This window comes from Oryctolagus cuniculus, chromosome 4 (genome assembly GCF_964237555.1).
Source record: "Oryctolagus cuniculus chromosome 4, mOryCun1.1, whole genome shotgun sequence".
Classification (NCBI taxonomy): domain Eukaryota; kingdom Metazoa; phylum Chordata; class Mammalia; order Lagomorpha; family Leporidae; genus Oryctolagus; species Oryctolagus cuniculus.
In genome coordinates, this window is record NC_091435.1 from 103,282,364 (window position 1) to 103,404,259 (window position 121,896).

At 38.9% G+C, this 121,896-nt stretch overlaps 1 protein-coding gene across 3 annotated transcripts; it reads left to right on the plus strand.

Moving 5' to 3' along the window:
* Window positions 1-30,972: 30,972 nt before the first annotated feature.
* Window positions 30,973-115,490, plus strand: LOC100357920 (ganglioside GM2 activator). Of its 3 annotated transcripts, none has more exons than XM_051818785.2 (4): window positions 30,973-31,049; window positions 75,704-75,758; window positions 106,563-107,167; window positions 113,713-115,182. In XM_051818785.2, the coding sequence occupies exons 3-4, from the start codon at window positions 106,576-106,578 to the stop codon at window positions 113,754-113,756; spliced, it is 636 nt and encodes a 211-aa protein (XP_051674745.2). In that variant the 5' UTR covers window positions 30,973-31,049; window positions 75,704-75,758; window positions 106,563-106,575; the 3' UTR covers window positions 113,757-115,182. The 3 variants fall into 3 exon arrangements, with proteins under 3 accessions (XP_051674745.2, XP_008264746.2, XP_069928589.1); XM_008266524.4 differs by lacking the exon at window positions 113,713-115,182 and adding an exon at window positions 115,193-115,490 and having other exon boundaries at window positions 30,980-31,412; XM_070072488.1 differs by having other exon boundaries at window positions 30,980-31,412; window positions 113,713-115,181.
* The last annotated feature ends 6,406 nt before the right edge of the window (window positions 115,491-121,896 follow it).

Genomic DNA, 121,896 nt, shown 5'->3' on the forward strand with positions numbered 1-121,896 from the left:
ACATTTATTAGCACACCAACTGGAAATTTACTGGGCACTGTAGGAAGTAAGAGGAAAGATCATGCTACATTTTAAGATTTCTAACTAACCCTACAGAGTAGAAAGGGGAAAGGATCTATCACTACTCTTCCATTCATGTCCCAGAGCACACCACCTACAGGCTTTCAAGGCTACAAGACCTCAACTGGCTTCCTAAAGCTTTCCTTGTCATCTGCCTTCAAGTTAGATCAAGGCATAATGGCCCATGTTGCTTTTCTCCCATCACAGTTCTCCCCTACACAGCTCCCTTTGTAAGGTACAGTCTCCATACTCCTTGTAACTTCTGAACATTTTTTTTTTTACGTCTTGTCTCAATGAAATCAATTCCCCCAATGACATGGCTTTCCCTTTCATCCTTCTTAAATTAGAAACTGACATGATTTCTTTCACTGACTAACCCTTTAGAGACTTGAGGTTCACTTGAACTCTCAGTTTATAGGCAGTATTTTTTCTTCTATCTTGGAAAAAAGATGATATTATAATGATTTTATTAACTATTATTTTAAATAATATTTCCATTCATTTTCCTGTAAAAGATAAATTTTTACATTATTTAAAGGATGAAACATGGTTTGAAAATTTCTGTAAAAATCCTGTGTCCCCAGTTTGTTCTAGTTGACTATTAAATGTGGGATCTGGCCAGTACAGTAGGGAGTTATGACTCCTCTCCTTGCACAAAGAGCTTATGTCCTGTGAGAGGGAAAGGGCTATAAGAGCTCTTTATTTTTTTTTAAAGAAGAGCTCTTAAAACTGGGGGAACCCATCCTTAGTGCCACTCTCCATAGGGGATTGGAGTGGGGAAAAGGTCTCATTCTTCTCGCATAGTTTCAGAAATAGAAAAAAAAAAAAATCTAACAGAGTGCTAAGATCAATGAGACCAATGTGAGAACATAAGAAAATGTGCATCACTTGTGAATATGTATAGCTTAAAATAATAGAAAATCCATATAAAAGACCTAAACATGTAGCATTTATTCTCATAAAATCAAATATCTAGAGTCAAGATTTTTCTAGTATCTAATTTCAGTTACTCAAATTATCACTAGGGATGAGTATGCTTTTTCCTCTTCTATTTGGCCATCTGACTATGTTGATCCTTTCTCTTAGGCTTACCACATCTTTATGATCTTTAAGATGCAGCAGGGATTATGTCTGCTTTGACAGAAGAAAGAAGAGCATTCAATCATATACAGTTTCCCTTACAAGAAAAAAAAATGTCACCATCTTTCTCAAGGAATCTTTGATTTATGCCATAGAGGCTATGATTATTTTCTTTTGACACTGTCAAACATGAGGGTAATTTTAAAAGTTCATGGAGAAGTGGAATCAAAAGGTAAATTTATTTTTGGTTCTCTTTTTTTTTTAACTTTTATTTAATGAATATAAATTTCCAAAGTACGACTTATGGATTACAATGGCTTCCCCCCAATACCATCCCTCCCACCCACAACCCTCCCCTTTCCCACTCCCTCTCCCCTTCCATTCACATCAAGATTCATTTTCGATTATCTTAATATACAGAAGATCAGCTTAGTATACATTAAGTAAGGATTTCAACAGTTTGCTCCCACACAGAAACATAAAGTGAAAAATAATAGATGATTTTTTTTAAATGATGATGAAATCAGATCAGACCTATTGTCATGTTTAATCCCAGTGAGAGTCAAGTTGGGAATTGATAATTTCTTTTTTTTTTTTTACAGAAGATCAGTTTAGTATGCATTAAGTAAAGATTTCAACAGTTTGCACCCCCATAGAAACACAAAGAGAAATATATTGTTTGAGTACTCTTATAGCATTAAATCTCAATGCACAGCACATTAAGGACAGAGATCCTACATGAGGAGTAAATCCACAGTGACTCCTGTTGTTGACTTTACCAATTGACACTCCTGTCTATGGCATCAGTAATCTCCCTATGCTCCAGTCATGAGTTTCCAAGGCTATGGAAGCCCTCTGAGTTCTCCGACTCTTATCTTGTTTAGACAAGGTCATAGTCAAAGTGGAGGTTCTCTCCTCCCTCAGAGAAAGGTACCTCCTTCTTTGAAGACCTGTTCTTTCCACTGGGCTCTCACTCACAGAGATCTTTTGCCAGAGTGTCTTGGCTTTCCATGCCTGAAATACTCTCATGGGCTTTTCAGCCAGATCCGAATGCCTTTAGGGCTGATTCTGAGGCCAGAGTGCTATTTAGGACATCTGCCATTCTATGAGTCTGCTGAGTATCTCACTTCCCATGTTGGATCACTCTCCCCTTTATTTATTCCATCGGTTAGTGTTAGCAGGTACTAGACTTGTTTATGTGCTCCCTTTGACTCTTAGTCCTTTCATTATGATCAATTGTGAACTGAAATTGATCACTTGGAATAGTGAGATGGCATTGGTACATGCCACCTTGATGGGATTGAATTGGAATCCCCTGGTATGTTTCTAACTCTACCATTTGGGGCAAGTCAGCTTGAGCATGTCCCAAATTATACATCTCTTCCCTCTCTTATTCCAAATCTTATGTTTAACAGGGATCACATTTCAGTAAATTTTCAACACTTAAGAATAACTGTGTATTAATTACAGAATTAAACCAGTCATATTAAGTAGAACAGACAAAAAAAACTACTAAGAGGGATAATGTATTAAGTTGTTCATTAACAGTCAGGGCTATGCTGATCAAGTCACCGTTTCCCATAGTGTCCATTTCACTTCAACAGGTTTCCTTTTTGGTGTTCAGTCAGTTGTCACCGATCAGGGAGAACATATGGTATTTGTCCCTTTGGGACTGGCTTATTTCACTCAGCATGATGTGTTCCAGATTCCTCCATTTTGTTGCAAATGACTGGATTTCGTTGTTTCTTACTGCGGTATAGTATTCTAAAGAATACATATCCCATAATTTCTTTATCCAGTCTACCGTTGATGGGCATTTAGGTTGGTTCCAGGTCTTGGCTATTGTGAATTGAGCTGCAATAAACATTAGGGTGCAGACCGCTTTTTTGTTTGCCAATTTAAATTCCTTTGGGTAAATTCCAAGGAGTGGGATGGCTGGGTCGAACGGTAGGGTTATCTTCAGGTTTCTGAGGAATCTCCAGACTGACTTCCATAGTGGCTTGACCAGTTTGCATTCCCACCAACAGTGGGTTAGTGTCCCTTTTTCCCCACATCCTCGCCAGCATCTGTTGTTGGTAGATTTCTGCATGTGAGCCATTCTAACCGGGGTGAGGTGAAACCTCATTGTGGTTTTGATTTGCATTTCCCTGATTGCTAGTGACCTTGAACATTTTTTCATGTGCCTGTTGGCCATTTGGATTTCCTCTTTTGAAAAATGTCTATTGAGGTCCTTGGCCCATCTCTTAAGTGGGTTGTTGGTTTTGTTTTTGTGGAGTTTCTTGATCTCTTTGTAGATTCTGGTTATTAACCCTTTATCTGTTGCATAATTTGCAAATATTTTTTCCCATTCTGTCGGTTGTCTCTTCACTCTCCTGACTGTTTCTTTTGCAGTGCAGAAACTTCTCAATTTGATGCAATCCCAATAGTTGATTTTGGCTTTGACTGCCTGTGCCTCCCAGGTCTTTTCCAGAAATTCTTTGCCTGTGCCAATATCTTGAAGGGTTTCTCCAATGTTCTCTAGTAACTTGATGGTGTCAGGTCGTAGATTTAGGTCTTTAATCCATGTTGAGTGGATTTTTGTGTAAGGTGTAAGGTAGGGGTCTTGCTTCATGATTCTGCACGTGGAAATCCAATTTTCCCAGCACCATTTATTGAATAGACTGTCCTTGCTCCAGGAATTAGTTTTGGATCCTTGATCAAATATAAGTTGGCTGTAGATGTTTGGGTTAATTTCTGGTGTTTCAATTCTGTTCCATTGGTCTATCCATCTGTTTTTGTACCAGTACCATGCTGTTTTGATTACAACTGCCCTGTAGTATGTCCTGAAATCTGGTATTGTGATGCCTCCGGCTTTGTTTTTTTTGTACAAGATTGCTTTAGCTATTCGAGGTCTCTTGTGCCTCCATATAAATTTCAGCACCAATTTTTCCAGATCTGAGAAGAAGGTCTTCGGTATCTTGATTGGTATTGCATTGAATCTATAAATTGCTTTTGGGAGAATGGACATTTTGATGATATTGATTCTTCCAATCCATGAGCATGGAAGATTTTTCCATTTCTTGGTATCCTCTTCTATTTCTTTCTTTAAGGTTTTGTAATTTTCATCGTAGAGATCTTTGACGTCCTTGGTTAAGTTTATTCCAAGGTATTTGATTGTTTTTGTAGCTATTGTGAATGGGATTGATCTTAGAAGTTCTTCCTCAGCCATGGCATTGTCTGTGTATACAAAGGCTGTTGATTTTTGTGCATTGATTTTATACCCTGCTACTTTGCCAAAATCTTCTATGAGTTCCAATTGTCTCTTAGTAGAGTTCTTTGGGTCCCCTAAATAAAGAATCATGTCATCTGCAAAGAGGGATAGTTTGAGTTCTTCCTTCCCAATTTGTATCCCTTTAATTTCTTTTTCTTGCCTAATAGCTCTGGCTAGAACCTCCAGAACTATATTGAATAGCAGTGGTGAGAGTGGACATCCCTGTCTGGTACCAGATCTCAGTGGAAATGCTTCCAACTTTTCCCCATTCAATAGGATGTTGGCTGTGGGTTTTTCATAGATTGCTTTGATTGTATTGAGGAATGTTCCTTCCAAACCCAGTTTGCTTAGAGTTTTCATCATGAACGGGTGTTGTATTTTATCAAATGCTTTCTCGGCATCTATTGAGATAATCATATGGTTTTTCTTCTGCAGTCTGTTAATGTGGTGTATCACATTGATTGTCTTGCGCACATTAAACCATCCCTGCATACCAGGGATAAATCCCACTTGGTCTGGGTGGATGATCTTTCTGATATGTTGTGCATTCTATTGGCGAGAATTTTATTGAGGATTTTTGCATCTATGTTCATCAGGGATATTGGTCTGTAATTCTCTTTCAGTGCTGCATCTTTTTCCGGCTTAGGAATTAAGGTGATGCTGGCTTCATAGAAAGAATTTGGGAGGATTCCCTCTTTTTCGATTGTTCTGAATAGTTTGAGAAGAATTGGAGTTAGTTCTTCTTTAAATGTCTGGTAGAATTCAGCAGTGAATCCATCTGGTCCTGGGCTTTTCTTTGTTGGGAGGGCCTTTATTACTGTTTCAATTTCTGTCTCAGTTATGGGTCAGTTTAGGTTTTCTATGTCTTCCTGGTTCAATTTAGGTAGATTGCAGGTTCTCATTTTTTTTTTTTTTGGAAAATTTTGCATAGTTTTCTCATAATACACATTTTCCATGAATGTCTTAAAGACTTCTCTATGTATGGATTTCAAATTTGTTTGCATCAAAATAAACTTACCTTTTAATTCAATTTTCACAAAATATTTGAAGTGCTCTTGGATAAGAGAAGCTTGGGTAACTGGGAGCAGTCACTGTCTCATCTGGTACTGAGGGGCATGACCGTATGAAACAGGAATCTGGTAGCAAGGGCCAGGTTGTGATGGAAGGGCAAGTGGCAGGTAGAGTTAGAGGTGAGCATGAGGGACAGCAGATCACTGTCTGACTGGTCTCCAGGTGTCTTCAAATCTTAGAATGTTTGTACTCACTGCCTATATTAAAAGATCATAAATTAAGCTCAGACTGGAGTATGAAGTCATTGTTGATTTTCACATGTACCTAAGATTATTTGGCCATGAGTGTCTGGGAGATATGTGAAAAGCAAATTCTAGATTCAAGAAAACTCTCCTGTGTTGAGCCATGAGGCTCATTTTCCTAGGAACTGTAGAGAAAGTGGTTGGGAGGTGTGGCAAAGAGCTTATTTCTTTTGTTTTTGGTACTAGTCAACCCTAATGCCTATTTCTTCTTGTCATGGGGGTGTGGTGGGAGAAGTAGCTCATTCATATGTTGCCAGTTGTGGCTATAAATTTTGTTCTAACAGACATGGATGATCTTTTCTGTTTTCACTTGCAATTCTGAAAAAAAATCAGTGACTTGGAATTCCTTATTTTAGTTAATCATAAAATAAGTTAATTTAATTAACATTGTGTTGATAGATATCAAATATGAAAAAGGTCATATGGAAAAGACAACTCTTAAACCTCACTTAAAATATGTAATTTGTAACACGGAGCACTTTAGTGTGAAAACATAACACTCTTAAGGATCTTGAATGGAAGAGCAATGAGTGCTAGCCTAGGACAAGAAGAAAAAGGCTATGTGAAAGGCTCAGAAGTCAATTTTATTCTTTTCAAGATACATTTCCACTGAGTGAACTAAAATGTCACCTTAAGTATCAGCATATTTTTAAAGAAACCCTCCAAGACCAGGGCAAATGCCCTTTTGTTTATCAGGATCTAAGTAAAGAATTTTTTTTTTTTTTTTTGAAAATGAATGATTCATACGTTCAGGATTCTATCAGATAGAACTCAAAGAGATTTGTTTAGCATCCGGATACTTCTAGAAGTCTAAAGCTATCATGAAACATTTTTTCAAAATCTAAATAACTGACAGAAAAACATCTATGTATGGGAGTTTCTTAGAAATATTTTAGGCCGGCTCCGTGGCTCAATAGGCTAATACTCCGCCTAGCGGCGCCGGCACACCGGGTTCTAGTCCTGGTTGGGGCGTCAGATTCAGTCCCGGTTGCCCTTCTTCCAGGCCAGCCCTCTGCTATGGCCCGGGGGTGCAGTGGAGGATGGCCCAGGTCCTTGGGCACTGTACCTGCATGGGAGACCAGGAGAAGCACCTGGCTCCTGGCTTCAGATCAGCGCGATGCACCAGCTGCAGCGCGCTGGCCGCAGCAGCCATTGGAGGGTGAACCAATGGCAAAAGGAAGACCTTTCTCTCTCTCTCTCTCTCTCTCTCTCACTGTCCACTCTGCCTGTCAAAAATAAAAAAAATTAAAAAAAATTTAAAAAAAGAAATATTTTAAGCAGTAAGCATATTTACATTTTCCTGATATAAAATGTCAGGACTTTGCATAAGTTAATTTCTATTCCTTGGTCCAATTTGAATAAATTATGAAATAGGGCCATGTGTGTTTTCATGAGCCAGAAACACATTTTCAAGTTCAATTGAGTATTTCTAGGTTTGGAGGCAGATTTGCTAATCTTTTTTGTGTACACCATTGCTTCTCCACCAGAGTGAAAAACTCCTGCACTGTGAGGCTCATGCTTCTGGCCTATTCTCTGTGCCATCATGAACACCAAGAAGTATTTTTGTCACCCATGAACATAGAGATAGATGCTATTTGTTAAAGTCTTAAGCATTAGGCTTAAAGTCATCATCTCCATTTTTGTCAGTTCTTTGCCTCATTTTTGTCAGTTTTCAGTTGGTTTTCCATCCATGTGTATTTCACATCTCATTTGGACATTTTGGATTCCCCATACCTAGAATACTTTCTTCTTGGCATCAAAGCCACCTCTTGATTTTTTTATGTCCAATGAAGGATTCCTTTTGGTCTCTATGTTCATGATTAAATATTGCTCCCCAGGCTTCATTCTGTGTGCCTTCCTTGGGGCATTTCATTTCTCTAATGGTGTCAATAGACAGCTATAATGGATGAAAAAAATCTGTAGCTCTAGTATAGAAATAATCTTTGAACTCAAGTTCCCAGTGAAATTTTATATTGGGTCTCTGCATTTAGAAACTGCGATGATTTGGATTAGTTTGTGTGTCCCAAAAAGTCCGTGTGGCAAAGGCTTGATCCTTGGATGGTAGAAACTTTAGGAGATAAGGCCTAGTGAGAGGTACTTAGGTCATTGGGGATGGACACATAGAAGTAATTGTCATGAGAAGGTTATTATAAAAGCCCAAGTTTGGGCCCAACCTCTCTCTTTGCTTCTTGGCTAACGACATGATCCTTCCTCTGCATGCATGCAGTCATCTGCCATGAATGAGGTTTTGCCAAAGCATGCATCATGCCATTTGGATTTAAGCCTCCAGAACTGTAAGTTAACTAAATAACAGCTTGCCTCAAGTATTTTGTTATAGTCGCAAAAACCTAATACAGAGGTCTAACAAAAGTCTCAAAAGCAGCATGTTTCTCATGCATTCATTACCTTCTACCTTGTCAATTTTCCATTGTCCAGTTCATTGGGGGAGATTAAAATTGCTTTCTTTCCTCTTTTTGAATCTTATCGTTGGCATCTGGTTCAAACCTTAAAGTTGGAAGCTATGTTTTGCTACTTCTTTTCTATAATATTTTATCTCTATAAAACCAATCCTGGGGCTGGTATTGTGGCACAGTGGGTTCACCTGTTGCCTACAATGACTGATACCCAGCATCCCATAATGAAGTGTTGTTTTGAGTGCTGGCTGCTCCTATTCAGATTCAACTCCCTGGGAAAGTAGGTGCTTGGGCCCCTGATACCTACGAGGGAGACCCAGATGGAGTTCCAAGCTCCTGGTTTTGATCTGGCTTAGCCCTGGCCATTGGGGCCATTTAGCTGATGGAAGATTGATTTTTCCCTCACCCCTTCTTCCTTTGTCTTTCCCCTTTTCTCCCTGTAACTCTGTCTTTCAAATAAATAAATAATAAGTAAATAAATAAACAAACAAACTAGTACTGTAGATTCTCCTTCCTGAATAAACCACAATATCTCTAAAATTTGCTTTATTTCTCCTAAATTTCCTGCAATTACCCATTTACAGATGATGACTATTTCAAAAACTGTATTTCAAAAACTTTGCTGCCTTCAGCTTACCTATCATCTAAGTATCTTTACTCCAAAAAGTAATTATAATTATTTTACTCCTCTTTGATAGTATCCCTTTTCAAAACCTGAATTCCTAATTATTTGATTACAATGCCTGGTTCTTACATCCCAGCCTCATTTCCTGCCATTCCTTTCTTTGGAAACCTCTAAGTCCCTCTCATGTTTCTTTTTTTCTCTATTCAGAACATTCTCCCATTATTGTCTGTTCCATGTAGGTTCTCAAGAGGCTGACTTCTATGTATCTTGATTTTAATTGGACCTCTCTTGGTTGTCTCTCTTAATACTCCATGACTGCTTGCCTTTTTTTTTTTCTGATTACATTTTAAGTCCAGATTGCTTTATCACTTTGTTCACCATTGCTTCTTCACTGCTCAGAAAAGTGCCTAGAATGTAGTAGACACTTGATACAAAATGTAAAGGATAAATATATCAATAGGCAGGATTGCTGAGGACTCAAGAACTCAAGTCTGGAGGTAAGTACATACACTTTGGAATTCCTTTTCCACTGTTACTGGCTCTGTGGTATTGGACATATTCTTTAATTAAAAATATATGTATACAGTGTATTTTTTTCTTTTCATGCATCTTTTCTCTGAATGACTATGCTAGGGAGGAGGTAGATCATGAACAAAAAAACAACTTATAAATAAATAAATATATCATGTTGGGAAAGTGCTATGAGGAAAATGGGTGAAGCATCACTATGTGGGACAGCAGTGGTCATTCAACATTTAAACTCTGATATCAGAGAGAAGCGAGTCGGCCACGGGAGGAGCTTGAGGAGAACATTGTTGGAGGAGGCACAGTGACTGAGAGTTCTTCAGAAATCTGTGCCTTCTTCCCTCATTTGTAAATTAGAATGGTAATAGTAACTACCACATGAGATGGCTTCAAGGTTTGAACCAGATAAGTCATGGACAGCGTCTATCCCACTAAACATGTATTAGTAATATTATGGACAGTAAAGTGGAACAGGCTGTCCTTTCATGAATGGGGTGGTCTTTAGTTATGGATATTTCACTTTGTGTGCCCACTGTCAAATCCATCTGGGCAAATCATAACAGCACCTACTAAGTGTGAGGCAGTATGATGCCTGCCTTGGAAATCTTAAGAAATATCTAGGATCTAGGGTCTTTTTTATATTTTACTTTTCATTTCTGTTGTTTATTACTGCTTCATCTCACTATCCATCCTAGAAGCTACTTCCTCATGCACACACACACACACATGCACACACACATTCACATCCCTCTTTTATTTTCCCTCTGTATGGCTGCTTGGAAATTCAGTATATGTGGCTTTTCTTGGGTGATGACCTTATAAATCATTTGAATCACAGTTGGTATTTCTGAACATTTGAAATGCTCACGGCAAGGAAGCCTTCACATTTCTGAAAGAAAGGCTGTCACAAATACTGAACTTTATTGAAAAAGAAGCCAGATGCTAATGGAAAATATAAATGTTATCCAAGAAAAGTTTTGTATTTGTATATTAAAAATATTTTTGTACCTAATAGCTTTATGTGCCTATATTTCTTTTCTTCATATAGATGTCCACTTCCAAGGAAATGATGACTGAAATGTTGGAAATGTAAAATTAATTAACAGCTTGTATAGTTCATTTGGCTCCTGCAGATTCAATAATGGCTTTATTTGTATATAACTGTGTCTGTTCCTTATGTTTGACAAGTTTGGACAAAATATCTGCTCTGCATAATTTCTGGGTTTCTGATGCTGCTGAGAAAACTGCAAGGATAAGAGGCAATGAAAGGGGAATGAAAGGCTGAAAAATGTTTTTGTGAGGGATTATGCTTTTATCTGAACTCATTGTGTGTCAATCCTGGGTTTTTATTAAAAATGAGAGGATATTTTTAGGCTAATGGCTTCCTTTATGGAAATAAAGTAAAGGAAGTGACATTTTAATTGTAATTTTTAAAGCACAAAAGTTACACCTTTAAAGATGTTTTTGTAACTTGATTGCCAAATGTCCCTCAATAATGAAATGTTGATCTAAATCTGACATCTAAAAAAAAGTCATGAAACTTACATTCATTCTTTTACCCATTATTTAATTCTTTTTATGTTTTTATCTTGTTTCTTTCTTTCTTTTTATACAAAATTATACCAAAACTACCCAAAATACTAGGGATCCTATTCTTAAACTTAAATTTTTCCTGGTAAAACCTCTATTTAATATGTATGGTATAAAATACTATTTTTAGTATGTAGTTGTAGGGCAGAGTATAAAACAAATCTCATCAAATTTACAGGTTAGTTTTCTATTTAAGAATTATCACTCTGATGTGAGAATGACTTCTTTTAATATATATGTAAACGTGTTTATACAGCATTCATAAATATAAATATATACATTGATATGTGTTTATGTGAGTATATTTCATCCTTGAGAAAACTTCCTGATTATGTGTGGGACTTCTAAATTATTTTTAAAGTGTTGTTACTATCAGATTTCCAAAGTCATAGATTGGGAATATTTGGGGAACAATTGGTACATGAAGTTTCAGAACTTAACACTGTGAAGTCTGAAGACAATTACCATGAGTAATTGTCTTTTTTAATGTGTAAATTTGTTGATTTATATAAGGAGAACACATTTCATATATTTCATAAATGCAGTTTTAAGAACATAATAATGCTTCCACCCTCTCTATTTTTTCCTTTCTTATTTTTCTTTTGATTTTTACAATATCACACTTCCAATTTACTTTATAACAACAAGCTTAATCCTCTATTAAATGAATAATTCAACAAGTAGAGAGTAGACAGACCATTGTTTCTCAGGTGTATAGACAAGGACTATAAACAATAATCAAATCTCAAGATGTCAGTTTTACTCATATGCATTATATTTCTTTGTCTTTGGAAATACCAAGTATTGGTAAACCTGTTGATAGATTCTCCGAGCATTCATTAGAACATAGGACAACAAGTACTGTTTGTTAATTCAATATTTATTAGCATCTATCAAATACCAAGAATTGCAGTTCTAGAGGAGCAACCTGTCATTGCCCTGGTTTTCAGCTGCTGTCGTGTCGCCATCTCCCCTTTCTCTTGGGATCAGCACACTCTCTCCTTACACACCTCTTAGTTTTTTGGCCTTGGTGGGCAATGGTCATGATGCCGATGGCTTCTGAGCCCATGGAACTGACAGAGTGATAAATTCATGGAGAAGCAAATGAATCATGGGAAGATCCATATGTTGATATTTGAGATGAAATAGTTGCTTTCATTTGGAGTTACTAATCTGAAATCATGTTATCTAGGATGTTTCTGTTAATGAACGCAGAAGTTTCCTGCTTTGCTTAAATTATAATCGGATTTTCTATCTCTTGGCAGCCAATTGACTTGACTAATGAAATTGTGGATGCAGAGATGAATAAAATACAATTATAGCCTTTAAGTTATTATATTTAATTAGAATGTTTATGAAACAATAGTTCATATGCAATTTGGAAGGTGTTACTTGTGGTTCCTACACAGTGAAATGGAGTCAGAGAAGAGAGAAAGTTGATTTAACAGTGCTGGAGAAGGCTTTGGAGTGGCATTTGAGCTGGGTGCTTAATTATGTTTGGGATGTCTTTAAGGTAAGACTAGCTAGAGAAGAAGGAATACTCAGCCCCAAAATATAGCATATCAAAGCATATGAACTCAGAAAAGATATGTTGTGCTCAGGCTTTTTTACTGCTGGGTAAACTGTGAAGACAAATAGATGATGGCTGGATGAGTAGAGGATTTAATGGGTTTGGTACAATTTGAAAGCTATCTACTTCTGGAAAAAATCTCTTTTAAAATACAATATCAGAGAAATTTTAAAAAATCCTGTCAAATGATAAATTAAAAAAAGTTTAAATACACAAGGATTGAAAGCTTCCTACTACTTTCCTGCTTTCCCTGTATGAAACAGCCATTTTAGAAGATCTTTCATATGCTGGCCAGAGCAATGGGTGAAGGAAGAAACTGATAAAGAGAAAAAGGACAAATTATCAGTGAAAAATAATAGGTGGATAACTGGGAAAGCAAAGAGTCCTTCTGGAAAAATGAAAGAATGGAAATGAAAAGAGTGAAGGAAAAAAAGCCAGAGAAGGCTGAATATTAAGAGTTTCTGAGCACGTTAAACACTTGATTCCAGCAGCAAAGGAGGAGACACTGTGGGTAACAATAATATTATGTGAGATAGTAGAGGAAATGCAGGATAGTTATATTTAAAACCACTGCTGTGCTCTTTAAGACTTTAAAGTTTTGAAAATTTATTTTAGAGAAAGAAACAGACACACACACACACAGACACACACATATACACACACAGTGAGAGTCACAATTTACTGGCCTGCTACACAAATGCCAGTAACAGCTGTGGCTGGGCTAGGGCCAATGCGAGGATCTAGAAACTCAATCCAGGTCTCCCACATGGGTGGCGGAACCCTGTCACTTGAGGCATCACTGCTGCCTCCCAGGACTGCATCACTAGAAAGCTAAAATCAGAGATGGAGCTGGGCATCAAACACTGGCACTCTCATGTGGGGCATATGTTCCCATCAGCATCTTAACCCCCAGGGGAAACGCTTGTCCCCACTGTGGTTTTTTTTTTTTTTATTTCACAGGTAGAGTTATAGACAATGAGAGAGCGAGAGAGAGAGAGAGAGAGAGAGAGGTCTTCCTTCCATTGGTTCACTCCCCAAATGGCTGCTATGGCCAGCGCTGCACCGATCCGAAGCCAGGAGCCAGGTGCTTCTTCCTGGTCTCCCATGGGGTGCAGGGACCCAAGAACTTGTGCCATCCTCCACTGCCCTCCTGGGCCACAGCAGAGAGCTGGACTGGAAGAGGAGCAACCAGGACTAGAACTGGTGCCCATATGGGATGCCGGTGCCACAGGCAGAGGATTAACCAAGTGAGCCATGGCACTGGCCCCCCTACTATGTGTTCTGACCATAGTTTCCCTTTGCTGCCTCTTCCAGCAATACTGTTTATTAAATGATTTTTTATCATTATTGATATGTTCCTTTTGTATGAGACATCTGATTAGGCCATCCAATTTTAATCAATATATAAAAGCAAGCAACTTCTCTATGTATCTTCAGCTTGGAAAAGATTAAGTGTGTGTTCCAAATTTTACTTTAGTTAGGCTAATGCATAGAAGGGTGTGATGGTTCATTTTATGGCAGATTGGCTGGGCCACAATGCTCAGATATGTGATCAAACACTAGACTAGATGGTGCCATGAAGGGTATTTTTAGATGCAATTAATATTTAACAAGTAGATTTTGAATAAAGCAGATTGTCTTCCATTGCAAGAATGGGCCTCACTAATAAATTGTGGAAGATTTTAAGAGAAGGAAAAAAACTCTGAAGTCCCCAGAAGAAGAGGAAATGCTGCCTTTACCCTGTCTTCTGACTTGAGCAGAAGCACCAACTTTTCCCACAGTTTAAGCTTGCTGGCCCAGCCTGCAAATCTTTGATTTGATAGCCCATCAATCATGTCAGCCTATTTCTTAAAACAAATCTCTGCTTGTCTGTCTCTGTCTCTTTGTCTCTCTCTCTCTGTATATATCACACACACACATACCCACGCACACCCCAAAGCACACCCTGTTGATTCTGTTTCTTTAAAGAACTCCAGGCAATGCAAAGTGCTAGCATCCAAAATGAGCTAATTAAGTCTATTTGAGCCTGTTTGATAGCATGTTATTAACACTATAGAATGGAAAGAAGTGAGACATGTGTTCAAGATTCAGATCCCAAGATGCTTGACCAGCTGGTCTATGTCTTATAAACATAGAGCCTTTCTGAGAAGAATGGAGACTCAGGCCCACACAAAAAGTTGGAAGAGAGAGAATTAGAGCAAGATGGGGCCAGGATGAGGGCATAGCCTAGGGGAACAAATTTCCTGAAATCAATTGATCTAAAATGTCTTCTTTCCAAACAAGAAAAGTTTCCATTTTGACATCAGAACTTTGGTCCAAGTATCATTGTTTTTGACCTTGATTACTATTAATATTTCTCTAAGGCTTAGAATTTATTGGTTGGGAAAAGAAAGTGGGAGAAAGAAGTTTTGAGTTCATTTCAAAATTCAAGGTAAAGTTTAGGTACCTGTAAGACTCAATTTCTATCATCTTTCCTAAAAAAAAGCAAAAAACAAAAAAAAAACCAAATTTTTACGATACTCTCCTGTTGTTCTTAAAATTTCTTTTGGGGACCGGCGCGTGGCTCACTTGGCTAATCCTCTGCCTGCAGTGCCGGCATCCCATGTGGGCGATGGTTCTAGTCCCGGCTGTTCCTCTTCCAGTCCAGCTCTCTGTTGTGGCCTGGGAGGGCAGTGGAGGATGGCCCAATTGCTTGGGCGCCTGCACCCGTGTGGGAGACCAGGAGGAGGCACCTGGCTCCTGGCTTCGGATGGGCGTAGCTCCGGCCATGGCGGCCATTTGTGGGGTGAACCAACAGAAGGAAGACCTTTCTCTCTGTCTCTCTGTCTCTCACTGTATAACTCTGCCTGTCAAATAAATAAATTTTTTTTCTTTTGACCCACAACACATTTTTCTGCACTGCCTTTTGCTCTGACTCCCCTTAACAACACTGCCATTACAGAATACATCAGAAAGAGTGTCAGTAATTTAGGTGCAGGAAGAAGTACTGAGTGTACTTACTGAATTCAGAGAGGTGCTCAATGTCTTTTTTGGATGAGGTATCATGTCATCTGTGAAACCTAAATCAGTAATCTAACACTACGGATGTTCTTATGATAGTTTTGAGCTTTTTAAAGACATTAAAATATATATATGAAATTGGTATGTATATGTATGGCCAACCAAACTAGATCCAGTATTAAACACGTAGAAATGGTCAAGAGAACCACCTTCCAAGAGGTACAATTTTCTAACCTATATCTCCTGTTGCATTTGGTATTAGCTTATACCCACAGTAGGAATCAAATACTTTTGGAATTAAATTTTTCAATCAAATGGTTCAAAATTTCAAAGTGATGCTGATGGTTTATATATAGTGATAAGCAAAATTATCTTCTGAATAGGAATATGTTAGGTTTCCGAATTAAAGAGCACAGCTTTTAATGAAATAAAAGAATATTTTCTATACTTTTTAATGATGTCAGCAAGCAACACATATTGCTATGCTCTCATGGATGCACTTTGGTAGTATCCCTCTATGCCCAGCTGGGGATGAGTGGCTTTATTTAGTAAAGCTCCTGAAGCAATGCTAACCAGTTATGACCTCCTCGAGAGGTAGGAACAGCAAGCAAATCTCACTGGTATTATTATTAGGGAAGAATACTGGGAAACCAATACAACAGACTCCTTTTCAAAGAAAAAATACACTCATAAATAGAAAAGTGTTTTGAGTGTGGCTGACCCTACAAAAGATTAAAACTAAAGTAAAAATAAATCAAATAGCACTTTAAAATACTTTGTTCTTCACTTGTACAATCAGTGTTCCATATATGTGCTATAAATACCAGAGTATAATTGTGTAATATATGACAACAATATGTGACATTTAAATCTATACTATGGATGTAATCCAAGTCGATATAGTAATCACTGTAGGTTCTGAGTGGAGACTATGTGTGGGGAAAGGTGCTAGGCTCCTCAAGCGTGTCCTCTGATTTATTTTCCTAACAGAGATATGAAGTAAGTTTTCTTAGCTGCATTTTTAAAAGGAGAGACGGAGACACAGTGAAGTTAAGTAACTTGATTAGAGCAAGAGAGCTAGGAAGTTTGTAGGGCAGAAAACTTGAGCCAGGTCTGTTATTCCAAAGTCTGTGCTGTTGCTGGCAGCTATTTATCATTGCTGACGTGTAAATAAATAAATAAATAAATTAGCCAAAGCAAGCCAAAAAACCTCTATATGCAACATGGTGAGTGTATTTGTTTTATTTGTTGTTCATGAAGTAAAACAAGCAAACTAAAAGAATAGCTTCTATTAAAGAAAAATTTGCCGGATGTAACAGTATATTAAAAAAAAACCCTGCAAACTAGATAAAACTACAATTTCACTTTGAGTACATTGTTGGTGACTGTTCACTGAGCTCACACAAAACAAAAAATTAGCAAATCTCAGTTTTCAAGGTCTAATATCCTTGGATATTAGCACTAAGATTATAACATGTGTTTGATTGCTCTAGAATTGAATGTATGAACCATATTGAATATGTTAAAAATTAATTAAAAACAAATTTTAGGCATTGGGAAAAGAAGAATTGTTCTAGACTGTAAGTAATGTGATGAAGTTTGAAGGGAAAACAGCCTTGGAAATATGCATTATATGTAGTTTTGACTTTTTTTTTTTTTTTTTTTTTTGGACAGGCAGAGTTAGACAGTGAGAGAGAGAGAGAGACAGAGAGAAAGGTCTTCCTTTTCCGTTGGTTCACCCCCGAGTGCCACCGGTGTGCTGCGGCTGGCGTGCTGCGCCAATCTGAAGCCAGGAGCCAGGGGCTTCCTCCCTCTCATGTGGGTGTAGGGGCCCAAGCACTTGGGCCATCCTCCACTGACTTCCTGAGCCACAACAGAGAGCTGGCCTGGAAGAGGGGCAACCGGGACAGAATCCGGCACCCCAACGGGGACTAGAACCTGGGGTGCCAGCGCCGCAGGTGGAGGATTAGCCTAGTGAGCCGTGGCACCGGCCCTAGTTTGACTTTGAGTAAGAGTCAAACAAAAGATTTAAGAGAGAGCATTGGAGAGTCTTCTGAGATCTCTTATTACTGGATGTAAAAAAAACCCTTGGGTTTGAGCGTTTGTTACAGTGTTTGGAGGGGCTGGTGCTGTGACGTAGTGGGCTAAGCCTCCGCCTGCAGAGCCAGCATCCCAAGTGGGAGCCAGTTCATGCCCTGGCTACTCCTCTTCAATCCAGCTCTCTGCTGCAGTCTGGTAAAGCAGTGGAGGATGGCTCAAGCACTTGGGCCCCTGCACCTGTGTGGGAAGCCTGGAGGAATCTCCTGACTCCTGGCTTCCGATCTGCTCAGCTCCAGCCATTTTCTGTCTCTCCCTCGCTCTGTCTGTAACTCTAACTCTCAAATAAATAAATAAAATCTTGAAAAAAAAAAAAAAAAAAGAGTGACACTGCTTGGGATGTTCACATCCCATATTGGGAGTGTCTGGGTTTGAGCCTCAGAAATTTCCAATTCTAGGTTCTTGCTAATGCGCACCCTGGTAGTCAGCAGGTGATGGCCCAAGTATTTGGGTCCCTGCCATCCATGTGGGAGTGTAGGTTGAGTTTTTGGCTCCTGACTTCAGCCTGGCCCAGCCCCAGATATTTCAGGTATCTGTGGAGTGAAATTGTAACTGGAAGATCTCTCTCCTCTCTTTCTCTCCTTCTATCCCTCTCTTTTTACCTATCCCTTTCTGCCTTTCAAATACAGTGAAAATAAATAAAATAATTTATTAAAAACTAAAAAATACCACAAAGTCTAAAATCATGGATTTTGTGCTAAGATTATAATATGTGTTTGACATCTCTTCCTCATTTTTGACTGCTCTTATTATTTTCTGAAGGAGTATTTTCCAGGAACATAAGTATCTAATTTTACTAATCCATACTTGTCTTCTCTATGAAATCAGGTATTGTATACTACTGCTATATTTGAATTTTTTCTGAAATTGACTTTGAGCTAAGCTTATTTTCCATTCCGAATCAGACGATTGAGCTTGCTATATGACAACAGTGTAGATGGATATTATATATAGACTTCACTTTGTCTGGATATATTCTAAATTCCACAGCAAATAGAAACCATGCCACAGCAGAAACGATACTGATGGATAAATACGTCAGGCTTACAGGAGGTAAAATGCAATTGTTCTGATATGCACATTTTTTTAAATTTTTTTTTTTTTATGTTTTGACAGGCAGAGTGGACAGTGAGAGAGAGAGACAGAGAGAAAGGTCTTCCTTTGCCGTTGGTTCACCCTCCAATGGCCACCGCGGCCGGCGCGTTGTGGACGGCGCACCACGTTGATCCGATGGCAGAAGCCAGGTGCTTATCCTGGTCTCCCATGGGGTGCAGGGCTCAAGCACTTGGGTCATCCTCCACTGCCTTCCTGGGCCACAGCAGAGAGCTGGCCTGGAAGAGGGGCAACCGGGACAGAATCCGGCGCCCCGACCGGGACTAGAACCCGGTGTGCTGGCGCCGCAAGGCGGAGGATTAGCCTAGTGAGCCGCGGCGCCGGCCTCTGTTATGCACATTTATTTGATGTGTATTTATTCAACATCTACCAGCTATGAGGCACTGTCATAGGCATGTAGGATACACTAATGAATAAAATGAACTAAGTGGACTGAATGAACTAAAATCCACACCTTAAGATGTGTATCTTCTGCTAAAAGGTGTATTGTAAACATTGCAAACTACTATTCAACATACTCTTAGGCCAAATATCAGAAAAAATTTTCTGCAATGGGCCTGATAAGACATATTTTAGACTTTGGTGGCTATGGTTTCTGTTGCAACTACTCAGATCTGCTACTGTGATGTCAAAGTGTAGACAACATGTAAATGAGTGCAGTTATAGTCCAATCAAACTTTATTTACAAAAATGGGCATTGGATCTAGCTTATAGATGATCTTAGTCTAAGTGTGTGACTTGATGAGTTGGAAAGACATGAGTTGGAAAAGCACAAAAGTTACACAATTTCATTTTGCATTTGAGTAAATGAGATCTTGAGAGGTTTATTGATTAACTTCAGATAAGAAAGTAAACTAGCAGAAGCAGGGCAAGAACCTATAACTTGCATCTCCTCATAGAGTTTCTACTTTACTATTTTGCTTTTACAGCTCTGGGAGTCGTAAGAATTATACTATGGTTGTAGAAAGTATAAGAGAACATTATTATTCTTTTTCTTAAAGTCCAGATACTACTCCTTCTAAAAACTCAACCATATATTACCACTTCTACTACCAAAAACTTACCAGCATCACTGTGACCACTACAACCACCATGACCAACCTCCCTCAATGCCATCACCAATTTCACTCTCACTATTATTATCACCCACCATCATCACAATACAAGAAACAACCAAAGACCTGCACAATCACTCTCATAGTCATCAGATTGAGTTTACTTAACTTCGTCTGGGTATACAATCAAGTGTAAACATGAAAGAACTTCGGCAAGAGTTTGAGCAATTGTTTCTTATGGTGTTTGGATTTGTGCTGCTGATTAGCAAGATGGATTAGACAGCACTTCGAACTGGAGATGCATTGATAAAGAAGCAGTAATCACTTGGGTTAACCAGAAAAGCAGTCAGCTAATCATGCTTGGTTGTAAATGACTATGTCATTATCTTATTCCAGAAAACCCTTTTTAAATATTTATTTTGTTTGTTTAAAAGGCAGAGTTATGGAGGAGGAATGGGAGAGATACAGAGAAAGATGTGGCTGCAACAGCCAGGGCTGGGGGCTGGGTCAGGTTGAGGCCAGGAGCCAAGAGCTTCATCTGGGTCTCCCACGTTGGTGGAGGGGCCCAAACACTCAGGCAATCTTTCACTGCTTTCCCAGGCACATTAGCAGGGAACTGGGTCAGAAATGAAGCAACTAGGCCTTGAACCAGCACCCATTTTGGGATGCCAGTGTTGCAGGCAGCGGTTTAACTCATAGTCCCCAAGCACATTTAAAAAAAATTTCTTACGTGCATTTTTGAATTTTGTTAACAACACAGGTTTTCTACTGAAAACATATAAAATCCAGATAGGGAATAGATGAAAATTAATATCATTAATCCATATATAATTATAATTAACAATTTAGGGTGCACCTTTTTTGTGTATAAATACACATACATACAATGGCACAAATATGAGGCCATAGAATCTATTCCAATTTTAGCTAATATTTTCTTTTAACATATAGCAAACAAGTTCCATATAATAGCACCATTTTAAGGATCTCATAGACATTTCACTTTGTGATTCTGCCATAATTTATTTAATCAACTACTTATGTATTTAGATCATTTCCAATTTTTTGCTATTACTGAAAAAAATATTTATCTTTCCATATATTCTGACCACTTTTCTTTGGATTCATTTCTAGACATGGAAAATTAAATCATAAGCACATTTAAAATTTTCTTTTCAGTAATTTTTTTTGAGAGCAAGGGAGGGAGAGAGAGTGATGAGAGCGATATATCTGATCTACTCACCCATCTGCTGGTTTATTCCCCCAAAAGTCCACATAGCCCTGTTAGGCAAAACCAGGAGTCAGGGACTCAATCCAAGTCTCCAACCTGGGTGGCAGGAACTTGAGCCATCACTGCTCCTCCCTAAGGGTCTGTACTATCAGGAAACTGCAGTCAGGTGCTGGAGCAGACGCTGAGCTGAGGTGCTCTAATATGAGATGTGGGCATCTAACTGTTGGGCTAAAGACTTGCTCCCCCAGCACATTTTTTAATCTTTAAAAAATTCTTGTTAAATTACCATCAGAAAATTTGTATAAATTTTTACTCATTCACACAGCACATGAAAATATTCCCATCTCTCCTCTACCCCAAATAAAATACCCATTTAATTTACAAGTGACTCTACTGTAATGTCCAAAGCGTAATTCTGTTCTTTCTACATACAATTTATTCACATTTCCAATCATTCCAATAAACTTTTATTGAAAAGCTAGTGTGGCTAAGTCACTGTGCTGGATAGCAAAAATACAAAGATGAATAATCTATTATTTTTTGTTAAGTCAGCATCTTTTACTTGTTAAAGTCTAGGTACACGGCTACCAATTTATTTCATTAAAAAAGGTGAGGAGATATATAAATCTTGTTAGATGAGCTTTCATTGGAGAAAAACTCTTTCTATATATTGTGGTTCCAACCAAAATAAATCCATTACTGTGGGGAGCAACTCGGACTAGACTAAGTTACTGGAATTAAGACTTATTCTATGCATCTGCTCTCCCACAATATGGCGCTGAGAAGAGAGAAACAGCTTCTACACAGCTCCCTCCAGTTCAACCAACAAACTGTAGGAGCTGCTCCTGATTGGAGGAGAGCAGCGTACTCGGCGTGTGGGTAGCAGAGTTGGGATTGGTGGATGAGGACTATAAAGGAGGAGAGAGACAACATGCACCAGGAACATCTGAGGGAACACCTGTGCAGCCCCCGAGAGAGCCGGCCGGCGGTGTGCCGCTCCCCCGCGGAAGTGGGGAAAGTGGCAGGGGGAACCGCCCTTCCACGGAGGTGGAAGGGATGGTAGCCAACCCGGGAAGAACCAGCAGCAAACCCGGGGAGGGCTGAGCAGACGAAAGAACAGTGCAGGGTCCTGTGTCGTTCCTCCACGAAGACGGGGAGCGACAATTACAAATAATTTGTCAGTTTCTTGTATATATGATATAAGAATCAACATTTCCTACAACATTTAAGATTCATGCTTTAGATAAGTTAACGTAACTTCTGTCTGATCCATTTCTATCACATGTATTTATTGGACTGCTAAGAAAAAATATTAGGGCTGGCGCCGCGGCTCACTAGGCTAATCCTCCACCTGCGGCGCAGGCACCTGGGGTTCTAGTCCAGGTTGGGGCGCCGGATTCTGTCCCGGTTGCTCCTCTTCCAAGCCAGCTCTCTGCTGTGGCCCAGTAGGCAGTGGAGGCTGACCCAAGTGCTTGGGCCCTGCACCCACATGGGAGACCAGGAGGAAGCACCTGGCTCCTGGCTTCGGATTGGCACAGTGCTGCCGGTAGCAGCCACTTGGGTGGTGAACCAAGTCTCTCTCTCTCACTGTCTAACTCTGCCTGTCAAAAAGAAAAAAAAAAAAAAGAAAAAAAAAGAAAAAATATTAGTAGTCATCAATAAAATACTTTCTGGCTCATAAACAAACTCTGAACTAATTATTCTGCCCCCCTCCAAAAAAAAAACCTTCTTGCCCTACTGCTCAATTAATGACATCTGTCAAGACATAACAACAACAACAAAAAGCAACACAAGTATTACTATATGAGATCATGTTGGATATCTTGAAAATAAAGCTTCATGTTGCAAAGCAAAATTAAGATTGAGGTAAATAATTGCACAGCAAAAATATTTTTTCCCTTAAATTTTGTTTTCTGCTGTATTCTCTGAGGTTGGTGAGTGGCTTCCTCAACAATCTCTTTCTTGCTTCTTGCTAAACCTGGAAAACCTTGGGCAATGTACACTGTCTTCAAATTCAATCAAATGTGGGAACTTTTTATTTCCCCATAATATCCTTTTATCTAATTCAGTTTATATCAATAACATTATTAGACTTTTGTACTGAGTTGTAGCTATTTTTTTAAATTAAAGAATTTCATAACAGCTTATACTTTTTTCATTTGGGATTTATTTATGTTCAGAAGTGAAATATAGCCGCTCATATAACAGTTAGTTTGTTCTCTCAATATATTCTTTTGCTTTTTGAATTGTGGTTGATTTTTTCTTGCATGAAACTTGCTTAAACTGTAACAATTTGTTTTTAAAATAAATCATGATAATGACTAATTTGAATTCCTTTGTTTTAAAGTGGCACTGAATCATTCTTCTGATATTTTGTTTAAAAGTAAAATAAACCATACAACATATGAAACTAGTTCTTTGATATACTTTCATTGTGTCCTCATTGTTCTAAAGTAATTTTCTGTTATATATTTCTCAATTAAAATCCAGTTGAAATTTAATATGTTCAGAAAATCATAATCATATATAACATGTAAAAGCCTTAGTCTCGGCCGGCGCTGCGGCGCAATAGGCTAATCTTCCACCTTGCGGCTCTGGCACACCGGGTTCTAGTCCCGGGGCACTCAATTCTGTCCCAGTTGCTCCTCTTCCAGGCCAGCTCTCTGCTGTGGCCAGGGAGTGCAGTGGAGGATGGCCCAAGTCCTTGGGCCCTGCACCCCATGGGAGACCAGGATAAGCACCTGGCTCCTGCCTTCGAATCAGCGTGGTGCGCTGGCCACAGCACGCCAGCCGCAGCGGCCATTGGAGGGTGAACCAACGGCAAAGGAAGACCTTTCTCTCTGTCTCTCTCTCTCACTGTCCACTCTGCCTGTCAAAAAAAAATTTTAAAAAATTAAAAAATAAAAAAAGTAAAAAAGCCTTAGTCTTCTTTTCCACTATTCTGACTTTCAAATCGCAGCTTTATGACCTAAAATGACAATCAGGGTCATCATTTACACCCTGAGTTTTAAATATGTTAATAAATAAATTAATTGAGTCAATTTCGTTGCTTTCATGTGACTTTCTTTGTTGTGAACAGAATGGTACAAGGTCAGAGTTCTTGTTCAAAACCATTACTGAGATAACTGAATTACATTAATTGTTTCATTTTTATATTCAAAATCTAAGTGAAGTTATTTTAAGTTACCTTCTTTCCTTATCTAGTCTTTAATTCAGTTGTTCATTTTGATGTGACAAAAGTTTGCTATATGTACATAAGACCCTGTGTGAGGGAAAAGCCTTTATTTTCCATATATTCACAAAGGATCTATGGTTTTGCAAAATCTCTCTTCACATCACACTCACACACACACATACACACACAGAGTTTGTTATGCAAAAGCAAATACATTTAATAACTTTTAAAAATTTCTATTTAATTCACAGTAAACTTTTTTGGGGGAAGAAGTGGTGTATATAGTGTTACATGCTTTGCTAATACATGGAGGTGTATCTGCTATCACTATAAAGACTAGGAATTTCATTACTAAAAAAAAAGAAAATCCATTTTGCTATCTCTCGGTAATCTCCTCCTCCTCTGTAATCTCTGGCAATCCTCGATCTGTCCTCTCTGCAGTAGTTCTTCCCTTTACCAGAACGCCATACAAATGAAATCACACAGTGATTAGTCTGTGGGTCTGGCTTCTTTCGCATAGCACACTGTATTTGTGTTTCATTCATGCTGTTGCACACATCAGTATTTCCTGTTTGTTGCTAAGCAGTATGACATTGAATGTCTGCACAACTCTTTTCATTAGCGGAAATAAATTTTAGTTGTTTCCAATTTTTAACAATTTTGAATGAAGCACCTTGAAACATTTGCTTACTACTATTTTTGTGAACAATAATTTAATTTCTCTTGTGTAAAGAGCTAATGTATCTGGGAAAGCAGTGGATGATGGCTCAAATACTTGTGCTTCTGTTTCTGATGTGGGCGACAGGATGGAGTTCCTAGCTCCTGGCTTGCCCAGTCCTGGTCATTTGAGAAGTGAACCAGTTGAATTAGTGGGTGGAAGGATTAATCTCTCTCTCTTTCCATCCTTTCAAATTAAAAAAAAATCCGTTTTACATCCCTACCAGCACTGTATGAGAGTTCCAGTTTTTTTTTTTTTTTTTTTTTTTAGATTTTATTTATTTATTTGAGAGGTAGTGTTATAGACAGAAGAGGGAGAGACAGAGTGAAAGGTCTTCCATCCATTAGTTCACTTCTGGCCCAATGGCTGGAGCTGAGCTGATCTGAAGCCGAGAGCCAGGGGCATGGAGAAGGCACCATTGTGAAATGAGAAGGGACTGTGGCTGGTGGTTCTTGTGCATGTGTGTGATCTAGGGATTTTACCAGAGGAAAAATCTATGTTCTCCACTGATTTTGAGTCTGGCTGGGAGGATTGATAGGGGGCTGGACACCCATGTGGGACTGTGAGGTGCCCCTGACTTCTCAAGATATCACAGGCTCTGGGGCTCCAGCTGCCTATGTGGAGCACTGACAGGCAGCTGGCTCTGAGAACATCTCAGGCTCTCCATTTGCAGGACAAGCTAGTAGAGTAGAGTGGGTCCTCTGTACTCTGTGACTGTGGGATCCGTGTTCCGAGACTGTGGGAATTCTGTGCCTGTATGAGAGTGTACAGGGGGGCTGGGTCTCTGGAAAATCACTATGTGTGGCTTTAGATACTCAGAGCTCCCCGATTGCCTGAGGTGGGTCATTGCAGCAGGATCCGTGCTCACATTGAGGACTGCACATATCCTTTGTGTGGCTCATGCAGAAGCATGGGTGAGTATCGTACTCACTGTAGACTAACACCTGGGCATTGGTTCACTTGGAAGAGAGGAGGTGAGTGTCTGATTACACCAGCAGAAGTGATCGTACCGTTTGTTCTGTGAGTAAGAGGAGATCTAGCACATCCAAATTGGGTGTCAGCATGGATAATCACCTGTGTCTTTCCTTTGGCTAGAGTTGGTGTGGCGTGCTGCTCTTAAGTGCTCAAACATGAGAAAGATACCCCGCTCTCAGAATCCTGTGCAGATTACCAAACATAGTAAATCTATGTGTGATCAGGGCCTGACAGTCCAGGTCCCTGTCTCACAGACAACAGTTGATGACTTAGGGAGAGAGAGCTTGGACAGTGAAAATGACAATGTAGCAAACAAGGTAGCAAACAATGTAGCAATGCATAGTCAGCCACCCACCCCCACATACCCATAGGATGAACTTAGAGGACCTCGAGGCAATAACTCATGCGAGGTCATCCCATCCGCACCCAGTGAGGATCTGCACATTTGTGGCAGTCCTCGGGCACCCCAGGCTCTCAGAGCAGCTACTAGACCCCATCTCACCCACATGTTTGTTGTTAATCTCAAAGTGGACACAAAATTCAGACCCTGGATTCCAACACCTGTAAAAAGGCTTCTGCTAACCAAGGTCGAGGATATGCTTGTGTCTTTCCAGAGTATGTGGGACAGCCCATTTGGGTACCAGCCAGAAACATCAAGCCTGCAACTGACAACCAACCAGAACCAGCTGAACAAGACTGAGAATCCGCCTTGTTGGCAGACGCACCTGCCCTATCATCCTACCCTGAGAAACTGCCCATAGCCACATCTGTTACTGTTTTATAACCTACTAGCTCTGGTCAGCCACTCGAATGGCCCACAGCCTGTGTGCAGTCATGCCATTCCTGATTACCATTGTTCCTCATTCTTACCCCTATCTGAGCAAGCACTCCTGTGGTCTCACATTTTGAGCACTGGTTAGTCAATGACGGGTAAGATCCCCTGGGGGACAACCTAAGACAGTCGCAGCTGTATCAGGAGACCACATGGAAATGGGGTCAACAATGGTATGGCCAAGAATCATGCCTCCCATTGCTCAAAAATAAATGAAAAGGGGGAAATGTGGTGGAATGAGAAGGTGAGAAGGTCATGCCAAGATGGCCACTGACAACAGAAACTGCCTGGCAACAGGCCGTGATTGGATGGCTTTGGAAACCACATGACAACAGAGCCTGACAACAGGCTGTGATTGGATGGTTTCAGAAACTGCCTGGCAACAGAGCCTGACTGGCAACAGGCTGTGATTGGATGGCTTTGGAAAATGCCTGGCAACAGGCTGTGATTGGTTAGGGCATAGACCACCCCTTTGACTGGATTGGCTGCCTTGCCTATATAAGCAGCTGTAGCAACTGAAATAAATGAGTCTGCAGGCTGCTCGCCTCAGGCCTGCTTTTACTCGACTCCTGGGGTCTGTATGGAGACTCTGTGCCTCTTGCCCCCACCACACTCCTCCTCTCAGAATGAATCCTCTCAGAAAGAAATCAACTTCAACAATCACCTACTCTGGAGCATGGACCAGATCCCCCTGGCCACACCCAGCACATGCCTCTGAGTATTCACTGAAAGAGCAGAAGCTCCACTAAGTCACAGAGGCATAGTTCAATGATAGGAGCCATCAGAGTAAAAACAAAAAGTATCTCCACAAATGCCTAAATAGAAATGCAAAAATTCAAGAAAAAAGAATAAGAGAGATGACAAGACTCCCCTCTCCCCCAAAGAACACAACACTTTAATATTAGAATATGAAGATGAAGAGACTGATAAAATGTCAGAAACAGAATTCAAAAGATTAATCATAAGATTACTCAGATGCAATGAGAAGCAAATTCACAAGTTAAAGAAATCCATATATGACATGGATGAAAAATTTTCCCATGAAATTGAGATTTAAAGAGAAATCAAAATGAAATGTTGGAAATGAAGAATTCAATACGTCAAATAAAAAATAACTAGAAAGCCTTAACAACAGATTTGATGAGGCAGAAGAAAGGATGTCTGAGCTAGAAGACAAATCTTTGGGAATTTTTCAATCAGAACAAAAGAGAAAAAAAAAAGGAAAAAGAAATTAGGAAAATTAAAGACAATGTTCCAGATTTTATGGGATACAATCAAGTGTCCCAACATATGGGTCTTAGGAGTTCCTGAGGAAGGAGAGAATGGATTAGAAGGCCTATTCAGTGAAATAATTACAGAAAACTTGCCCAGTTTGGAGAAAGAAGTGTCTAAGAACATGAGGCACATAGAACTCCTAACAGATATGACCAGAAAAGATTTTCACCACCACATGTTGTAGCCAATCTTTCAACAGTAAAACCTGAAGATTCTAAAATGTGCACAAGAGAAATTCCAGATAATTTTCAGAGGTTCTATAATTAGTCTTTCAGCTCACTTCTCATCAGAAACCCTATAGGCTAGGAGAGAATGAAGAGACATTGTCCAAGTCTTAAGAGAGAAAAAAATGTCAATCCACAATACTGTACCCTGAAAAGCTCTCATTTATGAATGAAGGTGAAATAAAGACCTTCCATAACAAACAGAAATTGAAAGAACTTGTCACCACTTGTCTGGACTTAAAAATGATGCTTAAAAATGTGCTACACACAGAGACACAGGAAAATAGTCATTATTATGAAAGAATCTGAAGGCAAAAAATCTTCCAGCAAAAGTACAAAGGAAATCCAAAGTAAACAATAGGAATATTTAAAAAAAAATTCAGGACGATGTCATTACTTATTAATAGTAACCTTGAATATAAATAGTTTAAATTCTTCAACTAAAAGATAAAGGTTGGTGGAATGGGTTAGAAAACAAGACTCATCTTATTTGCTGCCTACAAGAAACTCAGCTCACCAACAAAGATACACACAGAATGAAAGTGAAACGATGGGCAAAGTTATTCATGCTAACAGAAAGCAAAAAAAGAGCATATGTAGCCATCCTAATGTCAGACAAAATGAATTTTAACACAAAAACTGTTAAAAGAGAAAAAGAAGGACACTATGTAATGGTTAAGGCATCAATTCAACAGGAGGATGTGACTACAATAAAGGTATAAGCACCCAATATCAGGATTACTGGCTATTTAAAGAATGCTAATGGATCTAAAGGGAGACTTAGACTCCAATACAACAATAATGGGGGACTTAAACACCCAACATTCATCAATGGATAGATCAATTTGACAGAAAATCATCAAAGAAACAACAGAGATAATGAAGAATATGGACCAAATGGTCCTTACTGATATCTACACAACCTTTCATTTGACAATTGCAGAATATGCATTCTTCTCATCAGTGCATGCAACTTTCTCTATGTTAAGCTATAAACCAAGTCTCAGCCAATTAAAAACATTGAAATCATACCATGAATCTTTTCTAACACAATGGAATGAAGCTGGAAATTAACAACTCAAGAATCTCTAAAACATTTGCAAACCCATGGAGACTGAACAACTTGCTCCTGAATGAACAATGGGTCATAGATGAAAGCAAAAGATAAATAAAAAATTTTTGGAAATGAATGAAGATTAAAATACAACCTATGAAATCTTTTGGGATACAGCAAAAGCTGTGTTGAGAGGGAAATTTATAGCAATTGGTGCCACATCAAGAAATTGGAAAGGCACCAAATAAATGAGCTAACAATGCATCTCAAAGAACTAGGAAAACAACAAACCAAACACAAAATAAATGGGAGGAAAGAAATTATTAAAATTAAAGAAGAAATAAACAAAACTGAAACAAAAAAATACAAAAGTTCAGTGAAATGAAAATCTGGTTTTTTGAAAAAATAAACAAAATTGATTAGTTACCAAAAAAGAAAGAGAGAAGACCCAAATCAATACAATCAGAGATGAAAAATGAAGTGTAATGACAGACCAGCAACATAAAAAGACTCATCAGGATTTACTACAAAGATCTCGATGCAAACAATTTGGAAAATGTAGAAGAAATGGATAGACTCCTGGACACATACAATCTATCAAAATTGAGTCATAAATACATAGAAAACAATTCAAAGACAAGTTTCCTTCCTTATAAATTGAAGCTAATACTTTATGAACACCACGATTCTTTTATTAAAAAAGAGATTTATTTATTTATTTGAGGGATGGAGTTACAGACAGAGAGAGGGAGAGACAGAAAGAAAGGTCTTCCACCTGCTGTTTCACTCCCCAAAGGGTGCAACAGCCAGAGCTGGGCCAATCTGAAGCCAGGAGTCAGGAGCTTCTTTTGGGTTTCCCACATGGGTGCATGGGCCAGAGCACTTGGGTCATCTTCCACTGCTTTCCCAGACCATCAGCAGAGAGCTAGATCAGAAGAGGAACAGCTAGGATTCAAACTAGCACTGATATGGGATGCCAGTGCTGCAGGCAGAGGGGAGGCTTAGCCTACTGTTCCATGGTGCTGGCCCCCTAAGGATTCTTATAATGTGTTAATTCCAAGGTCTAAACCCCAAAGTGTCTCACCAAATCATTGTCGTTATTGTTGGTCTTTACTAGTTGCTATTTATATTGAAATAGAGCCTTCTTTCTCTTTCCACTTTCTTTCAGTAATCAAAATCATACAACAGTATAGGAGCTGAATCTTTCTTGTTGCAATTCTTGCCTCCTGTTGACCAGCTTCCCAGATACCCTATTGCAGTGCACTGTCTTCCTGCAGTGACTTCACCTTATCAATTGCCTTCTGGTGACTATCATCACCAGTGTGCTACAAGACATATATGTGCTACATACTAAATTTTACCTGCTCAGCCTGGCTCTCACTGCTATCCACTGCTCACTTCCGTTCTTTCCAAGTTAGTATTATTGTCTACTGCTCAAGTCCTGAGCTTCATACTGCAGCTTTGAAAGTCTCTCCTCTTTTCAAAGTTTTTTTTTTTAAGTTGTCAACCCTCTTTTACATCTTTAATTTATAATAAAATAAAAGTGTATCATAGATTCAATATTAGTTTCTATTTGCCTAGGCCATGAGATCTCTCAGTTAAGTATAAAAAGTTCATAATAGACTGTGTATGTAGCCTTCATTTCCTTTGGATTTAAATGACTGCTTTGAAAGTAATTTAGATTGCTTAACATATGGTATCCTCACCTTACATTTTCAGTGGAATGTGATAGAGGAAATTATGGGGTGGCAATAATTTGAACACAATTGATATTGAAACATTCCATATTCTAGAATCGTGAGTGTGTGAGGCAAAGTTGGGATATTTTATCTGTAAAACCACTGCTGAACTGTACAGAGAACTGTTGTCTCAGGTCACGTAAGACTCTTTTCATGAAAGGCCGTTTCCTTGTTTGGGAGTTGGCAATACTGCTTATATTGCTCTGTAGTGTTTTGAATACCACCATTTTCTCCCTTTGTAAAGGAAGGAGGTTTCAGAGTGCTTTGAAGTCTGTTTTTATCTTCTTTCATCTCCTTTCACTCTCAAAACTGAGGCTGTGAGAGCTGCACCATCTCCCCTTGCCTTCCCATTTGAGAGCTGTGATTTTTCAGAGGAAGAGATGGAAATGCCCTTTGATTGCTATGAAGGGGCAACTGTGACATCTTCCTGGAAAGTTGAGCACAGGGAGAGATCAAATGCTCTGATTTGAAGTCCATTGTGTGTGTTCACAGCATACGTGAGTAAAATGCGAAATTTAGAAGGACCACTTGTGTAAAAGTAAACTGAAATCCTAATGATAATAGAGTTAGAACCCAAGGAAATGACATAACATTAACTGCTATAAGATATATACTAATTATTTACCACGGAGTGTGTTGGTATTTTAATAAGCTAGAATGAACTTCCTATGCTCTTGAACTACCATAAAGTTGGTTGCCTTCTGCCTATAGTTCTGTGGAAAGTCTCTTTTGGGATCGTCTGCTACTTAACAGATATAGGTGAAGTCAGTATAGGTGCCAACTGCCCACATTATTGGATCAATGCTGATAGAATGTCAAAGAATCATATAATTAGTTCATTTGCTTGCGTAAGTTGTCAGTCTCTTACCTGCAAGAGGGTTAACAAGTGAGATTTTTAAAACAAAATTGTGCCAAATCCTCTTAAGTGTTAGGTTAGCCTGGCATGACCCATATTGCCCTTTCATTTCCATGAGCAGGGACCTTATTGCTCTTCAGTATCTGTTCTCTTTCATTTTGGGTGCTGTTATGATTGTGCTGTAGTTGGAACTTTAATTTTTATCATTCACATCACTCTGGTACTTATCAAGGCCGTACGTTGGGGCAGTAAGGTTCTGGTGTCAGGGTGAGCACAGCAGCTTGCTCTATCTTAGGGATTTTCTGATTGCCAGTGACAGGAATTCTATGTGACAAGTTACCAAGAGCCTTGAAGGAGGTAAGACACAGAATGAGACCCACCACTCCATTGATAAACATCTTAAAATTGAAGTTAAGATCACAGATTTTAATTTCTGCTTTTGTTAGTGATGCCTGCATTACTTAGGAGAGATTATAGAATGCAAAACATTTGAGAAACACCCAATAGTATGGATGGTGTGTGTCACACCTTTTTTATTTACTTTAACTTCTCCTGAATGTTTACTAAGTGCTCTACATATGTGAACCCTTTAGTCTTCTTATTAAGAACTCCACGAAGTTAATGCTGCACCCACTTTACAGAAAAATGACTTGAGATAAGGTATTATTTAGCTTGGGAGGCAAAAGATAAAAGGGCATTATAATTGCCTAAAGTTACACAAGTCCACACTGACTCCACTGTCCTTGCTTTAACTCAGCCCTCCAAGTAGATCATGTCTGATGAGATGGTCCTCAGGGGTAATAATACATATCATTACTTGTGCCTTCCTTCAATCTTTTAAGGTGACAGAGCTGTTGACCATGTTGCATAATGCATATGTGCTGATAGGAAAAGACTAAGGCAGATAGCTTTAAAGGTAGGCATAACAAGGTAAACTTGTAGTATTTCTTGAGGAAGAGACCCTAGTTGTTCTTTCCGAATGGTAAGAAAAGAGCATATGCTGAAATGAGATTGTAGATAACTTATTCCTCTGTCTTCTCTCCCTACTACTGTCATATTTTATTCTTCACTACTGTGCTGTCTTCACCTTCTACTTTCTAACCTCTCTTGCCATTCTTCTCTTGTCTCTGTCCTAGAAGTGATGCATGACTCTTCTGGCCCTCAACTTGGCTTTGACACTTGACTGGAATTTTGGCTCAACCAAGCAATTGCTTTGATCTCTAGCCATGCGATTTTTGTTAGCTGATTCTACTGCCTTTCCATGAGGCCACCCTTGGGATTTGAGTCAACCCTAGTATCTAGCTTTGTTTTTCTAATGCTATTCTGTCATAGATGACTATACTGCATCTTTTTCTAAAAACCAAAAAGATTTTCCAGCAAATGACCCATCACTATTACACTGATTTCCATGCTATGAGCCACAGACAAACTGTACCTTCATATAGAAGAGGAAATAAGGTCATGAGGTTAAGCTTGGTGATTAGCAAATAAGATCATAGCCACATTTCTGGCTGGCTCTGGCTGTACTACTTATCCTTGGAAGCCCTCAGCATAATTTAATGGAAATCTCGAATAGCACCCAGAAATTTTTGCTCCTCTAGCAATTTATATTCAAAGAGGGAAGCAGGGCTATCCTATTACACAAATGAAGACCAGATTAGTTTATTAATTAACTGATTTTAGGCCTCTGTCACTTACTAAATGTATGGCTTTGGGTGAATTAATTTACCTTTCTATGCCCCAATTTGGGAATGTATGTAATTATCTTGAAAGACCATGTGCACAGCAACTACTTATTAAATGTTAACTTTTATTGAGACATGAAAAGTTACTGGATGCTCAGCAATTAAGGGAAATATGTATGGTGGAAATAGACAGGAAAGCAAACAGATTTGCATTTAAATACTAGCTGAACTTCTTTGTAGCCATAAAGCCTTGTTATTTCAACTTATCTTAATGTGTTTATTTGTAACATGGGGATAATGCTACTAATGTCACCACATTTGAGTAGAGACTGGAAAGCTAAGATATATGAGCACCTATCCTAATGCTTAGCATACATCATGTAGTCAGTTAGATAGTTGTTGTAATTATTGTTGTTGATAGCAATAGCCTCTCCAGGGAAGTTTGCACTTTATCTTAAATGTATGAACACATTTAAGAGTGTGTGAGAAGGGTCATGCCATAATCATATCTACATCTTTATGACTCCTCTGCAGTTTGGGAACACATTGAGGGGAGCAGAGATGTGGACAAGATGAGAGGGTTTAGCAGTAATACAAGAAGTCTTGGCTAGAAGAATGGCAGTGTAGTCACGGGATGGCAGACTGGTTTAAGAGGTTCTTGAAGGATGGATTATTAGGTTTTGGTTCCGTATCTGAATGTTAGATATCATTGAGGCCCTCAAAGAGGCCTCTCACTTCCTCCAGCTCGAGATGTGTCAGAGGTGGGAGGGAGTCTGGAGTTGTCTTTTGAGATAACAAATGGCTGCAAATACTGTTACTGGCAACGTTTAGCTATTGTTGAGGAGCAGCTAACATGGGGTGGAGGGGGTTCATAAATTACTGGACAAGTATCTGTGAGTGCAAGTTGGAATTCCCACATTCAAGGTCAGGAGATATTTAGGTATCTTTCCTTTCAACTACTTGACAGAGAGATGTCATTGGCTGGGCACAGTTGGCTCCACAGTGAGCAGTACTCATGGGAAGGAGCTTTAACTCTCCTGTGGTTATCATTTGTCCTAGATGGGAAAGAAAATAACAGATAGACTAGATTTGTGGAGCAGCTGCTCAAGAAAGTCACAGACAGATTTCTTGCAGCCGGCTGTTAGAGGTATCAGTTTCCTGCCTTGAAACTGAACACTTTGTAGGAAGTTGAAAACAATAGAAACGCATTGAATGAAGAGCCACAAATCTCAGCTAGCTTCTTGCTAAGCGATGTGCAGGTAGCCTACAACAGCAAGCAGAAACTCCTATTTATATCTCCAAAATAAATACGAAAAAGAGAATAATGAGGTGCAAGAATATATATATATATATATATATATATATATATATACATTTCTATAATTATAGCAAGAGGGAAGGAAGATGCACCATGGGTATATGTTCAGAATCAGTTACATTTTGTGTTTGATAGAGTGTTGTGCCCAGATCGTTGGATCCCCAAATGCCGCCAGAGACTCGAACACTGCAAAAGCAAGGTTTATTTCGGAAGTACAAGCTGGGGCAGGGACCCCGTCTACTCAAATGCGCAGTGGAGGGCAGAGGAAGGCCTTGAGCCGTGCTCGGGAGCCTCTTTTAAAGCAGGGTTACCTCATTGAGGGGTGGGGGTAATGGTGAATTGGTTAGGGTCACCTCTGGTATTTCCTGATCGAATGCAGGGGATTTCCTTATTTGGTGAACGCTAACGAACTGTTCTGTTGTAAGTTTCCATTTCCCCTGAGTGACACTGCTTTTACAGGAAGTGGGGCCTGCCTCTCTGAATGGAGACACTTTTTAAAAAATCTAGCTATTCCAGCCCTTCAAGAGGAATCAAGATAATCCCTTACTGATGGTTTCTGTGTTTCTTATGAACAGTTGGTCAGGACATTTGTTGAGAGGGAAGTGGGCAACATCAGGTTTAGAGATTTGAGGAAACACAGAATTTTAAAAATAGACACAGTGGAGAATAGGAAAGAGATCTGTTTACAGAAGAACTGCAGGATTGCTAGACAGCTTAAGTGTGAGGCCATGGCGTTTTAGCAGTTTCAATCTAAGTAGTTGTTTGATTTTCCTCTAACAGTGATGGAAAATCACTTAGGATATGATTAGGAAGAAAGCAGAATGATGGATGGGATTTGGGATGATCCACATTTGGGATGATCCAAGGTTGGAGTTTTATTATACGGCACTGAATTGAGTATAATTGTGGTAATAAAAGCATTTAGAATATTGTTATAAGGCTTGTAATTTGGAGTGGAATGGTCATGGGGTAATGGGAAGGAGACAGTGAAAAAGTGAAGAGTCTAAGAAATGTGGCTTAGACACCAATTGCAGAAGAAGATACCAAGGAAACACAGAAAATATTCCTGGCTGGAGAATAAGTCAACTACGCGTAGGATTTAGGACATGTGAAGTCACTTCACAGCAGGTTGATATACCAGTTCATGGTTATTTTTTTGTGGGTTCTGTCTTTTGACTTGTACCCTCTCCTTAAAGGGGCCTCTGGTTTCCTCCAGCTCCAGCTGTGTCAGAAGTGGGAGTTTGGAGTGTTTGATTGAGGAGCCAGGATGGCTGCAAATACTCAATTATTAGGTATATAAGTGAGAAACAAACAAACAGAAAGTCAGTCATGGGTTGGACATGGCTTCCTGACTCTGAGTGGTAATTAAATAGTAAACAGAATCTGCAGGAAGAGGCTGGGCTTCCCGTGACAGGTGAGAGGAAAAGGAAGAAACAAAAGTTCTCAAAGGAGTAACATGGCCTCTATTGAGGCCAACCCAGTGCCACTGTCAGTCTATATACTACCACTGCTTAGCTAACCTGTGTCTATGACTCACCCCAGGCTCACCCTCTGCAGATCCATCCCCCACGCCCAGTGTTCTGCTTGGATATGAACAACATTACTAGCTTCTCTATCTTCCACCCTGTAAGCCTCCCTGCCCTTCCTCAGAAGGTGAGGCCCCTAGGCAGTTGTGGTAGGATAAGAAAGCTTTGCTCTCAAGCCTGCTTGGACTACAAAAAGTAATCTTAAATCTTCTTCTGAGTTGTGGAGAGCAGAAACTCACAAGACCCCAGCAGTAAGAATTATTTTTAAAGATACTTTGGAGAAAGATAGTTTTGAACCACATTACATAAAAAGTTAAATTTCAAGATAAGGAATGTAGACCGTACTGTAAAACTCCAGAATAATGTCTTCTCCATTGCTCCAGTCTGCTAGTTCACTCCTCCAGGTATGTGCAATGGCCAGGATTAAGCCAAACAGAAGCTGGGAGGCATGAACCCAAGTCCTTGAGCCATCACTGCTGCTTCCCACAGTCTGTATTACCAGGAAGCTGGAGTCAGGAGCTGCAGTCACGTATCAAATCTAATAACCCTGATATGGGATACAGATGTCCTAACTGGTACACCAAACTAGCATCCTGAAAGTTAACACTTTTCCAAATTCATTAGGTGCGGCTGAATGTGTGGATTGTATATTTGTATCAACTTATAGTAATGGAAAATTGTCTAGATATTTTAGAGTTCCACTTTCATCACATCTTGTAGTTTCTTCCTAGATAATATTTCCTAGTATATTTCCGTTTTCTCCTATTATTCCGCTTTAATTCATATTCAGCCGCTATCATTTTGAATTTTTCTCTTTATTTACTTTCAGATCCCTTATCTTCTATTCTAAAAACTGTAAGTGCTTTTTTCTACTCAGTAACTTTTGTGGACGAATGTTACTCTTTGAGCTACTCGAAAATCTGTCTTCATGATCTCATTTCAATTAAATAAAAATCTCCAATTGTGAGTTTATTTCCTTATCCTTGCCCTGTCTAATTTAATTGCTCTAATTTATTACGATTGCCACATTTAGCCGGTACCACAGCTCCATAGGCTAATCCTCTGCCTGTAGCACTGGCACACCGGGTTCTAGTCCCGGTTGGGGCGCCGGATTCTGTCCCAGTTGCCCCTCTTCCAGGCCAGCTCTCTGCTGTGGCCCGGGAGTGCAGTGAAGGATGGCCCAAGTCCTTGTGTCTTGCACCTGCATGGGAGACCAGGAGAAGCACCTGGCTCCTGGCTTCAGATCAGCACGGCACACCAATGGACAAAGGAAGACCTTTTTTTCTCTCTCTCTCTCACTGTCCACTCTGCCTGTCCAAAAAAAAAAAAAAAAAAAAAAAGATTGCGACATTTACTGCATTTACTGTGCGCTCTTCAGTTGGTCATTTCCTAGTTCAGGTTTCTCACTTTCCAGTTTCCAAGGGACAATATAACTTCTGTAGTGACTTTCCCATTGTGAAATCTCAGCTGTTGATTTGAGCAGACCATGGTCAGCATCAGCCAAGTGGATGTGTATTTCTTGGTCTGAGCTGTTAGAGAAAGAACTTTAGAACCCTGTAATCAGAAAACTACCCTATCTTGCAGTATATTGCTAAAATTCCACTTTCACAAGTATGAGAACAATTGAATATACCCACGGCACCTAACTTTGCCCTTCAACTTTAATGTTTTGTCTGCTGAAATGAGATTTGAATATACAAGAGCATATCAGAAAAGTTTGTAGGGGGGCAGGTGTTGTAACACAGCTGAGTAAGCTGCTACCTGCCATGTCTGCATCTCATATGAGTGCCAGTTCGAGTCCCCTCTGCTCCACTTCCAATCCAGCTCCCTGCTAATGAACCTGGGAAAACAGTGGAAGATGGCCTAAGTGGTTGTGCCACTACCACCCATATGGGAGACCCCGATGAAGCTCCTTTCTCCTGGCTTTGGCCTGGCCCAGCACTGGCTGTTGTGGCCATTTGGGGTGTGAACTAGTGATGGAAGATCTCTCTCTGTCTCTCCCTCTCTCTGTAATTTTGCCTTTCAAATAAGTAAATCTCTAAAAAGAAGTTTGTATAAAATGGTATTAAAAGATAAGTTTCTTTTGGTGCAAACCATGATATCCATGCAGTATTTTCATAATGCACAGATTCCGTAGACTTTTTGGAGATTTCCCTTATTTCTAAATATATATGCTGACATATAAATTTCTAGGGCATACATCACAGTCAATCTAGAAGTATACGAGTGTACCTGGGCAACCCGATAACCTCCCAAAACATTGAATATTAAGTTTTGTGTGTGATTACTTATAGCATTATTTTTTCAAGAGACAGCCTCTAATTTTTTTAATGAAAATGTACTTTGATTTCTTTATTGTTGTGAAGTGACACAAGCTAATTTGGTTACACAGATCTTTTTGATTGAGAATGGGGGTAGCCGATGGAGTTTGGGGTGGTGAAAGTCAGCAGTCCCCACAATTTCACAACCAGCTTATAAGGAAATAAATCTTAGGTCAAATCCTTACACACATCAAGACATTTATTAAACGATAGAACATTAACAACCAGAGAGAAAACAGTTTACAGGACCGAGTCTGTCAGCTTGAAGAAGACCCAGCTGTCTATTCTTTTAACGCTTTGACCTCTGCACTAGATGAAAGATTCACTCAGGATAACATGACAGCACCAAGGGAGGCTGAGTTTTGATATTCGTAGTCATGTTGACTTACAGTGCCTGGACATAGAGTTGCTTACTGATTAAGCTTTGATAACTTTCCTAAAATTCAGGCTATACAATATTGCATTCTTATAACTTCTTTATGGAGGGGCTAGAGAGAGGATGTCTCTCACAGTATTTTATACAATGTACATTTCTTGAATACCTTTAATTTTTATCTTTGAGAGCCCAATTCTTTCTCTCTCTCTCTTAAAAGATTTATTTATTCATTTATTTGAAAGGTAGAGTTCCGGGGGCGGGGGGGGGGGAGAGAATGAGAGAGAGAATCTTCTATCTACCGGTTTACTCCTGAAATGGCCACAATGGCTGGCCCTGGATCAGGCTGAAGCCAGGAGCCAGGAACTCCATCTGGTTCTCCCACATGGAGGGCAGGGGCCCAATCACTTGGGTCATCACCTGCTGCTTTCCCAGGCATATTAGCAGCAAGTCGGACAGAAGTGCAGTAGCTGGGACTTGAAACCATGCTTATATGGGATGCTGGCATCACAGAGTGTGGCTTAACCGACTGTGCCACAACATTGACCCTGAGACCTCAATTCTCACATGTACCATGCTAATAAACAAGCCAATAGTTTCATTAAAAAATCTATTTCCTGGCATTTCCTATATTCAGGTGATAATCAAGATTTGGAAAACAGAGCACCAAGAATGGCCACTTTTTATTTGCATATTTATGATATAAATCTGTGTAACCACTGTTGGAGTACAGTTTATCACTAGGCAAACTGTTACTAGAGTGGAGCCATTAAGTGACTTGAACATACAGAATATATACTATCTATGCTGAAGCATTCTAAAGCTAATTACTGGTATCTATATAATTTATACATATAACACACACATACAAAATTATATTAAAATGCAAAAGCTCATATATATTCAAATTTTAGTTCAATCTTTTGTTTCTATTTTGGTACTAAGTTACCTTTCCCTTTAACCTCCCTCAATTATTTGTTTTGAAAAGATATCATGTTTTACCTCTTTTTCTGTACCTTCTTTTTCTTTTCATTTTAAAAGTTATTAAACTTTGTAACCAACTGTATTGAAATATAACTTACATGCCATAAAATTTACCTATTTAAAGTGACAATGTAATGATTTCTCATAATTTTACTGTGTTGTTCCACCATTATCATAATCTGTGGTAGAATATTTTCATCATTCTTTGTGATAGCTAATTTCCAATCTTACCCTTCATCCTAGATGATCAGTAATCTGCTTTCTTTCTCTGTGGATTTGTCTATCTTGCTTTTCTTAATAACATTCAGTGGAAATCCCTCCAAGTCAAAAGATGTGTCTATAATTCATTGTTTGGATTTCTGTACATTTTTCTATGATGTAGATATGTAATGATTTATTTGGCTCCTTCCCTATTTTTAACATTTATTTATTTATTTGAAAGGCAGAGTTACAGAGAGGTAGAGGCAGAGAGAGAGAGAGAGAGAGAGAGAGAGAGAGAGGTCTTCCAACCACTGGTTTACTCCCCAGATAGCCACAAGGGTTGGAGCTGCACTGATCCGAAGCCAAGAGCCAGGAGTTTCTTCTGGGTCTCCCATGTGGGTGCAGGGGCCCACGGACTTGGGCCATCTTCTACTGCTTTCCCAGGCCATAGCAGAGAGCCGGATCGAAAGTGGAGCATCCAGGACTCGAACCGGCTTCCATATGGGATGCCAGCACTGCAGGCAGCAGCTTTACCCGCTATGCCACAGCGCCAGCCCCAGGCAAGTTTCTATTCAATCTTCCCACCCTCCACTTTATTAACTTAGATATTCTTTTCCATCCTACTTATTATCACATTTAGATTATATTCACTATTTCCTCTATATAATTCAGTTGTTTTTGGTGAGATGGTTCAGGAACAATATTATTTATAACTAACATGTATTGATTCTTTCCCTTGATTCAGAAATATTTTGAAGTGCTCTCCCCAGAAGCATCACATAAATGATGACTTGCTGAAGTCATGCATATCTTAAACTATATTTTCTCACCTCAATCAGAAATTGATATATCATTTGGGTGTAAGATTCTTGGATTTCAATCCTTTTCTTTCAGTGGATTCCATGGGTGCTATCTCACTGGGTACTGGCCAATGTAGACTGGAAGTGAGACGTTTGGTACCAGTATGACTTTAATTTCCATTTTTGCTAAGTTATTCTTTTAGTTGGAAAATTTACAAGATTTTTCTTTTAATTTATATTCCAAGTTCAAGAAGTTTCCCAGGGTACACTTAGTTTTGTATCTTTATTCATTCATTCAGCCCTTAGTGAACTCTGAACTTGCAAACTTAGGTATCTCCTCGTTAGTAGGAAAGTTTCCTTCTCATATTTGTTTATTTGTTTTTCCTCCATCTGTTCTCATTACTCCTCCAGAACTAGTAATGTTTTCACCTCGAGTCTTCCGAATCTATCCTTTAATTCTCTTTATTTTCCTCTGTGATTTTCATCTTTGTAGTTTTCTCCATGCTGTAAGATAAAGTGAGAGTTCTCAAACTTGATCTTCTGAGTCACTAATTTGGGTCTCAGTTGTGCCTTATCTTTCCAACCCATCCATTGCATTTTTAAATAGGAAAATTACATCCTTTATTTCAGGGAACTCTACAATTTCACCTGAAAAATTCTCAAGTGTATGCCTTTCTTTTCAGATCTTAATTTATCTCCTTAATATTTCTATACCCCATGCTATCAGTTCTAGTTGTTTTTCTTGATTGATTGTCATCTCTACTTTTTCACCTGAACTGACATATTTTTTTCTTGGACTTGGTGGTCTAAGGTTGATTACAGTATTTTAAATAGCAGGACTCTTACTCCAGTACCTGCATTGTTCACACATAATTGTGTAGGTTGTCAGGCCTCCTTGGGCTGCTGGTAGATATTCTCCTTCTTGTGTAAATGTGGATTGTTAGATAGAGGAGGTTGGGTCTGACAGTTGAAGAGAAACTAATGCTGGACAGCTCCTTGCCTATATCCAGTACAGCAAGGGTTGGTGATTGACAGCTCCAGGTAATCTGTGGTTTGATAACTGTGTTCAAGCTGCCATGGGGCAGCTGTGGCTGGTTCATATGACAGCCTGGCCAGCCCATATGACAAGTCCCCTTCTGTTCACTATCCCAACTCCCTTCCTTTTCTGTGGACATCATCACCTAGGCTTCTGGAAGGACAATCTTCCCAAGACCACAACTTTTTGTTCTTGCTTCTAGGTTCTGAAGACATTGTTTTGGTTCTTGTCCAGGCATAGGAAGTAAAATTTCTCACCAATTCTTTCCACTATGACAATGACGGAGTTCAGATCTTATTTAAGCAAAACTATCTCTAAGTCTTAGTAAGCCAGAGACCAAATGAGATGTGATGTGGAATATCTGAAGAGCCAATAAAGATAGCATCATTATTTTTGGAACATAAAGTAATTGCTCCATGTGTTCTAAAGCTTTAAAAACACACCTTCTCTGAATGATGTAGGGCTCAGGAGGGATGAGAAAGCAAATGCTGTCAGACTCTGTATTCCTAATCCTTTGTCCACTGCTTTCATTAGATTTCCAAACTAGCTTGTGACCCAGAAGGGAACTGATTCTTTAGAAAATATCAATTTAAATTTTCAAAGTCTCACATTCTTCATATTTTTACTACATTTCTCTAGAAACTATTTTGTATATGAATGACAAGGTTTATTAAGATCCATATGACTGTTAGGTATCTTTCTAGTCTACCAGATAGTTGGCTTAATTTCTATACATCGTAGCTGATTTTTCTTTTCCTGCAGGCAAATCATCATGAATCTATTGCCCCATTTAGGAAAAAATACATGTATCTAATGCCTTCTGTGAGTTTTAGATCCTTAAAAGCATCTGTACCCTCCACGGCTTAGTAATATAAAACAGTGATTTTTTTTTATTTTTTTTAACTTTTATTTAATGAATATAAATTTCCAAAGTACGATTTATGGATTACAATGGCTTCCCCCCCATACCGTCCCTCCCACCCACAGCCCTCCCCTTTCCCACTCCCTCTCCCCTTCCAGTGATTTTTTTAAAAAAAGGCTTTCTATCTAGTAGCAAATATTATTGTTGGAGACTGATTTAAAATAAATAAATTCAGAAAACTTACTGAGTCTCAACACCCACACTTAAGAAATGGAAGGAACTTTAAAGATCCTCTATCCAATATCTCATTAATGCTAAGTGGGTCGTCGAATTTTACTTTAATTCCCTAGAGAGACTAACCCAATACCCCGTGGGCAGCTGATTCATTTATTGAAAATCTCTGGTAAAAAGGTCTTGCAGTAATGAGCTTTGATCAACGTCTTTGCAAACCATGACCATTGATCCCAGTTCTACCTCCTGAACATCTATTTTTGCAGAACAATACCACCCCTATAAAACCAACATTTTATCATCTAAAGAGAACCACACATGTTTACAAAGTTCTTAGGAGGTGTATATAGGTCTAATTGCTCAACAAGTAGATGCTTAATGTTATGTTAAACTGTCATGCAACTTTAACCTTGAACATTCTGAACCAGTTAGATAAGATAGGCATCCAAAACGTATCTAGTCTGAGGCAATTTCAAGTATATTAATAATTCTAGTAGAAACTTTACACATGCACCTCATAGTACACTAAACTTATTTAACATTTGAACATATTGAAGTCTAGATAAAGGAAGATTCAATAGATATTAAAAGGTGCATATCAAAGAGTAATGGAAAAATTTATAAGTGCCAGAGAGTAGCACAGATGGATTTTTAGATGCTGAAGAAACAATAAATGTAGCATCATTACCAGTTACTGCCAGGTGATACAGTACTTTGAACACCAGTCTATTCCCAATAAATCCTCTCTATAAAAAACTTGCAAACTTTTACAGAGATTAAGCCTAATTACCTAGAATTTGGTGCTATGTAGGCCCAGACCAACATGAAAAATATCAGAAAAAATAATCTTTTAAAATTCATTATTGTTTAAAATTAATAATAGTGCTAAAGTGACTCAGTTGCTGATTTATTAATTTTTTGAAGAAGGAAAATCTAATGCTAAAAGTTTAACATAACATAAAAAGTTTCTGTTCTTAAGGAATAAGTAAGAGACATTTTAAAATGTAAGAATGCGTTAATTAATGACTCTAGGTGACATGTGCTCATGTCATTAAGGGAATTTATCTGTTGAATTATTTGGGTGAAAAACCAAAAGGAACCAAAAAGCACTCCAAAGGACATTGGAGAGTAGAAGAAAAAAATAAAACTCTTCTTTGTTTCTGAAAGTGCTATAGGATGCTGATTCAAAATCCATTTTCCCTGGTGGAGATGTTACTTCTTTTAAGATGCTTAAGAGATCACTTTTCTGCTGTGTGGTTGGATGTGGGTGTAATGAAGAGCTCAATGCTATGACAACATTGTCCTTTATGATGAGCTGAGAAATATGTCTGGTCTATCTGCCCACAATTGGTGGCACACAGTATTACAAATGCCAAACTATTAAAATAGAAACACACAGAAGATTTTTATCAAAACAAATAGTTATTTTGATACTTTATGCCATCCTTGTTGGATACAACTCCTGAGGGGCTGGACTTGTTTTTATTTGTCTTTGGGTTCTCTCTACAGTATCAGGCTGAGGCCGTGGTTTATTTTCACTCTCTTACTTCCTTGAAACATTTGAAGACACTCTGGCCAGGCAGTTCAATATTTATTGAACAGAGCTGAAAGAAATCAAAATGAACAAAATACTTGTGTATGGTGGATGGTATCACAACACTTGGTACATAAACAACTATCCTCCCTTTGTGAATATAATATTTTAACTGTGAAAAGGCAACCAATTGCAATACTGTTTCTCAGTTATACTAGTAGATACAAAAATACCATGTGATTTCATTTCATCAATGCAGTGGACAAAGAAGAATTATTGTTTCTTTCACTCTGTGGCTCTGGTGAGTCCTCAGGAAGTGTAGTTGAAAAATCAATTTTCCAGGCTGAATTCTTTGCTGGTCACAGTTCAGGGATTAGAGAAATCCAATTCGAGGGAAATATTGGTCTGCCTGGAGGCTCCCTTATAGCTTATCTCCTTGAAGTGCTAAGATGGCTTCCCTTCAGGGTGATAATATATAAGTCAGGATTTTCATCTGTTAATAAAAGAACTTTCCCTCCTTGCTCTTTGTATAATAAGTGTTCAAAAACCTCTGGAGTTTTACCTTCTTTCAGAAACAAAGGATATCTGTGTTTTACTAGAGTGTATATATGTGTATCAATTGTTGTCTAGGTTCTACTAAGACCTCATGGTATGGTTGTTATTTGAAGAACTTTGATATGAAGGATTTATTGCCCATCCTTGTCCAGGAATACTACTTTCCATCCTTGTAATCTAATAGAAAATTTAGAAAACTTGATCTTAAATTAATCTTGGTAAGACTAAAGCTGTAAGGTTATCAAGAGTAAGGCTGCCTTATTAATTTGGGTTATTCTGGGTTTCAAAATCTTTCATAGACAGGGTATACTTTGTAGGGGGAATTCTGTAGATAACTATCTAGAAGGAACCAGCTGACCCCAACAGAACCCACACTCTGAATGCAAAAATTGAACAGCTTACTCTTCATGTGCAGTATTCAATCTTTGCTAGATAACTCAAATTTGCTCATTTTTTCCTTCAGAAGAAACAGCATTGACAGTGGTGGCATACTCTTGCCATATTAAGAGTATATTGCCAGCAACCTAGTGTCTAGCAAAAAAAAAAAGTTTCTCGGTAATTATTTGTTGACTAAATAAAGAAATCCATCCTAGCGTTAGAACAGTAAGCACTTAACATATAATTGATGAGAGTCTTTTGTTTTCTTTGCATATACTCGGTCCCTAAAGAACAGCTGGTTTGCAGTCCTATTGTGGGACTCTGGGCCTCGGAACTAGCATGTGGGAAGAGTAATTGCATCTTAGTATACATTTTCCCTGTAACTACAGACTTGTTGAACTGAAACGGGATTTAGAATATTTCAATGCTCTTTTTAAAATTCCAAACCCTTACTCTTCAAAGAAAGGGTAAGTTATTAGCCAAAAAGATCAAGGCAGCATTGTAGATTCATTTCTTTATTGTATTCTTAATCCTCCATTTTCTTCTCTTGCCTGACCAGCATTGTAGCTTCCCATAACCTCCAGTTTAAGGTGATGAAATCTATGATCCTCCATATGGTATAGACCTGGAAATCACACCATGGTGTTCAGTTCATCAGTGTTCCAGAAAGTGTGTAACTCAAGACATGAAATCCCTATAAGGTTTTCCATTTGGGAACCATCTGGAGCTTGGCTTTCTGGATTCTTTCTATTCTAGTAGTTTCATTGTTTTTGGTCTCTCACTGGTAACATGTTTGCTTTCTCTTCTCCTGCTCTGCTGGAAAAGCCTTTGAGATCAATCTTTTTTTCCCCCTAAAGATTTATTTAGTAACGTGACAGGCAGAGCAAGAGAGAGAGAGAGAGAGAAAGAGATATGTTTCTATCTGCAGATTCTCTCCCCAAATGCTCATAGAAGCCAGGGCTAGGCCATGCTGAAGCCAGGAGCCAGGAACTCCATCCACACCTCCCCCCGGGTGGTGGGGCCCAAACATTTGAGCCATCATTTGTTACTTTCCCAAGTGCATTAAAAGGAAGCTGGATTGGAAGGAGAGCAGCCAGGACTCAAACTGGTGCTCTGATATATGATGCCTGTATCCCAAATGGTGCCTTAACCCATTGTGCATATTAGTCCTTTAGAGCTCAATCTTGATCTTGCCAGGAGATGTATTTCCTGCAGTAATTCCTACAGATACTCTGAATTGCAATCTAGGGAAAAGGAGTTCTTCTGAAAGCTTAGCTGTCCCTGATTACTCACAAATCACCAGGGGGCCTTGCAGCCCCTTACACATTGAGATGCCTATTTGCATTAGAAACTCTGGCAATCTCTTCTGACTGGGTCAAAGTCTTGCTTCTGAAAAGTAAGTTGAAGCATTCATGCTCCAACGAAACATTCCATATTCCACAGAGTCTAACAAGGCACATGGATTAATTTCATGGGTCACTGGATGGAGAATTGTGTATTCACTGACAAATGCTATTTCTCCTGATTCTTGTGAAGTCATAGGAGTCTGCCCAGTGTGTAAATCTTTGTCTTGCTTCCAGTTGTTTGGAATGATTGTTGTTCGATTCAAGACTGCCCAGAGACACACAGTTGACTGCTGGCAGCATGAGAACTAGAACCCATCTCTCTATCAATTCATAGCGCTCTCCGTAGCAAATATGGCCTTGGCTGCTGGCAACAAAGTTTATTTAATATATAGATATAAATTATACTTCCCGGATATGTGAGTCATAAAACAGGAAAATGACAGAAAGCATCTGGCTTATTATGTTTCTTTATTGTTCAGTTTCACTGAAGAGCTTGTTTTTGAAAGAGTGGTGTTGAAGAGAATCTGCAATGAAGGGGTAATTTTGTGTTGTGTTTTGATTGAGCTGAAATATTCATCTACCTTGATTTTCAGCTCAAAAGTGCCTAAAGTGATCAGCAGCTGTTCATTCAAGAGTGCACTACCCCTCTGAATACAGAATAAAATAGATGTGTCTTTGAAATTTCACAAAGGGAGTGGGAGAAACCATGGCTTCTTTGTAGTGAAACAAACACATCCCGGCATGAGAAATCTGATCAGCACGGCCTGCTGAGTTTTCTTAATAATCAATATTCCCATTATATAAATGATTTGGCTTTTGCAATCTATTCTGTAAATTGTTCTCAGTTCTCTTTCTTGCTACTTTTATCATATGCTCTGTAGGGCCTAACATTGGCTTTAAACTTGCTTTAAAACACAGACAATCTTGTATGATATATGCAGTGTAATAAAAGAGCAAATATAACTGGATTGCTTTCTTCCCATACATCTGTCAGTAAGAAAGATATTTGCCAAAAAGAAAAATTCATTTTTCTTAAATGTTTGATGAGGAGAACAAGAATTGTTTAGAACTGTATTATCTCTTTATAAATGAGTATAGGCTCCTACACTACTGCCAGTTTCTGAACCATTCAGTGTTATAGACAGGAGCTGCCAAATTACAGCCAATGGGCCAAGTCTAGTCCCATGCTTATTTTTGTAAGTCTTATTGAAATAGAGCCACACTTATTATTTTATGTATTACCTACAGCTATATGGACTGTATGGCACACCAAGTCTCACATGTTTATTATCTGGACATTCACAGGAAAAGTTTATTGATTCTTGACATTGAACAATGATTTTTATAAAGTATTGCAGTTTCATTGGCATTAATTTTATTCTACTTCTCATCCTCTTAACCATCACTTTTTTCTTTAAACCTTTTGGTTATTCCCTAGGTAGAAATGACTTCATAGCCATGCTCAGATGTAAACATACCTATTAACTACTTTTTGTATTCTTTTGATCAAAAATACTAGTCTAAACAGTCAGAATAAAGCACATGCTTTCTCTACTAATCAGAATAAATGAGAAAATGTGTAGCTAAAGACTGATTTTACTAGATTGTTTACAAAAGTCTTATAGTTGATAAAATATATACTTTGTTTTGTGAGGTCCGGTGAGACTGGTGGCTAGCCTAGAGTCATACAATTGGCAACAATGTTATAAGCAGTGCATCTCTCTTGCTTGCATACCACTCCATCGCCAGGCAATTGTGACTTTGCTCAGTTTGTGCTTTGCTGAGCAAAACATGGTGTCTTCCTTTATGGTTGTGAGGATGCTGTGTGAAAGCCATCTCAGAAAACTGAGCAGTCTTATTTTAGAATGTTATAACTACAGGGTGTTTGTGTTAGTGGTTGGATATTTATGGTATATTCAGAATAGTCACACACTCTCTCTTTGTTGATAAATCTCAAGTGTAACGAATACACAGGGTCTGAAGGTGTTAAATATCCCAGAAAGAATTTAAATATGTGTGGAAATAAAATAATAGCAATGGTTATCGTCACTTAAACATGTCTCCTGTGACCAGTGCTTCCCAATTAATGGATTCTAACTTGTATTAACATGTAAGATCCTGTGTAGTTATGCAATGATCATCTGTAAAACATAAGAACAGTTTAAAATCTACATGCAAGCTTCCAGTTTATAGTAACCAACTTTTAAATCTTATATTTTTTTTTCCTGGTTTATTTTTTTTAACTTTTATTTAATGAATATAAATTTCCAAAGTACAGCTTATGGATTACAATGGCTCCCCCCCCCCCATAACTTCCCTCCCACTCGCAACCTTCCCCTTTCCCTCTCCCTCCGCACTTCCATTCATATCAAGATTCATTTTCAATTCTCTTTATATACAGAAGATCAGTTTAGCATATATTAAGTAAAGATTTCAACAGTTTGCACCCCCATAGAAACACAAAGTGAAAAATACTGTTTGAGTACTAGTTATAGCATTAAATCACAATGTACAGCACATTAAGGACAAAGATCCTACATTAGGAGTAAGTGCACAGTGACTCCTGTTGTTGACTTTACAAACTGACACTCTTGTTTATGGCATCAGTAGTCACCCTAGGCTCTTGTCATGAGTCACCAAGGCTATGGAAGCCTTTTGATTCACCAACTCTGATCATATTTAGACAAGGTCGTAGTCAAAGTGGAAGTTCTCTCCTCCCTTCAGAGAAAGGTACCTCCTTCTTTGATGACCTGTTCTTTTCACTGGGATCTCACTCACGGAGATCTTTCATGTAGGGTGGTGTGGTTTTTTTTTTTTTTTTTTTTTTTTTTTTTCCCAGAGTGTTTTGGCGTTCCATGCCTGTAATACTCTAATGGGCTTTTCTGAGGCCAGAGTGCTGTTTAGGACATCTGCCATTCTATGGGTCTGCTGTGTATCTCGCTTCCCATGTTGGATCGTTCTCTCCCTTTTTTATTCTATCAGCTAGTATTTGCAGACACTATTCTTGTTTATGTGCTTCCTTTGGCTCTTAGTCCTATCATTATGATCAATTGTGAACAGAAATTGATCACCGGGACTAGTGAGATGGCATTGGTAAATGCCACCTTGATGGGATTGAATTGGAATCCCCTGGTATGTTTCTAACTCTACCTTTTGAGGTAATTCAGCTTGAGCATGTCTTGAATTGCACATCTCTTCCCTCTCCTACTCCCACTCTTATATTTAACAGCGATCACTTTTCAGTTAAGTTTCAACACTTGAGAATAACTGTGTATTGATTACAGTATTCAACCAAAAGTATTAAGTAGAACAAATAAACAAAAAAATACTAAGAGGGATAACGTATTAAGTTGTTCATCAACAGTCAGGGCAAGGGCTGATCAAGTCACTGTTTCTCATAGTGTTCATTTCACTTTAACAGGTTTCCTTTTTGGTGCTCAGTCAGTTGTCACCTATCAGGGAGAACATATGATATTTGTCCCTTTGGGACTGGCTTATTTCACTCAGCATAATGCTTTCCAGATTCCTAACAGGGATCACTGTTCAGTTAAAATTTAAACACCTAAGAATAATTGTGTGTTAATTACAGAGTTCAACCAATAGTACTTCCCTTCTATATTTAGTGTGCTACTTAAAGATAAGAATTAACTATTCCAACTCCCTAAAAGTTATTTTACTTTTTTACTAAAAGCAGCAATATCTTTTAAAAGTATGTGATGAATGAGAAAATATGAATGTATTTAGTATGATTGTTGAATGCCTAATAATATACCTTTGTGGTCTAAGATAACTGAGGATGGAAAAGAAGTAGGAGAAAATTCTACAAAGTGTTTAGGTGGGGGGAACACATGAATAGAAATTGATGACAATGATATCAACTCCAAGCCTTGTTTTACAATATAGAGCATCTTGAAAATTTTATGTGTACTTTATACTCACAGTGCATATTAATCTGGTCTGTATACATTTCAGGTTGTCAATAGCCACATGTGGTTAGTAGTTAGCATACTGGATAGCTTATCTTTAGACAACTCATCCTAACTATATAACACTAATCTTTGTATATTAAATCTCTTCTGATTGACAATTAGAATGTTTCCAATTATTTTGTTATTTTTATAAACTACTCTAAAATTTTTTCTTAAATATTTATTTATTTATTTTCAATTTTATTTGAAAGGCAAAGAACAGAGAGAGCTTCCCTCCACCGCTTCACTTCCCAAATAAGCAATAACCAGGACTGGTCCAGGCCACAGCCAGAAGATCAAAACTCAAATCAGGTCTCCCACATGGGTGGCAGGGACCCACATACTTGAACCATCACCTGTTGCCTTCTGTAATACGCATCAGCAGGAAGCTGGATTAGAAGCACAGGAGCTGGAACTTGAACCAGGCACTCTGATATGGGATGCGGGCATCTCAAGATGTGACCCTAATGTCCACTCCTTAAATTTGTTATACATGCATCATAATCATACTGTGTTTATACTAGTAGAACTAATGGATTAAGGGGATGTTTAATTTCAACTTTACTAGAGATGTAGTAAAATACTCTTCAAAAAATTTGCATTATTTCAGAGTTCCCATGTCACACATGTATACCAAATTTGTTAATCTCACACTTTAAAAATACAATCTGATTGATATAAAATGCAATTCCACTGTGATTTAAAAAAATATATACAGACATGATTAATAGTAGCACCAGCAACTTTATACATGCTTTCTGGCTGCTCAGTTTTTCTCTTGTATAAATTACCGGTTCTTACATTTTGGCTGATTGTTGTTGGCTTGATTTCTGTAAATAATTTCAATATTCTATATGCTGATCTTTTGCCTTCGTAGTTGCAAGTATCTTCTTGTAGATTGGGCCTTGATTTTACTCTTTTCTTTTTTTTTTTTTTTTTAGATTTATTTACTTATTTGAAAGGCAGAGTACAGAGAGGCAGAGACAGAGGCAGAGGGAGAGAGTTATTCTTTCTGCTGGTTCACTCCCCAATGGCCACGATGGCTGGAGCTGGGCTAATCAAAAGTCAGGAGCCAGGAGCTTCCTCTGGGCTCCCAAGTGGGTGCAGGGGCCCAGATATTGGGACCATCTTCCACTGCTTTCCTAGGCCATTAAGCAGAGAGCTGAATTGTTAAGTGGAACAGCCGGGACAGGAACCACTGCCCATATGGGATGCTGGCCCTGCAGGTTTGCGGCTTTACCCAGTATGCCACAGTACACGCCCCCTTTGCTTTCTTCTTTTTCTTTTTTCTTTTTTTTTTTCTTAATTAGAAATTTTATGTGTATTGATGCTAAACGTATTGGCTATTTCCTGTATAGGATATGTTTTTGCTTCTGGTTTAGCAAATGCTGTTTCATTGAAGTTTCCTATATTTTCTTCTAAAGTTTCAAATTTTTGATTTTTCTGCATTTTCTTCTTTAATGCATCTGGATTTAAATTTCATTAGATATCAAATGTATTACTTTCCAAAGGAAAACCAATTGGTCTTCATAATTTGTTGAGAGGCCCATCCAATCTCTACTAAACTATCATATATCAAGTTTCTATGTACATTTGGTCTCATTTAGGTACTTTTTCTATTTGTGTGTCATCATAGCTACTATAGCTTGATAATAAATCTGAAGATGGGACAGGTTAAAGTTCTTCATCCTGTTCTTTAGTATAGACTTAGCTAGTGTTGAGCCTTTAAATTTCCATGGAAATTTTTGATGAGTTTATCAAGTTCTGTGGAAAACTTTAGTGAAGTCTTGATTGTCATTGTAGAAAGTTGATAAATTCATTTTGATTCAATTGATAATTATAATCATTTAATGATGTCTTCCTACCTATGAGTATGCTATATATCATTATTTTTAGATTATTGAAGACATGTTACAACTACTTTTCATAGTTCCTCTCAATAAAGGGATTAGAAATATTGTTAAGTTTATTCTTAAGAGGTAATTTTTGATTTATTATTTTATGCATGCTATTATGTATATTACTACAATATTATATATATACTTTTTGAAAAATATTTATTTCTTTGCGAGGCAGAGTTATAGACAGAGAGAGGGATAAATAGAGAGAAAGGTCTCCCATCTGCTGGTTCATCCCCCAAATTTTGTGATGGCCAGAGCTGTGCCAGACCAAAACCAGGAACCAGGAGCCAGGAGTTTCTTCTGGGTTTTCCACATGGATGCAGGGTCCCATACACTTGGGCCATCTTCTGCTGCCTTCCCAGGCCATAAGCTGAGAGCTGGATAGGAAAAGGAGCAGGTAGGATATGAACTGGCACCTATATGGGGTGCCAAGGCAGAGGCTTAGCCTACTATGCTACAGTGCCAGCTCCTATATATACTTCTAAAATTACATTATCTGCGTGGGCATAAAGAAATTATTTGCTAAACTTTTACTTCCATATTATCATACCTTTTTCAGTAATTGAGAAAGGAAGCAGATACAGTTAACATAAGAGGTCGACCTAAAGAATATATGTTGGAACACTGCTTCTAGCAGTTAGAGATTATATTCCTTTTGAGTACATAAGGAAATTTCACAAAACTTTTCTATTTTACACTCTACCAACTTTTTCTTTTTGTTCATTATAAACCATTTAATTCATATATTAGATGTTAATCATAATAATCTTATCTTTAATTTATGGAAATTTAGTTGTTTTTCTCAGACTTACTGGTAATATTAGATATAGCTTTGTATTATTCTAATATCATTAACTTAAATGTTCTTAGTTTACATTGTTTATTTGGTGATATTGTTGCTTATTATTTCTGTTTATTCTTATTGATGAATTTTATCTTCTACATGTTTCATTGCAACATCATGTTTATCTAGTGGTTTTATCTGTGGAAATATTATGAGATCTGGTTTGAGGGTCCCTACTCAGATATTTGCATTTGCTCTTGAGAGACAAGTATTATTCATTCAACCCTATGTTAAGTAAATTTCATCCTTTTGAGATTCTAGGACCATGCAGTTGATACACATTCATACTTCAGTCTCATTAGAGTCAAGAATTTGCCTCTGAAATTTCAGGGAGACTTTTTCTTTCACCCAGAAGTCAGGTTCAGTTGGGAGGTTTTCTGGTCATCTCTTATTTGTGTCAGCTAGTTCACTTTTTTTTAAACTTTCATTTAATAAATATAAATTTCCAAAGTACAGCTTTTGGATTACAGTGGCTTTTTCCCCCCATAACTTCCTTCCCACCCGCAACCCTCCCATCTCCCGCTCCCTCTCTCATTCCATTCATATCAAGATTCATTTTCAATTATCTTTATATACAGAAGATCAATTTAGTATATATTAACTAAATATTTCAACAGTTGTACCCACACAGAAACACAAAGTGTAAAGTACCGTTTGTACAATTCACATTGTACAACACATTAAGGACAGAGATCCTACATGGGGGGTAAGTGCACAGTGACTCCTGTTGTTGACTTAGCAAATTGACACTCTTGTTTATGGCATCAGTAATCTCCCTAGGCTCTTGTCATGAGTTTCCAAGGCTATGGAAGCCTTTTGAGTTCTCCGACTCTGATTTTATTTCGACAAGGTCATAGTCAAAGTGGAAGTTCTCTCCTCCCTTCAGAGAAAGGTACCTCCTTCTTTGATGACCCATTCTTTCCACTGGGATCTCACAGAGATCTTTCAGTTAGGTGTTTTTTTTTTTTTTTTTTTTTTTTTTTTTTTTTTTTTTTGCCAGAGTGTCTTGGCTTTCCACACCTAAAATACTCTCATGGACTTTTTAGCCAGATCCAAATGCCTTAAGGGCTGATTGCTGTTTAGGACATCTGCCATTCTGTGAGTCTGCTGTGTATCCTGCTTCCCATGTTGGATCGTTCTCTCATTTTTAATTCTATCAGTTAGTATTAGCAGACACTATTCTTGCTTCTGTGATCTTAGACCTATCAGTGTGATCAATTGTGAACTGAAACTGATCACTTGGACTAGTGAGATGGCATTGGTACATGCCACCTCGATGGGATTGAATTGGAATCCCCTGGCATGTTTCTAACTCTACCATTTGTGGCAAGTCAGATTGAGCTTGTCCCAAATTGTACATCTCCTCCTTCTCTTATTCTCACTCTTATATTTAAGAGTTCACTTAGAAAAAAAAGTCTATTCTGTAGAATATAACATGTTTATCTACTGGTTGTTATTGCAACTCTCACTTTATATGGACCTCATCTGCTATGCTTTGCCTGGTCATCAAAACCCAAGCATTTTTGTTTGCTGAGATGGTCAAATATTCCCACAGTAGTTATTTCAGCATCAATTCATTACTCTAATATCAAGTTCCCCATTTGTATTTGGTACCCATGTATTTCCCTTATTTTCTTTCTTTGTGTTTAAAAAGCTGTATATAATATTGTTTTACTTTCATGAAGATATGTAACTCCCCCAACAAAACGTCTGAAAGTGGAGCCTTGAGAACGTTTTAAAAAATGAAATTGCCAGGTCAAAGGATTTGCAATTCAGACATTTCCAAAATTCCTCCTCCCACCCTGAAGAATAATGTACAGATTTACAGCCCTGCCAGCAAAACGTGAATTTATAATTTCTATATCCACAATAAATTTTGCTGTAATTAATAAAACAATTCAACTCTTGGTATTTGTTTAATATGTGCTTTTTTGTTATTTTCAAAGGAGACCTTTCTAAAGGTCTGATTGCAAGCCATTGATTTTCATTTTCTATGTTTCTTGCTGTTAAATTGCGTCTGCTAGGAAAAAAGAAAACAAAGTAGAAGGATGAGAAATAAGTATTTAATATTCAAAGCATTTTATTCTGGAGTTGGTGTTTTGTGCTCTAGTGGTTCCTTGGCTAGGTTTTTGGATTAATATGCTCACTAAGACTCTGTGCAAAAATTTGTCAATAGCAATTTTTTTTTGACAAGTAGAGTTAGACAGTGAGCGAGAGAGACACACAGAGAGAGTTAGAAACAGTGAGAGAGAGACAAAGAGAAAGGTCTTTCTTCCATTGGTTCACCCCCTAATGGCCGCCGATCCGAAGCCAGGAGCCAGTTGCTTCCTCCCGGTCTCCCATGCGGGTGCAGGGACCCAAGCACTTGGGCCAGCCTCCACTGCCCTCCTGGGCTACAGAAGAGAGCTGGACTGGAAGAGGAGCAACCGGGACTAGTACCCGACACCCCAACTAGGACTAGAATCCGGGGTGCTGGTGCCTCAGGCAGAGGATTAGCCAAGTGAGCCATGGCGCCAGCCAATTGCAGCTATATTTTTGGATGAATAGGCTTCATAATTTTCATTAGGTTCTTGAAATGTGATCCACATATAATTAATAACCATCATATTTAATGTAATCTGATCCATTTTGGAGACTCAGATGTCAACTCATCATTGGTTTGTTTTCTTCAGAGCAGTAAGCCCAGAACGAAAATAGAGGGTACATAGTGAAGAATGAAAAATGAAAGTTTCCATGTACTTCATGGTGTTTTTGGATCCAAAATTATTAAAAATAAAAAATAATCCCTCACAGATAATATAATTTCTTCCCCCATTTTATAGATTGAATTGATTAAAAAGAAAAAAAGAATAGTTCTACATAATTTAATTGCATGTAGTTCTCTTCATTTGTGAACATTAACTCTTGAATAGTCCTTAACAAATAAACAAACAAGTAGACTTAGAGAAAGACACAAACGTGTTCTAGGACAGAGTGAAGCACATAAAATCCCTTGCTTTCTTCTTCTTCCATAGTAGAATTTTATATTGAAATTTTACATTGACTTACTTTTTAAGAAAAGTGGTAGTAGTAAGGAAACGGAGGTCGCTTCCATCTTGTGAGTGAAATAATGAAGACATAGATGATGAAGAGATTTTCTAGAGAATGCAAAGAAATCACCCTAATTGAGATTGATGGAGCAGATGGCAAATGTAAGACTTCAGAGCGGTGGTGCAACTAGTTTAAATTCTAATATGTAATGTATATGAATAAATATAGTACAGCAGGTGGTTTGGTAAATGTTAGTAACCAGACTCATGGAATTCTTGTCTTTTAGTTTTAGGAAAATTATGTTACTATAGGTCAAAGTGGAAGGGTGTTCTGCCTATTGATTTACCAGATCTAGCCCTGTCATTGACTTTTCCCCCAGATAATAATCTCTCCTTAATGTTAAGATATCTATTTCTTATAAGCAATGTAGCCAATAGAATTTTGATGCTGGTATACTTCCATGATAGAATAGTTGTTAAAGAAGATGAATAATGGTAATTAACATTTCTAGCATAAAAACTTAAAGGTTTTGTTACTATAGACAAATTTTAGATGACAGTAGAAAGGAAGAGTATATTTAATGAGAATGTGAACCCTATAAGGACAAAGCCCCTTGCCTGTTTTACTCTATAATTTATCCAAACTACCCAGAATAATGCCTGTTGAATCAGAGATTATTGTTTGTTGTTGTTTATCACTGAACTCTATGGCATTTTTGGGGTCTTGGGATTGTATATGTGGATTTTTATTATTATAGCAACAATTCAATACATGGAGTCATAGAATTTGCCAGCTATACAGGACATGATGAAAAAGGTTTATACCATCCAATATCTTCATTTTGTGCTAAAGGTGATTAAAGTCCAGAGTGGCTAGCAGTCTGGTACATTTGACTTCAATCAATTGTAGAACCCATACTGAAACCCAAGATCCTCCTTCTCCATGCATTGTCAGCGCCACTCTTCAAATGGATAGAATTTAATCACAGATTCTAACTTGTTTTTTATTTGTTTATTTTTATGGAGGTAGTCACATACCCAAAATTCTTCATATAATTGTTTACAAATCAGTGCATTTTAATATTATTTTTAAACACTTGTGCAACTATCTCCACTATTACCTTCCAGAAATTTTTCATCACCTCAAAGTAAAACCCTGTATCCACCAGCCATTATTCTCAACTACTTTCAACTGCCAAACCCTGACTATGATTAACCTACTTTTTGTCTTTATGTCTGCTTATTCCAGACTTTTTATACAATTGGATTCTTACCATATGTGATTTTGAGGTCTGGATCTAACTTGTCTTCAAAATTCATCCAAATTGTTGCATGAGTCAACATTTTAATTTTAATTTTTTTGGCACTGGATAATGACCTATTGTATACAGATAGCATATTTAGATATAGATATCTGTTTATCAACTGATAGACATTGAGGATGTTTCTACTTTTTGGCTGTTCTGAACTCCATGTGAAAGTTTTTCTATGGTTGTATATTTAATTTTTTTATATATACAAAGGAACAAAACTGCCTACCATGCAGTAACTCTGTGTTGAACCATGTGAGGAGCTGCCAGATTGTTTTTCAAGTGGCTCTCCTGTTTTACACGCCTACTAGCAACACACAAGGGTTCCAATTTTCCCACATCTTATCTCATTCTTTCCCATTTCTTTCTTTAAAGTTTCTTGATGAGTTTGTTGTTTGCCTCAACTGTTATCACCACCTCAGCAGAGGGGGAGTCCAACAATGTCACTGATTGTTTTTGACAACTGCCCTCATGGAAAAGGCTGTTTTCACTGGGTGAGCTTCTGAGGTCAAGTGAAGATAATCCTTGAAAGTAAGATTTCCCCGAGAACTGTCAGACAGGTCAAATAATGGCAATTCTCTGAGAATGAGGCTTTCAAAGAGCTCCAACCCCCGTCTGGTTCTTCCAGTGACTGCTTTGCTGCTGGCTAACACTGTAATTGTGGGTTGTTGGTTTTCAAAGCTGTTATAGAGCTAGGGAGACAGCAATGGGAAGCGATTAAGTTAAAGTGCTACAAAGCTCCTTGGTCTTAACAAGATTCAGTGGTTTTCCTTGAACAGAGATTTCCCAAATGATTTCAAGGTCTTAGTTAATTTTCAGAGTTGTGAGCAATTGATTTTGACTTTTTTTTTTTTTTTTTTTTTTTTTTTGCTAATGTTCTAGTTGTTTTATGAGGGACAGGATTGGAGGAACCCTTTCTCCACCATTCCCACTGATGTCATTGCCTTAGCTGGTTTTCTAATGACCATAGCTTTAAGTCCTGGGTGGAGCCAAATGGGGAAAAGCAAAACAGAAAAGGCCTAGAAGAGAGTAGGGAGAAGGAAGGAGTTTATTATCTGGACAGTCTGGAAGAAGCAACAATATTTTGTTTACAGAGGACACTGAGCACACTCTCCTTTATGGATCTATGCCTGAAGGAACGCTCAAAAGATCACAACTGGCATGTTTTGTGATTCTGTAGCAGATTCATAATCACAAGGCAAATCTTCCTATAACAGCAAAAGAAAATGCAGCCAATCTCTTCCCTTCTTCTTTTCCCCGTGGTTTTGTTTTTAACTAAGAGTACAAAATCCAAATAAAAATACTGATCAAGTTTAAACTGTGTTTTGTTTATTAAAATCTAACCAAATGTAACAAATTGAATTCAAATCTATGGCATTAAACCACCATTTTAAGGAAGTAAACTTTAAAATAAAATATGGATTTAACTAGAATTCATAATTTCCATCTTACAAAATTGTACTGATAGGGTGAGAATCTCCCTGACAATTTACACTTTGATACCTTCTTAAAGCTCAACTCACTGCCACCTTGGAACGTGATCTAGTAAAGTAATTCCTACTAGGCTTTTAATTAATGATAATTGTCTGATCGAAAACTATTGAAGACATAATAACCTTTATGGCAGTATACTCTTCTGTGAATTACACAGCAAATTAATTTCAAGGAATATTGCTTTTCATGACATAGCTACCTTCTCCCCATAGTGTCCTCACAAGAATATTTGAAATATGGGACAAGTACTACTGACACTTGTTGGCATTTTTAGCACAAAGTTATCAGCAGAAACAATTAACCAGGCTTAAGCATAGTAAAAATAGCATAGTTAATGGAAAGACATAGCATTGGATTTCCATAAGTGTGCATTTGAATCACAAATCTATCTCTTACTAATTTTGTGACTTTTAGGAAAAATTCTTAGCCTCTGAACTTGTTTCCTTGCATCTGAGTTGGAGAAAACAATACCTACTGTGTATGAGTTTGTGGAAGTCTGTCATATCTGAACAGTGTAACTATTGTTAAGCTAGTGGTTATTAGTCTAGTGGTAGTGACTGTGGTTATAGTCCTGATCAGGGTCACCACCATTCAGTAGTACATGGTAACTAAAAGTCCCCTGGACTAAATGGCATTGAAATGTCCTTCACCTGACATGGAGGATTAAGGAGGCAGGTTGTGTTCTGGATTCCCCTACCACAGTTGTATATGTGCTCATTCACATCCAGTGCTCTCTAGCAGTCACCAGAAATATGAGTAAGGAAAGCTTCCAGGAGTCTTCAGTTAATCCACCAACTTTGGGAAATACCAGATTTCAAAGCTGAACCACATTAAAATCCACCTCTCTTGCTCATCTCTGTCTTAATTAACAGGTACAGGGAAGAGACTGTAATTGTTTTTATTTCATATATATGTATTATGTATTTTTTTTCCTTACTCCCAAAAGCTACTATTCAGCTACATGAGGGTAGAAGACGGAGCTGGCCTGAAAGAATCAGTTCTAGTCATCCTTAATATTGCTTTTCCCTATGTTGTCATCATGATAGCTACGAGATCATATTCTGTCTTCACACTACCAAGTTAAGGCCCCTCTACCAATGCTATAGTTAGAGCGTGGGGCAGATAGAAGGCTGGTATTTAAGCTGTTTACATTTTGGCACATAAATGCTGAAGATACAAAACTTTAAAGGTATTCTTCAGTGAGAATTCTTCACACTCGTAATCATCTTTAGATAATTTTCCATATGTTATTTCTGTCATATACGTAGTATTTTGCTTTTTCATTGGGTGAGATAGGGATACAGTCTGGGTTTCTTTTAAGGATTTGGGGTCTAAACAAAAAATCAGGGGCTGGAGGTGAAGAGAAAGGTATGGATCAGAGACAATTGTATAACTGAGTGGCACAAGCAAAGGCAAATTCACAGCCAGTATCATACTGAATGAACAAAAGCTGGACAGATTTCCACTGATATCCAGAATTATACAAGGATGTCAAAAGTTGCCACTACTATTCAATATATTTCTGGAAATTTTAGCCAGAGACATTGGGAAAGAAATTGCTTGCAGATGACCAGATCCTTTATATAGGAGAAACCAAAAGACTACATTAAGACACCATTAGAACTGATAGGAGAATCTAGCAAAGTTGCAGGAAATATAATCAACACACAAGTATTAATAGCATTCGTATATACTAACAATGTTCTTGCTGAGACAGAATTTATAAGTTCAGTCCATTCACAACATGAACAAAAAATTTAAATAACTTGGGAAAAACTTAACCAGGTATGTGAAAGTTCTCTACAATTAAAATCATAAAACATTGAGGAAAGAAATAAAACACACACACAAACCAATTAGAAAATCTTCCATCTTCATGTATTGGAAGAGTTAATTTCAACAAAATGTCCATACTACCAAAGCCATTTACAGATTCAACGCAATCCCAGTCAAAATGCCAAGGATTTTTTTTTTTACAGAACTAGAAAAAAATGTTAGAATTCATATGGAAACACAAAAGACCTCTAATAGTCACAACAATCTTAAACCATAAAAACGAAGTGGGAGGTATCATAATACCAGATTTCAAAGCATACTAAAGGGCCATTTTAATCAAAACATCCTGATACTGGCATAAAATTATACATGTAAATCAATGTAACAGAATATAAGCCCCAGAAATGATCCCCTGCGTCTCCAACAAACTAATTATTTACAAATTAGCTAAAATCACTCCCTGGAGAAAAAGACAGTCTCTTTAACAAATGGAGGGGAAATTGGATTTCCACATTACAGAATGTGCAGAAGTTTGAAACAAGACCCCTAGGTTACATCCTGTACAAAACTCAACTCACTGTGGATCAAGGATCTATACCGATATGGACCAATCAAATTACTAGAGGAAAACATAGTGGAAATGCTTCAGGATGCTAACTTAGGCAAGATTTCTTGGCTAAGACCCTGGAAGTACAGGCAATACAAAGAAAAGCAGACAAATGGGATTACAATAAGCTAAAAAGCTTCTGCACACGAAGGAAAGCATTATCAAAATGAAGAGGCAACCAACAGAATGGGAGAAAACATTTACCAACGATGCATCTGCTAAAAGATAAATATCCAGAAAATATAAAGAGCCCGGGAAACTCCACCACAAAGCAAACAATCTGGTTAAGAAGTGGACAAAGAATATGAAAACATTTTTCAAAGGATGGAATACAAATGGCCAACAGATACAGGAGAGAATGCTCAGGATCACTAGCCATCAGGGAAAAGCAAATAAAGACCACAATGAAGTACACCTTCACCCCAGCTAAAATGACTACTATCCAAAAATCAAAAAATAACAAATATTGGTGAGGTTGTACAGAAAAAGTTACTTTAATACGTTGTTGGTGGGAAAGCAAATTGTTCCAGCCATTGTGGAAAACAGTATGGAGATTTATTAGAAAAGTAAAAAAGAGATCTTTCATATGACCCACATCCCACTTCTAGGAATATATCCAAAGGAAATGAAATCAGTATATGAAAGATATATCTGCACTCCCATGTTTATAGCAGCTCAATTCATAATTGCTATGATATTTTATGATATGGAATCATCCTAGATGTCCATTAGCTGATGATTGGATAAAGAAAATGTGATATATGATATATATATATATATATATACACACACACATATGATGGATTATCACTCCACCATAAAAAGAATGAAATCCTGGCATTTATAATAAAATGAATGGAACTGGAGATCATTATGCTAAATGAATAAGCCAGTCTCAGAAAGACAAATATCACATGTTTTCTCTTATTTGTGGAAGTTAAGATTTATAGAAAGTATAAAAATTGTGTGGATGTAATACCACTTGGTAAATAGTTATCAATATTGCTTCATCAAATCATACCTTGCAAATGACTATATACCCCTTTTCCCCATGTTACTATCATTGTCATAAATCCTTCACTATGTGATATTAATATTCTTTTTTCAAGAAAAAATATGTGTTTGTATGTAATGTTAACATTTGAAGTGAATATGGCAAAATGTTAAAAAAGATGTTAAATTTTAAAACTAAACTAAAATAATTTTTAAAAGACACAAAATTGTTAGACGATAACAAGGCAAGAAACCAATAGAGAGGGGGTAGGTTTAAGAATAGAACAGATTTCAAGTGAGACTCTCAAAGTGTCTGTCTTGGGTGACATGGATTTTGCTACCCACTATATGTGAGATAGGTACTAACAAAGAAGTACTTACAAAGAAAGAGAAAAGTGTGAATTGTGGACATGCCCATGAATTGTTAAGTAATACATCTCACGAAGTAGTGGAAAAAGGAGTCTGCAGTCCTGATAAATTTGTGGGGCATTAGCGTAAATGTAGTTCCTAAGGTATGGTGGTGGCTGAGGTACTTAGAGGATTCTACATGAGAAGTATACTACCCACTGAACCTGCAGGAATGTTACCCGTTAAAGGAGTGGTAGAGGAGGACTTCATAAAAAGTTCAGGCGGGTTGTTGGAAGTATGGGGAGGCAGTCAGGAGCCAGTTGTGCAGTGGAATCCAAGGAAGGAGGAAGGTTCTAAAAGACAGGTCACTTGTGACCACGGCAAGAGTTTCCTAATTGGTATTTCTGCCTCTTGTTTTGCCATGCTCCCTAACCCTACAATGATCTCTCCAATATACAAATATATTTGTATTCTCAGGCTTGCACTTCTAAGATGTCAATAGCACTCAAACTATCATATTCACAAGATTCACCTAGGCCTCATTCATTGCCTAAGTCTAACTGTTTTATTGAAAGGTCCGTTCTGGGCATCATGCACAGACACACTAACTTATGAAGGGACTTCCCTATGAAAAAGCCAAGGTGAGGCGATGTATACTGCAAGAAAAGAATAATAGTCAAGCTCGATTGATTACACATATGGAAAGAAGGCAGACTAGAAAGCCTTTCATTGCTTTTGGTTGTTCTGCAGTAAACTGAGATGCTTGGCTCTTTCACGCTTTGCTCATCATTTTTTTTTTCCCTTAGATTTAGGCATCAGCCTCTTATTAGTGAAACTATATCTTCACTGCAGAGTCTGAACTTTGTAATGAGGTATCTAAACACAAAGAACTGAATTTTAAAGAAGGAAATCTAAAATTTCCACAATGATCAGAAGATCCTGAAATATCCAGACTTAAACTTAATCACAGTTGAAGTGCAATTAACTGGCTTTTGGTTTTCCTAAGCCTGCTTAAAAGGCAGGTAAGCTACTCTGACTGTGCTCTTAACCTTTGTGAAAGTAACAAAGCAAGATAGCTCAAGTGTCTGGAGTTCTGATTCATCACCATAAAACTGAACACCATGTATTTCTCTCCCAGGGAAGATTGCAGCCCAGCCGGGTCCAAGAGAACATACGAGCACCTTATGCTGAACACACACTTCAAGAACTGGATGGTTTTTGCCATCTGCTATGCCTCACATAGCCTCCAGTTTGAAGCTGAAGTGATGTCAGAAACTGATTTAAGCAGCTTACATATGTTGCACTGCAGGAAAAATCATTGGACTTTGGGAACTCTAAAAAACAATGTTAGGCAATTGGGGCCCATAAATGCTTAGTGTTAGTGACAAATATGCCCAGAAGCCAGAGGGGAACATTTTCCCACCTTAGATTTAAGTGTAGGTTTTCCTCCTTTGCTCGGCAAAAGAATTTTCACATTATCTTGTGTGTACCGAGAACCACATGGTCATCATTCATTATAGCAGGTAAGGTTATTTTAGTTAATCACAACCTTCTTTTGTTGCTTAAAGTTTGACAGAAAATGCCAGTGCTATTGCATACTTTGGAAAATTATTTTATGAATGTGCCGCTATTGATCATGGTTTTGGACAATTTAGATGCATTATAAATGGATAAATGGATAATTACTGACCTTCAAAATTCTTGAAGTGTTCTACATGCTTACTGAGTGATGCCCAAATGGCTCAGCTTTTCCTCCCAGGCCTTCTGTGGAGTGACCATATCCATCTTCCTAGCCTTATTTTTCCCTTCTCTCTTATACTTTCCAACACAGTGAATCTATACAATAATTCTTTAATTATGCTGGATTCTAAAAAAAAAAAACCTTTAACTCAATTTTCTAATTTTTTTTTGCCTAATTTTACTTTCCTTCATTTCCTGCTTTTCCTTATTATCTCTCCTTGTTGAGTTGATGCTCACTATCACCACTATCTTATCTATCACTAAAGCCCAGTTCCAAAACCTTCTCTCATGGATCCTTTTTTTTTTATAATGTCTTGTCACTGTCTTGTAGAACTTATCATGATTTGCTTTCTTTGTTAAGTATTAACATAATCAGAGTATTTTCAAAATCTTCTTTTAATAGATCATCCTTTCCTTCATCATTCACTTATGAGCCTTTGCCCCTGTCATGGGCATTTCAGATCTTGGTGACATGCATTTCAGAAATTCTGAATATTAAAAATAAATGAGCATCCGCAGTTGTGATAAGGAAAGCTATAGATTTTCCCATTAGTTTCAACTTTTAAGAAATGAATGATTTTTCATTTAAGCTAAAATCTTAAAATTCTCTTAGAAAAGTTATAGATGTAGCCCCTTTTGTACACGGATCAGCAATTGACTAATGATTGGCTGAACTTCCAGAGAGGCATGAGCTCTCCGATTTACACTCAACCTTCAAACCTTGTGTTTTCTGCCCCAATGCCCCCAGGCATTGAGACAAAAATCCCAGCTTAAACTTTCACCACATCTATTCTTCTTTCCCTAGACTCCTTGCACTTCTGACTTCCTTGGTTTTCTCTGCTGATAATCTTTGTCACCTTTTTATTGTCACTCCAAGCTCCTAAAGACATTGACCCATCCGTCTTACCCTCTATGTGTACAGGGGTCTTTCCTGTAACTATTCAAAGCACAGCTCACATCAGGCTGCAGGGTTTTGATGAAATGTTCCCAAGGATGGAGTAGGAAAGTTAATTTTTTAAAAAAATAATTTTTATTTGAGAGAGACGGCATTGTCCTGTAGCAGGTTAGGCCACTGCCTGCAATGCCAGCATCCCTTATGGGCGCGATTCAAGCCTCAGCGGCTCCACTTCTGATCCAGCTCCCTGGGAAAGCAGAGGAGGATGGCCTAAATCCTTGGGCCCTGCATCCACATGGGGTATGGGAAGAAACTCCTGGCTCCTGGTGTCAGATCTGCCGAGCTCTGGTCCTTGTGGTTTAAATGAGTGAGCCGGCATGGTGATAATGAAGAGAAGACTGCTTTCTTGAAAATCTGTTTTCCTGTTGTTTTAAAATGCTCTGCAGATAATGCTCCTCCTTATTGCCTGCACAGGTGAGTAAGGGAGTCGTGAGGGGGTGCTCCCGTTACTTCCCCTTCCCCTGCCCCTGTTTGCAATCTCCCCAAATGGCAATTCTCCTCGGCTCAATAGCTTTAAGAAATGAATTCTATCTGAAGAAATGAGATAAAATGCTGACAGTCCTTTAGAGATGAAAAGGAAGAATCAAATATTTGTTTATGCACTTTCCTGATTCCTGGGAGCATATGCTTTATTCCTTCGAGACAGAAATTCTGACGTATTGAGAAAGTACCTGGCCAAATCTAAACTTGTGGAGTGCTTGTTGTTTTGAATGAGGTTGAACACATGTCCTCTTTGTTCAAAATTTGTGCTTAGCTAAGAGTCATGAGATTTGTCCTCAAAAATCCTTGGGCAGGCATTCCCTGGATGTCTAGTATGCAAGTTTTTGTTAAGACTGTGTGGAGTGGGAGAGCTTGGGGTAGATGTCGTGGGTCAAAAAGTTGTGTTTCCAGCTACCCTGTTTGGCTAGCACTAAGGAAAGTTAAGATTTCATACCAAACCAACAATGAAAAGAAACCTTTGGAAGCAGGTCCCCTAGGTTTAATGCTGTCTCTGACATTACCATTGCCCAAGTTATTTAATTCTCTATTGTCCTGACTTTCTCATTCAGAAATGTTGGATACAACAGTTTGCTTCTAATGGAGTGACTATAGAGATTAAATAAGTGAGGCAAACCACTAAGGGGATACGGGAACCAGGAATTCTGTGCACTGTGATTGTGGAGTTGGTGTATACCAACTTGAATTGGCTGTACTTAGATCAAGTACACATCTCAAACACCTGTATTAATTTAGTGATTTCACTTTTAGACATAGAACCCACAGAAATTTTGCACAGCATGATAAGAAAATCAATTTCTCCCATAGGTGGAGGTGAAAACTAACATTTATACAATTACCATGTGCAGAAACTCTACATAGGTGGCCTCATTTATAGGATTACAAGAAAGGAACCTTACAAGACTATTATTTTACCTGTTTAAGAACTGGCAGAAATGATTCTCCTTAAAGGTCTATGACCTGCCCAAGGATGCTCAGCTATTGCTGGTCCAAGCTGGGATTCAAACTTTGGTGTAGTTTTCACTCCATTATGATAGTCCAGGTAGTATCTAACAAGGGTAATTATCTGTCTGTCCCACTCACCTATTGTGTTGTGGCTGAGTTCGTGTACTGTATCATGTGTTATCCCTGCCATCTTCCTTTAGTCTTTGTTGAGGTTGCAAGATTTCTCTTGCATCCTATTTCCCTCACTGCTCTGTTTAATAGCCTCTGCGTTTTTCTCACTTCACTGAAAACATTCAAAATTCCCTTTGGATATTTTTAAATAGCAGATTGAAGGATAAGAAAAATTCAGTTTAACTAATAGTGACAAATTAAAGACATTGAAATGTCAGCTATTATTTTTAAGTGGAACAAATCAACTACCTTTTCAGATGTCAGCCAGGTCAAGCTATTCATTTCCTTCCTTTTTTAAATTGACTCAGCTGAATAGAGTGTTCTGGTTTTAATGAGAGGGCTTTAGGACAAGGTCCAAGTTCATTGATTTCTGGTGTATCCATCCATTTTCTCACTTACTTTCTTAAAGATATACTATATCTCTTTAACTTTGAAAATGGAATTTAATTTTTCACTAATGTGAATAATTTCTACCCTTAGGTTAAGAACATTTATCATATGACTACATATTTTACTAATGGCTTGGTTAGTCTGTATTAAGTTTCCACGTGATGTTAACAGTCCAAATACTAATTTGATATATTTGACCTGATGACAACTTATTGCTTCAAGAACTCTATGAACTGCATAAAAACAAACAAATACTTCATCCTAGGGCATGGCTAGTTGCATAAAGATAAATTAGACATTTCATAACGTTTAGGTAATGACACAGGTGGCTCAGATTGAGTTTCATTATGGCTCACAATGAGTTTCATTATAAAGGAATAATACTGTGGCCAAAAAAAGAGGGTTGGATTAATAACAAATGCTCTTCATTTGTATTTGGTGCTGTGATCTGTGAATTATTTATGCTTCTAGGCAAAGCCTGGGAAGTATTTCAATGAAGCTTAAATTGTCAGTGTTACTTATACTTTCCCATATTTTTCCTAACTATGTCTTTCTGGATAGTACCACACATAAATATTTTCATTGTGTTATGCATTTATTTGCAATATTGATGGCACTGTAAAATGTGGGGTATTAGCACCTCTTTAACCAATGTCAGACTTAGAATTAAGATCGGAAACACCAGTGTCGTCTTTTTAGAAATATGGAGGTTATCTTTGATTATTATTCAGCTTTTGTAGCTGATGAGCCAGCTATAAGTCATACTGTAGAAAATTTATTGTCTAGAAATCATGCTACTGAATATTTTATCTTACTGGAAATGTGCAATAAAGGGGCTGCATCTTTAATCAAATACATGATGATGTTGCAGTCTCTTGGTTGGACTGTCATATTAAAATGTTGAGGTTAAGCAAAACTAAAGGCATAGCTCCTTGGGAGAGCAGTGAGTGTGTATGCAGGTGTGAATATTATTCCTCAAAGAGATTGTTTTAATCCACCTTTTATTTTAAATCTCTTAACAGCTGAAAAGGCATGTAATGTTCAGATCCCGGTTACCCTAGGCAGAGAAGCATGGTGATGCTACAGTTAGGAAGAGAGCAAAGTGAAATCAAATAATTTATGTTCATGTGTTTTCAGTTTCTCTCTTTGAGATGTGTCCAAAATCTCACAGAAAATTCAAGGAAATTTTCTGTGGAAAAACCGAAACTTTTTTTAAAGGTGTAGATCAACATTTCCTTTGTGTGTGAAGGTGCCCTCAATGTACACTGTGTCCCAAATGCCTGGTTGTATGGTGGTTGCACTTCTCTGCCCTGCCTTGACCTGGCATACAGGTGCTTGTGAGTCTTTGTGGTGTTGCAGTTTGTTTAGGCATTGGACAGAGGAAATGAGCATTTGCTGTTTGATTTGACTTCCAGTTCTGGCTTCTTTATTTACTGTTGGACATACTATCCTGATGCTTTTATTCCTTTCAGGTCTGAAAAACCATAGGAAAGGGATACTGACAGTGGTTTCACAGCAACAGCAAATCTGAAAAAACTTTAGCTGAGAAAAACCCTAGAGGGAGGTTGGAAATATGATTGAAATATTGTCAAGTCAGCATCATGCTTTGTCTTGACCTTGTATAGCTACTTTTAGTGTCAGTCTCATTGTTCTTTTACATTTTAGCCTATTGCCCTTTAAAAATCTTTCTCCTTGTATTCCTCATAAACCTGGGGTAACTTAATTGCTTATTGCAGAAGTTTTAAAAATACTATACTGAGACTTATTATTGCTGGATCACTAAAAGTAGTGGATATGGAAACCAATGCTGTTCAATGGGATAATGGGATATTTTTGATGATAAAAATAGTTTATTCTGGCACTCTCTGGTAATCACATGTGGCAATTAAGAACTTAATATGGTTAGTGTGCCCAAGGAACTCAATTGTAATTTAAAGTTAAATAGCTCTATGCAACAGATACTGTTGACACTTGACTTTTGAGCAAATTTATAATATTCCTTTAGGAATCACTTTTTAGGTGAAATTCTATATCTTATTTCATTAAAAATTGATCTAGGTCCAACATTGTGATGAAGCCAGTTACTCTGCCACTTGCTACCTAGGCATCTCAAACCGGAGTGTCAGTTTGAGTCCCTGTTGCTCTGCTTCCCAGGGAACTTTCTGCTAAAGTACATAGAAGTCAACAGAAGATAACCCAAATCTGTGGGTCCTTGCCACCCACGTGGGAGACCTGGATGGTGTTCCTGGCTCCTGCCTTTTAGCGTGGCCCTGACCTGGCTGTTGTAGCCAATTGGGGAACAAATCAGCAGATGGAAGTTATCTCTCTCTGTCTCTCCTCCATCTCTGTCACTCTGTCTTTCAAACAGACAAATAATTGATTCGTTTAACGATTAATCTAAATGCATTTATGTGTGTGTATCTATTTTTTTAATGTTTTTGGAAGTAGGTAGTGTAAGAGGCAGTAGTGACAAACACGTTTCTATCCTCATATGTATTATAATTAAGCAAAATCACATGACAAGCCTTTTTTTTGTGGGAAATGTGTTTTACCGTTAAGAATTCAAGAATTGATTACAAATGAAACCTGGTGGTCTGCTATTTCAGAACTAGGAGGAATTATAGCAACACTTCACTTACCTAGAGGTCAATGTCCTCTCCCTCTGTAAGAAGGAAAGCTTAGATGCCAGAAGGAAATGCAGACCTCCGAGTGGCCTCCAGCAAGTCCTGGAGGGCACGGACATCACTGAAGGCTTGGCTTCTTCTGTCTCACTACTTGCATGGCCACACTAGATTCATTCTTCCTGTTACAGAATGTGGGGATTTTCACTGTCCTTTAGGCTCTGCTGAAATCCCATATATGCATTAACGTCAAGTCTAAGCTCTATGTTACCCTGGCCCTTGGCCTCTGCTTCTTCAGTGCTGTATTTGCTCGATCCCTACAGTTAACAACCTAATGAAATGTCACCACACACTAAAGAAAATGCTCTAGAAAGTTTAGCCCAATTCCAATGTCAATTTCCTATCAGAAATATCATTTTCTTGGGTAAACAGGCATCATACTTGTGTAGGAAAAGATTCTTGGAGACACAAAGTGGACCAGATTTTCCATATTTCTCTGGTTATTCTTACCTGATTTCAAGTGGACCAGATGGTGCTGGCATTTTTCTTTCTTATTATAGTACTATATATAAGTTTATAAGAGTTAGCCAATATTCCTCTGTCTCCTTCCGTTTGAGAGTCTTGTCCTCAGTTGCTCCAGACTCTGAGAGCACATCATCTGCATCCAAAAGACAATCATTGAAAGCTTCACCAACTGCTTGGCTGCTGTGTCCCAGGGACTACCATCTGCTCAATTCAGGATTTGGGGATTTTCTCGGTGCTCTTATTTTACCCAGACTCCATCTGATCTGTCACTTGCAACATCTCACGCTTCAGAGTGTATGTATGAGTTAGGATTGTTTGGATTTCAAGTGGCAACATCTCAAACAGACTTGGCTCAAGCAAACGATGATGTTTTTTCAAAATATACTGAACAGAGAGCAACAATCCTGTAGGAAGCATCACAAACAAGTTAGGCCACATAAACATGAGTCCCTAGACTGAACTAACGTGGAAGGAGTCTCTCATCCTTGTGTTCTCTGTATATGGACATCATTCTTCATTCCAACTTAAGATGTTCTCTTTTTTTTGTGGGAAATTTGGCCAAGCACATAATTGACTTTCTGCATCACAAGTCCAAAAATCTTTGTATGAATCTCCTGATTAATTTACTGCTTAATACTTACTGCTTTAAGACTCTGACTTCAATTTTTGGTGATTGTGGAGAGGATGAGGGTAATGGTTAGCATCATGGAGAAATATAATCTGGTTTAAAAGAAGGAAGTTTCCACACCAAGCTGGTGGTCAGCTGGCTCCCTTTGTGCCTCATTTCTTACATCTTGGCTCTTACATCCTCCTTCTCATTCACCCACTATATATCATCTCTTCTTTTTGTCCACCAGTTTAGCCATTTTTCACTTTTAATTCCAGAACTGTGTACATGTTTTGCTTTTTATCTAGTTACTCCAACTTATTTTTCAAATATTAACTAAATTGGGACTTTTTAGAGATGATGAAGTGGATGAGACAAAGTTGAGAAATTTATGAGTAGAAAAATATAGAAATATATTCACAATAGATTATTGAAAAAATGGAATAGATAACATAAATTTAAGTTTTTTTTAAACTTTCATTTAAGAAATACAAATTTCGAAAGTACAACTTTTGGATTATAGTGGTTTTTCCCCCTATAACTTCCTTCGCACCTGCAACCATCCCATCTCCTACTCCCTCTCCCATCCCATTCTTCATTAAGATTCATTTCTAATTATCTTAATATACAGAAGATCAACTTATCATATACTAAATAAGGATTCCAACAGTTTGCACCCACACAGATACACAAAGTATAAAGTATTGCTTGAGTACTAGTTTTACCTTTAATTTGCATAGTACAACACATTAATTTCAGTATCTACTATTTTCAAGGTTGCTGTAGTCTAGAAGAAAACACAATTTCTGGGTTTGGAAACTGAAATCAAGTAGTGGTATAGATTATGGAATTAGGGAAGTAGTTCTCACTTTGTTTAGGTGGTAAAACATTTGATATTGGTGGTGCTTACTGGGCAGTTGGGAAAGTAATGAAATATTGGTCTATTAAATTGGAAGGAAATGCATATGAATCTTTGTGCTTAGTCAGATAGCAACTCATGCTAGATATTAGAACAGAAAAACTCTAAATCTATTAAAGATTAGGAAATAATTATATGAAGAAACATTTACATTGAGAACCTGCTATTCCACTTGCTTAGTATGGTTTTCTGAACTGAGAGAAAAAGTGGAAGATTTGATTTTAGTAATGGAGCATCTTGGTGGAGCTCAGTGAAAACTAGTTATTTAGGATCCAGCACTGAGTATGCTTTCCAGGAGTAACGGGGTACATTTATCACAATATGTGTTGTTTGCTCTCTGCCTTTTATCTGTAATTCTATGGAGTCAAAGTAGATAGCCTGATACTACATACAAAAAGAGACATTGGGTTCTGAACTCTGGCTATCTGCTGGAGTCACTTGAAAACTTTAACAATAAGAGTAGATGACAGATACCATCCCAGGCTATTTTAAGCACAATCCCCCCCCCCCAAGTCACTCCCCCCCTCCCCAGTTCATGCTACTGTGATATTAGTGTTGAATAACTGATAGAAAAGATAAAAAAATCATGAATATCTTAGCCTAGCAAACAAAAGTCTTGCATTATTATTCACATTTAAGGCAGTGCAATGTAATTATCTTTTATCTCAGTTTCTTTTGCTGGGAAACAAAGAAATGAGACTCAGTGAACTCATGTGTTTTTCTAGCTCTAGGACTCTTTAGATGTACTCCTGGAAATTTTCATTTTGAAATACTTATTGAAATTTGTATTTTAAAATAGAATTTTTTAAGTACATCCAATGTACTTAAAGAATAACTACAATGAAATCTTCAGCAATATAAATAATTCATGCATAGTATAATGTGTATAATGTTGGTTTTGTATGTAATTAGAGATCATATTCTGAAATTAAATCATTCAGTGTTTCCTGGTTAGGGATACTTCAACAAATTAAATAAAAAAGATAAACTCTCCCTAGTTATCATCATCATCATTGAGAGAAGATTATTTTATCAGTTCTTTCAACTCTCCTATTGTCAATGTTTCCAAGTTTCTCTATTAATTTTTTAATATTTCCCTTGAGAATGGTGAAGCTGTCATTACTTGGCCCACCTGTCAGTTTGTGGGCCACCTGAACGGTATTTCATTTGCAAAATACTGTTAGAATCATTTATCCATTCTTTCCATTGGTTTAACTGACATGCATCAATAGAGATAGAGTCAGCCTTTCATATAATTGACTGTAGGCATAACTTCATAGCATGAAATAATGGACAGAATTATTGAATTACTTGGAACTGTTCTTTCTCATTCTATCTCTTTGTATGTCAAAGCTGATTTCTGACTTAATGCAGCTGCATTTTCTGCTTCCATTGCCTGGATAAGGAAACTGATAGTCTGAGAGCCTTATTATTTGCCTAGGTCACATCACAGGTGTAACAGGTGATTGATACAGAACCGTTTTACTCTGAACTCGATAGCTCCTGGCAGTTCACCAGTGTTAAAGAAATGTTCAAATATTCAATAAACATTTAAGGAAAATCATCTCTGTGCATGGAGTTGACAGGGATATAAAGGGAATGAGATGAAGCCTCATTAGGATCCCTCTTAGGAGAAAAGATTTTTTTTTAATAACATGATCTGATTGTTACTCAGGATAGTACCTGAGGCCAAGAGACACAGGATTTGCTTGGCTTTTCTACTGTGTAAGAGGGTGGATATTGTTTGTTTTTCATGAGGAGGAGAAGGAATTAAAAATTATGGGAGAGAAAGACAAGAGGTGGATGGGGACAATGAACTACCAAAAGGTCTAGTCAAGTCTAACAAGTTCTGATTATTTAATATGAGAAGTTTCTTGCAGACATTACTATGAATCTTGGTTTCTCATCCGGAGCTCTCCAGGACAATCAGAGATGTTTGTGGAAAGCTGCAAGGCGTTCAGACACATAGGGAAGAAAGCAGCTCTGTATTCATTGCTCAAACTATGGCGATGTCTACAGGGAAGTGAGAGGTGTGGGAGAAAGTGGAGTCACACCTGAACTGTGCCATGCTCAAGGGACAATGTGCCAAATTGTCCTCAGCCTACAATATGGAACTGTGGATACATTTTTAAAAAATAAAAGCAAGATTTATTATGCTCTCCTCAAAAGTAATTGCCAATGACATAGTAGTCCAGAATGTTTCCAAATATGTCAAAGAATATCAAAATAGAAAAGTCTAGAAGTATAACAATTAAGAGCAGCTGCCTACATTATTTCCTTAGCTGATTAACACAGGTGTGCAGAGGCAGAGACATGATGGAAAAGGTCAACATTTGTACAGTTGTAAAAGATTTAAAATTCAAGGATTTAATTAACTCATTTATTTTTTCTTCTTAGACATAGTGTTTCATCCTGGTAGACTTATGAGATTGTGGAGTATTTTTTTTAATTTAATACACCTCATTTCTAACTTGGAATTAATTTATCTCAGTGTGGAAGTGCTACAATGAGCTTTATTACACTCACTGTATTTTAAATAACTACCATGGCCTGCTTTATTATTTTTGGTGATAAAATATTGCTAAATTTCTCATAATGTGCCAGGACAATGATTTGGACAAGTGAGTTGCATATTTACAAGAGATTATTCTTTTGTTTTATTGTGAAAGGTAATCTTGAATAAGTTAACAGAGCATATGCTTCTGTAGTAAGTCAGTCTCCAAAATTTAATTGTTTATAATGAATGTGCCAGGTTCTTTAGAAGATATATTGTTCTACTGTTTAAAAATATTAAGCAATTCCCAGAGCACTTAAATTCAATTTGATTTGACTAGTTCATTACAATTTTTCATTTAAACACAGACAAGAGTCTTCAGAATAATGATACTAGGCCCCAAATTTTCATCCTAAATTTAGGCCAAGTAATTAGTGTGTGTTTCCCCACAAGAAACAGGTAATTATAATGGTAAATGTCCATTGGATAAATCTTCCCAAAAGAGTGGATGTCTTATTTGTATGCTTTAACAACATTAGCATAGCTCTTGAAACCAAGATTTTAACTGCAGCTTATATACTTTCAAAATGTGGCACTTACTACTTGAATAAATTTGTCATATTTGTTTCGTATGTTTCTTCCTACAGAAATGGCACTTGAGCTAAATGCTACTTGTGTTCACCTTGGAAGAAAATCAGATGGGTATGTAATCTGGTATGAATGCACAATACAGTAGTAGATTACTTTTTTTCATGAAAAGGAACCAACAAAAGTATTTTAGGTATCAGTCAATGAGCACCCCACTTGAGGACCTCATGTTCTGCTGTGTCTGCAGTTGTGTAGTGGCTGGGGATCTGATAAGCTCCATATGAGTCTTTTCTCATTTGTCTTCTAACTTAGAAATCCATATGCAAATGACAGATAATGGAGGCACAATGTCAGAGTTGTCTTCCTCTCCTGGGAGACATTCCCTTCCCCACACATAAATGTAGTAATAGCTTATTTTCTTTGTGACAAGAGGAATATTTCCTCTGTTTAGTTTTCTGTGCACATTTTAAAAAATGAAACAAATCTTCTTTTATGGGTGATTGAAAATAAACTGATTGAATACACTGGTTGTCTTCAGCAAAGCAAACAAGTGAAATCATCTTCTGGTTTGACACATGTATCTCAGGGAGTTTTCTTGCACAGTGAGCATGCATGAGTTTCCAGATTTACAGCGAGTCCAAATCTGGACTTTGGTAAATGCTCTCCAAGAATGAAGTCTTTGAAGATGATCATTCGTCCTATGCTGGTGACCTCTCTCTTTCTGCTTCATCATATATCACTGAACAATTTTCTTTCTTTCTTTCTTTCTTTTTTTTTTTGACAGGCAGAGTTAGAGAGAGAGAGAGACAGAGAGAAAGGTCTTCCTTTTCTGTTGTGAACAATTTTCTTTTAAAACCGCTATATCATTCATTCCTGTCTATGTTTTTCAGAGTTATTTATATGTGAACATATATGAATTATACCTACCTACCATCAGAGATCCTCTGCATCATTTCTTGCAGAGAGTGATAACATTGCCTTTTCACATATTTGGTCAGACAATGTGCATTATACCTATTATTGTAGAACTGTTCCATATTGATTATAAGCTAGATATAAAAGAGTAAGCAAAGATAACCATAAGGCATAGACTGATTTATTGTTGACATATTTCTATCCTTTTATTAAGACCTAAAATAAAAAATCTACAAAAGAATTTCTGCTGACAAATATAGAGGCAGAATTTCTCATATGGTGACAAACTAGGCTGGAATTTGTTCAAGGTTGGTGCTATAAAATCTGAATTATTGATTTAGTTAGAGTTCCCTCCAAGATTATGTACTGTATGACCCTCGCTGCTTTCCTTTACACCTGAACTATCTTCAGAAGGTGTTTGTTCCTGGGTTCTACTCATGATAGATCCTTGATGAGGCACATAAAGAACTGATGTAGGTAGACTGATAAGACAGATGCCATCAATAAATGCCTTCACAAAAACACTCGCCTGTCACAAGTTAATTTGACGTAGTATTTTCTGTCAGGAGGGTGGATTAATTTTGTCCATTTTCTCCTCTTGTCGTAATTCTTGTCATGTGAATAAGAATGTATTATAAAAAAGAACATACTAGACATTATAATTCTGTGATAACTCATTTTTGTGACAAAGAATATAATGAGACCAGACAATAGTGCAAATTCATCATATTCTTACAGTGAACTTAATATTGACTTTTTGGCTTCTCCTCATGATTTCCAAGGCATGTCACTTATGGTTTTATACCAACCAAATGATTAAAGGAACCACCATTGAAAGACTTGTACTGATTACAAAAAGCCTTTTCAAAGGGAAATAATAGAACCATTTTTATTTTCTTTTTTTCCAGCTTAGAAACATGTTTAATGTATGTCTGTGATTTCATTTGATGAAGAAAGACTCCTTTATTTGATAAAGCTAGAAAATGTTATAAACTGTAAAATTAGAGTATGTTAATTATTAAGAATAGATTTATCAATAAATCATTTTAACTCATAAGGTGAAGCAAAATTTTATAATAAAGAATCGTTCTGGAGATGAGTGTTGTAGCACTGTAGGTTAACCTGCTGACGGGATGTCTGCACCCCATATAAGAGTGCCGATTTGAATCCTGTCTGCTCCCTTTCCAATACAGCTTCCTGGTATTGCACTCTGAGAGCCAGAAGATGGCTCAAGTGCAGGGACCCTTGCTACCCACATGGGAGACTTGGGTGGCGTTCTGGACTGCTGGCTTTGGTCCGGCTCAGCCCTGGCTGTTGCAGACATTTGGGGAGTGAGTCAAAGAATGAATGATATCCCTTTCTTTGCTGCTCTGACTTTTGATTAGATCAAAATAAATAAATGGTTTTTTTTTAAAGAACGCTCTGAAATGGTCCCTATATTTAGTCCCAGTAGCTAGAGAAAAGCAATCATTTTTAACACGGTCTATAGCTACGAATATCAAACTCTACTTTAGAAAGTACTTCCTTAGTGAACAGACTGTTAGTTTTTTAAATTGATCTTCATTTGTATGACCCTCACCCCAGCCCCATGGATGATTGCTTCACTTCTTTTCATGTTGAAATGAGAAAGAGTAATTATCTAAACAGCCATTCTTTTTGTACTTTAGGCAAACATTTAAACAGAAACATTGAAAATAGAATCTGTAGGAAAAATTGAAGCTGGAAGAACAGCCATGTAGTATGAATGCCATCAAAATAACACATTTGTTACCATTTCTGTACTCATTATGGTCAGTGAAAACCATACATAATCACTCTCATTCTGAGTTCACATAAATCCTCAATTTCTTTCTCGACTCAAGCTCTAGAAATGCATTGCTAATAACAGGTTTTCTCAAAATGAAGTCTATTTATGATTCTTGCTGTAAGAGTCACAATCCCTGTGCAAGGTATATGGATCATGTTAAATAAATGCTTGTTAACTGGATGATCAGATTTTCCTAATTTATGAAGAAAAAAACAACAACATAGCTGAGATCTCATTTTCCCTGAGGCATAAAGTAAGAGTGCTTTCCATCCATAAAGACATTTGCTATTGGATTCTCCTAACAGAAGGGGACAACCCGTGTTTACATGCTTGAACTCTATACACATCATGAGTATTCACATAAATATGAATTCACTCTGAGGAAAGTGAAGTGAGAAGGACTGTTAGGTATGATCTTTGCTTCCAGCCCTTTGTGAACTTGGATCTCAATTTCCTTGATTATAAATTTCTTTTAATTCTAAACTTTGTTTCTATACTTATGTACAAACCAATCATAAACCAGTAAATTTCACCTTACCTGAGTAAATGTATGTATTTGTATCTCATAGAAAAACATATGAATTTTAAAAAGGATGTATTTATTTATTTGAAAGGCAGAGTGAGTGAGTGAGAGAGATATTTCACTCTCTAAATAGCCACAGCATTCAGGTCTGGGCAGACTGAATCCAGGAGCCTAGAGCTTCACACAAGCTTCCCACAAGGGTGGTAGCAGCCTCAGGTACTTAGGTCCTCTTCTACTGCTTTCCCAGTCACATTAGCAGGAAAATGGGTTGGAAGTAGAGTAGCCAGGACTGGAACCAGAAATCTGATATGGGATGCTGGCATTGCAAGCGATGGCTTAATTTATTGCACAATGCAGGCCCACCAATAGACATTTGACTTGAATTTTTTCCATGGACCTTTGATGAGGAAGTCAAAATCCAGTGTTCACTTTCTTTATTTCCTAATTATAATTACATGCAGGAAAAGACATGTAATAGTATTCCTTTCTTTTTTACAACCTGGAAATTGTTGTTTTGTGTGTGAGTGTGTTGAAATCAGAGTGTATCTCTTCGTGAGGAGAATTTCTAGCAGAGGCAGAATCTTCAAATAAAGACCCACTGGAGTCTCTTGGTTGTCTATTGCTTTTTGAGCACAAAAGTCCTGATCTGTTGTGGATCCCTGCAAATGATGTTCATACAAGAAGCCCAAATCACCCAGTGGGGGAGAAGTTAATTGGCCAGTCTTGGAATGAATTTAACTTCTGGTTGGCAGGTGGGGTACACTGTAAAACACCACATCCAGGTTGCACTGTAATTTGTTTTTAATTACTGTGTTTGCTTGGGAGAGTCTGTAAGGTCTTCTCATTGCTCATGCCGGTATGCTAATTGACTGTTTGGAGATTTACAAACTGAGTTTTACACTGTGTCCCTTTGATAGCCTGTGGTGATCTGAATAGTGTACTATTTATTTAGCTCTTTCAAAATTTTGCATTTTAATAACTTAAATAATGATAAAACAGCAAACTTATCTCTTATTAAAATTCCCCATTTCAACTAGTAAAGACTGTAAGAATGTATTGTCCTTGAAGCTTGTCTTTGATTTCATTTTGTTTCCTGGCTTAGAAATAAAATATTTTTATGTGGAATGTTCATAGGTGTCAGCAAGTAAATACTGATTTATGTTCACACCATTATAGCCCAGGGAGATGAGAGGTGAGGTGGGTATGAGAAGAGCAGCCAAGCTGCAAGAGAAGCCAAGCAAATGGCTCACCAGGTGCCTGCCCAGCAGGAAGCATGCCCAGGGGCAGAGCCTGGGAGCTCAAAGTGGGTCAGCTGGGGTTCAGAAGTGCACAGGTGCTGGGCAAATCCGTGCTGCAACCTGGAGCAGTCATGGATCAAGCTGGGAAGGATGAGAATAGGCAGAGAGATGACCTACAAAAATCACAAGGAGATAGAATAGGGTCAATTAGAGGACTCATTAAAGGCAGGTGAGTAGAAGGTGTGCATACAAGTAGAAATGTCCATGGGAAAATTTCCAGATGTTGAACCTGAGAATAGAGATGCTACTGCTTATAATTGAGTCTACTGGGCCTCAAAGCTATTGGACTGGTAGTAAGGGACTGATATAAATGATAAAAAATCTACGAAGATGTCTGTTTATGTTTGTTGCATTTGTACTGATATAAAATTCATAACATAAAATTTTAAATATAAAATCCTGTCTGTACTTTCTGGTGTGGGGAGTGCATTTTTCTTTTTCAAATCCAGGTATTCTCTAGTTCAGCCCTTTAGGGTTTGCAATTGCCCTTGGCTATCATTGGTGCCTAATGAGTTTCATAAAATTTTTATTGAGAGATGGAACGATTATTCTTCCTGCTATTTTTTTGGGCCCAAATCTTAAAGATGTAAATTGAAGCTCTGTTCCCATAAGAACTCAACATAAGCAGCAGGAAGATGAGTTTAGAACCTATATGTGGAATTTAGGCGCCAACTCATCCTGATTGGTAATCTAAATATTTTTGTTTTACCCTATTTGGGAAGTGTGCATGGGCTGTGTTTTCTGCATAATTTTTTTAATTTTTAAATTTATTTAGTCATTGTCAATAATGTTGTAAGTAATTATCACATTAATATGCTAGTTATACAGTATTATGTGGCCAGGAATTCTGGAATTCTGATGTTACCAAAATTTCTACATCCATGTGCTCCATAATACCTATTTCCTGTGAAGATTTCAGTCCTAAATGTATGACTAAATCATTTCTTCTTTCTTTTTAATTTTTATTTAATGAATATAAATTTCCAAAGTATAGCTTATGGATTACAATGGCTTCTCCCCCCCATAACTTCCCTCCCACCCGCAACCCTCCCCTTTCTCGCTCTCTCTCCCTTTCCATTCACATCAAGATTCATTTTCAATTCTCTTTATATGCAGAAGATAAGTTTAGCATACATTAAGTAAAGATTTCAACAGTTTGCACCCACATAGAAACACAAAGTGAAAAATACTGTTTGAGTACTAGTTATAGCATTAAATCACAATGTACAGCACATTAAGGACAGAGATCCTACATGAGGAGTAAGTACACAGTGACTCCTGTTGTTGACTTTACCAATTGACACTCCTGTCTATGGCACCAGTAATTATCCAAGGCTCTTGTCATGAGTTGCCAAGGCTATGGAAGCCTTTTAAGTTCACCGACTCTGATCATATTTAGACAAGGTCATAGTCAAAGTGGAAGTTCTCTCCTCCCTTCAGAGAAAGGTACCTCCTTCTTTGATGATGATCTTAAACTGGAACTGTGCCTACTTCCTTGGTAGGGATGAGGTTGTAGAGCTGGACTGATAGTGCTTGGGATTAAGAGCCACAAGTCAGATTTCTCTGCATTCAGTTTACAGACATACCACTTACACTAGTTATGGCATGGCTCGAGTTATCTCATCTGTAAAATGGGAATAATAACAGACCTCAATTCATGGTGTTGGTGTGAAGACTACATATATTAACCTATGTAATATGCTTATAATAGCACTAGATCCAGAATAAGCATTATATTTTTTATTCTCTATACAATTATTATGATAATTATTCACTATGATCCACAGTGGAGAGGAAAAAGGAAGATGAAGGATAATGAGAGCAAATTTGTTCCTAAGGGTCAACAAATATAACATAAATAGGATGGAAAGAGAACGATGCAATATGAGCAATTTTATCTGCATTTAGATGTTTAACAGTGATTTTATTTTCTGTCCAGGTGTTTGATAACATCGTGAATATAATTTACACTTTTAACCAAATGAAGATGAAACAGTCATAGACCACACTAGAAAAAGGCTACTCGCACACAGATTGATTAATTCTCTCTGTTTTTTTAAAATTGTGAGGGTAGTAATTAACTGTGCTTTCATAACTATAATTACAAAACAATATTGACTGAGAATTCAAGATTTGTGTAATTAACACAAAATGGTAATGATGCAATCAAGCATATCATAATCTACTGACAGCCGTAAAGAAAATGTGTTCTACCAAAACAAGAAAAGAAATCTGATGAGAAAAGTGTCCATGTAGAGCCACAATGGCAAAGGAAAACTTGGATAGCCAAGTGATCCAAGTTGGTCATCCAAGAATATTGATGATTGTAATAAAGATATTACCAATATATCTTTGCTGAGTAATATGAATATAAAGCCCAAACCTGACAGCATAGTGAACAAATCTGCCTGTATAAATTTCTTCCCAGGATTGCCTTCTATTATTTTAAATCACTTTTAATCTTTCCACAATAGGAGGCTGATATTCAATTTGCAAATGCCTGAACCACACTGGCTTACTCCCTAATTTCATCTGAGAAAACCATTTTATAATCTAATATCTTGATTCCACATAGTAAAGAGTGGAAATACACAATAAAGTGTCTACAGGGGCTTTCAATATTTCATCTGGGGTGTCATATTGAACATTAAAATGCAATGTAATGGAAAGATGTGTAGAAGAGATGAAATGATGGTGTCCTGCTGAATACCATAGAGAAAAAAAAAAAAGACTGCTTCAGCTTAGAGTGCTACATCTTATTTACAGCTTCAACTAAGATCTTGACTTCAATCATGGAATCTCTAGTTAGTTTGCAGATCTGGTTTTATAAGTCTCCTGGGGGAAGGGGAAGGGAAATAGTCTCGCCTGATTGGTCCACTGATAGGAGGCTAGCTCAAAGATGCAGAAAACTAGTCAGCAATATGAAAGGTGGAATAGAAGTTTCCTAGGGATAATGTACTTGAGTGGAGGATTAGTTTCAAAAACTAAGAATTTTTGAGGACAATGGAAGGGCAAGATAATAAGCGGAGTCCTACAGAAGAAAGAAGGAAACAGCTACATTGTGAGCAAAGAGCTGGCTTAAAGCAGAAAAATCTGAACTGGATATATACTGTTTTAATTTCACAGACTAAAGATGTGAATGTGGCAATGCAGTATAGCTGTTTGTTAACAGAAATATCAGCAGAATACATGCTATGTGCAGAAAACTGTGGTTAAGGAAAAGCCAAACAAAAATTATATTTGAAAAAACTCAAGAACAGAGGCATCTAGTTCATTACATGCTTGTTGTAAGAACCATGTAAGTTATGTATTTTGGCACATATGCAAGTTTATTTATTTTTTGTGTTTATATAGTTACACTTATTTTACATTATGTGATACATTTCTTAAATGTAGTTACTGTGTTTAATATTTTGTTCAATATCCATTTTCAAGATTTAGATTACATCTGTAAAAATAGAAATGGTTTTAAAGGGTTGTTAAACGCATATGCAGAGCAGTCATTTCCATGTGAATGGATCATGTTCAGTTAAATAGATCCTGAAAGTCAAATCCTGTCAGCTTTACCTTTATTTATTCTTTTAAAGGATTTATTTATTTTATTGAAAGTCAGAGTTACACAGAGAGAGGAGGAGAGGCAGAGAGAGAGAGAGAGAGAGAGAGAGAGAGGTCTTCCATCACTGGTTCACTCCCCAACTGGCCGCAATAGCCAGAGCTGTGCCGATCTGAAGCCAGGAGCCAGGAACCTCCTCCAGGTCTCCCACGTGGGTGCAGGGGCCCAAAGACTCGGGCCATCTTCTACTGCTTTCCCAGGCCATAGCAGAGAGCTGGATCAGAAGTGGAGCAGCCGGGACTTGAACCAGGGCCCATATGGGATGCTGGTGCTTCAGGCAGTGGCTTTACTGGCTAAGCCACAGAGCAAGCCCCACAGCTCTACCTTTAAAGCAGAACCAGAGGCTGACTGCTTTTGGTCCCGCCCCTGCAGCCACTCCTGGTCTTCTAACTGGTCTCATGGCTTCCCAGCATCACAGGTGAGAGGTACTGCGGGAATGAAAGTCACATCACACCCCTCCTGTGCTCACCCCCTAAAGACTGCCACTTCACTCTGAGGAGAAGCCCCTGTGTTTCAGCCACCATGAAAAAGTTGCAGAAGCTCTGCAGAGCCTACCTTACATGGTGCAGCTTTTGTATCTGTGATATCAAAGCGTTTCTCTTCACTTCAAAGTGTAAAGAAATGTATATTTCACTGTATATTCCTTTTCACTTCAAAGATGTTGGAAGTCTTCCATTTTGCTTTCCAAGTTCTACAAACTTGAACTTAATGTCTGACACTGTATTCACTACAACTCAGTTCTACTAGAATATAGCCATTTGGTGGCTTCATGGATCTATTCATAATTGCTTGTAACCTGTTATTATCATGTGCCCTATGCCTCAATGATTTCTTTTTAAAACCTTGGCCTATTACTGCCTCCAGGTTAATAGTCCCAAACTGTCTTTTATTAGAATTATCCTTCTGAGAGTGGACTATTCAAGATAGATATGTTTGTAGGAATTTAAAGTTGTTTGTTAAATTGGGAGGATATGTGATGCAGTGCTGACTTAGAGTGACCCCAGTAGCTAAAAATGGAGGGAAATGCTTTGACTGAACTCTTTTAAGATGCTCTCACAAGGGAGAAGCAGCATTCATAATTGATGAGAATGCAACATTTTGTAAGTATTGAAACTCCTTTGAATCAGATATAGTTGTTGTCACACTTAGTTTAATTGCTGCAAAACATATATTTCAAATATTTATTTCCAAGTGAGAGTGTAAGCAGGAGAAAGAGAGAGAGAGAGAGAGAGAGAGAGAGAGAGAAGCAAAGAGACAGAGAGATATCTCTCATCCTCTGGTTCACTTCCTAAGTGCCTGTGACAGGCTGAGCTGGGCCAGGCCTAAGGTAGGAGCCAAGAGCGCAATTCAGTTTTCCCATGATGGCAGGGATACAAAATGATTCAACAATTACCTGTTGCCTCCCAGAGTATGCATTAGTAAGAAGTTGGAATTGGAAGCAGAACTAGGACATGAACCCGGGCTCACTAATACGGGGCATGGACATCCCAACCCGTGCTTTAACTGTTGAGCTAAACTCTTGCCCCTAAAATACACATTCTTGAGTTTGGCTACACAAATTTTGCTTTAGAACTGGAGTGAGGCTCAGAAATGTGTTTACTTTTTATTGAAAAGTAATCCTTACACTTTTAGATCAGAAACTCTGTTAAAAACTAGAAGACAAAAAGACAAGGTCTAGCTTTGATAAGGCACTGGATTATTACACGACCTTGGACATGTAATGTTCTATTTCTTTTCGGTTTCTTCATCCATAGTATTTGCAATTCACATTTGGATAAAAATTTTACAGACTATGAGTATCATTCTCAGGAATTGTCTGATGTAATCTTTCTAGCATTTTGCAATGCAGTTATTATTATTCTCATTTTATTGAAAAATAAATTGAAAGTCCTGTAGGATTATCACAGATCATTGACACAGGCAGCTCAGTGACAAAACCAAAATGAGAAATAATGCCACTTTTGACCCTAAACTTGCCTGTCACTGTACTTCAGATACAAAAATTGAGTGGGTTGAAACTGTATTTAAATTCCCTTGTAGTGTAATTGTGTGATTAATGCAGCCAGTTTAGACAGATACAGGGCTACTTTGAATCCACATTCCCACTGCAGCAGGGTTTAATTCTAAGAAGTTATTATTCTGGCTAAATTGATAGCTGAAGTACATTAAAAATGGAGCTAATCTTTTCTTGGTCTAAACTATTCTGTTTTATTAATCACTGGGTCACACAGATAACTTATTCAATATTCAATTCCATGACTTTTGTGGAAGGGAAGGAAAGGAGCCAACAGAAGCGAATTGACTCTCACAGTATGAAATGCCCCAAGAAGTTGTGGCAGATCTCCCCCTAGAAGACACATTGCTATTCATTTATGATTAGCAGAAGCAACAATACTTTATCTCTCCCAATCTGCATTCTGACAAAATGTGAAGTAAGACAAAAGAGTAGGAAAGATGAGAGATCAGATAGCACTTGCATTGACTGCACATCTAATAGTAGAGAATGTGTCCAGCTGTTCATAAGCAGTGGGCACAGGGTCAGAGAGCCTCTCCTTGGGCAGAGACCTGTTGACAGAAGTAGATATGCTATCTGTGCAGAGACACTGTTCCCAAGAGAACAGGAGTTAGACAAAACTGAACTGCACATGACTGTTTGTCTTTCACCTTCACTGAACAAGTAAGTTACTGTTCCTCCTTGAAATGGGTAATTAAAGAATAGGGCAAGAGGCCAGGATCATGGAGGAAAAACTCTCTTCATGATCATCAGAGAAGTAGAGATTAAACATTTCCTTGTAATTGATTACACTCCATTTGGTATGATGTCTCTTTGACTTGCAATGGAAACAGAAATCTGGAGTAGAATTTGGAGGAAAGGGTAAGAAAAAGTGGATCTTTTCTGCACCCTCATTGTCCTCATCCACAAACTTCCATTTTTTTTTTAAACTTTTATTTAATGCATATAATTTTCCAAAGTACGACTTATGGATTACAATGGCTTCCCCCCCATACCGTCCCTCCCACCCACAACCCTCCCCTTTCCCACTCCCTCTCCCCTTCCATTCACATCAAGATTCATTTTCGATTATCTTAATATACAGAAGATCAGCTTAGTATACATTAAGTATGGATTTCAACAGTTTGCTCCCACACAGAAACATAAAGTGAAAAATAATAGATGATTTTTTTAAATGATGATGAAATCAGATCAGACCTATTGTCATGTTTAATCCCAGTGAGAGTCAAGTTGGGAATTGATAATTTCTTTTTTTTTTTTTTTTTTACAGAGGATCAGTTTAGTATGCATTAAGTAAGGATTTCAACAGTTTGCACCCCCATAGAAACACAAAGTGAAATATATTGTTTGAGTACTCGTTATAGCATTAAATCTCAATGTACAGCACATTAAGGATAGAGATCCTACATGAGGAGTAAGTGCACAGTGACTCCTGTTGTTGACTTTACCAATTGACACTCCTGTCTATGGCATCAGTAATCTCCCTATGCTCCAGTCATGAGTTTCCAAGGCTATGGAAGCCCTCTGAGTTCTCTGACTCTTATCTTGTTTAGACAAGGTCATAGATTCTGCTGGATTCACACACTACATTTCTCTTTTTAGGGGCTCCTTTGAGGAAAGCTGCCTCCCTCAAACTTGATATCCCAGCCCATTACATCCAGTTCATTTTCCCCCTCACCCACTTGTGGACATATTGTTCTCTAATATGAAAAGATCCTCATGTCCTTAGTAGACAGCAACAGAAGTGCTTTATTTTCAGGAGAGTGTACTAAGTTGAAGATTTGTCTGCTAGCACTGTTGATATTTTATTTTTAGGAATAGAGGAGCACTTAATTTGAAGGGATAGCTAGTAAACAGCATTGCACGAGATTGGCATCCTATTAAGTCTATTTAGTCAAAACTTGCTGAGTGGCATTGGCTGGAGAGAGCTCTATGGAAACCCAGGAAATAAGAACTTAGAGTGTCAGGCAACAGGGAAAATCAAATTATTGTCAGCTTGCTACAGGAACTGTATTCAAGCAAAGGTATTATGCTGTCAGTGGTAAATGTTTAAAAAGCCTTGCCTCCAAGAAAATATATTGCTTGGTTACTCCTCTAAAGCATTTTCATTTTTAATCTCAATTTCAGGATATATCCCCATTTCTGCTTCTATTTTTTCTTTCCACTGACCTCTCTTCAGAATAGACTCCTTGTTCACCAAGCACAGGAGAGTTGAGTAGAAAGCAACCTCTTTACGTTTCTAATCCAAGAACCTCCTTTTACAAAAGGAAACTGAGTCTGGGTGACATTATGTGATTTGTCTAAGGTGCCCCCACAAAGTAACCACACAGCCAGTGGTTGAACTCAGCTGCTCCAATCCCACACTGACAAGAAAAGGTCCCAGAATTACCTTCTATCATGCTATTTTCTGTTTGTTCCCTGCTATTGTCTTAGCATTGAACAGCTATCTAGTTTAAAAAATAATGCAATTTTATAACAGCTTCTAGGGTGTGTAATAGTGGAGGCTCTTGGAGACGCCTTTACAGGAAATACTTATAAGGATATTGTTGCATTGTTGATCACTCTGTGCTAGACATTATGCTAAGTGCATCATGGGTCTCATTTCCTTTAACCTTCATAACTATATTATAAGGATCTTGCAGAAGTTAAGTCTTTCAGATTATATAATGTTACAACTCATCAAATACAATTACAACTTTTACTTTAGTATCCCAGCGAAGAACATGAAGGGATTATAATTTCTCTTAAAGCAAAGATCCTGATTAATACAACTGAATCTATCAAATAGCATGAAATCCTGTGCTCTCTACTCTGTGGGTGGCAAGTGATATTGATGATAAGTGCTCATGGTGGGGCAGGTATATTGTTAAAAATAGCTGATAAGAAGTTGTTGGAGGCTTGGGCTCAGGTGAACTATTGTGTCTGTCATACTAGGTAAGACATCCAATGAGCTTTGCTGCCTTGAATGTTTGTTGAGACCACCATATTCTAGAATTGAAGCTGGGAACTTCACGGGATAGGAATGCAATGCTACCTCCTCTTATAGCACTATAGTACCCGTTGTTCAATAAGCACCCAGGTTCCATACTGGACCCTGAATTAGGTGCTTTGGACACTTACTTTTAATTTTCACAACAACTGCATCATTGCCATTTTATGTACATGGTTGCTTCAAAAAGTTCATGGAGGGCCGGCGCCGTGACTCAATAGGCTAATCCTCCGCCTTGCAGTGCGGCACACTGGGTTCTAGTCCCAGTGGGGGTGCCGGATTCTGTCCTAGTTACTCCTCTTCCATGCCAGCTCTCTGCTATGGCCCAGGAGTGCAGTGGAGGATGGCCCAAGGGCTTGGGCCCTGCACCTGCATGAGAGACCAGGAGAAGCACCTGGCTCCTGGCTTCGAATCAGCGCAGTGCGCCAGCCTCAGCGCGCTGGCTGCGGCGGCCATTGGAGGGTGAACCAACGGCAAAAGAAGACCTTTCTCTCTGTTTCTCTGTCACTATCCACTCTGCCTGTCAAAAAATAAAAAAAAAAAAAATTTAAAAAAGTTTATGGAGAATGGAATGAAAGGATTATTTGGGGTAAAAAAGATACAAAATCTGTGAACATGAGGGAATCTTCCAAAAATTTATGGGAAATGTATGTTGTGAAGAAACTATGCTCAGACTTCAAGAATTTTCCTATCAAAATAAGCTTATTTTTGATTTTAAAAAAAAATTTCTTTGAGAGCCAGAGTGGCAGAGAGAAAGAGAAACAGACAGAGAAACAGAGGGAAAGATAGCACTTCCATCCTCTTGCTTAATTTCTCAATACCCATGATGGCTGGGGTTGGATTGGGTCAAAGTTGAAGCCAGAAGCCTAGTCCAGGTCTCCCATATGGTGGCAGGGAACAAATTACTGTAGTCATGACTGCAGCCTCTCAGGGTTCACATTGTCAGGGAGCTGGAGTCAGGAGCCAGAGATGGGCATTGAATTCAGATACTCCAATGTGGGATGTAGATGTCTGAATTGGCATCTTGGCCATGAGCTTAACTCCCACCCCTAAACCTATATTTTAATTGCATTTTCCTTGAACTTTCTGAAGTGCCTTCATAGAAGAACACGGAGGCTTGAGGAAGACCTATTGCTGACATAATAGCAAGTGATGGAGCTAGCATTTGCTCCAGGTGTGGCTGGCTCAAGAGTCTATTCTCATTCTGCAGAGCAAACACCACCGTCAGCTCCTGTTAGCTCTGCCTCTTCCCACTCTGCCCCCATAGCCACTCTGTCAGTAAGAGTTTGGAACCTCCTGGCTATGACTAATAATTTGAAACAAAAATTCAGGAATTCCATCGCTGCTGGTAAAAATGGTTTCAAAGATATCCGACTTGATGGATCGATGACTGATATTCCTAGGCATACCAGTTATTTGAGTACGTCATTGAAAGAACACTTATGAGGAATTTATAAAATGAACCAAATGAGTGCTGTTGCTATGACAGTTCATGAGTGCTAAAAATGCTATTAGAAAACCAAGTTTGAGAAAGTCAAGATGAATGCAACCGGTTCAAATTGTGTGTTTTTCAGGGTTTTCATCACTGTAACAAAATACCTGAAGCATGCAGCTTCATAAAGAAATCTATTTTGGTTCACAGTTCTGGCAGTTTACAGTTCAATACTGAGTAAACCCTATTGGTTCAACCTCTAGTGAAGGTATTTTTGCTAATAGAGTCCCAAGGTGGCATTAAGCATCACAAGGCAAGAGGAAGGGAATGTGCATATTTGCCTATAACTCTATCATATCCCCCTCTTTCCTTATAACATCACCAGGGTTCAATCATGAAGGCCCAGCCCTAATGACTTAATCTAATCACTTCCCAAAGGCCCTGCCCTTCAAAATACAATTGGGTTAAATTTCCACCCTCTTAATACCATTAGCAACCTTTGGGGGCTGAACATCTGCATTACTTTGGGTAGCCCAACCATATTCAGATAGCAAATTGTTCCTCGCCTATAATTTCTGTGGTGACTAATATGGCAATGTAGATGGATCTAATGAGCACAAACAAGGAAGGATCTAGCAAATGCAATGGAAATGGATCATTTTACATTCATACAGAAATGTGTTTGGTTAAATCATCTATTCAGTTAGTGTTTATTCAATGCTTATGTGCTGAACACTGCAGTAGATACTAAGGGGGATGAAAAAATTATTAATCATTGTGCCATCTGTAAGTTTATATCCCAGCTGGGATAGAAATGCACAAACATACACAAACACACACAGAGCCCTAATTAGCATGTGTTTCATTCAGAAAAATTTTCATAAATTTCAAGGCACATGTTTGTGTGTGTGAGTATGTGTGTATATATACATATCCACATGTATGTATGTAAAGTATTCATAGCAGACCCATGAAGCAGGTATCATAAATCCTAGGTTAGAGTAAGAAACTTGGAAATGCAGCAAATGTGTTGACTTACACTCAAGTGTCTGCCTAGATTTGTGTACTCTCCACTAGTCTGCTTCCTAACAACATGTCCTTCAAGTAGGTGACATGGTACTTCAGATGTTCAGAAAATGGAGAGCCCTTGAAGGCTAGGATAGCAGGTCCTTGGTGATGAACAAGACTCAAATACACAGAAGAAGGAGAGAGAAACATTCCAAGGAGGAGACATGAGCAGAATTTCAAATATAAATATGGATAAAATGTGTTCAGGGCAATATATTAGCCAAAGTGAAAGGAGTAGAGAGCTGGTGTCAAACAAGGGTCAAAGAAGATTTAGAGAGGCAGTTGGAGTCAGATTATGGCAAACCATGGAAGCCAGTTTATCAAACTCTGACCTTCACGATGTCGGTGAACTCCCTGAGGGGCAAAGCAACATCTTGTCCCGGCCTCTCTTCTGCTTCCCTTCAGCCAAAACAAATGATTTTCTCATTTTAAAGGTCAGTTTAAGTCTTTGGAAAGGTTTCACTGACTGTAACAATGTGTATGTTCTCCCTTTCACGAATTCCTAGAGCATTAAATTTTGTTCTGCAAAATTTATCACTTAATAAGGTTCTGTACTTTGTCTTTCCTTAATTGTTCTAAGTGAGGTTTATCTTATGATTTCAGCCAAGAAATCACCTCTGGAAAGCTAGAACTATGTCTTGTTTATTAGAAGCTGTTGGGACTACCTTTGAAAATGCATATTATGAAGCAAAGAAAATAAGATTAAGAACAAAGCATCAATAGCAGGGGAAATATAAATGGTTTTGGAAGGGTAACTTGATTTGCTCTAGGTGCCAAGATGAAAGTGAACAAGGAATGTAACATATTTCTTACCCTCAACGATGAAGAAACATACCACATCTTCAGACAAGCTTCACTTGTCATGGCAATTACTTCTAAAAGATGAATCCTAACTTAATACTATGTAACCAGAGAAAAATGCAAGGTTCCAGTTGTCAATTTATTAGCCCACTGTTCAGTGACTGATATACAAAGGCAGAATTATACCCTGAATATTTCTCATTTCCCATCAAGCGTGGTGTTTGACTTTGTAGGCAAAGTGCTCCGGAGAGTCCCTGGAGGAGGAAAGGGTTTCTCTTATTGGCTGTGCTCCTCTCAGAGAGCAAGTCTGTTTGCAATAATGATAAGTGATAGAAATTGGTACGTGGGGGGTGTGAACTTGTAAGAAAGGATTTCACATAGGGAGATAAGGAAGGCTCCATTAAGAAAAGTATCCTTGAGCCAATACCTAAAGGATGAATAAGACTTAATAAGGTAAGAGAGGAAGGAATACTGTATTCACCCATCACAGCATATGCACAGATCCTATAGCAGGAATTAGTACAGTAAGTGCATGAGACACAGAGGCCTGTGTGAGTGGGCAGTAGGGAGCGAAGGGGTGATGGTATACAATGGGACTGCATAGGTAGGTGGTAGCTAGACATTGTGGAGCATCTCAGAGTTTTACTGATTTTTATATTATTTCAAGAGAATGGAGAGCCGCTGCAGGAGTTTAGTTGGAAGAAAAGAAGCTGCAGCCAATTGTTGAGGTTCATACCACAGAGAAAATCTCTCAGACAGCACTGTAGAGAATGAACATAGAGTAGGGATGAAGGGTCAGATCCAAGTGGTATATTCAGAAAGCTATTAGGACATAATTAACTATTTTAAACCTTGAGTATTTTGCCTCAGTTTTAGCTGGTGACTGTTGTGTCGTTAAAGGAAATAATTGTTTCCCCATCTGAACTTGTATTGCAAGCCTCTGCCATGTCATCTCCCAAATATTTGTTCTTCTTTATTGACTGGGTCTGTTGCCAGCTCCTGGACGGTCTTGCTGTAAACAACTGAAGCATCCTGATACAGGATAGTAATTGCAATGTAAAATCCAAATCCTTCCCTCCAGTCACAAATTGAACATGAATTCCTAATGGCCAGGCAACTGCAGAATGTGTACTGAGGCACAGTTGAACTGAGGTTTTATATCTCCTTGATGAACAAATTGGCTTACCACACAGTCAGTCTAATTGTTTGCCTCTCAGCCAATTACTAAGACAACAGAAAATTGCAAATCTGCTTAGCCAGTCAATTTAGTCATGCCATGTAGACTTGGTAATAAAATCTCTTTCCAAGTACCTCTACAAAATGTAAACATGTAACATTTTAAAAATGTTTATTTATTTTTCCCCATCTATTTGGAAGGCAAAGCAAGAGGGAGAAGATGGGGGTAAAAGGATGACTGCAGAGGTAGGGAGAAAGAGAAGGAGACAGAAATAAAGAGAGAGAGAGAGAGAGAGAGAGAGAGAGAGAGATCCTTCAGTTCACTCCCCACATGCCCACAACATGGAAGTTTGGACTAGTTCAAAGCCAGGAACCAGGAAATTTTGTGAATCTCATTTATGTGTGGCAGGGGAGCAAGTAACTGAGCTATCATCTGTGGTTTTATAAGACGCATTAACAGGAAGATAGATCAGAAGAAGGGTAGCCAGGACCCAAACCAGATACTCTGAGATGTCAGCATCCCAAGTGGTGGCTTAACACGCTACACTAGGACACCTGCTTGAAACATGTGATATTTGAAAATCATGTTGAAGGATGTAGCAGCCATTCTTCAAATTTGTTGTGCTGACACTGATGTTGCTACATTAAAATCTTTAATTATATTGATTACCTTAAACTTAATTTATCCTGAGTTGACTTGTCAATTCAATTAGAAAACTTGAGATTGACATTTTCTCCTAAAAATTTTAGTGATGTGTGGAAGAGAGAATGATCTGTTGATCAATGAAGCTGAAGACAAATATATTCTCTCTATTTAGGTTATTCAAAAGCTGTCTCCTTTAACATTTCAAAGCTGCATTGGTGTGCAAGCTTTAACAATGACTACTGTGTGCTGCATCCTTGCTGTGGGTAAACAGGATTTCACAGCAGTAAAAACATGGAAATAAGTTAATGTCCACTACTCTATTATAACTGAAAAGCTAAAATAGAATATGTTTTTGTGGGTAATTCAGTGATTATACAGGTTCCTTTAGCAGGTTCAATTCAGCATAGTGGTGATATGAAATTTACACACAAAGAATTGTTTCTCAGAAGATATCCCACACTAGATATTTAACAGTAAGGAGGTTTACAAATAGTAAGCTCCTTAAGCAATTAAGGATGTAACAAATAGGTATGTTCACACTTCAAGTTCCATGAATTGTAGGATGTGGGAAATCATTATTTGGGAAAGTGTTATGTAGAAGTTCTACCTACTTTATTTCCTATGGTTTCAATCACCAGCTAGATTCCCATATTGCCCAAAAGTAAGCCCATTCCAGTGTCTTCTTGGTTCATTTCAGTTTGGGCAATTGATTGAATATGTTGTGCATATACTCTTAGTGCCCAAAGTCTAACCTGTCCAATTCTGAATTTAATGAAATAATCTATTCATTTTCCTGTCTATATTAACATAATTGCTCATTTTCATCTACTTTATTAAGACATTTTCTTTTGCTCTTTCCTCTCATATTTAAATAGACAAGCTGTTTCCAATATTGCCTTTGAAAAAACATTCTGAAACAGGCGCCGTGGCTCAATAGGCTAATCCTCCACCTAGCGGTGCTGGCACACTGGGTTCTAGTCCCGGTCGGGGCGCCGGATTCTGTCCCGGTTGCCCCCCTTCCAGGCCAGTTCTCTGCTGTGGCCAGGGAGTGCAGTGGAGGATGGCCCAAGTACTTGGGCCCTGCACCCCATGGGAGACCAGGATAAGTACCTGGCTCCTGCCATCGGATCAGCGCGGTGCGCCGGCAGCGGCAGCCATTGGAGGGTGAACCAATGGCAAAAGGAAGACCTTTCTCTCTATCTCTCTCTCTCTCTGTCCACTCTGCCTGTTAAAAAAAAAAAAAAAAAAAAAAAAAAAAAAAGAAAGAAAAGAAAAAAACATTCTGAGCAGTTTTCCCATTCCACTGCAATGTCACAGTTCTGTGTGATTTTTTCCAGTAGTTTCTTATTGCCATTAACTCACTGGCTTCCTTAGTTCAGTCTCTTCTTATTCTACAATACATAGTTTAATCAGTGAAACTGAAGTTAATTTTTGGTTTATGATTCTGTGAGTTTTCATTTATGTTAACATTTCTGTAACCATCACCAGAATACAGAGAAGCTATCCCTCTAGTCTTGCTTCATAGTGAGAGATATATCCCTCCTCCCATTTCTAGTTCTTGACACATACTGCACTAAGGTTCTACTATTATTGTTTTGTCTTTCCAAGAATGTCATATAGGCTAATCCTCCACCTGCAGCGCCGGCACCCTGGGTTCTAGTCCCGGTCAGGGCACCGGATTCTGTCCCAGTTGCTCCTCTTCCAGTCTAACTCTCTGCTGTGGCCCAGGAGTGCAGTGGAGGATGGCCCAAGTGCTTGGGCCCTGCACCCCATGGCAGACCAGGAGAAGCACCTGACTCCTGGCTTTGGATCAGTGCGGTGCGCCGGCCGCAGCGTGCCGGCTGCAGCGGCCATTGTGGGGGTGAACCAATGGAAAAGGAAGACCTTTCTCTCTGTCTCTCTCCCTCTCTCTCTCACACACTGTCCACTCTGCCTGTCAAAAAAAAAAAAAAAAAAAAAAAGAAAAGAAAGGAATGTCATATAAATGGCAGCATTATAGTTCCTTTCACTCACCATAATGCCTCTGAGATGAATCCATATTTTTTCAGGTAGTAACCATTTGTTTCTTTTCAATACTGCATAGTATTCCAGTCTGTGGCTAGGCCACAACTGTTATTTCATACAACAATTCAAGAATTTGGGGGTTTCCATTTTTTTGGTTAATGAATAAAGTTGCTGTGAATTTTTGTGTTCTACTTTGGAGAGTAAACAACTTTTTTCATTTCTTCCAGGTAAATAGCTAAAATTCCTGATAGTTTGTTAATATTAATAGGCCCAAGACTCTTTTTACTTTTAGTTATTTATTTTATTTACTTGAAATAAACAGATTCAGAGAGACAGAGAGACAGACAGAGAGATCCTTCATTCATTAGTTTATTCTAAAAATGCCTGTGACACTGGGGCCGGGCTTATCTGAAGTCAGGGTCTGGGAAACAAATTGGGGCCTCCCATGTGGAAGTTGGGAACCCAATTATCTGAGCTATTGCCTCCTGCCTCCCAGGGTACACATTAGCAGGGAGCTGGAATCTGGAGCACAAACTTGAACCCAGGCATTCTGACATGGGATGTGGGCATCCCAAGCAGTGTCTTAACTTCTAAGCCAAATTCCCACAACTAGATCCAAGATTCTTAACATTCAAGACATACAATACAGAAGACATTTCTCAACCTCTGGTGATGATATATTCTATTATTTAATGTAATTGTTAACATATCACTATTAGTCTTCAATTGCTTCCATAACAAATTTCTACCAAGTGAGTGACTTAAAGCAACACAAATTCGTTATCTTATATAGATAAGAATTCTAACTGGACTAAAGTTGAGGTGTTGGCTGATTGGCATCCCTTCCCAGAGGTTCTGGAGAAAAATCTTCTCCCAGGTTCATTCAAGTTGTTGACAAAATTCAGTTCTTGGCAGCTGTAGGACTGAGGTCCTTGTTTTCTTGCAGGCTGCAAGCTGAGGGCTATGTCTTCCAGACAGGCCCCTTATCTTTGCTGGTAGATTCACTTTCCCATGGTTCAGGGAGCAATGGAAGTCTCATGTCTCATTTTTCTTGATGCTCCTTCTGCTTTTTCCTCCATGTTTAAAGACTAACAGGATTTGATGGGACCTTACTAAACAATCTGTGACAATCTCCCCATCTCAAATTCAGCTGATTAGCACCCACAATTCCTTCTGCAGTCTTGTTTCCCTTTTTCTGTATGACATGACATGTAGAGGATTAGGATGTGAATACTTTGGGTGGGGACATTTTTCTACACACCAAACACGGCAAATGCTTTTGAAAATGTTTGTTCATTCCTTAGAGTGGAAACTACTAATAATTTACTTATTCCTCTATAGTGCTGAGTTTTATAATATTTGGCCATCAGTTGTCATTCTAAACTTGTTTTAAGAATGAATGGAGAGGGGGCAGGCATTGTGGCACAGTAGGTAATGCTAATGCTGGTATCCCATATGGGTGCTGGTTTGTGTCCCAGCTGCTTCACTTCCAATCTAGCTTCTTGCTAATTGCCTGGGACAAGCAGCGAAAGATGACCCAACTACTTGGGCCCCTGCCACCCATTTGGGGGGCCCAGTTGAAGCTCCTGGCTCCTGGCTTTGGCCTGGCTCAGCCCTGATCATTGTGCCATTTGGAGGGTGAATCAGCGGATGGAAGCTCTCTCTTACTGTCTTTCCCTATCTCTCTGTACTTTGACTTTCAAATAAATAAGTAAAAATCTTTGAAAAAAATGAATAAAAATTGGCCCCAAAGTAGAAGAATCTCAGTCCTGCTTAGCAGGTTAAGCTGCTGCTTGGGACATCAGCATCCCGTATTGGCAACAGTTTGAGTCCTGGCTGCTTTGCTTCTGATCCAGCTTCCTGCTATTGTACCTGACAAAACATCAGAAGATGACTAGCCCAAGTACTTGCATCCCTACTACCATGTAAGAAGGCAAGATGGAGTTCCTTGTTCCTGGTTTTGGTCTGGACCAGCCCAAAGAGTACAGTCATTTGGGCATTGAACCAATGGATGGAAGATCTCTCTGTCTCTTCCTCTCTCTATGTCATTTTGCCTTTCAAAAAATAATTTAATTAATAGCTAAATAAAAAAGTAATAAAATATGGAGGAATCTCAATTACCAACTAAGGAGGAATCTTATTTCAATCTTATTTTAAAAGAAACATAATTGCTGCATATTAATTATAAAACTATGACCATTGTTGTGTTTGCTTTGGTGACAAATATGAAAATGTGATTCTGTTCTCTTCATCCTTGCTTGCTTCCCTGTGGATTTTAGGCCCGGGTCTGACATGCTCAGCCTCCCAGCCATGCGGGGAAATGACATATTTCTGGCCAATGGGTTTGGTCAGGCATCTGCTGGGGAAGATTCTGGGAGGGTTTTTGCTTCTTCTTCTTAAAGGAGCAAATGCAGCCAGCAGACAGGACAACAATCCAGTTTGAAGGTCAACAGAACAGAACCTGAATAGTTTACGGCATTATTAGTCAATTAAATCAACAGTGGTGACTTGCCATATCCAAGTCTCCTATGAGAAAAGAGACCTGAGTCAGTTTTGTTGCTGGCAGTGAGTAGCATTCCAAGCCACTCTCTCTTTCTCCTTCTCTCTCTCTACACACACTCACTGATACTCACATCCTTCCTGCCCCCCCCCCCCACATTTGCACACACATACGAAGGATCTTTGGAAAGGTCAAGGAAAGTGCATATTATAAGAAAACTAGGCATGGATTTCAAATTTTTTGCACCAAAATAAAATTATCTTCTAAATACATTTTCACAGGCATTTAAAAAGTAGTCATGTGTTAGTGTGTGTGTGTGTGTGTGCATGTGTGCATGTGTGCATGTGTGCAGTATGTTACTGGAATGAATAATGCAAGCATTTGTAACACAATCGCTTTTTGTGTATCTAAACATAGAAAACGTACACTAACAACAGGAGGCAACAGGAATTTTTCAGTTCAGTTGGAGTCACTATCATTTATGGGCCCCTTTGTTGACTGAAATATTGTGATGTGGAGCATTTCTGTGTGTTTGTGGGTGTATTGACAAACACACACACACTGATGTTCTGCATATGTTTATTACCCTTCTTCAGTTTATCAGAAAGAAATAGACTCAAATAAAATATAAATTAGCATACTTAAATTTTTGAAGACAAAAATAATATAGGCATGGAGACAGGGATTTTAAAAAGAGCCAGAGGAAATATATCACCAACCCTTTTCCCGGGTTGTCTCTGAAACTTTGAAAATCAATATTGTGGCAAAGCCACTGGCCAGAACTGACATGGCATAAAATATCGACAATGGTTGCTGACTGTCCCTGCGATGGCCTATAGGTTCTTGCATAAAATTTCCACAGCTGACACTGTTACTCCCATCATGTGCTTGCCACTGTGGCACTTCCAAGAGTTCCTAAACAGGTCAGAAAATGGACAGCCACCTACTTCCTGGGGATCTGTGCCCTTTCCTGGCCAACTCTGCCCAAACATTACCCCACATGCCTCCAGATCACATAAAAAGATGCCCCCAAACCTCAGAGATTACAGCTCATTCTCAAATATACACTCCTGGAGGGTGGGACTTTGCTTTGTCAATGAATCTGCCACTTGTGTCCCATGCTCAAATTCTTTCTTGTGTTGAAGATAAGAACCAGGACCCATGCATCCTATGACAAAAGGGCTTGAATCTTAGTTGAACTAACCTGTGGAAAAAAAAAAAAAGAAAAAATATTTTAAAATGTTTATTTATTTGAAAGAGTTACAGAAGGAGAGGGACAGAGACAGAGACAAAGAGGTATCTTCCATCCACTGGTTCACTCCCCAGATGGCTGTATTGGCAAGCTCTGGGCCAGGTCAAAGTCAGGAGCCAGGAGTTCATTCAGGTCTCTCACTTGGGTGGCAGAGACCCAAACACTTGGGCCAGGTTTCACTGATTTTACCGGGCCATTAGGAAGGAGCTGGATCAGAAGTAGAGCAGTTGGGAAATGAATTGGCACCCATATGGGATACTGGTGTTGTAGGTGGCAGCTTTATTGGGTATGCCACATCACTGGCCCCAGGAGAAAATTTTAAAGAAGAAAACAGTATTCAATTAATTCTGATATTAAAAGACAAGAAAAGCTGTTCTTGGAAGGCTTTCTTTCTTATTCTCTAGAACCCACAGTGGGAAAATATTTACCAATTTGTCTTTAATCAAAAATCTGAATTAAGTCATTTAATAACTTAGATTCTACATTGCTTTAAATTCCTTGAAGAAATAAACTCACTAGGAAAATTAGTCCTACACATGTGAAAAGTATTTAGGATACTTAGGTCAGCTAGATTTAAAGTAAATTAAGATATGGGACTGGTGCTATGGTGTAGTGGGTAAAGCCACCTGGGGCACTTCATCCCATATGGGAGATTCAAGTCCTGGCTGCTCCTCTTCCCATCTAGCTCTCTACTATGGTTTGAGAAGGCAGTAGAAGATGGCCTAAGTGCTTGGACCCCTGTACCCGAAGAAAGCTCCCGGCTGCTGGCTGAGGCCATCTGGGGAGTGAACTAGTGGGTGGAAGACTTTCTCTCTGTCTCTCTCTTTCTCTGTAACTCTGACTCTCAAATAAATAAATAAACAAATATTTAAAAAAAAAAAACAGTAAATTACTATGCAAGAAAGAAAATCTCTGAAGATTCCCGACAATATATTTTAGATTTCTAATTTCCTCTTCTTTTCTTTGGTCTGACTGTATCCTTTCCTGTTCTCTGTCTTCTAAGTCCGATATTCTCTCTTCTGCTTAACCCATTCTGTTTGTAAGGCTCTCTATTGTGTTTTTCATTTGATCTATTGAATTCTTCACTTCAGTCACTATCACAGTTTCCTGTTGTACTAGTTGTTTCATTTCATTTTGATTCCTCCTTAATATTTCATTTTCACGAGAGAGATTTTCTATCTTGTCCATTAAGGATTTCTGTAGTTCAAGAATTTGTTTTTGAGAACTTCTTAATGTTCTTATCAATTTTTTGAGATCTGCTTCTTGCATTTCTTCTATGTCATCATCTTCATAATCTTGAATTGGGGTGTCTTTTTCATTTGAGGGCTTCATGGTGACTTCCTTGTTTTTATTACCTCAGTTTTTGCATTTGTTATTTGGCATATTGGAGATATTTGGTTTCTTCACTGTGGTGCTTTTTCTTGTTATACTATGACTCTAGATTAAGTGGACTATCTGTTTTTGATGGAGCCTTAGGGCTTGAGATGGGTGTGGCCTGAGAGCTCTGTTTGGTGTGCCAAAGGTTAGGCGTGGTAAACCTCTCTCTCTCTCTCTCTCTTTTTTTTGATTCAAAAGGGAAGTAATTCTGCACAGCTGAACGAAGTTGGAGGTAGTTAGCAGGCAAATGATATACCCACAAGAGCCAGAGATTGGAAGCTCTTTCCCAAGGACCACACAGGGAGCCTGTTAGGCCCTCAGAGTGGGCTCAAATTCTCCTTCAGTCTCCCACTGGGTTGCCAAAGTTACGGAATTGTAGCGTCTCTGGAGAGTGCTCACGTGAATTCTGTGAGTTCTCTCCCCCACCATCTCTTTTTTCACAGTCTCAGTTCAGTAGCGCCACAAATTTACTAGGTCCTAATCTCCTGTTAATTCGCCCCGCCCAGAGTCAGGTTTTTCTGCTAGGCTCAGGGCCGGTGCAGACCTGAGGTCGCTCTGCTTATGATGTATGTCCAAGATGGCGCCTGCTCTTTGTCTTGCTCGCCCTTGAGAGGTGAGCGGAGAGAGAGAAACCCGTGTCCGTACCAGTCACCTTTTTTTTTTCTCTCTCTCTTCCAGTTAGCCTGGTGAACTCCCCCCCTCCCCGGGGGTCGTTCCCTCTAGTCTCCTCTCTCCGCTTGCCTGCTGGTGTCTCGGGCTATTGAGGTTCGGCTCACCTCGCGTTCCAGCGCTGGTGTGTTGAGTCTGCCGCTGGTGTCCCGAACTGTGGGCTCCCACGCTCTCCACGCAGGTCCGCTGTGAATCACCCGTTCTGGAAGAGTTTCTTCTGCTGTTTCCTCCCCTACTCTTCCTTGAACCTGCAGTATCTCCACTTTTATTAAACTATCTATCCCTGGACTATCAGTGTGCTCCCTTCCTATTCCGCCATCTTGCCTCCTCCATTTCCACTGAGATCTGGTACCAGACAGGGATGTCCACTCTCACCACTGCTATTCAATATAGTTCTGGAGGTTCTAGCCAGAGCTATTAGGCAAGAAAAAGAAATTAAAGGGATACAAATTGGGAAGGAAGAACTCAAACTATCCCTCTTTGCAGATGACATGATTCTGTATTTAGGGGACCCAAAGAACTCTACTAAGAGACTATTGGAACTCATAGAAGAGTTTGGCAAAGTAGCAGGGTATAAAATCAATGCACAAAAATCAACAGCCTTTGTATACACAGACAATGCCATGGCTGAGGAAGAACTTCTAAGATCAATCCCATTCACAATAGCTACAAAAACAATCAAATACCTTGGAATAAACTTAACCAAGGACGTTAAAGATCTCTACGATGAAAATTACAAAACCTTAAAGAAAGAAATAGAAGAGGATACCAAGAAATGGAAAAATCTTCCATGCTCATGGATTGGAAGAATCAATATCATCAAAATCTCCATTCTCCCAAAAGCAATTTATAAATTCAATGCAATCCCAATCAAGATACCGAAGACCTTCTTCTCAGATCTGGAAAAAATGGTGCTGAAATTTATATGGAGGCACAAGAGACCTCGAATAGCTAAAGCAATCTTGTACAACAAAAACAAAGCCGGAGGCATCACAATACCAGATTTCAGGACATACTACAGGGCAGTTGTAATCAAAACAGCATGGTACTGGTACAGAAACAGATGGATAGACCAATGGAACAGAATTGAAACACCAGAAATCAACCCAAACATCTACAGCCAACTTATATTTGATCAAGGATCTAAAACTAATTCCTGGAGCAAGGACAGTCTATTCAATAAAAGGTGCTGGGAAAATTGGATTTCCACGTGCAGAAGCATGAAGCAAGACCCCTACCTTACACCTTACACAAAAATCCACTCAACATGGATTAAAGACCTAAATCTACGACCTGACACCATCAAGTTACTAGAGAACATTGGAGAAACCCTTCAGGATATTGGCACAGGCAAAGAATTTCTGGAAAAGACCCAGGAGGCACAGGCAGTCAAAGCCAAAATCAACTATTGGGATTGCATCAAATTGAGAAGTTTCTGCACTGCAAAAGAAACAGTCAGGAGAGTGAAGAGACAACCAACAGAATGGGAAAAAATATTTGCAAACTATGCAACAGATAAAGGGTTAATAACCAGAATCTACAAAGAGATCAAGAAACTCCACAAAAACAAAACCAACAACCCACTTAAGAGATGGGCCAAGGACCTCAATAGACATTTTTCAAAAGAGGACATCCAAATGGCCAACAGGCACATGAAAAAATGTTCAAGGTCGCTAGCAAACAGGGAAATGCAAATCAAAACCACAATGAGGTTTCACCTCACCCCGGTTAGAATGGCTCACATACAGAAATCTACCAACAACAGATGCTGGCGAGGATGTGGGGAAAAAGGGACACTAACCCACTATTGGTGGGAATGCAAACTGGTCAAGCCACTCTGGAAGTCAGTCTGGAGATTCCTCAGAAACCTGAAGATAACCCTACCGTTCGACCCAGCCATCCCACTCCTTGGAATTTACCCAAAGGAATTTAAATTGGCAAACAAAAAAGCGGTCTGCACCCTAATGTTTATTGCAGCTCAATTCACAATAGCCAAGACCTGGAACCAACCTAAATGCCCATCAACGGTAGACTGGCTAAAGAAATTATGGGATATGTGCTCTTTAGAATACTATACTGCAGTAAGAAACAACGAAATCCAGTCATTTGCAACAAAAAGGAGGAATCTGGAACACATCATGCTGAGTGAAATAAGCCAGTCCCAAAGGGACAAATACCATATGTTCTCCCTGATCGGTGACAACTGACTGAACACCAAATAGGAAACCTGTTGAAGTGAAATGGACACTATGGGAAACGGTGACTTGATCAGCATAGCCCTGACTGTTAATGAACAACTTAATACATTATCCCTCTTAGTAGTTTTTTTGTCTGTTCTACTTAATATGACTGGTTTAATTCTGTAATTATCACACAGTTATTCTTAAGTGTTGAAAATTAACTGAAATGTGATCCCTGTTAAACATAAGAGTGGGAATAAGAGAGGGAAGAGAGGTATAATTTGGGACATGCTCAAGCTGACTTTCCCCAAATGGTAGAGTTAGAAACATACCAGGGGATTCCAATTCAATCCCATCAAGGTGGCATGTACCAATGCCATCTCACTATTCCAAGTGATCAATTTCAGTTCACAATTGATCATAATGAAAGGACTAAGAGTCAAAGGGAGCACATAAACAAGTCTAGTACCTGCTAACACTAACCGATAGAATAAATAAAGGGGAGAGTGATCCAACATGGGAAGTGAGATACTCAGCAGACTCATAGAATGGCAGATGTCCTAAATAGCACTCTGGCCTCAGAATCAGCCCTAAAGGCATTCGGATCTGGCTGAAAAGCCCATGAGAGTATTTCAGGCATGGAAAGCCAAGACACTCTGGCAAAAAGATCTCTGTGAGTGAGAGCCCAGTGGAAAGAACAGGTCTTCAAAGAAGGAGGTACCTTTCTCTGAAGGGAGGAGAGAACCTCCACTTTGACTATGACCTTGTCTAAACAAGATAAGAGTCGGAGAACCCAGAGGGCTTCCATAGCCTTGGAAACTCATGACTGGTGCATAGGGAGATTACTGATGCCATAGACAGGAGTGTCAATTGGTAAAGTCAACAACAGGAGTCACTGTGCACTTACTCCTCATGTAGGATCTCTGTCCTTAATGTGTTGTGCATTGAGATTTAATGCTATAACGAGTACTCAAACAATATATTTCACTTTGTGTTTCTATGTGGGTGCAAACTGTTGAAATCTTTACTTAATGCATACTAAACTGATCCTCTGTAAAAAAAAAAAAAAAGAAAGAAAAAAAGAAATTATCAACTCCCAACTTGACTCTCACTGGGATTAAACATGACAATAGGTCTGATCTGATTTCATCATCATTTAAAAAAAATCATCTATTATTTTTCACTTTATGTTTCTGTGTGGGAGCAAACTGTTGAAATCCTTACTTAATGTATACTAAGCTGATCTTCTGTATATTAAGATAATCAAAAATGAATCTTGATGTGAATGGAAGGGGAGAGGGAGTGGGAAAGGGGGGGTTGTGGGTGGGAGGGACGGTATTGGGGGGAAGCCATTATAATCCATAAATCGTACTTTGGAAATTTATATTCATTAAATAAAAGTTAAAAAAAAAAGAACTGAGGAAAAAAAAAAAAGAAAATCTCAGACTTCCCTAACATATATATTTACCTGTACAACTTTGTAATGAAAGGATAAAATAATTTAAAAATTTGATGCAGCTCTTCTGAAGTTTATTCTAGGTATTCAGGAATGGGATAAACTCTACCACTAACAGCTACTAAGAAAGACACCTCTGTAGAAATGATCATGAATAATGCCCAGGAAAGACGATTCTATCACTGTACTTGCAGTCCACTAACATTCTGATTTTTAGTCAGTATTAATGCCTTTGCAGCATTACAACGCTGTGTCAAATATTTCCCATGTCTTACATCATGCTGTAATCCTCAACAAATCCAGGAAATATGTGTTCTTACATTGTTTTTCCCATTGTTTAGATAAGGAAGCAGCCCCTGGAGAGATCAGGTAATCTGCTGATGGCAGCACAAATGAAGATAAAGCAAGGATTGAAAGCCCAGCAATCTGCCTGCAGGGAGAGAGCTTGTAGCTACTCCTGCTTGGTAGCAGAGTGGGGATGGCTACGTAGCCTATGTTGAGCTAATCTAGCTCAACCAGCTTGCAGACACAGCATTGCACAATCTCCAAAGGGCAAGCTGTCTAGGAGGTCTAAGCCAACGTCCTGATGGCATAACACCAAAAATACTGCAGGAAATATTGTATATTTGGTCAGAGGGAATTATTGTGGGGTTGAGGATGCTTGCGATTCGTCACTTGTTCTGGAGTCTTTCAAGGCTCTGAATTTATGTCAGTAATTTTGTATTCTTTACTCTAAAAATTCCCTCAAATCAAACAAACTTCAGACCCCCAAAACCTAGTTTATTGTAAACACATTGTTTATGTTCAGGGAATGATAACATAGTTTGAAATTACCTTAGCAATTTGGCAAGATTTAGACTGGTAAATAAATATGTCACAGTCTCCTCTCGTAATTACCAAATGTCTTGGTTTCTCCTTGATCATGTGGATAAAGTAATTAGATTAGAAAATATGTCATCATTTCTAATATTAATTAAGCTTGACAACTTTTTGTGTATCCAATATGATATGCAAATTGCTATCAATCATTTTTACATCCAAATAGCACTGATGCTAGCTGGGAATTTTATTCTGACTTCTCCACATTTATTTGAATTTTTTAATTTTCTTGAACATGAGAGGTAGCATGTATATTGTCGTGGGTTTTATGTCTTACTTATCCCTCAAGTAATCCTCTTTTTAAACGTCTTTTTAACAGCAGTTAAGGCTGCATGGAGCCACCCTTGGCGATGCACTCTCTGATGCAAGCTGCGCTTCTCATTGCTATCACCTTGCTTCCCGCCCGCCCCGCAGCCCCTGCGGGCTCCCGCCAGACACACCTCAGTAGCTTTTCTTGGGATAACTGTGACGACGGGAAAAACCCTGTAATCGTCAACAGCCTGACGCTGGAACCTGACCCCATTGTCATTCCCGGGAATGTGACCATCGGTGCTGAGGTCAAGACCAGTGTACCCCTCGTGTCTCCTCAGAAGGTGGTATTAACTGTGGAGAAGAAAGTGGCAGGTGTCTGGATCAAGATCCCCTGCGTGGAACAGCTCGGCAGCTGCACCTATGACAACGTCTGTAATGTGCTGGACATGCTCGTTCCCCCTGGGAAGTCGTGCTCAGAGCTGCTGCACGTCGATGGGCTTCCCTGCCACTGCCCCATTAAAGAGGGTACCTACTCATTGCCCAGCCGTGTTTTCACAGTGCCTGAGATGGAGCTGCCCAACTGGCTCGTCACCGGGAACTACTACATCCAAGGCGTTCTAAGCAGTGGGGAGAAACGTCTGGCCTGCGTCAAGATCTCCGCCTCTGTAAAGGGCAAGTAGAGTGGCACAGCCACAGAACAATGAAGGGTGATGAGGAAGAGGTCCCGTTTCCTCAGTCCTGTGTTTATCGGGGCTGAATTCTAGCTCTCTGCCCTCTTCAAACCCTCAGTGCACTCACTGAGCATCCTTTGTGACACTCAGAGTTTTGTCTAGGGCAAGCAGCCCTGACCCAAGGAGGATGCATGGGGCAGTTCTTGGTTGCCCAGGATATCTATTGAGCTGGCCGCCTTGTGGACCTACCACCCGTATAGTTTCCTCTCTAAGAGCCTTGTTCATTTCCAAAGCAATCGTGGGAATGGAACTCACATGTTTGGGGCCCTCAAGTTCAGAATGACCCAACCTTGGCCTCCTGAGTTGCCTTTATGACCTCCTTTTTGTTGGTCACTGACTTAAAAGCAGGGTCTCTATGGTTCACACTAGGGCTTGTTGTGTACTGGAGAGGCAGGGCGTGTGTGATAAGGAGTCCCTTGGGGAGGCATTTAGGGATGTTCTATGTGTTTGAGATAATTTTACAAACATAGATTCCTGTAGGGCCAAGAAAGGGACATAAATGAGTGATAAGGACCACTGGAAACATATTACATTGAGACATGACTTCCATTTCTCCCTTTTGGATACAGATAAAAGATACATTGGATATGATATGTACTTGTGATGCTACTCACAGCACAACAGCACATATATGCTGATACAAGACAGTTGAGGCCCCATCTCCAGTAGGGGATAAGGACAAGGCAGTGTATCCAGTTACTGGAGGGCATATGGTATCCAGAAACACTTAGTGCCCTGCAAGAATGTTGTGTACCCAAACTGCCTTGCCAGATAGTCTTAATTTTTGCCTCTAGAGAGGCCCAAAATCCAGATTTCTAATTGAAATCTTACATTTAAAGATATTGGTACCTAATTAATTTTTTTATTATTTTTATTTATTTATTTTTTATTTTTTGACAGGCAGAGTGGACAGTGAGAGAGAGAGACAGAGAGAAAGGTCTTCTTTTGCCGTTGGTTCACCCTCCAATGGCCGCCCTGGCCGGCGTGATGTGGCCAGCGCACCGCGGCTGGCGCACCGCACTGATCCGAAGGCAGGAGCCAGGTGCTTCTCCTGGTCTGCCATGGGGTGCAGGGCCCAAGTACTTGGGCCATCCTCCACTGCACTCCCGGGCCACAGCAGAGAGCTGGCCTGGAAGAGGGGCAACCGGAACAGAATCTGGCGCCCCGACCGGGACTAGAACCTGGTATGCCGGCGCCATAAGGCGGAGGATTAGCCTAGTGAGCCGCGGCGCTGGCCGGTACCTAATTAATTTTTAAAAAATTGGGGCCAAATGGCTATATGTGGGGAAGTCTGGTCTTGGATGGCCGGTTTGGAAACCTCTGGTCCAAGACCATGTTTGGTCTTGTTCTTTAGTCTCAAGACAAATTTTCTTCTGACACCACTTGTCCCCCTGGAGAGCCAAATCCATAGTGTGTGGCCCCAAAGGAGAAGGCTTTTTTAGATTTGGGGGAGCTCTGGGCTAGCCCCTCAGATCTATGAGCTTCAGGGATCACAAACTGCCTGCTTCAGCCCCACAGTCCTATCAGGGAATGGGCAAACTATTAAAGAGTTGGGTCCACCTGTAGAATGAGGAATGGAGGAGAGGATTGTGGAATGGAGGAGAGGATTGTGGAATGGAGTGGAGAGGGCAGATTCATGTCAGGTTGCCTGAATTGTGTACCGCCCCATTACACCATGACCACTTGCAGAGCCATGGACCAGCCCCATGTTCTGGAGTTATTTGAAGCCTGGAATGACAATGCACCTTTTTTATCTGCTTAAAAAACATTCTACTTAACAAAATACTCTAGATCCTCAAGAAAATAGTTTAGTGCAATTTTCATGCAAACATCCCAGAAGAAATTCATCTGCATCTAAATGCTACAAACTAAATGGCAAATGTGTGAATAAAAGGTCTTCAGGTGACATCATCTAATATTAAGTCATAAGATAACAAATAATAAAACAATGTTGGCTTCAGGAAGACTGTTAACAAGTAGTGTACATTGCATTGGAATTAACAAGATCATATCTAACATTTGAATATTATCTGTATTTAAATCAAACTGTTGCATTAAAAATTTTGGTTGGTGGACATTGTGTATAAAATTATGGTGTTAACAATTTCAAGAAAAGAAATTTTTTTGAATTCTGGAATTAGGCATGAACATTTAATGATCCTTTCATGTTATAATGAGATAGTAAACACTTGTGGGTTAATTGTGAATCACATGTTTAACATTAAAGCCAATAAAAACCCTTGTTCACAAAGTACACATGAAATAGAACTAATGAAATTGGCTTGATTTTTGGGCATTTTTCTAAAACTTTATGCAAATCCAGTAGAGACTAGTTATGACTAGTTTAATTTATCCTCCTAATACTTGACCTGCTCTTTATCTATGGCATTTATTAACTATTTATTAGGTATTTGTGTATCAGTCATTTCTCTCTCACTGCATTTTAAGACCTTCCAATAGAACTGGAATCTGCATGTTCTTTTTGTCCTTTATTACACCTTTAGTTTTTGATGTTCAATGGATTGTTAAATAAATAGATTTTCACTTTAGTGGGAGTAAATTGAGAGACCTGCATTTGTGTGTAGAGAAGCTGAAAGAAGCTGAATTCTTTCAGCAGATAAAGCATTCATTGGCAATAAGTGAGGCATTTCAGGAGCCTCTGTTAAAATTTCCTGATCAATAATTATATTTGTCATACTGAAGGCATAGGAAGGATCGAGGCTTGAAAAGAAAAGAGCACATAGCTATTCGTTAAATAATACCAAGTTGATAGAAAAAAGAAATTTATTTACATTGATTCGTTCATTTACTCATTTAAGTTACATTTGTGAAGCATCTCCATGGGCCCTAGGAACAGCACACTACATTCACGAATTCAGTGCTCCTGAGGTGCTCACAGAGCAGGAGTCAGACTTCCGCCTGATACACAAAGTTAAAGACCAAGCAAGTCCATCTAGGTGTTTTGCTTACATTATGATTAACAAAAATGTCAACATGATTTAATGGCCTCCTTGAAGAAGTTGACTAATGTGCAGATTTTGAGCCTTCATGCTTATAAAGCATTTGTATACAAAAATGCCTCCTTGAAGCTGAGGCTAACTACATTGTAATGAAGATGATGCTGGGTCACTTGATACTTGTAGTTTCCATTAATAATCATAAAAAGTAGAGTGGCACGTGGAGTGGAACTCCAATGCTTTCAGTAAGTTAGCTTTGGTCCACTGGCACAGGCCAATCAAAACAATCAACAAGTGTGGCCTAAGCTAGATTTAAATTATCTTGGTAAAGCTAATTTGAAGGTTCTATTTATCCTGTTCATAAAGAAACCTTCTCACAGATGACAGTAGCTTTCATTTTGAGAATTTCATTTCTATCTCAGACAGCTTTTCACATTTTGAAAGTAGAAGTAAGATGGAAACCAAGTAACATTTTAAAGCTTTCTTTTAATTTATCCATAAATTTCATATTGATAATTCCAACCCTACAATCTCTGGAAATTGAAATTTAAGAATTACTGAAGAGAATCTGCAACAGTGTCAGTACCCTGGTTTCTGTGCTGTGGGTTGTGGTTGTCCAGTATTCTCAGAGTGAATATTTAGTCTGTAATCCTATATGTATACTGATAATTTTCTTTAGCTGAATGAAAACAATTTCATATATATGATATACTATTTTTTGCTATTTTTTAAACCAATGTAGACAATATTTTGAGTAATACAGAAGGAAGTTATTTTAAAATGGTTTTGAAGTCATAACAATGTTTTGATAGTATTTTTCTAATTAGTTGAATTTAAAATCTATTGACAATCACATGGAACACACGGGTGCAGGGTCCCAAGGACTTGGGTCATCTTCTACTGCTTTCTCAGGCTATAGCAGAGAGCTGGTTTGGAAGTAGAGCAGCCCAGATTCAAAATGTTGCCCATATGAGATGCTGGCACTGCGGGTAGTGGCTTAACCTGCTATGCCACAGTACCAGCCCCATGTTCATGTTTTAAAAGTAGTAGAAGTTTTGTATTTTTTTAAAGAATGCTTTATTTATTTGAAAGACAGAGCAACAGAGAGAGCTAGAGGGAGAGATAGAGAAAGAGATCTTCCAACTAGTAGTTCATTCCTCAAATAGAAAGAATGGTTAGGGCTGTGCCAGACCCAAACTAGGAGCCTGGAACTCCATCTGGGTCTCCCATGTGGGTGGCAGGGGCACAAACACTGGGTCACCTTCTGTGAACTTCCTAGGCGCATTAGCAGAGAGCTGAATCAGAAGCAAAGCAGTTGGGTCTTGAACTGGCGCTCTGATATGGTACGGCAAGCAAATTAACCATTGTGTCATAATGCTGACCTGAAATAGGAGAAACTTTAATGCCTAGAAAATGTATTGAATGAGAGATTAACTGACTGTACCAAAGATTTAGCCAAAAGTTTTCATTTTGGGGACTTAGGTAAGTACCTTTCCCAAGGGTACATTCAAAGGTGGTAGCACGTTTTATATAGGGGTACTTGTATTATTTCATGTGTGTGTCATATAAATGTATTTGATTTATGGTCTGAAAGGATCATTATGCCCAGTGCAGCCTTCTGAAACTGTATGACTGTGATTGTAGATAAGTCTTGGCTTTCCTTGAAGATCATTCACAGACACAGTTACTAGGAAATATGTGGAAAAGCGTCAACAAAGTCTCTAGTGTAGAGTGTATCAATATGTGGTCCAAGAAACTTGAATTAAAATCTCCTGGGGCATCCATTAAAATAGAGATTCTCCAGTACCATTCCAGTCCTATTGAGTCAAACTGTCTGGCAGTAGGATCTGTAGATTCTCATGTTCACTCTTCTCTCTAGTGATTCTAGCGGGCACTGAAGTTTAAGGATGACAGTAGTGGGTAGGTGGGAGAAAGGGATAAACTCACTCTTTCAGCATAGACTTTGAGGTATTTGATGATCAGTAAAAGCTAAGATCTTTCTGTATTTTATGTTTCCACTGGAAAGAGAAGGATTTAGATAGGACCCCTCCCCACCCCCTTTCTTGAGGTCATACAAGGACACACATTGCCTGAGAACGTGGAGAGTAAGCTGTATCTTACAAGCCTGTTATCTAGAGTCAATACTCTCCACACTGGCTTTCCTCTGTTACTCCTCAAGCTTCGGTCAGTCTTATTTAAGAGTTTCAGACAGCCTCAGTGGTGCAAACAGAGCAAGTTGTAAGGCACTGTTAAGGGAGGCATCATCTCCTTTGAGCATGACTGAAGTAGGAACTAATTAGTCTCAGAGGGACAAGGAGTGTTGGGGACAGAGTGCAGCCATGTAGTCCAGGTGCCTCTTCCACTAGTTTTCTTCCCCTCTGCTGGCCTTGATGGATCTGTATTTATTTATTTTCTTTTATTGAGGAGAATAGAATTCTTTCATGAAACAAGTTTAGAACAAAATATTCCCTGGTGTTCAGCTCAAAGAATCTCTCAGCTTCCCCCTGGGAAAACTCTTATTTTTTTATTATATGAAATGAGAGGAGCTGCTTTCCATGAGTCCAAACATGTCAACACTTAGAGTTGTTACAATACTCAGGAAATGGGAGGGAGTTTCTTTGTGAATTATTGTTAATGTTTATTTCTCAGAAATCAACAAGAAATTTGGTTCTAAAGAATACAAGTGGAAGAGGTAGTCTCCAAATGTTACAGAATAAACCTGGGTGGTCTACTTTAGACTAAAACTGCTGTTAAAGAAACAGGTTTAAATTGCCATTGTTCATCAAATTATTCATTTTCATATACTAAAGCTTTTAGACACTGAATTAATGAGATCCAAATCAATCTAATTGGAGCATAGGAAGCAAAGTTTAGTAAAGAAAGGATGCAAAGAAATTGCTGATAGTATAAAAGTTTACTCTGATTTAAGGAGAAATGCTTTCAAATTACAGTCAGGCCTCCCAAGACAATAATCACTGCCTTATACAAACATAGCTATTGTAAAGTTAACTTTCAAACCATTTAGATCAATCACTGTTCTTTTATTCACATTTTCAAAGCACTAGTCTGACAACACACCAGAAATCAATTGTGTTCTTTCACTTTAAATGTAGAAACAGTGACTACAGCATTATCCTTGAATTGCTTGCTTGAATTTTATGCACTGTGTAAAGATTAGAGCATGAGCAATTATCAACCATGAGTTCAGGTTTCACATGGCATGGAGTGGGTACAAATGAAGTTGCACAGTTAAAAACATCCAATGGTTGATCAATCTTAATGTTGTTTCTACATTAACCTTCTGTCTTATCATAAACCATAAACATCCATCAAAGCTTAACACAAATGCAGCTTCTTAGTCAAATATTTTTATTCTTTGAATCATATGTCACATATCTCCCATAGTATTTTATACTTGCCCTCTGCTTATTAGAATTAGTAAATAGTTATATGTATTTATGCATGTATTTTATCCTCAATTATTCTCCTGGTTCTTTTTGGTGAATGCCACGACCTTCCTGTTCCACAGCTTCTGCACCACCTAGCACACACGGCCCAATAAAGATGATCTAATGAATAAAGGCACGTATAATGCATTCAGATTGAGTTTAATTTTACATACAAGCTGGATCCAAGTGGAGTTAAGATATATGTGATGATATAGTGGGACAGATTAGCAAGAGCTCCATTAACATGAGGACTGAGCAGCCTGTAGGAAGAGGCCTCATCATAAGGGAGCAAAGAGTCTGGCAAGATGAACCTGATCCAACAACATGACCTTAGTGGTTGGAGGAGTGGGCTGACTGTGAAGAGAGCATCCAGTTAGCCACCAACCATCTCAGTCCCACTTCTCCATGGATGCAAGTGTGAGTTCTCTCACTTTAATAAACATGGAAAGGCTCTTCCCTGCATCAGCATTACTACTAGGATATCTTGTAAAGTATTGGAGATCTAAGTGGAGAAAGATATTGTTCTTCTAAACTAGACAATAAAGCAGAGCTATACAAAGTGTCATACATGGACTGGTGCCATAATGAGATAAGCTGCTTAAATAGAATGTACATCAACAAGTTATTGAGTACACTGTTTCATGCAGCTGATGTTTTTATTTCTATGGTGGCAAGATGATCTTGATGAAGGCGGAACAGTGTTCATTTCCATTCCAGCAGGACTTCCTTTCTCTTGGTAACCTGCATGTATGGATTGGCAGTTTTGAGAAACTCTGTAATACAGTCATGTTGCTTTGACATCTGAATTTCAGAGCATGCCTTGTAGTAGCGAGGATACCATTACTAGCAGACCTACAAATCAGGGGGTTTACATTGGAGGCATAAGCATGGCATTTCCCGGTGAGAACTCTGAGTTCTCAGTAGAAAAGCAGAGACATTACAGTAAGTTTGGGATAGTTTGTGAGGCTGTGTGAAATGTTTCCTGGGAACTTGCTACAGTAGTTGAGGATTAACTTGTAGTGATATAAATTGTATATAGGACATAAACAAGGATCACTGGAATGTGGATTAGTACTGTGGCTTCTTGGGTATCTTGTCTTATTATGGCCTTGTTGCTCTAGAGATACCCGGAGGATGCACTTATAGAAGCAGAAACAATTTCTTATGATAGAGTTAGGGAACAAATATTGATGAAGAGAGGAACAGTAAACAAAGAGCTAAAGAACAAATGAATGGATAGGAAGAAAGCTGAGAAATACAAGTATTAGAAGAATTAGAAAAGAAGCAGATGGATATTTTGTATCTACCTATCTAACTCCTATCCTTAAAGTCTATATTTTTTGAGAGAGACGAGCCCATTTGTTTGGTATGTATATATGTTTGCTATTAAATATGAATGTAATCATTAACAAAACAACAAAGCCTGTGGAAGTCTCTTCAATTTGTTTATTGAATAGTAATGAATAGTAATATTTCTATAAGCCTGCAAAATACATTGAATCAGTTACTGCTATTGGAATATTATCTTTTGAAATTGATGGACACATTTTCTGTCTCTAGGTTTGCGGAAACTACCAAAAGAATAACTGAATTCCCCATATCTCCAGTTATGGCCAACATGCAATATTCAAGTGCCATCACAAGGGGAACATTCTTAGGATGAAACTTGTTATCATCAATGTCACCTATGTCATCAGTAAAGGGTAGTCATCAACTGACTACAAAATAATTATTTACATGCACTGTGTGTCCTCAGGAAGTGCCTATAACTCACTATGAAAGTGGAAATGCAAGCGAAATTTTACATTTTATCATGCAAAAATAAAAACTAAATTAACTATAAATATCAGCCTTTAGATCTTTTGTGTACCTTTACATTTGTGTTGTATCTGGCACATAGTAAGTACTTAATACTCAACAAATGTAATTAAATAAATAAACACATATATTTGGATAGCTGAACTTAGTGTACACAAGGGATTAAGAATTCTGAGGCCAGGCAGGTCAGCCTCAAAACTCTCCCACTTCCTCGTCCTCCATCGCCTAGTCTGACTCCAGCTGGACCTTTGCGTAGCCCTCATATCTCTGTGGATGAGCGTGGTTGTTTCGCTAGTCACTCAGGTAGTGCTCAGGATGTTTTGGTGTACCCGAATGAGAGTAGCTGATTCTTACTTTTTTAGTGACCTCATAGACATAGTAAAATACCAGAAACCATGACAGGACTTACGTGCTCTTTGACTTACCATGGTGTTGCATCCTGATAAACCCAGGGTAAGCTGAAAATTTTGTGAGCTGGGAATGTGTTTAGTACACCTTGGCTTTGTGATACAATATACTGTAGCGTGTGGTAATTTACCCCAAAGAATGTGGTTGATTGGGAGCTGCCTCTGCCCATCATCACAGAAGACTATCGTACCACTTATTGCAAGCCCAGAGAAAGATCAATATTCAAAATTCAAAGAATAGTTTCTACTCAGTTTGTATGGCTACTGAAAATTTGTTCCTTGCCCTCAGTGCCAAATCAAAATAATGAGGACAAGATTTGAGGGAAAAGGAAAGCTTAATCTATTGACAGCTGAGGGGCCAACTGACCTTGGAGTCTCAAGAAATACCTCCCTGCTCAATGAGGGTGCCTTGGGGTTGTTAGAGAGATTGTTAGAAAGGGAAAGCAGGTCTGAATCATGAACTAACTGCAAAACTTTGGTGTCAGGCAGCAAGGCTTGTTGCTAGACTGGTGGCAAAACATTCCTTCCCTGTTTCACCATGGTGGTCCTTGGGGTCCACAGGTAGTGAGATTAGACTTAGCCTGACCGATTTGTCTCGCTCTGATTGGTTGGTATGATGGCCAATTGCTCCTCACTCAGGCAGTATGGGGGCTGCATGCAGGTGGTAGTTCTTTTCTGCCCTGGACCTGGTATTCCCCTGCCCAGACCCGGAATTTTCCTAAATGAAACCCCTGAAGACAGTACTGGCAACTAAGGTGTTATCTATTTAAGAAGAAAATGACCTCACAAGTTGGTGATTAGTGTCGCTCCCCCTCTTCGTGGAGGAACGACACAGGACCCTGCGCTGTTCTTTCGTCTGCTCGGCCCTCCCCGGGTTTGCTGCTGGTTCTTCCCGGGTTGGCTACTATCCCTTCCACCTCCGTGGAAGGGCAGTTCCCCCTGGCCGCATTCCCCACTTCCGCAGGGGAACTGCCCTTCCACGGAGGTGGAAGGGATAGTAGCCAACCCGGGAAGAACCAGCAGCAAACCCGGGGAGGGCCGAGCAGACGAAAGAACAGCGCAGGGTCCTGTGTCGTTCCTCCACGAAGAGGGGGAGCGACATAATGGTGCCGTGACTCGGATATGAAGCCTAGGCAGGGCTTAGTGTTGCTCCTCCATGAAGAGGGGGAGCGACATAATGGTGCCGTGACTCGGATAGGAAACCTAGGAGGGAAGAAGCAGGAAAATACCAGAGAGAGAGACTATCAAAGAGCCTAGGTGCCGGAAGAAGCTATTGAAAGCCTAGGCAGAGACTCGGATATGGACTGTGGGAAAGAAGTTAGGATTTAAAGTGAAAGCAAGAAGAAACTTAGACTCAGATATGGACTGCAGGTTGAAAGTGAAAGTGAAACCTGTAAGAAACTTGGACTCGGATACGAACTGTGGGGAGAAGCCAGGAGAAATGAGAGGAATATTGTTGGAAGAAAACTTAAGGAAACATACCGGGTAGAGAAAAATGTTAGGGAGGATGAAGCCGCGAGTGCAGGCCGAGGCGGAGATATAAGCCACCTTGGAATTCTTCAAGTCACCCCCGGGAGCAAGAGGTGAAGATCTGGAACCAGAGGCAGAGACGTGGGCCGCCAGGATTCGCCAGGTTAGTCCGGGGAACTTGGACTGAATGCCGGTGGTGGCGGAAACATTCGCGGAAGCCGCTGCGTGCAGAGAGAGCACGGGGCGTGAATAGATGGGGAACGCGGGGCTGGCGCGAGGCCGTGGTGCGGGCGCGAAGTGCATGGAGACCGCGGAGCGTGCGCGCAGAGCCGGGAACCCGCCGGCGGGGCGAGGCGCCGGGAAGCCGCGCAGAGCCGTGAAGCTGCTGCGGGGCGAGGTGCCGAGAAGCAGCCTCGGGGCGAGCGCCGCCGGGAAGCCGCAGGGATAAGAGAAACAGAAGTTTAGAAGTAAAAGGAGAGAAATAGGAATGCTGGAAGATAGAAGTAAAATGGGAGAAATAGGAATGCCCGGAGATAGAGAAATAGAGAAATAGAGAGGCCTCCCTACAACACTGCAATGTGAGAGCTTGGATTCGGTCTGCCTGATTAGGGAGGTGGTGAGCACCTGCGGGCGGCTAGCAGCTTATGCGCCGCAGGTCACCGAAGACAGGCACATTATCAACACCAATAAGTCACCCCACAACATGGCAATGAGAGAGCTTGGATTCGGTCTGCCTGATTAAGGCGGTAAGCACCAGCAAGCAGCTCGACCAGAGTATGAGCTGCAGGTCACCGAAGATAGGCACGAATCAACACCAATAAGCCTCCCCACAATATGGCAATGAGAAGGCTTGGATTCGGTTTGCCTGATTGTTAGGGCTTGTAAGCCCCTGCAGGCAGAGCAGAGCATGCGCTGCGGGGCACCGAACACAGGCACACATCAGCGCCTAAAAACCTCCTCACAACATGGCGAAGAGAGGACCTGGATTCGGTTTGCCTGATTGATAGGACTTGTAAGAACCTGTGGCAACTCTAGCAAGCAGAGCAGAGTGTGTGCCGCGGGACACCGAAGACAGGCGCGTATCAACGCCAAAAAATAAAAAGAAAGGGGGATCTGTGGGGAGCAACTCGGACTATACTGTTACTGGAATTAAGACTTATTCTATGCATCTGCTCTCCCACTGTGGGGAGCAACTCGGACTATATTGTTACTGGAATTAAGACTTATTCTATGCATCTGCTCTCCCACAATATGGCGCTGGGAGAGGAGAAAACAGCTTCTACACAGCTGCCTCCAGTTCAACCAATAAACTGTAGGACCTACTCCTGATTGGAGGAGAGCAGCGTACTCGGCGTGTGGGCAGCCGAGTTAGGATTGGCGGAGGAGGACTATAAAGGAGGAGAGAGACGGCATGCACCAGGAACATCTAAGGGGAACATCTAAGGGGAACACCTGTGCAGCCCCCGAGAAAGCCGGCCGGCGGTGTGCCGCTCCCCTGCGGAAGTGGGGAATGCGGCCAGGGGGAACTGCCCTTCCACGGAGGTGGAAGGGATAGTAGCCAACCCGGGAAGAACCAGCAGCAAACCCGGGGAGGGCCGAGCAGACGAAAGAACAGCGCAGGGTCCTGTGTCGTTCCTCCACGAAGACGGGGAGCGACATAATGGTGCCGTGACTCGGATATGAAGCCTAGGCAGGGTCTTGTGTCGTTCCTCCACGAAGAGGGGGAGCGACATAATGGTGCCGTGACTCGGATATGAAGCCTAGGCAGGGTCTTGTGTCGTTCCTCCACGAAGAGGGGGAGCGACATAATGGTGCCGTGACTCAGATATGAAGCCTAGGCAGGGCTTAGTGTTGCTCCTCCATGAAGAGGGGGAGCGACAATTAGAATCTTGTAAGGCCTGGGTGGACCACTCCCTCAATTCAGTGGTTAAGCAAAGGAAGGTGGTTAGTAGGTTTGACCCTGATGTTATCTGGCATGTGTGCCTATTCAAGGTGCTGTTTGGGCGCTCAGTTTCTGTATCACTTTGTACCACCATAAAGTTGAAAACTCTTAAGCAGAATGATTCTAACTGGAGACTGCCTGTAGTTTAATGACCTCATTTTATAGATGAAGAAACTGAAGTTTAGATTCCAAATCATACTATTGATTTTATTTCCTCTTAGGGTACTTGTTTACTCCAGACAGTTGTTGGTAAAAAAAATAATAATCCAATAAGCCTCCCAGGCATTTGCTACACCACTGTGTACAAAGTGATCATCAATGCAACATTCAAAACAGCTGGCTCCAATAAAATCTCCGCGTTCGTTTGCTTAATTCCAAATCCACTCTTCATTTGCTTAGTGAATTCCAAAACAGCAGATAATGTACAACCTCTATCCCAGCTTGGGACTGTGGTACAGTTTGGCAGTTTGCTGGTGGACTTCGAGCCTCTTTGTACAGTCAGATTTTGGAACTGTTTTCTGACTCTTTCACTGTGGGTTTTAGGAGGTTTTTTTTCCCCAAAACTTTACCATCTAGGAAACAAGTGCCTTACCAGCATCAATCACTTTTTAATTTCCATGCTGGTATTGGTTTCAGGGGCCTAGGCACATTCACTCAGTTCTAGGACTGAGCCCATCCTCCTTTTTGCTAGGATGCCTGTAACTTATCTTTGACATCTCTGCAATAGAGCTTAAAGTACTGACTTCAGGGTGGGTTTATGAGCAAAGCGCTGAGAGCAATTAACATTTGAGTGAAAGCTACCTGTGGATTCCCCTATTTAACAGCTGTTAAATGGAATTACTTGTCTGCCACAGACTCCAGGCTGGTGGTTTGTATGTACCCAGGTGGGAATTACAATGCACACATACAAAGTAGGGATTAAATGAATGGGATAACATAAATCAAATTGCAATTTTGAAATCCAGGCAGTAATATCAATAACTTCAGAGAAAAAGCCCATGGAGATGGATCAATATATAATATGTCAGGAACTTTCAAGGATATTTCAGTATTTAATGGCCCCAGCTCAATCCAAGCCTGAGATCCTCTGCATTATCTAAATCAAAAACAACAGAAGCACCACCAGTATCTTTCCTTGTTGGCCAACATTAATTTCCATGTTTCATGTTTGACTTTCAATTAAATGCTCACCCACATAGGTTACCTAATGTTAATGATTTTGCTCAAAACAAGAGTTTTTCCATTAATGAAGACTTTGTGCTTTGGTTTTGTTCTTTATGACTCCTATGACTCCTATTAAGAATAGATTATCACACTATGTTGCAAATGTCCAAAGTGAAGAACAAGTTAATATGTTAAAGAGACTGTACTGATTAAATAAAAAATAAAAGATATGGCAATTACTTATTGAATTTAAATGGTATAGAACAGTCCCCAAAACTCACTGGAGGGGTTCAGCACTGTGGCTTAGTGGGTAAAACTGTCGCCTGTGATGTCAGCAACCATATGGGTACCAGTTTATATCTGCACTGCTCCACTTCTGATCCAGCTCCCTGCTAATGGCCTGGGAAAAAGCGGCAGCAGAAGACAGCCCAAGTAAACTTGGGCCCCTGCCATTCACGTGGGAGACCCAGAAGAAGCTGCTGGCTCTGGGCTTTAGCCTAGCCCAGGCCTGGCGTTGCAGCCATCTGCGGAGTGAACCAGCAGATGAGAGAACTCTTTCCCTGTCTCTCCCTGTCTCTCTGTAGCTCTTTCAAATAAATAAATGTCTTAAAAGAAAAGAATCACTTCTCCAAAGTCATTTATCAAAACACAGAGAAACCTCCTGGGATGCCCCTCCCTGACAATAGGAAACTTGAATTCTTTCCCTGGACTGCTTCTATCTAATGGCAAAGTGCCCATCAAGCCCATTGAACCTAATTCCTCTAGGATAATCGTTTAAAAAAAATTAGAGTTATAAAGTCTCCAAAACCAGGTCCGCCTGCCCAATGCACAGAAAGTCAATCAATGACGTGGAAGTAGTGGAAGAAAGGAGGTGTGCACTGTAAAGCATAGAGCAAGGAGCCAGAGAACTATCATTTCATTCCCAAGCTCCTTGAAAGGTCAGGGATTTAGGTTCTTACAGACTGAATTTAGGGCTGAGAAGTGCGTGTCCAGCTCATGTCCAAGTTCCCACTTGGCTTGCTATGCTTGTGGTCCTCCTTCAATTGGTTAGCAAAATAGCATCCTTTATGGAATTGTGATGATGGCATAATGGCTCCCTTCAGTCCTGGGAGGTTACGTACAGGTGGTGCTTAGTGTCGGCTCAGGCCCAGAGTTCCTGAAAAAAAAAAAAACCCTCCAAGACCAAACATCAACCTGTTATCTATTGAGATGAACCATGGATCCAGGGACGGAGATGAGAATGCTGTAGGGCGAGCTGCACCACTCCCTCCACTCAGTAAGTAATTTTAGTAAGAGGTTGATTTTCATTCAAAAGGCAGAATGAGGACTCTTTAAGTTAACATAGGAAGGCTGAGAGGCCTTTGAGACTAGTACCTGATGCTATCTAGCATCTATGCTCAAGCACTGAATAAAGATTTGCCTTCATAAGCCATATGGAAACCAAGTTATTTATATTTCAAAGT

Bases quoted from the DNA above. Each gene is read 5' to 3' on its own strand.
- LOC100357920 (XM_051818785.2), top strand. From the start codon at position 106,576: ATGGAGCCACCCTTGGCGATGCACTCTCTGATGCAAGCTGCGCTTCTC. The intron at 107,168-113,712 runs GCAAGTAGAGTG...CCTGTTCCACAG, and splicing joins GATCTCCGCCTCTGTAAAGG to CTTCTGCACCACCTAGCACA.